The sequence below is a fragment of the Simochromis diagramma genome, unplaced genomic scaffold, assembly GCF_900408965.1.
Source record: "Simochromis diagramma unplaced genomic scaffold, fSimDia1.1 OVJJ01000371.1, whole genome shotgun sequence".
NCBI lineage: Eukaryota > Metazoa > Chordata > Actinopteri > Cichliformes > Cichlidae > Simochromis > Simochromis diagramma.
Window position 1 is genome coordinate 2,860,926 of NW_024386920.1, and position 108,307 is coordinate 2,969,232.

General features: G+C 41.2%; 6 protein-coding genes and 4 long non-coding RNA genes across 16 annotated transcripts; 6 read left to right on the forward strand and 4 right to left on the reverse strand.

Annotated features, from left to right (window-relative positions):
• Nucleotides 1-8,653: 8,653 nt before the first annotated feature.
• On the reverse strand, nucleotides 8,654-9,358 carry LOC120736644. Its single transcript, XR_005696563.1, has 2 exons — nucleotides 9,072-9,358; nucleotides 8,654-8,951 (listed from the first exon to the last, which is right to left on the reverse strand). It is a non-coding gene; the product is annotated as an uncharacterized LOC120736644 (long non-coding RNA).
• An 8,084-nt stretch (nucleotides 9,359-17,442) lies between these two features.
• LOC120736617 lies at nucleotides 17,443-25,787 on the forward strand. Of its 3 annotated transcripts, none has more exons than XR_005696551.1 (4): nucleotides 17,443-17,683; nucleotides 22,034-22,126; nucleotides 22,216-22,515; nucleotides 22,609-25,787. It is a non-coding gene; the product is annotated as an uncharacterized LOC120736617 (long non-coding RNA). The 3 variants fall into 3 exon arrangements; XR_005696552.1 differs by lacking the exon at nucleotides 17,443-17,683 and adding an exon at nucleotides 20,090-20,146; XR_005696550.1 differs by lacking the exon at nucleotides 17,443-17,683 and having other exon boundaries at nucleotides 21,662-22,126.
• Nucleotides 25,788-32,291: 6,504 nt separating this feature from the next.
• LOC120736616 lies at nucleotides 32,292-44,328 on the forward strand. Of its 2 annotated transcripts, XR_005696549.1 has the most exons (5): nucleotides 32,292-32,598; nucleotides 41,383-41,489; nucleotides 42,709-42,801; nucleotides 42,907-43,240; nucleotides 43,864-44,328. It is a non-coding gene; the product is annotated as an uncharacterized LOC120736616 (long non-coding RNA). The 2 variants fall into 2 exon arrangements; XR_005696548.1 differs by lacking the exon at nucleotides 32,292-32,598 and having other exon boundaries at nucleotides 39,866-41,489.
• A 6,690-nt stretch (nucleotides 44,329-51,018) lies between these two features.
• On the forward strand, nucleotides 51,019-56,088 carry LOC120736558. Of its 2 annotated transcripts, XR_005696532.1 has the most exons (5): nucleotides 51,019-51,190; nucleotides 54,154-54,248; nucleotides 54,344-54,646; nucleotides 54,727-54,771; nucleotides 54,873-56,088. It is a non-coding gene; the product is annotated as an uncharacterized LOC120736558 (long non-coding RNA). The 2 variants fall into 2 exon arrangements; XR_005696531.1 differs by lacking the exon at nucleotides 51,019-51,190 and having other exon boundaries at nucleotides 53,269-54,248.
• A 4,487-nt stretch (nucleotides 56,089-60,575) lies between these two features.
• LOC120736557 lies at nucleotides 60,576-63,219 on the forward strand. Its single transcript, XM_040036783.1, has 4 exons — nucleotides 60,576-60,729; nucleotides 61,986-62,351; nucleotides 62,457-62,581; nucleotides 62,674-63,219. Exons 1-4 carry the CDS (start codon nucleotides 60,633-60,635, stop codon nucleotides 62,818-62,820), a joined length of 735 nt encoding a protein of 244 aa, XP_039892717.1. The 5' UTR covers nucleotides 60,576-60,632; the 3' UTR covers nucleotides 62,821-63,219.
• A 1,973-nt stretch (nucleotides 63,220-65,192) lies between these two features.
• Nucleotides 65,193-78,666, forward strand: fdxr (ferredoxin reductase). Its single transcript, XM_040036782.1, has 12 exons — nucleotides 65,193-65,655; nucleotides 66,046-66,143; nucleotides 69,054-69,149; nucleotides 72,189-72,311; nucleotides 72,404-72,517; nucleotides 72,664-72,765; nucleotides 74,411-74,518; nucleotides 75,374-75,458; nucleotides 76,916-77,115; nucleotides 77,197-77,368; nucleotides 77,454-77,627; nucleotides 78,136-78,666. The coding sequence occupies exons 1-12, from the start codon at nucleotides 65,574-65,576 to the stop codon at nucleotides 78,264-78,266; spliced, it is 1,485 nt and encodes a 494-aa protein (XP_039892716.1). The 5' UTR covers nucleotides 65,193-65,573; the 3' UTR covers nucleotides 78,267-78,666.
• Nucleotides 78,667-84,273: 5,607 nt separating this feature from the next.
• Nucleotides 84,274-86,088, reverse strand: LOC120736476 (S-antigen protein-like). The gene is made up of 4 exons (XM_040036627.1): nucleotides 85,962-86,088; nucleotides 85,698-85,748; nucleotides 85,116-85,193; nucleotides 84,274-84,821 (listed from the first exon to the last, which is right to left on the reverse strand). The coding sequence occupies exons 1-4, from the start codon at nucleotides 86,014-86,016 to the stop codon at nucleotides 84,274-84,276; spliced, it is 732 nt and encodes a 243-aa protein (XP_039892561.1). The 5' UTR covers nucleotides 86,017-86,088.
• Nucleotides 86,089-90,465: 4,377 nt separating this feature from the next.
• On the reverse strand, nucleotides 90,466-95,275 carry mrpl38 (mitochondrial ribosomal protein L38). The gene is made up of 9 exons (XM_040036847.1): nucleotides 95,170-95,275; nucleotides 93,864-94,052; nucleotides 93,627-93,758; nucleotides 93,341-93,543; nucleotides 93,179-93,251; nucleotides 92,986-93,031; nucleotides 91,790-91,948; nucleotides 90,852-90,988; nucleotides 90,466-90,704 (listed from the first exon to the last, which is right to left on the reverse strand). Exons 1-9 carry the CDS (start codon nucleotides 95,252-95,254, stop codon nucleotides 90,568-90,570), a joined length of 1,161 nt encoding a protein of 386 aa, XP_039892781.1. The 5' UTR covers nucleotides 95,255-95,275; the 3' UTR covers nucleotides 90,466-90,567.
• Nucleotides 95,276-95,582: 307 nt separating this feature from the next.
• Nucleotides 95,583-101,329, forward strand: trim65 (tripartite motif containing 65). Of its 2 annotated transcripts, none has more exons than XM_040036732.1 (8): nucleotides 95,583-95,718; nucleotides 96,105-96,556; nucleotides 96,684-96,779; nucleotides 96,907-97,137; nucleotides 98,274-98,442; nucleotides 98,534-98,623; nucleotides 98,724-98,941; nucleotides 99,320-101,329. In XM_040036732.1, the coding sequence occupies exons 2-8, from the start codon at nucleotides 96,107-96,109 to the stop codon at nucleotides 99,626-99,628; spliced, it is 1,563 nt and encodes a 520-aa protein (XP_039892666.1). In that variant the 5' UTR covers nucleotides 95,583-95,718; nucleotides 96,105-96,106; the 3' UTR covers nucleotides 99,629-101,329. The 2 variants fall into 2 exon arrangements, with proteins under 2 accessions (XP_039892666.1, XP_039892667.1); XM_040036733.1 differs by having other exon boundaries at nucleotides 95,659-95,754.
• A 106-nt stretch (nucleotides 101,330-101,435) lies between these two features.
• On the reverse strand, nucleotides 101,436-107,692 carry wbp2 (WW domain binding protein 2). Of its 2 annotated transcripts, none has more exons than XM_040036741.1 (8): nucleotides 107,469-107,688; nucleotides 106,298-106,406; nucleotides 105,750-105,885; nucleotides 105,572-105,664; nucleotides 105,338-105,484; nucleotides 105,131-105,253; nucleotides 104,010-104,086; nucleotides 101,436-102,696 (listed from the first exon to the last, which is right to left on the reverse strand). In XM_040036741.1, the coding sequence occupies exons 1-8, from the start codon at nucleotides 107,525-107,527 to the stop codon at nucleotides 102,649-102,651; spliced, it is 792 nt and encodes a 263-aa protein (XP_039892675.1). In that variant the 5' UTR covers nucleotides 107,528-107,688; the 3' UTR covers nucleotides 101,436-102,648. The 2 variants fall into 2 exon arrangements, with proteins under 2 accessions (XP_039892675.1, XP_039892676.1); XM_040036742.1 differs by having other exon boundaries at nucleotides 101,440-102,696; nucleotides 105,131-105,259; nucleotides 105,347-105,484; nucleotides 107,469-107,692.
• Nucleotides 107,693-108,307: the final 615 nt, after the last annotated feature.

Consider the following 108,307-nt stretch of genomic DNA (forward strand, 5'->3'; position numbering starts at 1 on the left):
TTTGCCATCGTAACTTACGAATGTGCATTGGGGTTGCGAAATACCCCAAGGTGGGTACACTTTGACCCCATAGTAATCGTGGAGTAGAGAGCATCCCTGGTCCTCGCGAAGGCTGGTTTACGCGTAACCCGAGGCCCATAAGGCTAAGCACTCACCTGCGAGGAGCAGGAGAACCGAGGAACAGGAGGTAGGAGGACTAGGATGCAGGGGGCATCCAAGGTCCTCATAGAGGCCGGTTTACGCCAACACTGCCCTCTGCAAAGCTAAGCATCCGACAGCGAGACACAGGAGAACCGAGGAGAAGGAGGAAGGAGGACTAGGAGGCAGGGAGTGTCCGAGGTCCTTACTTAGGCTACAGACATTTTCATTCTGTTAAGTTCTAAATAAGTTCATATTAGGGCTGTTCGATATAACGATATATATATCGGATGATAATATAAAAACGTCTATCGATTCATTTTACACTAGGTGTCGCAGAATAAACTGTTTACGGCAATATTTTTTTCATCGTTTTGATGGTCACTGTAGTGGTTATATTAATTTCTTAAAGTTCTCTCTTTCTCTTATATTTAATATAACCACACTAGGGATGGACAAGCGACTATCTTTATGCCTTGTCGTTAGCTACAACCACGGTAAAACCATCCGGTGTCCGTGAACTCTGCCCTCTGTAAAGCCAAGCGTCCAACAGCGAGGCCCAGGAGAACTGAGGAGAGGGCCGGTTTACGTGAAGACTACCCTCTGTAAAGCTGAGCATTTGCAAGCGCAGGGTAGAAGGACCAAGGAGAAGGAGGAAGGAGACGATGATGATGATGATGTGAAGTTGAGAGTTGTTGCCGTGGCGCTTTGGGGTCCCTCCAGACCCCAAGGTTTGCCATCGTAACTTACGCGATCGATGGAGGGTTACAACCAATTAGGTGACTTTGTCCGACGCTGTGACAAGACCCACTATAGCCGGGGGTCCGCCTGACCCCCATCTGCCTCCACCGCGAACCGGCGCCCTGTTTTGCGACGAGACCTGGGTCCGCGCTGCCGGGGTCTGCGTGACACCCCCCCTCTTTTTTTTTGGTCCAGGGCGCACAAGGGTTAAATCATTGCTTCATATTTGGATATGTATGATGTTAGTGTTTCTAAAATACTAAAAAATGTGTTTATTAACAAAGTAAACTAAAAATAGACATTATTAAATTTTATACTTTTATCTACTGAATTGAACATAATATGAAATAATGTGTTTCCACTGTGGGAATGATGGATCCAATGACAAATAACTTTCAGATTAGTAAAGCTATATTTTTAATTTTTCTAGTTTTCCATTTCTATTTAGATGATTTATATTTAGATTTAGATTTAAAATGAACAGGATCATAACAAAATAACACCACTGCAAGTGTAACAAAAATATGTTGAAATCAAATGATATGTTATTTGAAATCAATATGAAACAATGACACATGCATTTTATCCAATTTTTTTTATTTATTTAATTTTTCCATATTGTCCAAATTAGTCTGTGATTTGCCTTATTGTCCAACAAATCATATTTATATACAAATATATGTGACTCTCAAATATGATTTAAATGGATCATTCCTCACTTGATGACGAATTATCCATTTAAATATTTGCAGAGTCCTGAACTTGATGCCAGTGAACTAATCAGCGGTTGGTTTTAAAAAAAAAAAAAAGCCCAAAAAATCCCCTATGAGCAAGCACTTGGCGACAATGGGGAGGAAAAACTCCCTTTTAACGGGGAGAAACCTCCGACAGAACCAGGCTCAAGAAGGGGTGGCCATCTGTCGCTGCCGAGTGGGCTTAAAATGTTCACTGTCCATCCTCCCTCTGACAGGAACTTCCTACAGACCAGGTATGAATGATGCCTGAGTGGACATACAAAACTCACAAGTTCCTGGCTCTCACGGCTCCTATGCAGAGGGCTAGTCGAAGAAGGAGGGGCATCGCGAGGGGCGTCGGGGGACGGGGGACTGTGCCTCACTGCCCTCCCCTTCTCCAAGAAACCCGTCTTCAACCGAGTCGAGAGAGCCGGGAGCTTGTGAGGTGTGCATGTCCTGGTGAGCCTCCACCTTTTATAGGTGGGTGCAGCCTCGACTGTGCGGAGACAGACCAGACCAGCTGCACCACACAGACACTTCAAACCTCATCTGAGGACAAAAGACACACATACATACACACATACATACACACATACATACATCTTACTATTAAAAAAATAATAAAGTTAGGGTTCCTTTACAATGTCAGAAGGAGGAAGGCACTAAGGCACCGCCTTCCGCCCCTCGACGCCCTCGCGGTGCCCCCTCCCTCTGACAGGAACTTCCTACAGACCAGGTATGAATGATGCCTGAGTGGACATACAAAACTCACAAGTTCCTGGCTCTCACGGCTCCTATGCAGAGGGCTAGTCGAAGAAGGAGGGGCATCGCGAGGGGCGTCGGGGGACGGGGGACTGTGCCTCACTGCCCTCCCCTTCTCCAAGAAACCCGTCTTCAACCGAGTCGAGAGAGCCGCGAGATTGTGAGGTTTGCATGTCCTGGTGAGCCTCCACCTTTTATAGGTGGGTGCAGCCTCGACTGTACAGAGACAGACCAGACCAGCTGCACCACACAGACACTTCAAACCTCATCTGAGGACAAAAGACACACACGCACACACATACACACATACATACATACATACATACATACACACACACATACATACACACACACATACATACAGCTTACTATTAAAAAAAACTAATAAAGTTAGGGTTCCTTTACAATGTCAGAAGGAGGAAGGCACTAAGGCACCGCCTTCCGCCCCTCGACGCCCTCGCGGTGCCCCCTCCTTCTGACAGGAACTTCCTACAGACCAGGTATGAATGATGCCTGAGTGGACATACAAAACTCACAAGTTCCTGGCTCTCACGGCTCCTATGCAGAGGGCTAGTCGAAGAAGGAGGGGCATCGCGAGGGGCGTCGGGGGACGGGGGACTGTGCCTCACTGCCCTCCCCTTCTCCAAGAAACCCGTCTTCAACCGAGTCGAGAGAGCCGGGAACTTGTGAGGTGTGCATGTCCTGGTGAGCCTCCACCTTTTATAGGTGGGTGCAGCCTCGACTGTACAGAGACAGACCAGACCAGCTGCACCACACAGACACTTCAAACCTCATCTGAGGACAAAAAACATATACATACATACATACATATATATCTTACTATTAAAAAAATAACAAAGTTAGGGTTCCTTTACAATGTCAGAAGGAGGAAGGCACTAAGGCACCGCCTTCCGCCCCTCGACGCCCTCGCGGTGCCCCCTCCTTCTGACAGGAACTTCCTACAGACCAGGTATGAATGATGCCTGAGTGGACATACAAAACTCACAAGTTCCTGGCTCTCACGGCTCCTCTGCAGAGGGTTAATCGAAGAAGGAGGGGCATCGCGAGGGGCGTCGGGGACGGGGGACTGTGCCTCACTGCCCTCCCCTTCTCCAAGAAACCCGTCTTCAATCGAGTCGAGAGAGCGGGGAACTTGTGAGGTGTGCATGTCCTGGTGAGCCTCCACCTTTTATAGGTGGGTGCAGCCTCGACTGTACAGAGACAGACCAGACCAGCTGCACCACACAGACACTTCAAACCTAATCTGAGGACAAAAAACATATACATACATACATACATACATATATACATCTTACTATTAAAAAAGTAATAAAGTTAGGGTCCCTTTACAATGTCAGAAGGAGGGAGGCACTAAGGCACCGCCTTCCGCCCCTCGACGCCCTCGCGGTGCCACCTCCTTCTGACAGGAACTTCCTACAGACCAGGTATGAAGGATGCCTGAGTGGACATACAAAACTCACAAGTTCCTGGCTCTCACGGCTCCTATGCAGAGGGTTAGTCGAAGAAGGAGGGGCATCGCGAGGGGCGTCGGGGGGACGGGGGACTGTGCCTCACTGCCCTCCCCTTCTCCAAGAAACCCGTCTTCAACCGAGTCGAGAGAGCCGGGAACTTGTGAGGTGTGCATGTCCTGGTGAGCCTCCACCTTTTATAGGTGGGTGCAGCCTCGACTGTACAGAGACAGACCAGACCAGCTGCACCACACAGACACTTCAAACCTCATCTGAGGACAAAAAACATATACATACATACATACATATATATATATATCTTACTATTAAAAAAATAATAAAGTTAGGGTTCCTTTACAATGTCAGAAGGAGGAAGGCACTAAGGCACCGCCTTCCGCCCCTCGACGCCCTCGCGGTGCCCCCTCCTTCTGACAGGAACTTCCTACAGACCAGGTATGAATGATGCCTGAGTGGACATACAAAACTCACAAGTTCCTGGCTCTCACGGCTCCTCTGAAGAGGGTTAGTCCGAAGAAGGAGGGGCATCGCGAGGGGCGTCGAGGGACGGGGGACTGTGCCTCACTGCCCTCGCCTTCTCCAAGAAACCCGTCTTCAACCGAGTCGAGAGAGCCGGGAACTTGTGAGGTGTGCATGTCCTGGTGAGCCTCCACCTTTTATAGGTGGGTGCAGCCTCGACTGTGCGGAGACAGACCAGACCAGCTGCACCACACAGACACTTCAAACCTCATCTGAGGACAAAAACATATACATACATATATACACACATACATCTATCTTACTGTTAAAAAATAATAAAGTTAGGGTTCCTTTACAATGTCAGAAGGAGGAAGGCACTAAGGCACCGCCTTCCGCCCCTCGACGCCCTCGCGGTGCCCCCTCCTTCTGACAGGAACTTCCTACAGACCAGGTATGAATGATGCCTGAGTGGACATACAAAACTCACAAGTTCCTGGCTCTCACGGCTCCTATGCAGAGGGCTAGTCGAAGAAGGAGGGGCATCGCGAGGGGCGTCGGGGGACGGGGGACTGTGCCTCACTGCCCTCCCCTTCTCCAAGAAACCCGTCTTCAACCGAGTCGAGAGAGCCGCGAGATTGTGAGGTTTGCATGTCCTGGTGAGCCTCCACCTTTTATAGGTGGGTGCAGCCTCGACTGTACAGAGACAGACCAGACCAGCTGCACCACACAGACACTTCAAACCTCATCTGAGGACAAAACACACACACACACACATACATACATACATACATACACACATATATATATATACATCTTACTATTAAAAAAATAACAAAGTTAGGGTTCCTTTACAATGTCAGAAGGAGGAAGGCACTAAGGCACCGCCTTCCGCCCCTCGACGCCCTCGCGGTGCCCCCTCCTTCTGACAGGAACTTCCTACAGACCAGGTATGAAGGATGCCTGAGTGGACATACAAAACTCACAAGTTCCTGGCTCTCACGGCTCCTATGCAGAGGGTTAGCCGAAGAAAGAGGGGCATCGCGAAGGGCGTCGAGGGACGGGGGACTGTGCCTCACTGCCCTCCCCTTCTCCAAGAAACCCGTCTTCAGCCGAGTCGAGAGAGCCGGGAACTTGTGAGGTGTGCATGTCCTGGTGAGCCTCCACCTTTTACAGGTGGGTGCAGCCTCGACTGTACAGAGACAGACCAGACCAGCTGCACCACACAGACACTTCAAACCTCATCTGAGGACAAAAAAACATATACATACATACATACACACATATATATATACATCTTACTATTAAAAAAATAACAAAGTTAGGGTTCCTTTACAATGTCAGAAGGAGGAAGGCACTAAGGCACCGCCTTCCGCCCCTCGACGCCCTCGCGGTGCCCCCTCCCTCTGACAGGAACTTCCTACAGACCAGGTATGAATGATGCCTGAGTGGACATACAAAACTCACAAGTTCCTGGCTCTCACGGCTCCTATGCAGAGGGCTAGTCGAAGAAGGAGGGGCATCGCGAGGGGCGTCGGGGGACGGGGGACTGTGCCTCACTGCCCTCCCCTTCTCCAAGAAACCCGTCTTCAACCGAGTCGAGAGAGCCGCGAGATTGTGAGGTTTGCATGTCCTGGTGAGCCTCCACCTTTTATAGGTGGGTGCAGCCTCGACTGTACAGAGACAGACCAGACCAGCTGCACCACACAGACACTTCAAACCTCATCTGAGGACAAAAGACACACACACACACACATACATACATACATACATAAATACATACATACACACACACACACACACACATAATACAGCTTACTATTAAAAAAACTAATAAAGTTAGGGTTCCTTTACAATGTCAGAAGGAGGAAGGCACTAAGGCACCGCCTTCCGCCCCTCGACGCCCTCGCGGTGCCCCCTCCTTCTGACAGGAACTTCCTACAGACCAGGTATGAATGATGCCTGAGTGGACATACAAAACTCACAAGTTCCTGGCTCTCACGGCTCCTATGCAGAGGGCTAGTCGAAGAAGGAGGGGCATCGCGAGGGGCGTCGGGGGACGGGGGACTGTGCCTCACTGCCCTCCCCTTCTCCAAGAAACCCGTCTTCAACCGAGTCGAGAGAGCCGGGAACTTGTGAGGTGTGCATGTCCTGGTGAGCCTCCACCTTTTATAGGTGGGTGCAGCCTCGACTGTACAGAGACAGACCAGACCAGCTGCACCACACAGACACTTCAAACCTCATCTGAGGACAAAAGACACATACATAGATACATACATACATACATCTATTTTACTGTTAAAAAAATAATAAAGTTAGGGTTCCTTTACAATGTCAGAAGGAGGAAGGCACTAAGGCACCGCCTTCCGCCCCTCGACGCCCTCGCGGTGCCCCCTCCTTCTGACAGGAACTTCCTACAGACCAGGTATGAATGATGCCTGAGTGGACATACAAAACTCACAAGTTCCTGGCTCTCACGGCTCCTATGCAGAGGGCTAGTCGAAGAAGGAGGGGCATCGCGAGGGGCGTCGGGGGACGGGGGACTGTGCCTCACTGCCCTCCCCTTCTCCAAGAAACCCGTCTTCAACCGAGTCGAGAGAGCCGGGAGCTTGTGAGGTGTGCATGTCCTGGTGAGCCTCCACCTTTTATAGGTGGGTGCAGCCTCGACTGTGCGGAGACAGACCAGACCAGCTGCACCACACAGACACTTCAAACCTCATCTGAGGACAAAAAACATATACATACATACATACATACATATATATATCTTACTATTAAAAAAATAATAAAGTTAGGGTTCCTTTACAATGTCAGAAGGAGGAAGGCACTAAGGCACCGCCTTCCGCCCCTCGACGCCCTCGCGGTGCCCCCTCCTTCTGACAGGAACTTCCTACAGACCAGGTATGAAGGATGCCTGAGTGGACATACAAAACTCACAAGTTCCTGGCTCTCACGGCTCCTATGCAGAGGGTTAGCCGAAGAAAGAGGGGCATCGCGAAGGGCGTCGAGGGACGGGGGACTGTGCCTCACTGCCCTCCCCTTCTCCAAGAAACCCGTCTTCAACCGAGTCGAGAGAGCCGGGAACTTGTGAGGTGTGCATGTCCTGGTGAGCCTCCACCTTTTATAGGTGGGTGCAGCCTCGACTGTACAGAGACAGACCAGACCAGCTGCACCACACAGACACTTCAAACCTCATCTGAGGACAAAAAACATATACATACATACATACACATATATATATATATCTTACTATTAAAAAAATAATAAAGTTAGGGTTCCTTTACAATGTCAGAAGGAGGAAGGCACTAAGGCACCGCCTTCCGCCCCTCGACGCCCTCGCGGTGCCCCCTCCTTCTGACAGGAACTTCCTACAGACCAGGTATGAAGGATGCCTGAGTGGACATACAAAACTCACAAGTTCCTGGCTCTCACGGCTCCTCTGAAGAGGGTTAGCCCAAGAAGGAGGGGCATCGCGAGGGGCGTCGAGGGACGGGGGACTGTGCCTCACTGCCCTCCCCTTCTCCAAGAAACCCGTCTTCAACCGAGTCGAGAGAGCCGGGAACTTGTGAGGTGTGCATGTCCTGGTGAGCCTCCACCTTTTACAGGTGGGTGCAGCCTCGACTGTACAGAGACAGACCAGACCAGCTGCACCACACAGACACTTCAAACCTCATCTGAGGACAAAAAACATATACATACATACATACACATATATATATATCTTACTATTAAAAAAATAATAAAGTTAGGGTTCCTTTACAATGTCAGAAGGAGGAAGGCACTAAGGCACCGCCTTCCGCCCCTCGACGCCCTCGCGGTGCCCCCTCCTTCTGACAGGAACTTCCTACAGACCAGGTATGAAGGATGCCTGAGTGGACATACAAAACTCACAAGTTCCTGGCTCTCACGGCTCCTATGCAGAGGGTTAGCCGAAGAAGGAGGGGCATCGCGAGGGGCGTCGAGGGACGGGGGACTGTGCCTCACTGCCCTCCCCTTCTCCAAGAAACCCGTCTTCAGCCGAGTCGAGAGAGCCGGGAACTTGTGAGGTGTGCATGTCCTGGTGAGCCTCCACCTTTTATAGGTGGGTGCAGCCTCGACTGTACAGAGACAGACCAGACCAGCTGCACCACACAGACACTTCAAACCTCATCTGAGGACAAAAAAACATATACATACATACATACACACATATATATATATACATCTTACTATTAAAAAAATAACAAAGTTAGGGTTCCTTTACAATGTCAGAAGGAGGAAGGCACTAAGGCACCGCCTTCCGCCCCTCGACGCCCTCGCGGTGCCCCCTCCTTCTGACAGGAACTTCCTACAGACCAGGTATGAAGGATGCCTGAGTGGACATACAAAACTCACAAGTTCCTGGCTCTCACGGCTCCTATGCAGAGGGTTAGCCGAAGAAAGAGGGGCATCGCGAAGGGCGTCGAGGGACGGGGGACTGTGCCTCACTGCCCTCCCCTTCTCCAAGAAACCCGTCTTCAACCGAGTCGAGAGAGCCGGGAACTTGTGAGGTGTGCATGTCCTGGTGAGCCTCCACCTTTTATAGGTGGGTGCAGCCTCGACTGTGCGGAGACAGACCAGACCAGCTGCACCACACAGACACTTCAAACCTCATCTGAGGACAAAAAACATATACATACATATATATACACACACACACATATATATTTTCAAACCTGAAGGACAAAAACCAGAGGACAAAAACTACAAGAACATAAATATGGAGAAAACTAACCTTAGAAACATGCAGGGTGACAGGAGACAGCAGCACTGCAGACATGAGGACAGGCAGACAGTTCAGGCTGTGTGAGAGTCAAGTTCACTCCTATATATGACCTCCTATCGCAGAATGCGTTACTGTGACAACGCAGGCTTTGTGCTTTGAAGTGTGGTGATATGTGACGTCATTGGAACGGCCTGTGTTCTTACGTCACACTAGCCCGGATAAATTTGAAAAAGGCGTTTTTGTCTGAAAACGCTCCGTGTCCAGACTACCGTTTTCACAGAGTTGTGCGTCCACATTGAAACTGCCGAAAACGCTTACGTTCCAGCACTGCGCATGCGTGAAACGCAAGGTGACTCGACCTGCCTCATTTCTGTCTGTCGTTTATTTACTTTCCGGCTCTTTGAAACATCGCGGCAAAATGTCGAGGAAAAGCGACGAGTTTTTTTAAATGGACTAACAATGAGGTGGAGTTGTTGCTGCAAGTAATACAAAAGTACAAAGTTGCAAAAGCGATTGAGAATTAAAGAATTTGAAGAAAAGCTATCTGGAGCATGTACAAACTGATATTAATCTTTAACGGGGCTGTCACAATTTATCACATGATTGCATCAATTGACTAGGCTATGTCCACATGTATGGGTATTTTTGAAAACGTAGATTTTTCTATGCGTTTGTACCTTTCGTCCACACGTTTCGGCTCCTGAAAACGGAGAATTTTAAAAATTCCTGCCTGGGTGGAGATTTTCAAGAACTCCGTTTTTGCGTTTACGTGTGGACAAGGAAAACGGAGAAAACGCAGGGTCAAAGGTGTGCGCCAAGTTATTGTTTCGGTGAAATTAATTTCTACAATGGCGGACATAGACAAAATACTGTTAATTTTACTCTCTGTAGTGTTTAAATCCTTACATACACAGACAGTTACTGTCCCTCCACATATAGGACTTAGTTCTGCTTCTCTGCGCTGCCATCTTTGTTTACTCTTTCCCGCCCAGGCGTCTAGACATCTGATTGGCCAACATTTCTACAGGGTTAGGAATATATCGCCACCTGTTGCTTTGGCATGCTCCTGGCAGCATTTTCCTTTGTTTTTAGTGTTGAGGTGTGAATGGGATTTCTTAAAAAAACGAAAAATCTCAGTTTTCAGAAATACCCGTGTACGCGTGGACATAGTCTACAATGTATCATTGTTTTTAAAAAGGCTCCAGTTCGCTTTCCACAATGCTACGCGAAAACGGCGTCAAATGTATACGCTTTGGAGAGCTTTTTCAAAACGCTGTCTCAGTGTGGACGGAAGGCCAAAACGGAGAGAAAAAGATGCGTTTACAAACGAAAACGCATCTGAGTGATGAGTCATGATAGCATTACAGGCTGTTCACTTTTAAGTGTGGTAATTAGAAATATTGCAAAATAAAATACACACAAATATACTGTAAGAAAAGGCTTTTATTTTTTAGTATATGCTGAATTATCAGTTTCAAAGCTACTCTACCAGAGTTTCACTAAAAAATGAAACAAAGGATAAGTTTTAACCCTTTCATGCATGAATTATGACAACCTCTCAGCGAATAGCTTCTCTAAAATCAATAGAAACCCAACATTAAGTTCAGCTGAAGGTCAAACTGCAACAAAAAACTCTTTAATCAACAGTTTACGTTAAAAACGGCTTCTTCTTTTGGAAACAAAAAACAAAAAACGAACAGAAATCCCAGTACAGTACAGTTCCTTTGTATCGTGCTGCTGCCACCTGCTGCTCTGGGGTGGGAACAACAACACTTTGGATTTGCGTTCGTTATCAGCAACAAATGAGTTTTACTTTTGAGGCTGCAGTTTTTAGTTATGTTTATTTGTTGGATCCCATCAGTTTTTCTTCGAAGAGCCGAAAGACTTTCAGTTACTTATGATAAACTGTTTGTCTTATACAAACAGATAAATACAGAAAACAAAGAAGAAAACAAAGCTTGTATTCTATTTGATTTTCAAGATATTGAACTTTATTTTTTCTATTTCACCGAGTTCTTTTTTCCATGTACTTTTTGTCCAATAATTTTTTTAATAATCAGATTAATGTTTATTTTAAAATTAAGAATTATTTATATTTTTTATATTTGCTATATACTGAGCTGAAACATCCTTCTGTGTAGTCATGTAACACATTATTTTAAAATAATATATTTTAAACAGGTGGACGCAGGAATTAAGAGTTAAAACAGAGTCTTGTTCCATTTAAGCTATCTTTATTTCACATTTATTTGTACACAATAAATACAGTTAAATATCCATGGGTGTGTAAATACGACGCCTGGCAGCCTCCGCATAGCCGACGCTGTAAAACGTGGGAGTTTTTACGTCCTTTTTAAAAAACATGAATTTCAGATTCTGACTTGATGCATAATCAAGACCAGTAAACAGGTTAACAAAAAATTCTCTAATGGAAAAGAAACTTTAGTTATTCTTTTAATACAACAGGGTAAATGCAAACTTCAAAAATAAGTTTGATGTCATTCAGATCTCAAGGAGATCAACGAGAACGCAGCATCACGGCTGACGGATACCTCTTTTCCTCTGATCAGATCAGATTATTATTAATTCACCGGCGAATACAGCATTTTGAGTAAAACTCTCAAAGCTCTTAACATGTGTGCTACCAAGTGAGTGCTAATGAAACTTCTCCATATTTATACCAGGATCATCTTCTAGCTGGCATCTGTCAGATATCAGTTAGGTAGATTTTGCCTGATGCTGCTGGATGGATTTTGATGGCCTCTAAAATGACTGAAATAGACCAGGTAATCGCAGATAAAGAAAACTGCAGATACTCTGTCTCTTTTCATAACCTTATGGCTCAAGATGAATAAACAACAAGTGTTTGGACTTCTAAAACGAGGCGAAACTCTTTGATTTAAAGCACAAGACAAAACGAGAACTTGGAAGCAAAAGTAAATGGAAAACAGTGACAGTCTTTTCCAGATTACTGTGTCTGTATCTTGTCTTATAATCACAGGTCATTTAGCAGTGAGGACAATGAGTTGAGACAATCTTTAAAGCACGCGTTTATCTGTTTACACTTCCTGGAAGTGTGTGATGACAGAAATTAAGTTCAGAGGAATAAGTGTGTGGTGTGCATTAACAATAAAAATGGAAAATGTCATTATATTGTGCAGATATTCCTCTGTGTTTAGGATAGCGACTAGTTAAGATATGCTTTTTAAAAGGTGCTTATATATATATATATATATATATATATATATATATATATATATATATATATATATATATATATATTAGGGGTGCAACGATACACAAAATTCACGGTTCGGTTCGGTTCGGTTCGATACTTTGGTGTCACGGTTCGATATTTTTTCGATACAAAAAAAATGTTCATGCCTTTTTAATTTGTCATTTATTAAAATTATAAATATATATTTTAACTCAAAAGTACAGTTTTTAAATTTAACCCTAACCCTTGTGCATGTTTTTTATTTTGACAGCGAATGCGCACCTGTGGACCACTTATGTGCAGCCCTGGTTATTTAGCTCATCATATTGCAGCCACAGAAATTCTTTTGTCCATGAAACCATAAAGCTGCACTTTCTTTTTGCCTTATAGTCTGATTTGTCATAACTTCTCCGTTTTGTGGTAAGCTTTTCTTTGGCTGTCACTTCTTCACCCTGACCTGTCTTATTTGGCTCAGCAGAACTGAAATGCTTTTACACGCTCACTCACATAAGCTCAGCGATTCTCTGCGCGATCAACCTCTCACATGTTTAAGCTTGCTGCGGGAGATTTCACTTGTCATGTTTGCATAGTAAGCTAACGATTAATAAGACGATGTCAGAGGAATTGGTGCACAAATTATCATCACTCACAGATCAGTGCTGTCGCTCTCTATACACAGTTCGCACGATTGCAAAGTGAAAGCAAAAAAACAAGCGCAAATTCAAACGCGACTTCAATATGTCACATATTGACAGTGGCTCACCGATGCCAATGACATAATTACCCAGCTACATTTCTGAAAGAATGCAAAAGCATTGACATATATTTTTCCTACAATAGCCCGACGGGCAGGGAAGAGATAGATTTTGGTAGCCCGACTGAAAAAAATCGCTAGCTCCGGGACGTCGGGCTAGCGATATTGCAAGCCCTGTATCTGATTGAGGAATCACTCATCTTTGGAAAAGAGAGTTTATTACAGAGAAATGGCTCTTTCCAAAATAAAAGCTATACTATCCGCTTCTTCTGGGCTATATTCTCAGCAGCATAAGGAGAATCATGTGCTAACAGCTGTCTAAATGACTCGGCTAAAGTTAGTAGCATGCTTGTTGTTTTTGTCTTTGCACTAGGATGATGTCGGCGTAAATGTGCAGTCATATTCGTTGTGTTCCCACTAGTGCTTTCAGGTTAATCTCGTTGAAATGACCTTAACGCCACAACACGGCAAATCTCCGTTAACGAGCTACCGCCGATCGCTCCGTGCATGGGGCTACACGGCAAACACGTTAACGAGCTAACTGCGCTAACACACTAGTTCACACCAATGTAATTGAGCATTGCATGGCACATCCAACATACTGTTTTACTTTAGTCCATGACTCGCTTACCTTCACGGTCATACGTCACATGAAAACCAAAATAATTCCAAACGCCAGATCTGAATGTTGCAAGTAGAGCTTAACTTCTGTCTCGCTAGCTTGCCCTGCGCTCTTCCTTCTGACTATGCTGTCTGTGTTGAGCGCTCAGTGGATCTGCGCTCGACAGTGCAGCCTAGGCGGAGTAGTCGAACACAGATTCACTGAGCGCTCAACACAGACAGCATCGTCAGAAGGAAAATTGATAAAATAAATTACAAATGTTGTATTGTTCGATACATATGCGTACCGAACCGAAAGCACTGTATCGAACGGTTCAATATCGATACGAATATCGTTGCACCCCTAATATATATATATATATCCACATACCACATACATATGTGGATATATATATATATATATATATATCCACATATAGATCCACACTACCAGGCTATACAGCAATGACATTGGAATGTCGTTCGGACTGGAGAAGTGTAGTCGGATGGTAACAAAGAGAGGGAAGGTAGTCAGAACTGAGGGGATTGAACTACCAGAAGGCAACATTGCAGACATAGAGGACAGTTACAAGTACCTGGGGATCCCGCAGGCAAATGGGAACCATGAAGAGGCCGCTAGAAAGGCTGCAACCACCAAGTACCTGCAGAGGGTCAGGCAAGTCCTGAGGAGTCAGCTGAATGGTAAGAACAAGATCCGGGCCATCAACACGTACGCCCTGCCCGTGATCAGGTACCCTGCTGGGGTACTAGGCTGGCCAAAGGAGGAGATAGAAGCCACTGACATAAAGACAAGAAAGCTCCTTACCATGCATGGAGGGTTTCACCCCAAGTCCAGCACCCTGAGGCTGTACGCTAAGCGGAAGGAAGGGGGCCGGGGACTGGTGAGTGTCAGCACCACAGTCCAGGATGAGACAACGAACATCCAAGAATACATTGGGAAGATGGCCCCAACTGACCGAGTGCTCAGTGAATACATCAGGCAGCAGAAACCCAAGAAAGAGGAGGGAGACGAGGAACCATCATGGAAGGACAGGCCCCTGCACGGTATGTACCACCGGCAGATAGAGGAGGTGGCTGATATCCAGAAATCCTACCAGTGGCTGGACAAAGCTGGACTGAAAGACAGCACAGAGGCACTAATCATGGCAGCACAAGAACAAGCTCTGAGTACAAGATCCATAGAGGCTGGGGTCTATCACACCAGGCAAGACCCCAGGTGCAGGCTGTGTAAAGATGCCCCAGAGACAATCCAGCACATAACAGCAGGGTGCAAGATGCTAGCAGGCAAGGCATACATGGAACGCCATAACTAAGTGGTCGGCATAGTGTACAGGAACATCTGTGCCGAGTATAACCTGGAAGTCCCAAGGTCAAAATGGGAGATGCCCCCAAGGGTGGTGGAGAATGACCGAGCTAAAATCCTGTGGGACTTCCAGATACAGACGGACAAAATGGTGGTGGCTAACCAACCGGACATAGTGGTGGTAGACAAACAGAAGAAGACGGCCGTAGTGATCGATGTAGCGGTTCCGAATGACAGCAATATCAGGAAGAAGGAACACGAGAAACTGGAGAAATACCAAGGGCTCAGAGACGAGCTCGAGAGGATGTGGAGGGTGAAGGTAACGGTGGTCCCCGTGGTAATCGGAGCACTAGGTGCGGTGACTCCCAAGCTAGGCGAGTGGCTCCAGCAGATCCCGGGAACAACATCGGAGATCTCTGTCCAGAAGAGCGCAGTCCTGGGAACAGCTAAGATACTGCGCAGGACCCTCAAGCTCCCAGGCCTCTGGTAGAGGACCCGAGCTTGAAGGATAAACCGCCCGCAGGGGCGTGCTGGGTGTGTGGTATATATGAATGATTTTAAATAACTTTCATTTGTATTTTGAAATATATTTCAATATATACAAAAAATGGCCAAAAAATATATGTGCTAAAATACATTTTAGAATATATTTATAACATATTTTGAAATGTATTTTAGCACATATATGTTTTGGCCATTTTTTGTTTTGAGTACAAATTAGTATTCATAGTAACTTTTAGTAATGACTGTCTCAGCACCAATTACTGTGAAAGCCCGACTTCTGATGCAGTTCTCCCTACCAACCAGATTGGTGAGCCTTAGGTGCCTATATGAGCAGATTTATTTCCTTTAAATTCACTAAGAATACGGTCAAACTGGGACAGTACTGGTTGATAACAGCACAACACAACAAAGAAAGACCTAATCGGGTTCTCTGAAATCTTTGATTTAAGTAGTTCAAAGTCTTTGTGAACTTTCTCTGATGAAGAAATCAAACAAACAAACCCATTTAAAAGTCAAGTGAATGGTGTTCTTTTCATTCAAATTAAAACTTTCCTGTCAGGATTGCAAGGCGGGACTCAAATGCAGGAGTCAGAGCTGCTTGCAGATGACACCCAGCTCTATCTGTCCATGAAGCCAGATAACACACACCAATTAGTTAAACTGAAGGAATGTCTTAAAGACATAAAGACCTGGATGGCCGCTAACTTTCTGCTTCTTAATTCAGATAAAACTGAGGTTATTGTACTCGGCCCTGAAAATCTTAGAAATATGGTATCTAAGCCGATTCTTACCCTGGATGGCATTACCTTGGCCTCCAGTAACACTGTGAGGAACCTTGGAGTCATTTTTGACCAGGACATGTCCTTCAACGCACATATTAAACAAATATGTAAGACTGCTTTCTTCCATTTGCGCAACATCTCTAAAATTAGAAATATCCTGTCTCAGAGTGACACTGAAAAACTAGTTCATGCATTTATTACTTCCAGGCTGGACGACTGCAATTCATTATTATCAGGATGTCCAAAAAACTCACTGAAAAGCCTTCAGCTAATCCAAAATGCTGCAGCAAGAGTCCTGACAGGGACTAGAAAGAGAGAGCATATTTCTCCTGTTTTGGCTTCCCTTCATTGGCTTCCTGTTAAATCCAGAATTGAATTCAAAATCCTGCTCCTCACATACAAGGTCTTAAATAATCAGGCCCCATCTTATCTTAATGACCTTGTAGTACCATATCACCCTGTTAGAGCACTTCGCTCTCGCTCTGCAGGCCTACTTGTTGTTCCTAGAGTATTTAAAAGTAGAATGGGAGGCAGAGCCTTCAGTTTTCAGGCCCCTCTTCTGTGGAACCAGCTTCCAGTTTGGAGACAGACACTATCTCTACTTTTAAGATTAGGCTTCAAACTTTCCTTTTTGCTAAAGCATATAGTTAGGGCTGGACCAGGTGACCCTGAATCCTCCCTTAGTTATGCTGCAATAGACGTAGGCTGTCGGGGATTCCCATGATGCATTGAGTTTTTCCTTTCCAGTCACCTTTCTCACTCACTATGTGTTAATAGACCTCTCTGCATCGAATCATATCTGTTATTAACCTCTGTCTGTCTTCCACAGCATGTCTTTATCCTGTCTTCCTTCTCTCACCCGAACCAATCACAGCAGATGGCCCCGCCCCTCCCTGAGCCTGGTTCTGCCGGAGGGGTCCAGGAAGGTCTGTATGAAGACAGGAAAGATACCCGGGATAGCACCAGGGCTACACTACCTGAATAAATACAACGATCCAGCGAGGATCAACACTCCACCATGGCCTAAAGTATTGCCTGAAGCAGACAGCAGAGAAGTGCATAACATCTCCAAACATACCAAAACATAATAAGGTGTCATCCTGCAAAAAAAAACACAGTAGGTGCCTTTCACAGTGTACACAGCTCTGTCCTGGTGTTATTTATTTCCAAAAGAAAACATTTTTATACAATGTTAATTTAGCATAACCAGAAACAAGCTCACTTGTACCTTTGACACATTTTAAGCAACATATCTGTCTCACTTTCCTTCTTCCTTTTGTTTTCCTGTCAGTCAGTGTCTTACCTTGGAAGGCAGTTTCACAGGTTCCCTGGGTGTGGTCTCACGGTTGGATAACTGATAACATGATAGGTTACGTTTGTTTTGTTGGTTTTTTGTGCCTCATTCTCAAATGCTCTCTGAGGAGATACGCTCTCTGCCAAGTAAGCACTTAATATATTTAATCTATTTTAACTAAATCCATGTCCATGCATGTGTTAATTGGCTTAATGTAAGTAGATGTGTTTAGATGCTGCTAAAATAACCTGTAACTAATAGCTTCAGAAGTAACTTTTACGTGAATGTTCATAGGAAAAAATATTAAGTCTAAAAAGTGAAAGTATGCATTACATAAAGTTTTTTTTCCAATTTTAATTTGAAATTCTCATTCAACTATTTGAATAAGAATACTTTGATCTAACTGTTTAAGACGCTTTAAATGCTGTCACATTTTGTCATTTTGATTTTTCTACCAAACTAATACAATCAATGTTAGCTTTAAGTCATGAGTGACTTATTTTGGATGGAGCTCTGGAGTTTGTAGGCTTTCCATTGTAGCTGTAAGCTAACTCTTTATTGTGACAGCAAATACACAGAAGTCGATCAATACAAAATTATCTTCTGACAAGCTGTATTCCTAATAAACTGCACACATACCTACTACCAAAGTATCTTTGGTAGGACGTTTTGTAAAATCTTAATCCCAGTACTCATTTGCAGTAGAGGTGTAGCTGTTTGAATTTCCACAGAACACAGTCACAGTTAGAATGACTGTACAGTGTGGAATGTGACTGAAGTATTAATGCCAAACCAAACGAACAAACTATAATTTAACAAATGACACTAATGACTCACTGACAGCTCATCAGTGTGAAGTTTGGCAAATACTGGAATTAGAGTAGAATGCCTTTTATTGTCACTATACACATTGTGTCAGTGAGATACAGAGTAGCTCCTACTCGGTGAGGACATGTGGGAAAAGAAAAGGGGGGTGAGGTGCACAGTTCTGCAGCACTATGTACATATGAACAGTTTGCAAACAATATCAGCTGTACAAATATACAATCAGAAAACAATAAATATTTACAGTGTGGGGTTTTGGCACGTTAATATTGCAACGTGTTTTAGGAGTGAATTAGGAGAGGGTCATTTTAATATGGGTTCATTTTAGAGGATTCTGAAGGCAAAAATAGAAAGCAAAGAAATACCCAGATGTCATTATGTCAGGTGGAGACATTATTTCTGAGGTTCATTAGCAAACTCAGTCAGGCAGTGCTGTATATACTGTATAGTATTCAGCCAACCCTCATATCTTCAGATTTTGCTTCCAAGGAGCCAGACTTAAAAATATATATATATATTATTTCTTCTGAACAGCGCAAAATTTCTCCAAGCTTTTGACGTTTTTCTTTTCAGATTGGCTGTTTTCTTCATTCATTTTTGTTTTTGGTAAGCCACTTAAACGCCGCCCTATTCAAGGATAAAAAGGCTACGTAACTCAAGGAAGAACCAATGCAGTGTCTATGCAGAAAAATTAAAAAAGAACCATTATACATTTTCTGTATAGCTACTTTGTTACTAGCTGCCTGTTGCAAAAAAATAAAAAATGGTGAAGACAATACAGTTTGACAGACACAAAACAGTATTTTTGCACCAACAGGGTGATTCCCAAAGAGCCACTAGCTCAAAACTAATCTTGATTAATCATGGTGTGCAGTGTGTCATTGAGAAATGGCAGGCCCAAAGATTATCTACAGCAGACTGAACAGTATCTAAAAGTCGTGTTCTTAAGAATAAGAAAAAGTCCAGCCAAGACCTGCAGAGGAGCTCAGAAATGCAGCTGGCCCTTTAGTTGAGTTGTCCTCTGTGGCAAGAGTAGGAAGGTTCAAAGTTTTTCAGTGTTTAATGTCTCCATGTTCCCCTGATCAGCTTCAGTGAGTAATACAAATTCTTAAAAACCTCTTTCTTTCTGTTGGCAGCAAACAATTTTACAACAAATGTTATTTTTCCATAAGAATAAATATATGATCCTAAAACAGGACACTTACTCCATACTTGGAGATCGCATATCAAATGTATTTGTGCAATAAGCTTAGGATTGAATTCTGCTTTTGTATTTAATCTTCACTAATCGTAACTCTCAAACTCTTAAACACCACAGAGTCTCCAGCTGAAAGAACAACAACTGAAACTGTTGAGAGCAGGTTGTTTGAAAGCCCCACATTTCCACTGATTCACAGCATGTTTAAAGTCTAAATCTTGTCTTATTTGTAAAATTATTGCATTCTATTGTTATGTTTTTGTTTTTTTCTGTTGCCATTTTATCATCATCATAGCTGGACTGACCATCGGCCCACCGGGCAAATTTTTGTTTTTATGGGCCGATGTTTTTTTGTTGTTGTGTTTTTTTCCGTAACGGTGTAAACAGTGAAAGGTGGTGGATTGGACAGATGCTGGCAGATGTGTAAAAATAACTCAATTGTTTGGTGGTGGCTATGGCGGAGCTTCCACAGATTCAGTAACATTAGCAAGTGGTGGAGGGCAGCAGGTGGATGAGGGAGAGGGGAGGCGGAGGAGCAGAGACCCGAGGCAGGGCTGGTCCGATTGTCAGGTGAACTGAACTTCAGGTAAGAAGTTATGACCTGCAGTCTATCTGGGTCAGATATGAACCAAGTTTAGTTTATTTTCGCTGTGCTGACGTTTTACAGTCAGCTACAATAACTCGTACTGCGTGCTAGCTAGCATGACAGAGTTTCTATACAGCTGGGTGGGTGCTGTGATGTTATTGATAGTGAACTTTATTTTATTCATAAGGTTAGTTATTAGAGTTGCCAACCGTCTCGTAAAAAAACTGAATCGTCTCGTATTCAGAGTTAATATTACGCGTTTCGTATTGAGCTGAAAATAAACGCGATTTCAGAATGGAAAAAAGACACAAAGCTGGATTTATTCTGTCTTTACGCTGTCAGCTGTTTCTTCTCTCATTCTATCCCCCTCCCTCTCCTGTTGCTACTTCAATCATGAAACTGATCAATGATCAGCTGATCGGCTTTTCTCTCTTGCTTGTTTATCTCCCACTTTGCACCAGAAAGAGGAAACTAGCGGAGGTCGCGTTAAACAGCAGAAGCACCTTTAAACTTGATCAGCTGTTGTTAGAATTTATTTTAAAATTAATTTCTAGTATCAGCTGATGTTTGCTGGAGCCACAGCTGTAAAGCTGCTGGTCATGATGTCGGTTTGGTTATCTGGTGAGAGGGAAACATGAAGATGAAACCAGGAGATGTCCTTACTGAATCATCAGAGCTGAACAGGTGATGGAGAAACAGGTTTACCTTTTAGGTGACATGGATGAGTTGAAGGGAAGTTATGAACTGTTTCTGAGAGACAAATAACCCCAGGATCATTTTCTATGTAGCTGACAGCTGGTAACTGTGCAGGGGCGGGTCTAGCAAAGTGTTGCCAGGGGGCCAGGTAGGGCATTAACAGGGAGAGGGGGGCACAAAGAAATACTTTTCTTTCTTATTCTCATTTAAAATTTCTAGCTTTTAACAAATAATTATCCAAATCTTACAACCAAAGTTTTCATCTGATGTCAAATATATAGAAATCCATTATTGTACATAATAATTTTTTGAGGGTCCCAACATAATTTCTTCAGAAGTAAGTACTGTATATGATGCCAGTATTTTCCCACGTTTTCTATATTCTGTACCAGTACTGTGTGTAAAATGCCATCAAAAAGTCAGTTAAGTTTTATTCTTTCTCACCTGTCTTTCTGTCTCCTTTCACTTTTTAAAGGTTGCCATGTTAGAAAAAATATTTTGCCCTGCCATGCTGTTTATTGATGTGGCAAATGAATGGTTTATGAAAATATCACTAAATCTGTCATTTATTATTTTTTAATATTCAGTAATGATCATGTCTCACCTCTAGTCTTCTCTGTCTTCATTTCAGGTTTCCACCATGTGTTGTAGATAGTTCAGGAAGTTAACTCAACCAAGTCTTTGGGTTTCAGCTAAGTACTGTTTAGAATAGCAGAATAGGGAGGATGGTGTAGGTTTAAGGTTATTAGACTGATACATATATACCAACAAGACAGTGTACATCACTGTCACAACGACGTTTGTTTTCATTCAAAGGCTTTATGGTTTTTCCTATAATACCTGGTGGGCCCGTCTCTAGTCAAAATGCCCGGGCTGATTTTTTTGTCCCAGTCCAGCCCTGATCATCATCATCAACATCTGATAGCATGTTAACAGATTAACAGAGAAAGTGGGTAACCACTGTTGTGTAGCCTTTATAGATGTCCAGGCATCTAATGCAAAGAAAGCCTGTGTTAAACATTATTTAGGTCTGGTGCACTAGGTGTAAGCTATTATTGGATAACATGTTAGCCTTAGCAGCTATATGTAAGTCTTTACAGCGTTTTGGAAACAAGAATATTTATATTGATGTTTTTCCTGTTGAGAATGTTTTTACTTAAAAGTACTCAGATATTTTCTTCTTTTTTCCAGTTTCTAAAGACTGTGGCACTTCCAGGATGTTCTGCCTGTGGATATGTTTGAGTGTGTTTTGTGCTTTACCAAGCACTGTATCATCAGATCAAGGTATTTTTATCCCTTGTACTATAGTATTATTAAGACACTGGGACAAATAAACAAGGAATAACATCACTTATTGCTTTTTTCTCTTCCAGGCGTGTCACTGACGTGCAACGAGACTGTCAACATTACCGCTGGAGAAAATGTGATTCTAACCTGTTTCATAAATTGGATTTTAGAAGGAGAAGACTGTGTTGGTCACAGTTATGTCTGGCGTAACACAAATGGCACCAAACTCTGTGACAATGGCGTAAAATACGGCTGTAAATGGAATAATTATACCTATGTGTCACTGACCATCTTAGATGTGATAGAAAAGGACGTTGTCACAGTTGAAATCTTGACAACCTGTGGTATGGAGAAATCCCGTCCTATCAGAGTACAGCCAATCAGCGGTGAGTGTGTTTCAGCATTTTAAAGTCCGTGTATGCAGAACACGTTGTATTCAGTGTACCTGTTGTGTAACTATATTGTACTGTATTCTACAGGTGAACCAGCTGTATCAGATCGGTTGCAGGGGAAGTCAGCACATGCCGCAACCACTGCACTTTGTGTTTTTGCCTCTGCTGCTGTTGTTGTGGTCATTTTGTGTTTCCTGTATAGAAAATACAGATGCAGAGTGAGAGGAGAGTGACACAGACTGCACCAGGGAGTACAGACTGACAAATTCAGATTGTTTTTATCAGTGAGCGGGTGGATATGAATGTATAAGCTGTTTATGAAAGCTAGTCCTCACCATCGATGACTCTGCTCCTGAACCGTCCTGTTGTCATCATTTTTTTTTATCATCCGTTTCATTTTTAGTCTTTCAGAAAATTCTTTCTTGTGTTTATGCTGATTGAGCAACATTCACATGAGGATTTTATGTGATTAACAGAGCTCTACATGACTTTCAGTCATGTCATATAGTTAAAAGAGGAAAATGATGATGAGCCAGCATTGATGTAGATGTTGCACTGTGCAGTAAAGACTCTATGTTGGGATTTTATTTAACTTTCTGCCTTTAGTCTCTTATGTCTAAACACTGGCTCGGTGTTCTTGCTTCTCTGCTTCTAAATTAGGTTTAATTGCATTTGCAAGAAACTTTTTTTTTCTTTTAAGTTCTTCCTTTTTGCACAGTGTTGACATGAATTTATTTCCATTATTAATTCTTCACTTAGACCGTTTTAAAATATTCACTTATATGATTTTGATTCAGCGTGGACCTTCACATATTTAATTCTGGCTCAGCGAAGCATGAACCATGGAACAGTGAAGTTTAGTAGGTCATTCTTACTTTTAACCACTTGGGAAAGCTGTCTGTATTTGAACAGCCTGTGGCTCTGAAACTGATGACCTGAACCTGTGGATACTGAAGGAAGTTTAATGATTCAGAATCTTAGTAGTCTAATATGAGAGTATCGGGATCATACCAGAAGAGTAGGGTCTCAGACCTCAAAGTTTGCAGGTGACACTATTGTGTTTGGAGTCATTGCTGACAGGAATAAATCAGCTTATAGGTGTTAGGTGGAGCAGCTGACCAGGTGGTGCAAGGACAACAACTCAGTCTTGTCCTCAGACAGATGATTCAAGCCTATGAAACAAGGATCAAGCTGTGAAAGAACAGGTTACATCCTGAAGCAATTATGTCAGTTAATGCTGAGCAAAGCAACAGAAAGGGAATGTGCAATATGCTGAAAGACAAGTGCGCGTGACTGTTTCACTTACTATCAAAAAGAAAGGTTATGTTTTTGTGTGCATGCAGGCATGTTATCTCTCTTTATCTGACAAAAACTTTGTAGGTGTGTCGAGCTGGGTCATGTTAATGATTTGGCTTAGAATTTGGCTTACATCCAGCAAGATCTTCAAGGTAAACTTTAATGATTTATAGATTGAAAATTTACAAAAAGATTTTTAACTTAGAAACTATCATTCTTTTAAGTGTGATGTAAATTGGTAACATATAGAAAGTACTGTATAAAGATGTAAAATATCAGGTCACATTTGCCCCTCCATGAGTCTCTGTTTTACCATGGTGCAGAGGTTTGTGTGTGCCAGGGGCTAGCTTTAGTTTAAACTGAATTGTTTTGTGCTGTGATTCTATATCTATTTATACTCTCGTTAGTTTTCCTTATTTTGTGCTCGTATTTCCCGCACTGAATACTCTCGCCTTTGTTATCCTTCACACATGTTGAATTACCGCTCATTGCCGGATGTGTTTCTTGTAGTGAAGTATTTTGGGGGCGATTTTTAGTTCTTTCTCTTGTCGCTCCTTATGTTGACTTCCTCCTGTGCAACCTTTTGAAGTGTTTTTAGATTTTGGCTTTTTTGGCTTTTTTTGGCTGTTTATTTTGATGCCTTCACATGAATAACCACTGCCTGTTTTGGAAATACAGATTTTTATTGTTGGACTTTAAGTCTGTGGACTTCTTTAGACTACTCCTGCTACCACTGCTACAAAAATAACTAAAACATTTTTTAGTAATTAATCCCAACATTTATAGCTTTTTTATTTTTCAACTTTTCATTCATCTTACTTTGTTTATTCTCATATGAACTGTCCCAAGAGTCGATCTGAACGTTAATGTTTACAAACAGAGAGTACCAAAAACAACTGTTGTCCTCGGGCACCTTTCATAATGGACACAAGAGGCCAGTTTTGTTTGGAAAACTGAAATAATTTTTATTTCATCAATGTTTTATGTTGTAATCTCAAAGTAGTTCATCTAGACTTCATGTTGAGCAACACGTGTGCCTCTTACATTCCCTTCATCTCAGCAAATCAGTTATTTTAACTCTGACAGGTGTCCTGTATCAACTGGATACATTTTATTTATATATATTTTTGTAAGTCATTCTCAGATGCTCTCCAAAGAGTTAAGTTCTCAGCTAAATGAGTGTTAGTCCTTCTGCAATGGATGTTATAAATTGCTTCTTTTTCTGAGGATAACTGCATCATGTGCTTGGTTTTACAAGAGTGATGGAGAGCTGTTTATCCAACAAATATTGTTGTCTTTTTTAACAATACCTGTACATGATCTACCAAGGAGTAGATACTCCATAATCTGGTCCCCCTTTCACAGCTTGATGATACCATCTTCTTTTGGCTAAATCAGTAACTATTTGCAGGGTATCGACATTTAGGGAAGTGTCATGGTTCTGGGTCATTTTGACCTAGCATTTTCAGTTTCTTGTATTTTTGTGTTTTTTTTCTATATTATGGTTTATTTTCTGAGTCTTTAGTTGTCCTGTTTTGAACGTTATAATCCTAAATTTGAGTGTTATTGTAGTTAAGAGTTTTGTTCTAAGGTCTAGTTCAGTGTCTAGTCTGTGCCTGTCATGTTTCCTGTTTTCCTTTGAAGGTCCGTATCTCATGTTAGTGTGTCCAGTGTTACTCTCCCCTGTGTTGTCATTGTTTCATTCGAGTCAGCTGTGTCCTCGTGTGTCTTCACTTCTCCTGATCACGTCATGTGTGTATTTAAGCTCTCCATCTCCCTTTGTTCATTGTCACGTCGTCTGCGTTACCTGCCACCACGTTGTCACAGTCAGAATTGTCACATTCATTGTCGTTTATAGTAGAGTCTTAGTTTCTCCAGTTTAGCTTCTAGTTTAGTTAGTCACTGTCCCTGCTGTTTTGTCATGCCACCTTGTTTCAGCCATAATAAATGCTGGCCTTTTGTTTATCTCAGTTTCTCGTCCTCTGTCCTGCTTTTGGGTCTGCTTCAAAATTACGCCAGCGAACCCCGCCGTGACAGGAAGCTGTTAAAGAGCTGTCGAAAGATGTCATGTTCACAGTGGCTTGATGAGATAGTCTTTATTTGTCGGTTGCAGTTGCCCACAACCGAGATGACAGACCTTGCCGACCGTACATACAATACAGAAACATCACATTGGGGAGACAGGTCAGGCTAGGTAGCAAGGGGAAAAAAAACCTCGAAAAAAAGCTGGTTTCATCATGGTATGTTTGCTCACCTGAAGCACAGTCTCAGCTTATCCAATACAAGTTGCTTCACAGAAATTACTGGACTCCCAGTAAGTTAGTCAGGTTGAAGCTTGCTGACAATGACACCTGCTGGAAATGTCAAGAGCCTAAGTTTTAATATTACTCTTATTAATCTTTCTGGATCACAAAATAAAGTTTAAACATATTTTCAGGCGAGAAAGTAGCCGTGTAAACTTCAAATATCTGCTGGGTTTATCAAGACATTGCATATTTGCAAAAGTGCTCCAACGTTTTTGGAGACGTCTGTTACCCATCCGTTCGATAGCTAGCCGGGGGTTCAATGGGCACTCGAGCCGGCGAGAACAGCGGACTCCTGGCTACATCAATTTCAGACCCTGGCCGTCTTTCGCTTCTCAGGTTAAACAATATATATAAGTCACTCAGATCACTTAAAAATGTTATTGTTTGGCTTTTTTCTGTGTTTTATTTGTTTGTGAGTAAATTGGTTTGGCTGAGATCAAAGTTATTAGATTAGCTTAAATAAAACTTTATTAATCCCCTGGGTGGGTTCCTCCGGGAGTTTTACACAGCTGAATAAACGTCAAACAGAAAACTGATTAAACAGAAGTATGAGACGGTCGAGAAATTACGGCAGTGTCCTGTTATATTTTAGATAGCAAGGAGCAGACAGCCGAGTTTATTAAACTCCACCGACACAGCGGTGACGCAAATCCGAAGGCTAGATGTCCCACTTCACAGCCTTGCACTTCCGGCCTTCTTGGTCGTCGAAGGACCCGGCCCACGTAGACTGCGAAGGCCGGGTCCTAAGAAGGATGTGCCCTAGATTTTGAGACACAACTTCCTTCAGAAATCTTCCAGGCCCACGTGTTTGTTGATCTTATCCTGATTATATGCCAGAGTTGTGTGATATGGTACTTACTATAAGGTCATTAGGATAAGATGAGGCCTGATTATTTAAGACCTTGTAGGAGCAGGATTTTAAATTCAATTCTGGATTTAACAGGAAGCCAATGAAGGAAACCCATGTGGAAAAGATATATAAATCTCATAAAGTTCGTATCTGTCTTGTGTGAAACTTGTATGAAAAGCATGCAACAGTAAAAACAGATATAAGATCCCTATAAAAATTATGTAAATGAAACTTGTATGTTTTGGATTCTTACTAAAACAATATATGAAAGTGGCCACTTTCATGAGTAAATCATATCAGCCTTATATGATTCACTGTATGAAGTAGGCCACATCTGATGCAAGTCTTTTATAAGTTTTTTCTATTTCTTTTCCGTATGGTAAGCCAGTATCGGAGAAATATGCTCGTTCTAGTCCCTGTCAGCACTCTTGCTGCAGCATTTTGGATTAACTGAAGACTTTTCAGGGGGTTTTTAGGACTTCCTGATAATAATGAATTAAACTAGTCCAGCCTAGAAGTAATAAATCAAGGAACTAGTTTTTTAGCGTCACCCTGAGACAGGATATTTCTAAATTTAGAGATATTGTGCAAATGGAGGAAAGCAGTGAAACAATGAATGCATTTAAAACAGAAACTGCACAGCAGGAGGGATAATATGTGTCAAGCTAGTGATTTATGGCCCCTGTCAAATGATTTATGACTTTGGAGGTAATAAAAGTTAATGGCAGGCATAGTTTTTTATGAACCATGAATCATATTATGAGTCATAAAATTATGATACTTGGAAATTATCAATAATCATATTCCCAAAAGTTATATGATCATGAAAATATGGCAGTGGACTAGGATGATGAATGGGATGTTTGTGATAGTTTGAGTTTGTTGTAATTTTAAGCCAAAAAGTTTACTTTTTTGACAAAAATGGCACCAGTGCTCTTTTAATGGTGAGGATGTGGAGAGATGGAGGCTGCATGCCCTGATGAAAAGCTTTTGTTGCGCTCTAAAAGTAGTTATAAAATTTAAATTTTCTAAATCGTTGGAAAATCTTATTTAATGTTGTTTTATTTTTGGACACAATTTCCAGTTAATTATTGTAGTTTCAGTTAATTTTTGTAGTTCATTAGTTCCAGGAGGTCAGAGTTCAGACTTGTGATGCCATCAGTAAGCGCAGAAAAAAGAAAAACAATAAGACGTGAGAGCAATGTTTGCTGATGATATGCTATGCTGCCTGTAAACTCCGAACCTGAATTGAGGAGAATAAAGTTGCCAAAAGGAGAATGGAGTCATGTCTCTCTGAGGGTGCAACACTTTATTGCATTTTTTGGTTTATTTAATCCAAAAGAGTTGTAAATTAGCCTTACAAACGCTCCACCTCACTGTGAGATGATCATACCAGAGCGAGGATCCTCGAGAAAAGTAAAAATGGGTCTTCACAAAGCAGCCAGTGTGGGTAAAATGACTCTCTGACTCACGGTGCCACTCCCGAGCAGGGACTCCTCCCCAATCCACTGATAAAGCAATTTAAAATAGAGGTGGCCCTACCGTTTACCTATGAGAAAAACCACTGATCAATAAAGCAGTTTCAGAGAGGCAGGCACTCTCTTGACCAATCAGAGAGCGAATTGACATGAATTGTGTGAATCAGCTGTTTGGGGAGTTTTTACCCCACCCTCGCTCAACTCCAGTGACCCCAAGTGATCGGAAGCTCTCGCCTGCCTGACTCTCACCTAGTGGAAATAGGCCCCTGACTGTAACCCCCGGCCGCAAGCTCGACCTGTCAAGCTCTTCCCAGACCTGTCAATAAAGTCATTTCAGCAAGGCAGGCTCTTGCTTGAGCCACTGAAACACCAGGGGACGGTTTTGATCTGACCAATGAGCTGAATTTACAGCCTTCTGACGAGTAAACCGAGCAAAGTTTTTGAAATCAGCCAAGACGACTTTGCAGAAATACACAAATCCTTACCAGCTGCCCCGCATCCCATGTTTCTGACCCAATTAACAGGCTGTATGGAGCACTGTCCCTTAACTGTTAAGCTCACCTTTTTAACAAATGATGTGTGAATTTACATACATAATATTAACAGGGCAGACACATAACTAACAATATAAGACTGGTAATTGATATTTTGGACCATTCAGATTTAATCACAGATAATAGTTTCATTCTTTTTTTGGATTTTTATAAAGCTTTTAACTTTATAAATCATGGCTCAAGAGTTGGGAGTTTGCCTTGTAATCGGAAGGTTGCCGGTTCGAGCCCTGGCTTGGGACAGTCTCGGTCGTTGTGTCCTTGGGCAAGACACTTCACCCGTTGCCTACTGGTGGTGGTCAGAGGGCCCAGTGGTGCCAGTGTCCAGCAGCCTCGCCTCTGTCAGTGCGCCCCAGGGTGGCTGTGGCTACAATGTAGCTTGCCTTGACTGTGTGTGTGAATGACTGGATGTGTAAAGCGCTTTGTGGTCCTTGGGGACTAGTAAAGCACTATACAAATACAGGCCAGTTACCATGTATTCATGTTCAGAGCACTTGATATTTTTGGTTTTGGTTATGTTTAAAAAATCAATTCAAGCTTTATATGCTATCGAGCTCAATCAAACTCCCATATGGTACAACGAAAAGGTTTGATATCAACCGTGGGATCCGTCAAGGTTGCCCAGTTTCTGCATATCTTTTCCTTCTTCCTATGGAGTTACTCTCTATTCATTTTAAAAACAGCAGTGTAATGGATCTCTCTGTTGCTGGCAGAACATTATCTATTACTCAACTAGCAGATGACACAACACTTTTTTAAAGGATAAATATCAAGTTGATGAAGCTCTCAAAGTTGTCAATAATGTCTCAATAGCTTCTGGTCTTAAACTCAACATTCCAAAATGTGAACTTCTCCCTGTTAAGTTCTGCACAGATACTATTGTATCAGGTGTTCCTCTTAAAATAAGGTTAAATATCTTGGTATTATCATTCAAAAAGACCAAGATGCTAGATTATCTGAAAATTTCGACCCTCTCATTACTGCAGAACAACAAAGATTTAATCTTTAGCTTCAAAGAGATTTATCCATTACTGGAAGATCCTTGGTAGCCAAAGTTGAAGGCCTCTCCAGACTTATTTATGCAGCTATGGCATTTGATGTTTCAAAAGAATTATGCACAAAAATTGATAAAATATTATTTAACTTCATTTGGAAAAAGAGAATACATTATATTAAAAAAAATGTAATGATGAACAAGTTGTGATCTGGTGATCTAATTTAAGAACAAATCATTATATATTCAGAAATGGGTTGATAGAAAACTTTTACTTGCAAGTCAATTACTGAATGATAATGGTCAACTGTTCTCTTATAAGAAATTTTTCTCTGTTTATGTTGTTTATTTATACCTTGAGCATCTCTTTCTTTTTTAATCAGCTATTTTGTTTGTTTGTTTTCTCCTGAAGTATACTTTTTTGTTTATGTATTTGTATTTGTATTTATGACTTGTAAAAGATACTGCAAGATGTTAAATTTTTCATACCCTTTCTATAATTACATTACTATGTATATTTGTTGTTCACTTGTTCAAATAAAACAGAAATTTTAAAAAAAAAGCATGCGGTCGCTGGATTGGGACACAGCCTCTGTGTACTTCCTGTGTTAAGTTTAAGGTCCATGTCTTGGTGTCAGCGTTTTCAGTTTCGTGTCTTCCCCGTCCTGTCAAGTGTGGTTGTCCTCAGCTGTGTTCCTTCTGTGCTTCCACTGCCCTCATTACCCTCTCTGGCTGTATCCCAGTTCAGGGTCTGCAGCCTTAAAGGCCGCATTTTAAGTTTTGTAGCAGTGTCTACACCTGAGACTGTCACCTGTCTGTCTGTTCTGTCTCTCTCTTTTTCTTTCTCTCTGATTGTGGAATAAAAGTATGAACATGTGTTTATAAGTTACACTTGTGTTTGAATCCTGCAGCTTATCACACATTTGATTTCCATGTGTGACAACTGCAAGTGTCCAGAGTGAGGACAGACTGAGGGACCCACTGCTGCACATCATCTGTGAGGCTTTGCACCCCTGATGATCCACCAGGACAAACTCAGCAGTGTGTGAGGAGGAGGAGGAGGAAGAGCCAGCAGCAGCTGACAGATGGAGAGAATAGACAGACTGTTCCCTGTTTGTGAAGGACTGCTAGAAAAGTTATAACTGTCTGTCCTGAATCAGTCTTATTAGGTAATGTTCAAATAATTGTATCATTCCAGTGTTTTCAGTGTGGGAGAAAGTACTCAGGGTCTTCAAGTTACACACTATGAAAGGCAGCAACAAGTTTAATGTTCAGAAACCTAAAGTATGTATCAGCAGCAGAATGGACCTGAAAATAAATGTTTGTTTCAGTTCTATGAAGCTTTGAGTATTTTGGATCAGTAGCACTTCTGTGTTTGTTGCATCATATTGCTGTAATTGTTTATATGCTTTATATATTCTGAGGTAAGTTGATCTATAGTGTTACATCATATTCCATAAGGATGTTATGTGTTTCTGCCCAGTTTGACCCATTTAGCAGAAGTCAGCCTGTTTAAGGCTCTGATATCTATTCTGTATGACTTAAAGCAGTTATGACATGGTCTGATCACCCAATAAAGGAATATTTCATATATCAGTCTACTCTTCATTTGATCAGAAACAGTTATCACAGCTCGTACATTTTGTTTTTACAAAAGCACTGAGCAAACTTTTAGTAATATCAGCATATTAAAAGAACAATATTTGTCTCTTAAATATATCTATTTGTACACTGCCAAAGATACTTGCCTTTGAGTGAAGATATAAAGTGATAGGAAATATAAAGAACTGCAACTTGAATCTTTACTGAAGCTCAGTATCTGTCAGAGTTCAAGTTTACTGATGTAATAATTAATCACGATTAATATGATACTAACTTTAATATTGGCCATTCTATATTTACATTACAATGTAGCTTGCCATCACCAGTGTGTGTGTGAGTGGGTGGATCACTGAATGTGGTGTAAAGCTCTTTGGGGTCCTTAGGGACTAAGTAAAGCACTATACAAATACAGGCCTTTTACCATGACTTTAGTCTCATGACCAACATTTGCTAATTTTTATTTACTAACTAATCTTAAAATGACTGTTCAGTAAGGAAATGAAGCCCAACATGTTTTACAGTCCCGTGGTCTCAGCCTCAGATACTTATCAAATCACACAAAGCTCATGTGAAAACAAACAAATTCACAAAACATTTTCTCCTTCATTTCTGTCAAACAATGCTGTATGAAACGTTATAGAAACGTTATAAAAAAAATAAAAATAAAAACAAAATTCTCCTCAGATAATCTTTTTTCCAAAGATGCTTTCTGTCATTATCAGTAGTTCTCATCACACTGATTTCCTGTCAATGGGTCTCCTTTCTGATACGTTTTTCTAGTAACTACCACAATGCTGTTAAATTGGGGCGGGACGTCATCATAACAGCTTTGACTGGCAGCTGCAGTCACAGAGAAACTTGCGTATCTCTGTTGCTGAGAGGAGGTCCAGCGTTTACGTTACAAAACCACGAGCGACTGTTTTAAACTGACATCCTGAGGTGTTTTTCAGTAAACCGGACTAACCGACGGACGGACCCCAGGCCCCGCCGCACTTTTTCGGTAAGTTAAATATATCTGTAAGCTAATCCATAACTACTGTTCCTAGCTACGAGACGCAGCTAGCTAAGATGAGCACTCGGCTGTCGGAGATACTTGTTTTGTACAGTTCGTTTAGCTAAGCCGTGCAGGTGAATGAATTTACCCTGACTAAAGAAATCAAGAGAAAAGCACCGGGCTGCTCAGTCACTAATTACCGTTACTGTATTTTTATTGCAAGTACTGCAAGAGCAGCAGGCAGGACAATGCTTCAGCTCCTGTGCAGAGGTGATTATTAAATGTATGCAAACAACAGCATGTTTTCTGTCTTCTGCAACATCAGTATATACAATAGCACAAAAAAAAAAAGAATGTTACTGTTACATTATGTTATGACATCATCATGATGATCAAAGGCATTTTATATGACATCATCATGAAGATGATGTCATAGGGCATGGAATCTATAAATATGGGTAGGGATCCCAAACTTTTAGTCAGTTTATTTGCAACACTCAAGATTGCAGCATTCAAAGGTACGCCTGAGAAACATTTTGTAACAGTTGAATCTTTAACACAGTCGCTTCATCAACACTCCAACATGTCTCAGAGTAATCACGGCAAAAATCAACAACAAAAAAATGTGTTGAAAAGACGATACAGTCAGATTTCAAAAAGCAGCAAAAACAACTCTGAGAGCTACTCTCCAGAGAGAAAGAGGATGAGAATAGACACTGAGAAAAAAGAAACAGCAGTGAGTCCGAGCATCCAAGAAAGTTGTTCGTCAAGCATGGTCCAACTCCAAGTTCAGGAAACAAACGCACTTGTCCAGCTTCCACTCAAGACAATGCAAGGCCCGGATTATGCTGCACAGAATTGCACGACAAGTGCTGACAGCTGCTCTCCACCAAGGAAAGAGAAACTTATCTGTGAAGAAAAAAATGTGTTGAAAAGACGATACAGTCAGATTTCAAAAGGCAGCAAAAAGAACTCTGAGAGCTACTCTCCAGAGAGAAAGAGGATGAGAATAGACACTGAGAAGAAAGAAACAGCAGTGACTCCGAGCATCCAAGAAAGTTCTTCGTCCAGCATGGTCCAATTCCAAGTTCAGGAAACAAACGCACTTGTCCAGCTTCCACTCAAGACAATGCAAGGCCCAGATTATGCTGCACAGAATTGCACGACAAGTGCTGACAGCTGCTCTCCACCAAGGAAAGAGAAACTTATCTGTGAAGAAAAAAATGCGTTGAAAAGACGATACAGTCAGATTTCAAAAGGCAGCAAAAAGAACTCTGAGAGCTACTCTCCAGAGAGAAAGAGGATGAGAATAGACACTGAGAAGAAAGAAACAGCAGTGACTCCGAGCATCCAAGAAAGTTCTTCGTCCAGCATGGTCCAATTCCAAGTTCAGGAAACAAACGCACTTGTCCAGCTTCCACTCAAGACAATGCAAGGCCCGGATTATGCTGCACAGAATTGCACGACAAGCGCTGACAGCTGCTCTCCACCAAGGAAAGAAAGACTTATCTGTGAAGAAAAAAATGTGTTGAAAAGACGATACAGTCAGATTTCAAAAGGCAGCAAAAAGAACTCTGAGAGCTACTCTCCAGAGAGAAAGAGGATGAGAATAGAGATAGATAAGAAAGAAACATCAGTGAGTCCGAGCATCCAAGAAAGTTCTTCGTCAAGCATGGTCCAATTCCAAGTTCAGGAAACAAATGCACTTGTCCAACTTCCACTCAAGACAATGCAAGGCCCAGATTATGCTGCACAGAATTGCACGACAAGCGCTGACAGCTGCTCTCCACCAAGGAAAGAAAGACTTATCTGTGAAGAAAAAAATGTGTTGAAAAGACGATACAGTCAGATTTCAAAAGGCAGCAAAAAGAACTCTGAGAGCTACTCTCCAGAGAGAAAGAGGATGAGAATAGAGATAGATAAGAAAGAAACAGCAGTGACTCCGAGCATCCAAGAAAGTTCTTCGTCCAGCATGGTCCAATTCCAAGTTCAGGAAACAAACGCACTTGTCCAACTTCCACTCAAGACAATGCAAGGCCCGGATTATGCTGCACAGAATTGCACGACAAGTGCTGACAGCTGCTCTCCACCAAGGAAAGAAAGACTTATCTGTGAAGAAAAAAATGTGTTGAAAAGACGATACAGTCGGATTTCAAAAGGCAGCAAAAAGAACTCTGAGAGCTACTTTCCAGAGAGAAAGAGGATGAGAATAGAGATAGATAAGAAAGAAACAGCAGTGACTCCGAGCATCCAAGAAAGTTCTTCGTCCAGCATGGTCCAATTCCAAGTTCAGGAAACAAATGATACGACCTTGAGTGATACCAAAACCTCTGAAAACACAGCAGTGACACAGAACATCCCACAAAGTCCCTGGTCCAGGACTATCCGACTCCCAGGTCAGAAAACAAACAATTTGGCCTTGGGTGATACCAAAACCTCTGAAAACACACCGAAAGACAAGAAGAGGCCAGAAGACCAGAGAGAAACAAACGTGTGGATCATTGGGTCCAGCTACATCAGACGAGCCGAGGGTGAAGCAAAAGAGATTTTCGGAGAAAATTTCGGACTTAATGCCAAAGTCCAGTGGTTTGGCAAAGAAGGAATGCGCTGGAGGGGAGTCCTTCCTCGTTTTTATGAGGAGCTATCCACACAGAGCCCACCTGACATACTGGTAATCCATGCTGGGGGCAATGATTTGGGACTCTTTTCTGCTTATAAACTTTCTTCTGTCATTGAGAAGGAATTGATGCAACTGCACACAGAGTTCCCCTCAATGACAATTGCATATTCATCCATCAATGGGCGTCAAGTGTGGAGATATGGAAATCCAGGCGAAATCAATAAGGACAGGACGATTGTGAATGCCAGCATTAGAAAGGCTGTCAACCTCTTTGATGGAGTGATTATTGAGCATCCGTGCTTCAGGTTTTTCAGCAGCTCAATTTTTTTACCCGACGGAGTTCATTTCTCCAAGAAAGGAAATGAACTGTTTCTGACAAGCATCCGCACGGCCATCCAGAAAAGTCTTCGGTCACGTCACTGAAAAGTGACTTGAGACATTTCTTTCACAGTCCAGAAAACCATACGTTGTTCATTTTAGGTAATGTGAACAACATATAGCTAACCTGTGCTCTCATTTTTCTTTTCCTCTGCCTCTCACCCCCCAACCAGTCATGACAGATGGCTGCCCCTTTCTTAGCCTGGTTCTGTCAAAGGTTTCTCCCTTTTTATAAGGGAGTTTTTCCTTTCCACCGTTGCCCAGTGCTTGCTATTAAAGGGGATCATTTGATTGTTGGGTTGATACAGGGCTCGCAAAATCGCTAGCCCGACGTCCCAGGGCTAGCAATATCTCCGGTTGGGTGATTTTGGTCGCCCAACCGGAGATATTGCTAGCCTTGGGACGTCGAGCTAGAGATTTTGCGAGCCCTGTGATAGTTTAGAATTTAATTGGCTTAAACCATTAAACATAAAACTTTAGGTGAGGGGTTCACATAGTAGGGAGCACTACAAAAATTACAAATAAAAACATGTAATTGGCGGAAAATCAAAATAAAGAAAGCAATTTTTTAAAAACATCTCTTACTGCTCTGTTTATTTCTTTAAATGAACACTTGTACTTTTTGTCATAGAAGAATAAGAATATTAATATGAATATGAACACCAAGGCGTTTCCAGGCCAGCCAAGAGATATAATCTCTCCAGCCTGACTTCGGTCTGCCCCGGGGCCAAATGCCTGGTTGCACCTTTGCCTCCATGGGCACCTTAACTCATCACTTTTGACACAGAGAATGTATTTTATGAACTATGATTAGTAGGCTGAAGCCTTTTACTTCAGCTGTGATTGTTTTTCTTATTAAGATATATATTAATATGCTTTTTTAAGGATCAAGATGTGGGTTTGTTTTTCCAGCTTCATTAACAGTTGTTTTTTCAGAGATCAGATGTCCTCACAGGTAGGGATGGGTATTGATACGATTTTCACGATTCCGATTCCATTTTCGATTCTGTTTAACAATTCGATTCTTTATCGATTCTTTTTTTTTAAAAAACACTGAGGTCGATTAGCTTAGAACTTTGTTTTATATCTTCTCTTTGAACAAGATAGAAATTTAGGAGTAACATGGCCTTACAAACCCAGCAGTGAGATCCAGCCTACGGCTCTTCAATGGGGTGTCACAGGGTCCCCAGGAAAAAAAATTGTAAATGTAAAATAATAAAATAAATATTCTTCTGTAGCAATAACAAAGTATAACATAAATTATTCTGTAGCAATTACACAAGAATATCCAGTAATGTCCCTGCCTACAATTAAACACATTCCAGCATCTGCTGTGGCAAATGGGTGCAAGCCTTTGACCACAAACTTATGCGGCTGCATAAATGTCTCGCAGCCCCTTGGCGTGCGCACTCACAACAATGGTTGAGCGTAATTGAAGTCATGTGCGGACTTATTTTACCGCCACAAACAGCTGAGACGTGGTTTGCGATACATGTGGCAAAAAAGTGCCCCAAGAGTGAGGTGTTGTAGCTACACTAGGGAGACATTCAAAAGGGCTGTTGGGGGGGGGGGTAAATACATTTTACAGGGTTTATTTATCGGATAAAATATGTCAAATGTCACCATTATTATTGGCCGGCCCGGAAACAGCGGGGGTGTCCAAATTCAGAGGCTGCTTCCACCTGAGGACCCGGCCTTCGCGGTCTATAGAGAGCCGGGTAGTACGTCACGAGCTCCCTTGGTGGAGTGAAACTCTGCCGTCTGCTCCTTGCTATCTAAAATATAACCGGGCGCTGGCATAAACTCTTCTGTTTAATCTTTTTCTGTTTGACGTTTATTCAGCTGTGTGACAACCCCGGAGGAACCCTCCCGAGGGATTAATAAAGTTAAATTTTATTTAATCTAATCTAATAACTTTAATCTCAGCCAAACCGCCCCACCCACAGTCTGTTGTCAGACCTGCAGGGTCTTCTGTCTTATACTGCACACAAACTATTTTTTGGACTGGCACAAATAATTTGTGTGCCTTCTTATTTGATGCAGAACACCTGATTGTTCTGTAAATAGATTTAAATGGTTATATAAAAAAAACGCCTGAGGCCTTGGCTGCATTTTTAGGTAAACAGCATGAACCTGAAGTTCCCAAATTGATACAAAAATTGTTAGTTTTCAAAAAAGTGTCCTCCTGAATGGGATTATAAGATAACAAGCAGCGCTGTGTGTTTGGCAGATGGCAGGTCATGATGGACAGTTCAACTCTCATCCCACTCATGCCACTTTTTGTTATAAATGTTGTCATAAGTGTGCTACATTGGTTTTGCATCAAAATTACTTTTAAAAAAAACTGACAAAACCATGAGCAATTATCTGGAATAACTCATTTTAACATCTTATTTCTTAAGGCTGTATTTTTAGCAACAATTAATGTGTTTTTTAAAGAAAATGGTAGGTTTATAAATGAGACTGAGTCTTATTTGATTTCCTTGTTTTAGGTCTCAAACATAGTCCAGCATTGACGAACCATCAGTTTGGAAGGGTTACCGATATTTGTTCGCGACGACGAGACCAAACTCTTCTTAACATGTCTGGTGAGCATGCAAATCTACTCAATCTTCAGTTTTGGTTTACAGAGACTTATATGTACTGTTGTTAATTTTGCATAGGATACAGATCCAGTTGAGAGGGCAACCCGAGGTGTTACGGTGGGCATCCTCACTGTTCTGGAGGACTGCGTGGGACCCAACTCGCAGTCCACAGGGGTCAACACTGCCATTGTTTTGGAAGAGGACATTATTCTTGATGATCTGCCAGACCTTCCCACTGCCTTTGCCTACCTGTTTGGCCTACTTTATGGGCTCAACATGGAGTTTCCCAAAGAACTCAAGTACACATTTGTTTGCTGTATGGAAACCAAATAGAAGAGTTCACATCCTGCCATCTGATGTTTTCATCTGTTTGTTAGTGACTATCAATCAAGATAGGTTTGATATTCTGACTGACAATACCACACCTTTAAAATTGGATGAGTAACAAAAATTTGACCTTTTTTTGTTTTTGGAAAATGACTTTATTTGTGGCTGAATGTTGTCAGTATGTTAAAAATGGCTCATCTCAAAACATTGTCAGTGGTGCAGTTGTGTTTGAACACAATATAGTTATTTGAAAATCAACATTGTGTAAATATTCATTAATACAACAGGGAGCAACTTATGAAAACTATAAAGGATACTTTTTCTAGACTTTAGGAAATTGATTGGCAAAACAAAAAAAAATGTTGTGTAAACTTTAGGAAATACATTGTTAAAACAATAAATTATGAGTTAAGAAAAAGCACAGTTATTAATCTTGTAAACACAAAAACATTAGTTGAAGCAACTTTTCTCCTAAACTTGAAATTATAAGTTATCCATCAGAGCCCAAAAGTGTAAATGCAGTGGGTTGCCTTGAGTTTTTTGTTGGTTTTTTTATAATCACAATGATCTATGGGAATATAACAGTAAATCCTAAATATTAAACATTATTGTGCAGCACGTAAGATCGACAGCACACAGTGTGCTTTGAGGCAGGAGCCAAAAAGGGTGTAGTTTGTGTGTGTGATCACCCGTGTGTACACCTGTGAGCATGGATGCGCTTGTTTTTTTAAAAGGTTCCTACATGTAATGATCTGCTACAGGGTGTGGGGGGGGCCACAGCCCCGTCCTCCAGGGCATGAAGCAGGTATGGAGGAGATCAAAACTCCAGACATCCAGAGGCCCCCAGAACACAAGAGACCAAGGAAGACCAACAGAGGGGCAGCCGCGCCACTGTCCCAGAAAGAGCTGAGGAGAGTCCCAGATGAGGGGTCACTCAGCAGCCGCGGAGCAGAAGCCAGGGGGAGTTGCAGTGACGCGCCCGTGAGCTCCGCCGGCAGCCAGCTGTGTCTGAGTGACCGAGCCCCAGGCCGAGAGGCCGGGGGCACCCCACCTCCAAAGTGGCCCGAGCGAGCCCCACCCTCATGCTCTCATATGCACTTACTCCACACTCAACCAACGTGGAGACAGACATGAAGAGACGCTGTACACACGATCACACTCCCCAAGCGTACTCTACGAACCGGGTCTAGGTACCCTTTGCCCCTGGAGGGGGGAACTGCACCCAGACCCAGGTGGTGTTACCCTTTTCCCTGCGGTGGGGAGAAGCAGACCGCCCCGACTCCGCAGCAGCAGGGAGGCCCCACACTCCAGACCCCAGAATTGAGTTTTTAAGTTTTCGCAACAATTTTTTATTTTTTTTTACAGTGTGTGACTGTATCAGAGACAACAAAATCACAGTGCCATGTAAGAATGTTTTAATAATGTCAGGGTTAAGAGATGAAAACTCCTGCTTATTTCTTTAAATGTCCATTTTAATATATAAATGACCTTCTGCCCACAATCCACAACCGGTTTTGTAATATTTTTGTTATTCCTGCGAAGCCTGACGTGTCCTGTGGAGTGAGACCGATGAACTGAATTGCATTGAACCTGGATGTTGTCTTACAATCGCAGCAGGGTTATTCAAGTGCAGCATTCAAGTTGCTGCCATTCAATGTGATCACTGCCATTCAATGTGATCACTGCCATTTGCTTTTGATTTTTTGTCTTTTTTTTTTTTTTGTCTATTAATCCAATTAAATCGTTTGTTAAGTATGGTGTTGACCATGAAGTAGGACAGGCTCCAGATAGACCAGAGGTCATCTGGATGTAGCCCCAAACAGAAAGTCACTATGAAAGCAACAAAGACAGCAATTATCAGGTGTCTCCCTTCATAAATGCAGGTGTGGCGTATAGAGGAGAAGAGCCGGAGACCAAAGGCAGTCGGCTGCTAGAGGAGGACCGATCACCAACCACTTACCAATTCTGCTTGAACCATCAGGTGTATTTAATTCTGGCCCAGGGAAAGACGAACCGTGGAATAGTGAAACCTCAATAGGTTATTCTTACTTTTAACCACCTGGAGGAGCTCGTCTGTATTTGCCTGTGGCTCTTGTGTTGAGCCCAAGGGGACATGACGAGCCAGAGATTAACAAAGAAAAAAAAATGATGCTGAGTTAATCAGTAGAGAGACAGACAACCATTCAAACTCACATTCACACCTGTGGGCAATATGAAAATCCCTAGTTAACCTAACCTCATTAATTGCATGTCTTTGGAAGCCAAAGTACTTGGAGAGAACCTAAACAGACATGGAGAGAACATCAAATTGCAGACAAAAAGGCTCCAGGCAGATGGCGGATTTAAACTCAGATGTTCTTGCAATTAGCCAAAGGAATTCCTAATAATCACTGACCCAGCAAACAGACCCACGTGCCCAGAGTGGGCAACAACGGGATGTTAACATGGAGAGAGAACAACAGAGACACAGGCCCCAGTTCTGCTGTAAAATGTAGAGCACATCTCAGTCCAAATGTGACAACCTATTGATTGGGCTACCTTCACTAAGTAGAGAGGGACCCCCAGTGGAGCCCTGCAGTATACCCACAACAGGCCCACACTTAAGGCATGAGCTGCCCTTGACAAACAAAACGTAGTTTAACAAACATCCCCTTGAAAATGGTCAGTTACAAGGCCTGGGATCAAAATAAGTGATTAGTAGCCAATATCCATATTAAAAAATAAACTGTGGATAACTATTTTTCTATTGTTTTTCTATTCTCTTACTTTTCTTTATTAATGACCCAAAACTGGTAGCTGGTGGTTTATTCTTACCTGAAGTGCCCCATTGGTAGAGTTCATGTTGAGCAACCTGTCTGCTTCTTACTTTCTCTTCTTCAGGTAACTCCCACTGGTGTCCTGTGGCAGCTGTGAACTGGATTAATGCTGTCTCTCCTGGTTTTTGAGTCATTCTCAGATACCCTGCAAGGAGTTAAGTTCCCTGCTAAGTAAGTATTACTTTTCAATGACCTAGTTTACCAAAATTGTCTGCAAGAGATGGTATAAATTGCTTCTTTTCCCTAGAATACGTAATGAATGATATGCTTGGTTTTATTTGGGTGATAGAGAGCTGCTGATGCAAACAGATTTGCTTTGATCATTTTAAACAGATATTGGGAGAAATATTTTATATTTAAGAAAAGTGCCTTTAGGTGAGTTTGTGGAAACAAAATGTTGCATATCAAAAGTAAAAGTACCACTCTTACCTGTCTAATTTAATTTTTTTATTAATTTAGTCAAATATGCATTGCTTTGATTTGTATAAGTCACATCCATTACATTTTATTATTTATTGTTTGTTTACTATTTGTTTTGCTATTATTTGCTTTTATTACTTTTAATAGATGATGCCTTTAAATTGTAAATGATGTGGACGCATGTGCAGGAAGCTGGCTGTTTACCATGGTGACAGATGTGCAAACTTAGATCAAAGTTGCAAAACTTATCATATTCCAAACATCTTAATGTGGACAGAATAATTGTTAGTTGAGGAGCTGCAGCTGTTCGATGAATGCAGAGGTTTAAAGTACAATATTATTCCCTGAAATGGGAACAAAAGTCTACTTTATTGGGAAATTAAAGAGAAAAAATTATTAAGGATTACTGTGTGCCCTCAGAGTACTGTTGATCAGCAGACTCCTGATCAATGTACTGTGACACACAATGTTGTTAGTAATGTACAGCCAAAGTCTATCACAAACTCAAATATTACAGAATGGAGTATCTATCAAGGAGTATCTTCATACCTAATCTGCTTTCAGGTGTCTTCCATGGATCAGTTATTCCACTTTCTGTTTTTTTGCAGGCTATCAGCATTCTTACCATTCTTTAAGGAAGCTGTCGAAACTTGTTGCAGGTTTTTTTTTGTAATTCCACATAAAACGATAGCGCTCAGTAAAAGTGAAGTGTATTGTGTGTGCAAGTTCCTTTTGAGATGCTCACTGATTGCAGAGCTTTAAACAAACTAACCTGACAAACACTGAAGCTTAAAAACATTCAGCTTTTGTTAGAGCATTTTAAAATTTTGCTTTCACTCATTGTTTGCATAAATGACTGCTGTGGTTGTTTTCTCAAATTTTATGATGATCTTAAATTACACAATAAAAAATAAATTAAGACTACAAAACCCTGTTTCTAAAACAGCAACACTTTTCTGCTTCCTTCCAGTTTTTAAAGACATTGAGGCTTCCAGGATGTTCTACCTGTGCATATGCTTGAGTCTGTTCTTTGCTCTACAAAGCACTGTATCATCAGATCAAGGTAATTATACAATGTGTGTATCAAAAATAGAAGTATTGCTATTCATGTAAATGCATTAGAAAGAAGAAATATAATAATATCATTTGGTGCTTTTTTTGCTTTCAGCTGTGTCAGTGAATTGCAGCAAGACTGCAGAAGTTAGACAAAGTGTGACTCTAAATTGTACCATAAATTGGAAAGATGGCTCAAACTGTAGCGTTTTTGATATATATACCGTGGAGAACAAAAATGAGCCCATACAATGTTACAGGCAGTTTGACAAAACACATCTGTAAAGGGGATCGTCTGAAGTATGTCTCAGTGACCGTCCCAAGTGTCACGAAAGAGGTGAACGTTACAGTTGAAATCAGGTCAGGCTGTGGTATGGCTAAATCCCATCCTGCACAACTATTCCCTACTGCACAACTATTCCCTACTGCACAACTATTCCCTTCTGCAGGTTAGTAAGTTTCAGTAATATCATCAGAAATATACAGTGCTGTGCAAAAGCTTTAGGCAGGTGAGAAAAAATGTTGTAAACAGAGAATTCTTTCAAAAATGGAAAAGCTAATAATTGATTTTTGTCAATCAACAAAATGCAGTGAATGAACAAAAGAGAAATCTCAGTCAAATCAATATTTGGTGTGACCACCCTTTGCCTTCAAAACATCATCAATTCTTCCTAAGAGCTAAGAGATAAGAGATAAGATAAGAGGAGCCTCTGTTAGTCCCACACGTGGGAAACTAACCGCAGATCTTCTGTGGACGTAGGCTTCCTCACATCCTTCTGTCTCTTCATATAATGCCAGACACACACAGTGATGTTAAAATCAGACCTCTGCGGGGGCCATACCATCGTTTGGGGTCATTGTCCTGCTGCTCAATACATTTGGGGCCAATAAACAATCATTTATATTTCTGAAAGCATTCTTTGTTTACAACCTTTTTTTTAACACCTACCTAAAACTTTTGCACAGTACTGTACATTTACAAGAAATATGTCTGTGAATTAATATTTTGTATTTCAATTGTATTTCATGCTCATGTTAACTGTACTTTAATAAATGTACTTTACTTTGTCAGCTTCAGTAAGGGTGACAGGAAATGGACGAGGAATGCAGGAGAAGTCACATGTGATGGCCGTTGTACTCTGTGTTTTTCCCACAGCTGTGTCCATTTTCTCTCTATAGAAGTCACAGACACACAGAAATGTAAGTGACACAGATTCTGCACTGTGAATTAAAGACTGGTTGTGGTGTTATGTGGCATGTATTTGATGTTTATGAATGTGGATCCACCTGCTTCCCAAAAACATTACTGTCATTACTCGATAGGTTTATACAAACAACAACAACGAGCACAGCTGCAGCTGAATATTGTCTTCTGTGCTCCTGAGAGGAGCTTTGTTACAAAAATACTGTTTACTTTCATTCAGTGATGTGTGAACACTGCCTCTGTACAGCATTTATACTGTCAAAATGTACACAAGCCTACAATGTCTCCAGTTAATGGTGGGATAGTGTGACCACAATAAATTGTAAATATTGTATAATCTGTTTGTTTGTTTGTTTGTTTGTTTGTTTGTTTGTTTGTTTGTTTGTTTGTTTGTTTGTTTTTGGAGGGTATTTTATATTTGATTACATGTGGAATAAAACCTGAAAATCTCTCTGTTACGTCCCCCCTCCACATTACAATCTAGCATCTACAAACTGCACCTTGACTAGTGTACAAAGAAATCTAATTGTGTTACTGTAATGTGGCCAGCTGGAAACAGACCCTGATGATGTCACTAGGGCTGTCTCAGCTATGTCTGGAAAACCTGTGCTGCAATCTTGCTGGCTGTTTTACAAAGATCATAGCCACTCCTTAAGCAAGAGGAAATTATGAGATGTCAGATAAATAGTCAATTTTCAGTCTGCTTGGACAACCACATATTTGATTCTGGCCCAATGTACGACAACAGATAATTCTTCTATTCAGCCAAGGGGGGAAGTTGTCTGGATTTGAGGAAGTGGTCAAAAACACGGCTCCGTTTGAAGCTGAGCTGAAGGCACATGTGTCAAAAGAAAACCAAGACATTGAGAGACAGAGTCAGCGAGGAAAAAAACAAACAGAATAACCTTATTTTATGTTTTTATTTTACTAGTTAATAAGCAAGTGTACCCCCGGGTCCAAAACATACATACAAATACACTATACATAAGAGTTAGAATATAATATATATAAATGCACAAATTAATTACATAATCACGTTGAGGCAATTACCTAACAGCAGAAGCATAGTCCAACCTGTTATAAGACTGTGTGATATGTCGTTACAGTGTTGGGACTAATGTTGTTATGCTGACTTTTTCGTACTGCGTGCTAGCTAGCATGACGGAGTTTCTATACAGCTGGGTGGTGCTATGAAGTTAATGATGTTGAACTTTATTTTGTTCATAAGGTTAATTATTAGAGTTGCCAACCATCCCGTAAAAAACAGAATCGTCTCATATTCAGAGAAAATATTACGCGTTTCTTATTGAGGTGAAAAGGAACAGTTTGTCCCAGACTTCAGCTACAATGAAAAAGACACAAAGCTGGAGTTACTCTGTGTTTACGCTGCACAGCTGCCTCTTCTCCTCTCACCCTCCCTCTCCTGTTTCTACTTCAATCATGAAACTGATCAGTGATCAGCTGATCGGCTTTTCTCTCTTGTTTGTTTATCGCCCACTTTGCGCCAGAAAGAGGAAACCGCGGATGTCGCGCTAAACAACAGCACCACGTTTAAGCTTGATCAGCTGATGTTAGAATTTATTTAATATTAATTTCTAGTATCAGCTGATGTTTGCTGGAGCCACAGCTGTAAAGCTGCTGGTCATGATATCGTTTGGTTATCTGGTGAGAGGGAAACATGAAGATGAAACCAGGAGATGTCCTTACTGAATCATCAGAGCTGAACAGGTGATGGAGAAACAGGTTTACCTTTTAGGTGACATGAATGAGTTGAAGGGAAGTTATGAACTGTTTCTGAGAGACAAATAACACCAGGATCCTTAGTAGCTGACAGCTGGTAACTGTGCAGGGGCTGGTCAAAGTGTTGCCAGGGGGCCAGGTAGGGCATTAACAGGGAAAGGGGGGCACAAAGAAATACTTTCTTATTCTCATTTAAAATGTCTCACTTTTAAAAAAAATAATTATCTGAGTCTTACAACAAACGATTGATAGATTGATACATATATACCATCAAAACAGTGTACATCACTGACACAACAGCGTTTGTTTTCATTCAAAGGCTTTATGATTTTTCCTATAATGGCGGGCCGGTCTCTAGTCAAATTCCCCGGGACGATTGGTTTTTGTCCCAGTCCAGCCCTGTATGCAGCTCATCTGCAGTCTGGTGTTGCCTACATCTTCCTATTCGGAAGGCAGAATTTCCGAGTTCTGAGTACAATCGAAAGCACCACGACTGCAGTTTTTGTGTTGGATGTAAAAAGCAGGCTAGAATCATGCGGCGGTCAACGACAGTCCAGGCGTGGGATTTCTCTCGTGGAAATATGCACATTATCTTTTCCTTTCTATTGGTAGGTGGCACAGTGCACTTGTGGCAAGTAAGCAAGCTAGAAGACTGGCAAAGATATGGAAGAAACACATTAACAAGAGAATTCTGAGTAAAACCAAAGTTACTTTCCCTAGTAACTAGTTACTTTGAAAGTAACGAGTAACTTGAAGTAACTGAGTTACTTTTGAGAGAAGTAACTAGTAATGTAACTAAGTTACTATTTTAAAGTAACTTACCCAACACTGGTTATATATGATGTCATTTTTATGTATTTGTTTACAAACGTCAGGAAGTCACAAGCAAAGTCAGGCCGATGTCACAGAATGTCACATGATATTAAATATAGGCTGGCAAATCAGCATCTTTCAGTGGGCAATCATAATACAGCAGTTCCTTTTCATTTGTGGATTAAAGCTGCTGTTCATATTTGTGGCCACCAAATGTCACCAAAGAAGCACGTGTTGAAAAGCTTCAGTAGTGAACCTTTTTCAATACATGAGCCGGCGCTGCAGAAAGCTTCATTTGGCCATTACCAAGTCCTCACAATAAGAAACAAAACACCACAAAAGTTCATACCAGGCTTCACTGCTACAGTAAAGAATAACCCCTCCTTATAAAGCAGCAAAGTCATCAGGAACAAGTGTGCGATTCACACAAGGTGTGTGGAGACCAGTTTCTAGTTAAGTGACGAGGATGGAAAGAGAGAGGACAAGAGGTTGTGGAAGAACAGAAAGAACAAGTGAGGTGAAAAAAAACATTGTTTAATAAAACAAGGGTTTGTACAGAATGAATTCAGAAACTTTAATATAAAGCAACTCTATTACCAGTTTACTTCATGTACAGGTATATTGAATGGCAGCCTGAGTTTCTAGTGTCTGTACTGATTAATGCTCAATGATTTGTATGTGATTCTGTGTAAATATGAGACTGCACTCATGTTGTGCGTGTATCTCATCTGATCTGCTTTGCCACAAATAGTTCTTTACCTTGAGCCCTTGCCTTGGGTATGGTAACTAAAGGCTCCACCCTGAAAAGGGTGGATGAGATTGAAATGTCTGATTATTCACTCTGAATTATTCTTAGACACTACAATAGGTCATCCAACTGATTAGGTTGCTTTTCGAGATAGCCTTATAATGTTTATTCAGTTGAGTTGAGGTTTGATGATGAGGCTGATTACATTTGCAAACAGCATATTTCATTAATATAAATTACAAGGCACTGCATGCATAAAAGTTTCAACTTAGAATCTCCCCCGCTGTCATATATTTGTCATGTGAAGCTCTAAAAAGTCTGAACCTCTCTGAAACAAGAGCTGTCTCATTTCAGTGTAGACACTCTGATGATGCTGAAGTTGATGTAGCCGCCATTATGTCGCCCATTTGTTTTGGGTTTTGCGTTTTTAGCTTCAGTGCTACCTCCTTGGCCCACATAAATATTTAGAGGCGAGGCTAGAATGTATGTCACGAGCTAACATTCGCAAGTACCCCGAGGAAATGCAGTTTCCTCTTTCATTTCTTGAGTTTGCGTCTTGGTTAGCATGAGCATGCTCAAATGCAGAATCAAAATAAGTATATTTACCTGGTACAAAAAGGTGTTTTTAGCATCTGGCTTCCACTACAACTCAACAACATTAGTGCTGCTGATATTTACTTGTTTGTGATTTTGTGGACGATTTCCTGTCATTAAACTAGCAAACGAATAAGATTAAGTTCCTTCAGAGGGCGTTCAGCACAGATTTAGATCACACATTAGATTGTTGATGTGATTGGCACTCTGTCAGTAAAAGTGAACTGAATCGAAATAGTTTGGCTCAGCATCAGCGCTGCAGTCATGAGTAAACGTTTCTGTTCTCTCCGTGAGATTTCTTATGCAACACCTGCTTTGGCACCTATTTCACTTGTAAAAAAAAAGAGGAATGTAAAACCTGCTGCAGGGAGCTCTGTGAGGATTTAAATGACAAGCCGGCAGCAAGGTTGATGACTTCCTGGAGTTTTTTATCACCTTTACCCAGAAAAGTAGCTTAGAGTCAAAAGACTCTGCAGTTGTGTGGTTCCGCACACATTAGCTTCAGCTGCTGGTTTGTTTGTTTTGGATTTTTTTTTTTTTTTTTTTACATCAGTCATGTAGATTTATCATGTAGGGTTGTGCACATGAGTCATCCTGCAAGAAAATGGTAATGTTAAATAAAAACCTTTGTGAATAATAAGAGGATACATTTGAGTTTTGTTTAATCTGTTCAAAGTGGTTTCTGTTTTACAAATGCAGTGAATGGTGGTGCATTGTTTAGTGCTGGCACTTTTTCTGCAGAGTTTGTGAACAGGTCAGAGCTGTTGTTTGTTACGTTTCTTTGTTCTCCCTGTGCCTGTGTGGCATTTCCTCCCAGCACTCTGGTATCCTCCAAAGGCATGTTTGGCAGTTTAACTTGTGATTCTAAACTGGTTATGGGCATGTTTGTGGGGGTGTATGGTTGTCTTTAACTCTATGTCAGCTTCACGCTTTACTGAGAGGATAAACGGTCAAAAATGAATACACTACCAGTCAAACTTTCTCATTTAATGGTTCTTCTTTATTTTTACTACTTTCTACATTGTAGATACATACTGAAGACATCAAATATAGAGAGCAGGATATATGGAATTATGCAGCAAAGCAAAACTACTGATAAATAACTCTGACTATATCTTATATTTTAGTTTCCTGAAAGCAGCCACCCTTTGCTTTGTTGACGGCGCTGCAAACCCTTGGCCTTCTTTCAGTGAGGTTCGTGATGTCGTCAAATGAAATGGTTTTCACTTCACATGTGTGCCTTCTCAAGGTTCATTGTGAGACCATCAGATGTGTTGTGCAGAAGTCAGGTTGGTACACAGCTGACAGCCCTATTTGACAGCGATTAGAATTCATATTATGGCGAGAACCAATCAGCTAAGTAAAGAGAAACAACAGTCTGACTGCTTGCTCAAAGGGGGTCATGTGATTGTTGGGTTTTTCTCTGTATGTATTATTGTAGGGTCTCTGCCTTGCAACATAAATCACCTTGAGGTGACTGTTGCTGTGATTTGTTTCTGGATAAATAGAATTGAATCATTAGTTTAAGAACTGAAGCTCAGTGAGTCTGGAAAATTGCTAAAACTTTGAATGTGTCCTCAAGTGCAGTGGCGAAAAACCATTAAGCGCTGTGACAAAGATTAGGGCCCAGATAAATGCCACACAGAGTTCCAGGAGCAGACACTTATTTACATCAACTGATCAGAAGAAACTGTGCGAATCAGATCTTTATGGTCTAAAACCACTGATAAGAAACCATTGCTAAGGAAAAGCAACAAGCAGAACAGCTTTGTTTGGGCAAAGAAACACAAGGAATGAACATTAGACCTGTGAAAATCTGTGTTGATTGATTTGTCCAAATTTGAGATCTTCGGTTCCACTCGCCGTGTCTGTCTGCGACACAGAAAAGGTGAACGGATGGTCTCTACTTGCATGATTCCCACCGTGAAGCATGGAGGAGGAGGTGGTATAGTGTGGGGGTGCTTTGGTGGTGACACTGTTGGAGATTTATTCAAAACTGAAGGCACACTGACCCAGCAACAACATGCCTTCCCATCCAGTTTAGTTCTACCATCATTTATTTTTCAACAATGACCCCAAACACACCTCCAGGCTGTGTAAAGGCTATCTGACCAAGAAGGAGAGTGATGGAGTGCTGCGCCAGATGGCCTGGCCTCCACAGTCGCCTGACCTAAACCCAATCGAGGTTCGGTTTGAGATGGACCGCAGAGTGAAGGCAAAAGGCCAACAAGTGCATCTCTGTGAACTTCTTCAGGAATGTTGGAAACCTATTTCAGCTGACGACCTCATGAAGCTCATCGAGAGAATGCCAAGAGTGTGCAAAGCAGTGATTAAAGCAAAGGGTGGACATTTTGAAGAATCTAAAGCATAAAACATGTTTTGAGGTATTTCACACTTTTTTATTTACTACATAATTCCATATGTGTTCATTCATAGTTTTGATGGCTTCAGTGAGAGTCTACAATGTCAATAGTCATGAAAGTAAAGATAAACCATTAAAGGAAAGGTGTGTCCAAACTTTTGACTGGTAGTGTACACGTGAAGGTATGAAAAAAACTCAAAGCAAAAATGTGTGACAGCTAAGTCTGTATGAGTTCCCTCTTTTACCTTTAAATTAACTAATAAATTAAAGTGAATGGTGGCACAGTGGGTAGCACTGTTGTTGCGAAGCAAGAAGGTCCTGAGTTCCGGCTTCCTCCCACCGTCCAAAGACATGCACCCCCTGCGACCCTGAAGAGGATACGTGGATGGATGGATTGATTAAACTGGCATTAGCAATAAAAACAAGACTACAACTTATGTTCAATACTAATTTGTATTATATGCTGATTAAAAAATATAATATATGAAAATAAAAGAATGAAACTAATAACAGCATTCTCATTAAAAAGCATTGTCTTTAACCTTTGCTTATTTCTTTTATTCTTACCTGAAAGGCCTCACAACTAGTTTTTGAATTCCGTCTGTTTTTTAATCTACCAACCAAACTTTTAGTAAAATCTAAAAAATCATTTCAAGCCAGTGTTATTCACTGACGAAGAAAAAAAGCATTTAGATCCAGTTCATTCGTTCTCTCATAAATGAAAAGTGTCACCTTAGACCCTGTTTTAAGGAATGTGTTTGCTTCTTGTTTTCCATTCTTCTTTGCCAATGAGTCTTGTAATCTCTGCAGGCAGTTTCATTTCACCTGCAAGAAACTCCCCCTGGTATCATGTGTCACCTCGACCGGATAATCTAATCTGCCCTGATTTTTTACGACTCATTCACAAATGTTGTCCAAAGAGAGACGTTCTCTACCAAGTAAGTATTAATCCTTCTTTTATGTATTTTAACTAATTCTTCATGCAAATAGCTGGTAATTGTTAACAGTCTCGTTTTCTTTCAAAAAAGGTTATAAATCATATGCATCTTTTTATCAGGGTAATCAAGTCATTTAAATGTAAATAATGTTGTTTAGAAAACCTTCAACAAATTGCTCACGTAGTAAAAGTTACTTCTTTACTTAATGCTTAAAGAAATTTACAAAAGCAAAATTTTGACTAACAAAAATAAAAACTGCTTATTATGTAAAAAGGCTCATTTGGGGTATCTAAATTTTTAGTACTATATCTATCTATTAGGGGTGCAACGATATTCATATCGATATTGAACCGTTCGATACAGTGCTTTCGGTTCGGTATGCATATGTATCGAACAATACAACATTTGTAATTTATTTTATCAACTTTCCTTCTGACGATGCTGTCTGTGTGGAGCGCTCAGTGAATCTGCGTTCAACTACTCCGCCTAGGCTGCACTGTCGAGCGCAGATCCACTGAGCGCTCCACACAGACAGCATCGTCAGAAGGAAGAGCGCAGGGCAAGCTAGCGAGACAGAAGTTAAGCTCTCCTTGCAACATGGCAAATTGAACCTCCCCCACCCTCATTCAGATCTGGCGTTTGGAATTATTTTGGTTTTCATGTGACGTATGACCCTGAAGGTAAGTGTGTCATGGACTAAAGTAAAACAGTATGTTGGATGTGCCACGCAATGCTCAATTACATGGGTGGGAGCTAGTGTGTTAGCGCAGTTAGCTCGTTAACGTGTTGGCCGTCTAGCCCCATGCACGGGGCTATCAGGGGTAGCTCGTTAACGGAGATTTGCCGTGTTGTGGCGTTAACGTCATTTCAACGAGATTAATGCTGACAGCACTAGTGGGAACACAACGAATATGACTGCACATTTACGCCGACATCATCCTAGTGCAAAGACAAGTGGAAGCAGACAAAAACAACAAGCATGCATGCTACAAACTTTACCCGAGTCATTTAGACAGCCGTTAGCACATGATTCTCCTTATGGGGACCTGATATGTTTAATATGCTGCTGAGAATATAGCCCAGAAGAAGCGTATAGTATAGCTTTTATTTTGGAAAGAGACATTTCTCTGTAATAAACTCTCTTTTCCAAAGATGAGTGATTCCTCAATCAGATACAGGGCTCGCAAAATCGGGGGCTAGCGATTTTTCAAGTCGGGCTACCAAAATCTATCTCTGCCCTGCCCGTCCGGCTATTGTAGGAAGGAAAAATATATGTCAATGCTTTTGCATTCTTTCGGAAATGTAGCTGGGTTATTATGTCATTGGTATCGGTGAGCCACTGTCAATATGTGACATATTGAAGTCGCGTTTGAATTTGCGCTTGTTTTTTTGCTTTCACTTTGCAATCGCGTGAACTGTGTATAGTGAGCGACAGCACTGATTGGTGAGTGATGATAATTTGTGCACCAATTCCTCTGACATTGTCTTATTAATCGTTAGCTTACTATGCAAACATGACAAGTGAAATCTCCCGCAGCAAACTTAAACATGTGAGAGGTTGATCGCGCAGAGAATCGCTGAGCTTATGTGAGTGCGTGTGTAAAACCAGCAGGATATATATTTCAGTTCTGCTGAGCCAAATAAGACAGGTCAGGGTGAAGAAGTGACAGCCAAAGAAAAGCTTACCGCAAAACGGAAAAGTTATGACAAATCAGACTATAAGGCAAAAAGAAAGTGCAGCTTTATGGTTTCATGGACAAAATAATTTCTGTGGCTGCGATATGATGAGCTAAATAACCAGGGCTGCACATAAGTGGTCCGCAGGTGCGCATTCGCTGTCAAAATAAAAAACACGCACAAGGGTTAGGGTTAAATTTAAAAACTGTACTTTTGAGTTAAAATATATATTTATAATTTTAATAAATGACAAATTAAAAAGGCATGAACATTTTATTTTGTATCGAAAAAATATCGAACCGTGAATTTTGTGTATCGTTGCACCCCTACTATCTATATAAAAAAAAAAGTGAATGCAACAATTAATTCATTTTATTAGTTTAAACAAAAATTATTATATTTTGTGATTTACAGTTTCTACACCTTACTACTAAATGCTTTCCTCTGTTTTTCTTTCTGCATCTGACAAGCTGTAATTTATAAGCAATCTATGCCACTTGTAGCTGGAAGCTAACAGGTAACACAAGTTTCCAGGCAAAAAGGAGAAAGAAGAATGTTAATAAGGAAGTACTAGAATAACTGCAGCACTCCATGAATGCAGAAGCATAAAGTGTCGGAATATGAATCTGCTTTTATTGGGGAAACCACCAAAAATGCTTCTTGGGTGCTTTTCACTGTCATCCAGGAGACTGTTTAACAATATTAAGTCATCCTAATCTGGGGAGTCTTACAGAATACAGAAGAATGTACCGAATACATATGCTCAGAAGCACATAAAATGTGACACTAAAAAAAAGAGGTGGGATTATTCCAAACACTCCATTTTGTCCGTTAACACCTGTAAAGTTTTCTGTTTTAAGTCTGCAAAGCTATGAATCTGGTCTCAGCAGTGCCACGCGACTTGATGATGGCACATGACCTACAGAAGCTCCTGTTTGAACCAACATTCTTGGCAGCTGTTGTGGAGCTGTTCAAACTTGTCAATCTCGCAATTGTTTGGTTTTCACAGCAAACTAAAGTAGGAAGCGTGACTCCACATGTGACAGAAGATGCAATGCGTGTAACACTGCTGATATGTCCGTTTATGTCTTAATAGAACTATTATAATCATATGTTACTGTCGCTGCTGTTTTTCTTGCATTCTCAAATGATAGAAATTTAAATGAATTTTTAGGTATAAGCACATTTTACTTTATGTTTAATGTGTCAAAGAGAACATGTTTCTTGTGTTTTCTAAAACAGCATGACTTTATGTGAACCTGCAGTAATGACTTTGTTCTTTCCAGCCGTTTGGGGTGAGGTGAAGCTTCCAGGATGTTGTACATGTTGACATGTTTGAGTTTGTTCTGTGCTCTACAAAGAAGTGTTTCATCAGATGAAGGTATTTCTATACTGCTTGTACCAGATATGTTACTAATAGACATGACCGCTCTAAAGGAAGAAGAAATTGAACATCAAATATTTCCTTTCTTTCAGCTGTGTCACTTAATTGCAACAACACTGTCAGTGTTACAGCTGGAGAAAATGTGACTCTAAATTGTTCCATAACTTCGACTTTTGGAGGGAAAGTGTGTACTGGTCAAAAGTATGACTGGCATAACACAAATGGCAACAAACTATGTGAAACTGATGCCACAAAATACACCTGTGCATGGGATGCCCTTACCTATGTGTCACTGACCATCTCAAATGTCCAAGAAGAGGCAAATGTCACAGCTGAAATCGTGTCAATCTGTGGAATGGTGAAATCACTTCCTGTCAGAGTACAGCTAATCATTGGTGAGTGTATGTTTAGTTCAGATATCCAGAATAAATTGTTTTCATTGCCACTGTTAAAATAACTGCAATTTACTATCCAGATCCAAAAACGGACGTTTTCCAACCAACAACACCACCAGATAACGGTAAGCTGAAAGACAACGACTTGACCATTGTACATTGTTACATATTGTAACAAATGTTATTCAGTTAGAATAACTGTATTCCACTTCCACACGTGAATCAGGTCCAAGACCAGAACACAGCGGGCAGCAGGAGGAGTCAACACGCGAGACCACCATTGTACTTTGTGTTTTTGCCTCTGCTGTAGTTGTGTTCATTTTGTATTTCCTGTATAGAACTTACAGACGCAGAGTAAGAGAGAGGACAGTGACATACACTGCACCAGTCAGTAAAGACTTCACGGTTGTTTAAAAATGTATTTTTTCTTTGTATGATTGTTTATCAGTGCGAGGGGAATATGAATGTATATGAATGTATGTGACATATTTTCCATTTGTAAAAGATGCTGCTCATCACTGCTGACTCTTTGATCATCATATTGTTTGTTTGTTTTTTTATTAACCTTTTTTTTTATTTTTAGTCATTTTTAGACTTCTTTGATGTCTTATATACAATATATAGATATACAATAACAGGATGTGAATAACAGAGCGTTCACATGACTTTCAGTCTGCTCAGTAAAATGAAACCATTATGGGGAAATTTAAGAACATTTGGGACTGAACCTGTTATGTGTCTGATGAATGTCTACAGATTTGTCACAGCTCTGACATTGTGTGAACATCAGGTCAATTTTGTTTACTTATCATCCACGATCTAATAATAGGGAAATGATCCAAAGTTGGATTACATACTTACTTTGTAAATCCACTGATGTTTCTGTACCTTGACTTCTTTACATAATTGTGACCACAGCTCACAGTAAAAATCATCCAACTGTTACTTTAGGCTGTGATGGATGAATGAATGGACAGATGGGACTCTCGTGGGCTGTGGATAATGCATTTCCCTGTTCCGCACATGGATTTTTTGCCACCTGTGTAGCATTATTATATGTTAACTCAAGTAAACTCAAAGACTGTGGCAAGACAGTCCGTCCACATCATTACATCATTACAGTGCTGCTGTTTTTGTTGCACATTGGTTGGCACATTATCAGACATATACTTCCTTCAGAAATGACAGAGAGCAAAAAAAGAGCAAAAGGAAGATTGACTGGTAATATTTTTCCAGGCCTACATGTAAACCACTGTTTGTTAAGATGTTAGCCCAAAATTAAATGTCAGTGTTGTGTTTATAGATGTTTACAGCTAACATCTAATACTGGAGTTAAAAGAGTCACTTGTCACTACAAAATAACTGTAAATGTAATAACTGTGTAAAATTGAACAGTCTTTTGTTCAAAATACACTCAACTTGTAACAAGTCTTTCAATCAAATGTGTCATGGGTTTTCATCCCATTTGAAACTATTCCAGCCTCCTGAAATGACCCATATGAGCATTTCTCCCTGAAATGATTAAAGAGAATCTGTGTTAGGTGAACCTTTAGGTCAAGTGACATACAAAAAAAAGTTTTTAAAAATTCTTTCATGTAGTTTCAAAAGACGGTGAAGCTTCCATGATCGATTCAAACATATCCACAGGTAGAACACCTGGAGCCTGGAACACACTGGAACCGTCATCTTTTCTATTATCCCTGCACTTTCAAGCCTCAGCAGTTACTTTTTCACAAGAGGCATGAAAGGTTTAGGTACTCATCTGACTGCGTGAACTGCATATGGCTGTGCATCTTGTTTAAGAATTATTTTAACTGGTTCAGTTTTTCATAGTCCACTTGTACCAAAACAGTACTGATGTTTTCCACTCGTTTCACTAAACCTATGTTTACAGCTTCAGGTCTGCTGAGTAAACTGCTATTTTGCCCTTTAAACATTATAGACTTTAGGAAGTGTATTAAAGGTTTCTTCACTTCTTACAGTGACATATGGTCCAGTATCTATTTTTAATGTCAGAGGAACATCATCAATGTTCATGGTGACAGTTCACTTATCCTGGCTATTTTTTTTTTTATTTTTTTTGCTGTTTTTGAAGTCACCTCATGCATGAGAATATCACCGGGTTAACACGAGACATTATTTTATGTATACTGTTGGCCAAGCACAATAAAAATGACCGTATTTAAATTAACTTTGCAAATGTCACAGATGAAATATTTGGGGTTTTATTTCCTGGACTGAACCACTGTACTTGCTGTCATTGCTGAACATCTGCCCCCCTTCCTTCTCTCACATAACTGTATGAACACCGAATGGTGTGCCATTCAAAATAAAGTCAAACTAAAGTCTCAGCAGGGCTGATGGCTATTAATAACTGAAATTATCTCACAGACCAGATGTGGCTCACGGGCTGTATGTTTGTCACCACTGACCTAATCTGCCCTGTTTGTTATGACTCCTTTTCAAATGTTCTTCAAAGAGAGAAGTTCTCTACCAAGTATTACTGCTTCTTTTACATATTTTAACAAAATTCTCTTCATGCTAGTGTTATTTGGCTTTTCTTCCCTTGACAAAGTCATGAAACATATGCATGTTTTTATATGCAATGCAAGTCTAATAATGCAAATAGATTTGTTTAGATAAACTAAATTGCTCACAAAGTTTTATTTAAGAAAATTAAGTTTACAAAAGTAAAATGCTGAGTATCAAAATTAAAAGTTCTTATTATGTAAAGAGACGAACTAATTTAAACAAAATTTATTACATTTTGTTATTTAGTATTTCTTACAATAACTACTAAACTTTTTGCCCTGTTTTTGCACAATATGTGATTAGATGTCACATTTACAGGCATTCTCTTTTATCTGGAAACTGACCGGTTATTCTGGCAATAAAAAATCTGTTAATTACAAATCCTCTGAGGACTGTTACACAATAACATATTTATGGGCAGAGATAAATGAGAATTCTGCTGCTGCTTCTGTAAAGTCTATAAAATGTTACACTAAAGGAGAGCAGGGACGTTATTGTTATTGAAGTTATCTATGTATTTGTGCTGAAATGTGGGAAAAACTCAAATGAACAGAAAGCTTGCATGCTATCTTTGCACTTAACTGTTTCTAGTATTTATCTCTGCTGTTTCTTTTGCACTCTCAAATATGAGAAATGTTTAAATCTGTATTTTCAGTAATCAGTATACAGTATACTTGCAGACTACAACTCAAAGAAACATGAACTAAACTTAGCATAAAGGACATTTGTGTTTGGCCAATTATGTCTTTCTTGTAACAACGCTTAATGCCAATAAATCTTATTGGCATATCCCTGTAGCAGGATACTTGCTCGGCTGGTGTCTGCTCCAAGTATGCCATGTTTCACTGATCTGAATAGGGTCTGTGCTATAGGGCAACTTCAAGCTGGCAAGTTGCAGCATTACTTGGATTGAGCCCTCATAGCATCTCCAAACTGAAACTAAGTTCTACATAACAGGTTATATCAGAGACAAGGCTGCAAAGTGGGCAACCCAAGAAAATGACACCATTTCCTCAACCCGTCATCACTTATGAACCATAGGCAAGATTTAGCCGACAGCGTTGGACACAGACAGTCCAGAACAATCTGCTCATAGCCAGTGTCCGGCCTCATAAGGCTTGTCATGATTCACGGTCAGACCTGTTTGCGCTGGTGTCAGCAACATGTGCACTCTAACCTGATTATGCAGAGGAACATTATGTTTAGCAATGTGTATTTGAGAGTGGAGAGGATAGCATGGCCTGCCTGCAGACTTGACCTTTTGAACACTTGTGGGATCAGCCTGGGCGTGCTGTTCATATCAGAGTGACCATCACAACTACACTGGCTGACTTGCAATGAATGCTTGTTGAAGAATGGGATTCTACAGCAGTTTGTGACCAAGGTAGTGAAGAAGAGGTGCAAGGCTGTTGTGGCTGTGTTTGGTTCTTTCATATAAATAGGGTTCAATTGCCAGTATGTCGTGTTTCTTCAGACTTATCACTGGTGGAGAATATCCGCCAATCCACATGCTCAACTCTGCTGCTCAACCCAAAAATGCATTTGACTGACAAATGTTGCACCATTTAAGGGGAATAAACCATATAAGATTTACTGCCATGAAGCATTGTTACAATAATGATGTAATCAAGCCAGTAATCAGATTTTGAGATGACTTTTTCATTTAAAACAAATATACAGGCAAAACCCTGTTTCTTGATTCATATATGTTTTTTTTCTTTCCAGTAATTTCGAGTGAAGTGAAGCTTCCAGAATGTCCTGTGTGTGGAAATGGTTAAGTCTGTTCTGTGCTCTACAAAACAGTGTCTCATCAGTACAAAAGTATGTACCAAAAAGCATGACAACTCTAAATACATAAGTAGAATAAATGTAATAATATATTAAACAATATTTTAATATTTTTTTCTCTTTCAGTGGTGTCACTTAATTGCAGTAACCCTGACTATGTTACATTTGGAAAAAACGTGACTCTAAATTGTTACATAAATTCAAAAGGGGGCTCAGACTGTAGAGCTCTAAATTATTCCTGGATGAACCAAAATCATACCAAACTCTGTGGCTTGTCACAATACGGCTGTAAATGGGATCCCCCAAATAGCTTGTCAGTGACCATCTTAAATGTCCAAAGAGAGGAAAATGTCACAGCTGAAATCGTGTTAAACTGTTGTACGGATAAAACTTCTATCAGCGTCCACTTACAGAGTGAGTATCTATCAGCATCTTAAAATTTATGTGTTTGAATGAGTGTACGTTTTGTTCAGACATACATAAATTGTATTCAGTGCATCTGTTAGAATAACTGTGTTGTACTTTGTCAGGTGGACCAGCTCCAACACTAGGTCACATCATTAGGCCCGAGGAGTCAACACGCGTGACAACCATTGTACGTTGTGTTTTTGCCTCTGCTGTTGTAATTTTGTATTTCCTGTATAGAACTTACAGGTACAGAGTAAGTGAGAGGATGGTGACATAGACTGCACCAGTCTGTAGCAGAACATAAATGCATATATTTGCTGTTTGTGAAAGATTCGGCTCATCAGTTACCACAGTTGACTCTGTACATAGAGAATAATTTTTAGAATTCTTTGATGCAGTCTAATATGCATACAATAATAGGATGTGAATAATAAAGCATTCCACGTGACTTTAGTCTGCTGAGTAAAAGGGAAAGACTATGGGTCAAACTTGGGAATGTGAATTTCCTGCCTGATGAATAAACATTTAAGAAAAAATAGGACTGTACCTGTATGTGTTGTAAAACTGAGTCTAATTAATGTCCACAGAGTTGACTTCTCATCCATGTTCTCATTATGTGAAGTGACGAGAAGTTGGATAACCTACTTACTTTGTAAATCCATTGATGTCTGTCCACCTGGACTTCTTCACATAATTCTGATCACAGCTCACAGTAAAAGTCATCCAGCACTTGCTTTAGACTGTGATGGATGATGAAAGGGGATGTCATGGTGGAAACATAAATTCTTATCAATACAGTCCATATTTATACGGTAGACTGAATGAAGCATTGTAAACATGTTATTATGGAAACAATGTAATTCCTCTGAGACAACTCTTCCTCTGTTTCATCTTTTTTTTTACCATTTCTTTCTGTGTATATGTGTCATTTGAAAGTGAAAACCATAATGGAAATAGGAATCATAAGAAAATGTACCGTGAAACTGAGAACTGTGAAAAGTGATTAATATCCTGTATGTGCTGCTTGTACAGATTAACTGTAAATCAGACCGTTTTCGTACAATGGAACATCTTTTCAAATAAATTTATGTCAGTAACAAACTCTTCCACATCTTTGATGTTATGTAGCACATATGCACACACCCACGTACAGCTGATAAAATACCAAGAGTCAGTGTCTCATTTCCTCTTTACGCCTCATTTCTCTTTGTCACACTCGTTCATGTTGTAGTCAATCTGTCTGTCAGTCAGAGAGCATATGCGCGAGCCTGACTGCATGATGAAAGCCTACTGGTGGAGCTGTGTGCTGGGACTGCTCTGCATGCCTGCGGAGGTAATATTAGACATCAGGAAAGGTGAGTGTGTTTTGGAATTTTTGAATCCACAAAAATTATAAATTTATGTGGGAAAAAATGTTTTTCACAGGTCTCTCTGCAGTCCTGTGAAAAACTAAGTGCACCCTATGATTTAGGAGCTTGCAGAAGCACTTAAGCAGCACTAGCTCACAGTTATGCTTTGTCTGTGTGATTTTATCAGTCTCTTATGTTCTTTTGGAGAAATTTTGGGCCACTCTTCTTTACAGCACTGCTTCAGTTCACTGAGGTTTGCAGTCATTTGGTCATACACAGCTGTCTTAAGATCTGGCTGCAACATGATTAAGCTGAGTTATTGAACGCCTGGATTCTTTTGCTTCTCGGCCATTCTGTTGTAGATTTGCTGCTGTGCTTCGGATCGTGACACAATTTCAGCCATGCTTTGCTCTTAGACAGGTTGCCTCACATTTGAGTCTTGTTTTAGTACACAAAACAAGATCATTATGTGCTCATTAACTGCAGAGTGCCCGGGTCCTGTGGCTGCAAAACAAGACCAAATCACTACCCCTCCTCCAGTATGCTTCACTGTTTACTGTGAGGTGTTCGCGCTGATATGCTGTGTTTGGTTTTCTCAGTGTCGTGCATCATGACCAAGGGTCCCCACATTGCTTTAACTCTGTCCAAAGTTCATAGTTCCAGAAGTCTAAACCTAAGCTCTTACGTTTTTTGCCTATTTCTCTGAGCCCTGCATGGTCTGACCCCAGGGTGGATTTATTGGGTTTTCTGCTCCTGGGAAGAAAACCCTGTTTTTTACATAACTGTAGATGTCATTGAAGATGAGTCTGAGTCATCTTTTCCTGTTTGTTTGCAGCTTCATCCTGTTTTGGGCCTCTTAGCAGTGTCTCAAAAAACCCATCATTTAAAAAGGTCTTTTTATAAATCACTCTTTACAGTAAATGTAGTGATGCACCAAAAATATGTACGTAGAAGTTAGTTGTCTACAAAAAAAGCCCACTGCAAGTGACATGACTGGAATATGTTGCTGCAGCTAAATCTAGGTTAGGCCACTTTATATACAGTTACTGGGTGTAGTTTGGTTTTGTGGTTACCTTCTGCAGCCCCAACAACTGTACTGAACTGAGCAAATGACGAATTGGATCAAATTGTGCCTTTTCTGCTTTATTGCAATTAAAGTTTATTTGCCAGTGCCCTGTGGTGGAGCTGATGTATAAGATGTTAAAACAAAACAAAAATTCTGCATAAGTGATTCTTTTTAACGATCCATCTCTCCCTGACAGCTTTCCAAAGTCCTCCAGCCATCACTTTCATGAGAGTCAATTCATCTGCTGAAATCGTGTGCACCACATCCTTGGAAAATCCAATGGGGCTGTACATGCATAGGCGTTTCCACAAGGAACAAGATGTTGTGTACCTGGACTTGAATGGATTTTCAGTCACCAAGAATACCACATCTAACAAATTCAAAGGCCGAATAATCATAAGTCCAGCCAAGAAGATCACACAGGAACTTCGTGGGTTCACTTTCCAGTTGTCTTTGCTGGAGCTCGAGGACACAAACTTGTATTACTGCGAGTGGATTTACACGGATGAGAAATTCAACAAGCTGCTCATGACCAGCAACGGCACAGTCATTATCGTCAGAGGTGAAGAGAATCGTGCATTTCAGTATATGCAATCCACTTCCATTAAAAGTGGTGTAACTTTCAATTTAATTGTCTATAACGTGCTTTTTTCTCTCTCACACACAGAGGGTGGCCCAGAGGAACAATGCACAAACTCCATACTGGATCTGACCTTGATTTGCTCTGTCGTCATAGGATTTACTGTCATACTGTCCCTCATCATTGGAGTGCTGATTATGAGGTGCAAACGAGTAAGTGTGAAGTAGATAGACTTGTTGTTAAAAGTCAAGCAAAGAGGATGTGACTGTGTTCGAGTGAAAACGTTTCCTTTGTCTTCCTCCAGTATAAAAAGAAATTCAGACCTGCCATGCCTGAATTACCACCAAGATCCCAGAGGCCTCGGCAGACCTGCTCTTGCCACCATCACAATGCTTACTTAGTTACATCTCTAAGCACGGATGTCAACACAGACTTCAGGGGTCTCCTGTAATGCTCAGAGACGGTGCAGTGCTAATAATTTAACACGCGGTGATGCACAGTTAATTGCACAGACGGCTTCAGATGGCTGAACTCGTAATCTTTAACCTTTTGCTGTAGTGCATCTCTCTTCCTTTTACAGAAATTTGTGTTTTATCTGCAGTAAAGTGATTGAGCTACCACATCCTGGTTTATGCTTAGTGTTCAGGTGCAATGTGTGAAGAGTGTGGGTGAAGAAAAACTGCAGACCAAGCACTTTTTCCTTTGATTTAGCACACGCTGGCTTTACCTGTTGAGTTTTCAACAGCTTTGTGTTGTTTTGTTCTTTTTTCTATGTGAATGCTCTAAATGTTTTGAACCATAGTTTTCTACCTGATTTGATGTGTACAATAAATCAAAGATATTTTTAACATTTTGCCATTCCTTTGAAAAATCTTTGTTTTGTTGTATTTGTTTTTTAAATGATAAGAACAACTCAATGGGGCTCAATTCAAAGTACTAGTAAAAGTACAAAAGTATCAAAGCATCAAAATATTCTAGAAGTGAAATAGTGAATAGTATTAGTCAAATAGTGGAAGTACTGATATAACGCAGAAGGATCAGTTTCACAATCCCATACCGTGCATGCATATTGATCTACTGTTGAAAATGATTCTAACTAATTAGCCTAGTAGATGTACCACTGGGTCATTTAGCTCTATTAACACAAATGACTTACTAGTAGAGAAAAAAGAGATGCTTTCAGCTGCTCCCTTGTCATATGGATTGCCACAGCAGCAGGTGCTTCTGCATATTTGATTTGGCAGAGTTTTACACTGGAAGCCACTGACTTTCAACTGTGACTAGGAAACAGCTATGCCTGCAACAAATATGTGAATACATGTGAATTAGTCATGAGATAATCCCAATCCAAACAGTCCACTATGTTCAGGGAAACTGCAGAGGTGGCACTGCTGCCACCTAAAATATGATTAGAAAATGTTTCTTGTCTTTAAAGTGAATAAAGTAAAATACATGGCAGAGTAATCAGCAAACAGAGTAATCAGCAAACAGAGTAATCAGGAAAGTAATCAGGAAAGGGAAACACAGCTGGGACTAATTGGGCAGGATGAGACAAGGGAAGCAAAACAGAATACACTGACATAAGACAAGGACCTTCAACATAAAACAGTAAACACACCAACTGAACTTACAGACTCAGAGATATGAGCTTCACATTATGATAATACTGACACGGTACAGAGGGGACACATGGACAGGGATGACTAGACAGGACACGTGGGACCAGAGCAGGCACAGAGACACAGACTAGACACTGAACAGAAGGAGTATGGAAACCAAAACCTAAGAACTAAACTCTTAACAAGAATTAAACCGAAGCATAGGATAAACGAATCAAAACAGCTCAACTAGTAAATCAAAACATAGACCATAATACAGAATAACACCAGGACACCAGAAACTCAAAATGCTGGGTCAAAATGACCCTGACTCGTGACAATAAGAGTACATTTAAACACCTAAACTTAACTTAATCATTATGCAGAATGGCTATTTTCAGTTAATTAAATAATGTCGGCTAGTTTGACCTATAGTATTGCTATTTATCCGCAAAATAAAAACTAAATGGTAGAAAGGAGATGGGGTGCAAAGCACCCCAGTTACTAAAACAGTGGAGTAGAAGCCGAAAGTAGGATGACACATATACCTACATAAAAAACACATATTTTAGCAAAGTATTTGAGTGAATGTTCTAAGTTACATTCCACTGGTACCTACTAGCATAAAAAAAGCTTCAATAAAGCGATTCCGTTTCTCCATTGAAGAAAACAGTTTTAAGCCTTGAACAACCAGCTGCCAGCTATAAGGTAAATCATGACTAAAAATACTTTATTTGGATTTTAAAAAAATAAATTTTAAATAAATACATACATACAAAAGCAAAAAGGAAACGTACAAGATTGTGCTTATAATTACTTTTAACGCTGAAGGAACTAATCATCCCATAACCCACTGCAAATCCAAGATTCCACAGCAAATAACTCCCAAATTTACTGAATTTAGTCCTTTTCATTCGCGTAGTAAGGTATTATTATAGTTTTTTTTTTATATTTTTTGTTGTTTGTGTTGTGTATGTGTAATGCTTTGTTCGCCTGGTTTCTTTAACTTCGCGGTCACTAAGTATCCTGTTTCACCAATCACTGTTTCACTATGGTTTTCTGGGTAAAATAGTTCCTTTCCGATCCTTTACAAATAACTCATAATTTTTGTTAAGACAAGGCTGAGATAAATACCATCATTTCACAATATCATAGCTTGAAGTAAGTCTGACAGTCACGTGTAAAAGTCAATGGAAGGCGCTAATAAATGTATACTTAATCATGTACGCCGTCATTGTGGAACTTTAATTGTCAATGCCGGTTTCCCACGGACTGTTATGGCCGTAACGCAAGGTACAGCCTTGAAAACAGTTTGTTATGGTAATGATGTTTTACGTGATAAAGTGCATATGTGTAAAATAATTAATCGATATTAGCATTAGCTAGCCATTTGAGGACACGAAGCTTTAAAAATAAATAAATAAATATAAGGAAGAGTAAAGATAAGCGTTTTCCACCTTGGCTTCTGAACTCAGCGCTGCTCAGTGTCCAAAGCTCAGAGGAGAGGCAGCTATGCAGAGCTGGTCACCGCGGTCAAGGAAAGCAACGGAGAGGGTTTAAGAGTTTCATGCTTTAAAACGAGGCAGCTCGTCTAAGTCAGGAAGCTATGGGCGCTCATAAACTGCTGTTTTCCGAGCTGAAGCTGTGGACCGCAGGAAGAGGTGGATGGATAGCGCGACTTCACAAAGGTGCGGTAATCAGGAAATGTTTACTCGTAATACACTTGATATTCAGTGTGGACGCGTGCCAGACCCAGAACAAAATTTAGCCAACTTAACGTTCTTATCGGCTGATCTACACACCTGCTTGAAGAAACTTTAACAGGCTGATTTAACTCAGCAGTACTTAATATATCAAGCAACTCTGAGCATCAGTAAAACAAAATACTGTATAACTGCATGCCTTACTCTGCTAGCCTTTCATTAAAACACTGTAGTAGTAGGCTGTAGCTGTACACTACACTGCCTTAGCTTACTGAGACCCTTTAGCTCACTAAGAGGATTTAATTCAAACTAAGGCCTTGCTGTTTTGCTGCAACTCCAATGAGTTAGACGTGAACTTGTCACGTGTTTTTGCAGGCGGCTGTGGAAAGGCTTCATTGTCCTCATGCAGCCCAAAGGTGTGTATTGTCGGAAGCGGTCCAGCAGGTTTCTACACAGCACAGCATCTAATCAAGGTATGGACTGCTTGTTATGACAGACACAGGAGTAATAGTAGGCAATACTGATAAATATCTGAATATGTAGTACTGTGCCAAAGTCTTGAGCCACCCTTGATTTTTTTTTAATGTTCTTCCAATGAGCTGGCCCTTCTTGTCATTTTTAAAGCGGTGTCTTAGTTCAGCAGGCTTTTTAAAGAGTTTTCTTTAAACTCTCATTTTTGGCCCACTTATTATACCTGAACATTTTCAAAAAGTGCTTTTGTTTAAGAAACCACTTAAAAAGGCAGCTAACCCAAGGGATGGGGCGGCAGGGATGCCAGTGTGTGCAGGATGTCCTTAAAAAAACTGGGCAAAGTGGGTAAAGTGGAGGAAAAAGGAAAAACATATTTACTGGGGGGGAAACACATTTACAAAAAAGGAAAGGAAAGCTATGTTCTTAAGAAGCAGGGGGGAAATCTACCAGGTAACTGTAGGTGAACTCTTAATTTAGTATGCCACAGTGTTTAAATTACACAGCTTGCTGAAGACTGACAGCAGCCTTCCTACTTTCTGTCACAGTGATACCTACAGCAAGCAGGGGTGAGTCTAAAGGTGGGGGGGGGGGGGGGGGGTAAGGTGTATTAGACCATATTTCTTTCAAGGCTTAAAAAATTTAGATTAAATAAATTCTGTTAATTTAATGGTAATTGGTGCTGTTAGACTGGACAGTGACTTATTAGAACATGCACCATCATAGCATTTGTTTTCTGCTCCAGGAAACGTTGCATCAGTTCTGAGAATATTGATATCATCTCTTTTCTTCAGTGCGGACACCGCATACTCTTTAAAAAGATTACAGACATGCATATTTACTCACTCACTAGCACACTCAAAGACACACACACATTCATACACGTGTTTAAAAACACATGCACATGAACAAACACCAAATCTACCTCATCCATGTGATGCAATAGAGTCAGAAATCTTTTTTTTTTTTCTCCTATCGATGCAAGAAAGCATTTTGAACATTTTGAATTAACTTGGAATATCAACAATAAGACAGAAGTATTTCTTATACAATTTTACAGCTGATGGAATAATAAGTAGAATTCTCAATTACTAAAATAATCAATAGCTGCAGTCCAATTCTAAATGAATTTGCTAATGACTACTAATTTATTGCCCAATAGTTGTGTGTTAATTAAATGTTAATTTTTCAATTTGTTTGTGTGTCATTAGTTTCTCCAAATCCGGCCAGCATCCTTTAATGTAAAGTCAAAGAAATGAGCGTGCCTCTCCCTGCTTAGTACACAAAACCACTACGCTATCACACACTAACCAAAATATAGCCTTTGAGCTGCCTACTGAGTACATGCTCATACATACGACTGGAAATAACTTGCAGAGTATGCTGTGTCTTTGAGCCCAAGGTTATGTCATTGCAAGCTATGCCCCCCACACACAGCAGCACGATGTGCATTGGCCATGCAGCACAGTGGCTCTTTGATGTTTTTCATGTTGTGTTTATGTGTTTGTATGATTTTAAGTTCATATATTAATTGTTGTCTGATTCAGCACAACATACTTTAACTAATATAATATAAAATTATATAATAACCAGTTTCTGATGATTTAAAAAAAAATGTAATCAAATTTTAATTTCATACATTTTGTCATTTTTATTTACTTTGTGTTTGTACTTCAGAAAGTTTGTAAAACTGTTGGCACGAGGAAGCTGCATTCGATACATGACAGTAATTAATATTAATATAATGGTGGATGTTCATATTTGTCAAGCTTCAAATAAGAGTTTAGTGTGTGTGCAAATAAATGGCTCAGTGGCTGTCTAGAACCAACCACAAGAGCAATAATGTGAAGTCCTGGTCGTTGTGTCCTTGGGCAAGACACTTTACCCTACCGCCTACTGGTGTTGGCCAGAGGGGCCGATAGCGCGATATGGCAGCCTCGCTTCTGTCAGTCTGCCCCAGGGCAGCTGTGGCTACAACTGTAGCTGCCTCCACCAGTGTGTGAATGTGAGAGTGAATGAATAGTGGCATTGTAAAGCGCTTTGGGTGCCTTGAAAAGCGCTATATAAATCCAATCCATTATTATTATTATTATTATTATTAAGTAATAATTCCCTGTATGACTTTATGTGGTTTTCATCATTGTGGAGGAACCGAAGCAGTGAAACAGTTCATCAGTTCATTAAGGTTTATACATATTTGTTGTAAGGTCCCAACATACTTTTCAGTCAGTGTTATAATGGACTGATTAGTCCATTGTAACTTTGATTCTTTTCCTTTTCAACCGTTCAGTTGAAGGTTTTCTGGTGCGCGTGTGATCATTGTCCCGTTGTGTGACCTAATTTTGGTCAAGCTTTAGCTGATGGACAGACAGCTTCACATTTGACTAAAGAACACTTTGTCATACAGAGGAGTTCATAAGTGACTCATTTATGGCAAGGCGGCTGCAAATCAAACCTAAATCATCACCCCTCCACCACCAACTTAACAGTTGGTTTGAGGTCTTTGTGCTGAGACCCTGTGGTTGTTTGGCTTTCACCAAACATCACACCATGCATTAATGCCAAGCATCTACACTTTGACCTCATCTTTCCAAAGGATCTTATTCCAGACGTCCTGTGGTTGATTTTCTGAGCCCTGCTGCTGTGTTCTTTTTAGAGAGATGACACGAACAAGCAATCCTTTTTGGTTTGTTTAAAAAAATTATTTAGATTATTTAATTTTCAGTGTTTTTTTTGGTTTTGAGGGTTTTTATTTTTGGGCTGTGTTGAAAATATTTCAAGACTAAAACTAAAGATATTCCAGTTAGTTTTGTAACCACACAATATTGTTTCTGTTTTTTCTAAAGCCTTTATTAACGGTTCACTTTAAGCTTTACGCATTATATTTTGGATTTTGTTTCTGTTTTTTCTCTCAGGCTCGCCAAGATGTTGAGGTGGACATTTATGAGCGTCTGCCTGTCCCCTTTGGCCTGGTCAGGTTCGGAGTGGCCCCGGATCATCCTGAAGTCAAGGTGTCTGCCTCTATTAGATTTTAAAGAACAGATAATTGCCTCAAACCATTTTCTGTATATTACCTGTTTTTAAGCAAAAAGGACAAAAAAAGATTCATTTAATTAGAACTACTGAGGAGAAACTGGACTAACACCAGATGCAGTGAAAATCTTTTAACACAGGGATTAGTTTTGTTTTGGAAAAAGAAACTCTTCAGACAAACCCGTTTCTTAAAGTCTGTTTAGTTTCGCCAGACTGTGTAACGACCTGTGGTACCATTAATGGAAAATTAAAAACCAGTCAGTGGTTAATGCAGACCAGTCAAACAGAAAGAGACACGTTAGATAAGTCTGTCAGTGAAGTGAAATTCCATTAGAAGTGTGAATAACATCACAGTGAAAGGGTGTTATCACGTTTATGTCTGAGGTTGAATGCAGTGTTTGAAGCTCGCTATATTTCCATGTCATCACACCCAACTCATTAAAATGTAACTGAACAACAAAAGCAATGTTATGCAACCCTCCACAGGACACATATCCCAACATGCTGGCAAATATAATGACAGATAAATACTGGTAATAATGAGAGCTATCTGCTTTGTTTCCCACAACCAATAATGTCACCTTTGCATGTCTGATATAATCGTGGTTAGAGATGTGGTTAGCCTAGCTCAGCAGAAATACTACTTTGAAAGTAATACACCAAGACTTTTAAATCACTAGTGTGTCTTCTTTGTTCAGTCAATACTGAGGCAAAACATGCGAAAACAACAACAAGGTTCTTTTCGGTGACGTGCAACCATTTCTTGTGAAGCAGCAGTTGATTTCGTCTTTAAAGCACATGAGTGAGTGCATGAATCGATCTAGTCTGGTCTGATATTTCTGCTGAGCTGTTCCCTGCTTTTAATTCCACTAATCATAAAGGTAAGAGAGCGGTGGGCCAATAGTGTAGTGGTGTACACATTTGGAAAAGATCCCCAGTTTGATCCCAGTAGACACAAATCTATTGGGGGTTGGGTCAGGAAGGGGTACCCAGCATAAAAATCTACCAAATCATGTGGAGCGAACCCATGTGAACGAGATAGCAGCCAAAAGTATTTGTTTGAATGTAATAAGATAAGATAAACCTTTTTTTAATCCCACACGTGGGAAGTTTTCTGGTCACGGCAAAAAGTACAAGTTAAGAAAAGTAAGATTTAAGAAAAACACGACAGAATAGGAGAAGATAAAATAGAATAACATACTGTACAAAACAGAATAAAATGCTCTGTCATAGTAGGAAAAATTGCACTTGGTACTATTGCACATCAGGAAAACGGGGCGAAAGTTACAGCTGTGTATGCGATGCGTGTGTGTGTGTCTGTCTCCACGTATGTGGTTATCTGTAGAGGCGATGTTGTAGAGACAATTTCAAGCTCAGTCTTGCTCTTTCTAGTAGTTTTTGTTTGTTTTTGTTCCTGATCCCAAATCTTAACATCAGATTTTTCTCAGAAGCAACATTGGCTCCATAAGCATTATTGAGAGTTCAAAACAATGTTATTGTAGTTGTTAAAGCAGCCACACGGACAACTCAAGAATGTAATAATAAATAAAACTGGGTTCCACATTCCTCTATGAAGCAAATTCAAGTCCTGGAGAAGGCACAAATATATTGGAGGTTGCCGTTATACATTAAAATTTTGCTTATCAGAAGATGAATTTGTGTTTTTGCTTAAAGCTGTTTGTTGGAGTCTTTATTAAATATATGTAGCATCATACAGCAGCAGGATCCATATGAGCAGCTCCATTAAGGCGCCTATATTCAGACAGGATTATCATTACTGTCTAAGTAGCCTCTGAACAACCACACATTTCTAAAGTTAAATAAATTATTGGTATTTGTGAATTTTCAATATCACTTCTCACAGATTGTTTGGTCCTTCCATCATTATTATTATATAATATTATGCAAACATTTCATCGCCAACATCAGCCTTTTGTCTCCTGAAATCTTCCGATGACTGTTCACCCAAATGAAAGTATATTATTGTGTATTTATTATGAAATAAAACTGGCATTTAAAAATTACAGTGAGGATAATTAACATAGTCCCATCTACCATGTTTTCTCTTCCATATCTCAGTGCAGCTGGGAGGTGAAAGGTGGCAACCACTGCACTCATTGAGCTATGCTCTTATTACAGTCTGAGTCTAAAGTTCAATTCAGTTTTATTTATATAGTCATCAGTCAGTTGCCTGCACTTTGTCAGCAAACAGTGAAGTGAAGGAAATCCATTTTTCCTCCAGCCCTTCTATCGTGAAGACGTTAGAACTTCTTTATGAACTCTTTGTTCTTACAACATGCAAAAAATGGGCTCTGTGATCTGTTCTGTACTTGTTTGTAAATGCAGGTGAACACTTTGAACTGAAACTAACATGACGTAATTTTGCTGGCTTTTGTATCTGGCATAGTTATTAAGGCATCGTCTCCAGAAATGGATAATAACACTGTAAATAAATGCACTGCAGCATTAAAAACTAGACCTGCATGTGTGAACACAGATGTCTGCTCGCGCCGGGTCTCTAATTACACAGATGTGAAAATAAAGCAGGTGCTGGCGTGTCGAATTCACGGGGAGAGCGTGGACGTCATGCGTCTTATCTCCTGCCAAACTCTTTTGAGGCTGCGCCCTCACTTCAGCCAGACTATCCCATGCGGTGTGCTACATAAGAAAGGCCAATACTGCACTCAAATCTGAGTTCTTGTGTGAATGTGGACACAGTAATGTATACTTCATTTATTAAAGTGAATTAGTTTTCCCAAATAAGTCTAATAAGGGTTTGAGCACCACTACAGGAGCTATAAAACTGTAAGACAAGAACAAGAAACCTTCACAAATTTAATATAGTGAAGTTTTATGTAAATATTCTTAAATCAGAGTTTACCCCAACAAACTTTAGTCATCTGCTGTCCTGAGGTCATTAACCACTGGATAGAGAATTACTCCCATAATAGGTGGAGTTGAAATACAGATGGAGAGTCCAGCTTGCTAACTTAAATTTTACCGATTCTTGTCCTCAGAACGTCATCAACACATTCACGCAAACGGCCAAGCATTCACGCTGCAGTTTCTATGGCAATGTGAACGTAGGCAAGAATGTGAGCATCACCGAGCTGCAGCAAGCCTACCACGCTGTCGTACTGGTAAGGATGTGAAAGCCCACTGCAGCTCCTTCACCTTAAACATGTGAAAAATAATCATCTGTTTCTGTTGAACTCTGTAAATTGTGTGACAGAGTTATGGTGCAGAGGGAAACCGGAGCATGGGAGTACCGGGCGAAGACTTGGCTGGTGTGTACTCTGCCAAAGACTTTGTGGGCTGGTACAACGGACTCCCCAGCTGTCGAGAGGTAAGACTTCCAAGTAAGTGTTTCACATAGACACACAAGATGTTTCCATCCATCAAAAAGAGCCTCAACAAAGTTATATCATTTCACAAGAAAAACTGTCAGGTGAAACTGCTTCTCTGTCTCATCTGTTCGATTTCTTTCTTCAGCTGAGTCCAGACCTGAGCTGTGAAACAGCAGTCATATTGGGACAAGGCAACGTGGCCTTGGATGTAGCAAGAATTCTGCTATCTCCCATCGACATTTTAAAGGCGAGTTGGTTATCGGTAAATTTAAAACAAAAGAAACAAAGACAGTAAGAGCAGACATGTTTCAGTCAGCAAGTCTTGAGTGCTCTGAGATGTATGAAAGAACCGCTTAAGCTGAGGAATTTTATCTGCTTAAATAATCACAAATGTTTTGTTTGTCGGTTAGGCATGAAAAGCAAAAACACCGTTGCTGAAACCTCAAAAATATTTTTGTTTTTCATTGCATCAGCGTGAAGCCAAATGGAGAAATGTTGTGTCTTTATCTGTTGTTGTTTCAGAATGCAAAACTAAACTAAACTGAACAGAAAATCATCAATAGATGAAGATAAGATAAGAAATAGTGCTACAGAGTAGTTTCACTAGTTTTGACAAGTAAAGTTTGACCTTTCTAGTTTCCTGATCACAGTCCTCCACCTGACACTAAGAATTAATGGGCAAATGTGACTGAAGAAGAACATGAGGGGAAAGTAAGAGCCCCTAAAAAGGCTGGTAGGCTATGTAAAATGTATTATTGTAGGGTCGTGCACCTTGAGAAGTCAGAATGTTTTCAAATAGTGAAGATATTTTCTTTACCATGAGACAAATGCATGACTTTGTTAATAATTACAGTTGGTTTCCTTTGAAACCTTGGGACCTGTACTAATAGCAGCTTCTGACCCGCTCGGGCTCAGTTTAAGTACACATGGTTTGGCTTTTTAAGCTAGCATCTCTGAGCCTGCATGACATCATAGGAAGTACAGGAGGTAACCACAGGAAGCTTTTAGGGCTGAGAAACACAGCTAACGTCTTTTAAAATGTCTAACTGAACTAACAGTCTCTGAGAAAAGTCAACTTTAGTGGAGTCATTTTCATCAGCTTCAAGTTTCTCTGGTGTGTCATTTCCTACAAAAGCACCACTGATAACCACAAAATTAAAGGTCAAAGATGACAGTGACCTTTTATACTTGACTGGTAGATGTAGGACACCATGGTGTCAGTTATAATAGTGCAGTTTGATTTGTTTTGTTTGGATTAAATAAGTGATGAGCTGCTTTGTCAGACTAAAGTGGGGAAATTGGGCATACAAATATCAAAAGGTGATACAAGAGCTCACATACATTTGTTGGACAAAGACACAGTTCCTGTAGTTTTGCCTCTGTGTACCAATAAAGTGGATTTTAAATGAAATGATGTATATGAAGCATACCATAATATTTGTTATATACTCTACCGAGGGAGCATTATTGAATGGGAATGTATGGCTGCCAGTGGAACAGGATCGCTAACGTTTATCGATGACTTGACTGCTCAGTCAGTCAAATTCTGCAAATTGGTCGGCACTTCACAGGTGAAACCCAAAGCATAATCCAAAAGAAAAACAAAAAGAAAAAAGGCCCTGGCAGAGCATCTCAAGAGAGGAAGTTACATGCTGAATTAAAATCAATCACATATTGACTGATTGTTTTTAAAATGTGTCTGTACGCCTGTGATGGTGCAAAATTACAAAAGTTGGGTATTTGTCCAAGAAATTGTGAGTCAAACTTCCTGTGTTAACCAGCAATATGAGCTAACAATAAATAGAAATCAAATCACTTGGAAAAGAAAATCTCTCTAAGCTGTTCAGTTTTCCAGCTGAAAATGTAATTTACTTGTCAAACTTTTTCTGCAGAAAACTGACATCACACAACCAACACTGGAGGCTCTGGCAGAGAGCCAGGTCCGCAGGGTGCTGATAGTTGGCAGGAGAGGACCCATTCAGATCGCTTGCACAATCAAGGTGTGTGTCGGACAGAAAAGACAACAAGAGGAAAGAATAATATGTTCTCTAGTGCCTCTTCCTCAGGTCACCATTCATCTCCACACCACATCTTCCAAAACCTGTTTCTTAACACCACAGACACGCAGAATATTATTAGAAGGCTTTATTTTAATCCATTGGAGTGGTACAAACTGCACTTTTTAGCCACTGTGCAAGTGTTAACCAACTGTTTTATCTGCATCTTTGCCTAATGCGTATTGTTAATTTTAGCCGTTTTTAGCATTTTTTTAAATGACCTGTTTACGTGTTAGCTTTGGCTTGCTTTTTTAATTCCACTTCTTAATTTTGGGGGTAAAAAATTCAACAATTTAACTATTAAAAGTTACTACAGCTGGGTCCAAGAGTAAAGAATAAAAATATGGAAAGTATAATAGTCACTTTAAGAGTTCCCACATATGAGAGAAAGCCAGAGCACTTTCATGCACACTTGGTCAGTGACCTTGTAATGTTACTGCTGAGGTTGGTAGAAAATGTGTCCTCTGCAGGGATTAGCTTTATCTTGTAGTTTAAAGTAAAAAAAACAAGACCAACATCACATTATTTTCTTTTCCGCTTATATTATTTGAACTATTCTTCAGTTATTCAGTGTCACCCTGAAAAATCAGAGGTTCGTCCTGTAAAATGAACAGTTTGGTTGTTGTTGCCAGACTGTTTCAAACTTGTCTGATCATCACCCCTCTTATATGTTCGCTGTCATTGTTGGTACTGCAGTAAATATAATTTCACTAGAATTTTACCAAAAGAGATTCTCCATGTTTTGAATGATGTTTTAATTTGGCCCAGTGAACCATAACATATGCTCCTTTTCTACAGGAGCTCAGAGAAATGGTGAACCTGCCGGACACCAGGCCGGACATGGTGGTGGCTGATTTTGATGGAGTCAAAGAGGCTCTTAAAGGTGAGACCACATGCAGCTTTATCTTTATGCTTTCCCCTCTAACTGACCTGCTGTGTTTTTAAAGCCAATAAACGTTTACATAGTTTCGTCTGCCTTAAAGATCTGTAAATTTCAGTGTTTTTAGTTTTTCTGGTGCAGCTGGAAAAGATGCCTGGTGTTTTTAAGTGTGCAGTGAAAACATGTTAGATATCTACATGTGCATGTAACACATGTTCAGACTGCTGAAAGCGCCATCAGGAAGGAAGAAAGGTAAGCTGTGGTTAACAACAGCATACCCAGCTGAGACGTATAGCTTATACATACTGTGAGGTGAATGGAAACTGCCAACCTGCCCAGACTGCTGCTGCTGCTGGCTTTAGTTTGAAAGATTTTCTGTTGTTGTGTGGGAACCTGCAGGTTAGGGTGCAAAACAGAATTGTGCAACAACCCCCCCTAAGCTGGCCTCGTCCTTGCCAGAGAAATGCTGCTGGCCTCTTTGATGGCAGGCACTCTCAGATTTATAACGATAACCTTGACTCTGGTCACAGATTGCTAAAATAACCCTGAGCGTATGTTTCGTTTTAGTGATAAATAGCAGTGAAGGATGGTAAAAGAAGCTGGCTATGTTTATCTGTGTTGTAATCGTGCCTGCTGAGCTTGCATTACTGGAGTGACAAGTCTGTGGTCGCAGCAGCACATCAGAACTTTGCAGTTACAGGAAATTTATAAAGACCAGTTCCTTAAAGCCATTTCTAATGTGTGCATATCTGCACATACAAGGTGCATGCACAGCAACACTCACATATCACTTACTGAAAGACCACATGCACACTTGTATGTAAAAAAAAAAAAAAAAACACATGCATTCACAGCCATATACTAGTCATGAAACCACAGCATGTGTCCATAAAGTTCCCAAGTATAAGAGTAGCTGCTAGTGACAAAATTCTAAGAAGATTGTTAAAATTATGAAGTTTTGTTGGAATTTCCTTTAAAAATCAAAAAACTAAGTAAGGAGAAAGATAAAAGTTATTCACAAAGCATCTTATCCCTTAAGATGAAAACAAGTATAGGAGTGGAGATGGGAACTAGTGTTTCCTAAGGAGAGGGAAGAAATGGTACAAAGTACAGAGCATTGATTGGTCACGTCTCTCAGGTGCCGTGTCAGGTTTCTTAAGGATATGATTTTCGGATTCAGTTCATCTGCTGTAGATTGATAAGTTGAACGGCAGCCAATGTTCAAAGAAAAACTTTGAAAGACCTTCAGAAAGGCTCTTTAAAATGTACAAGAAGGTCCTGGCTCCATGAAAGCGAAATATAAAGACATAAGGGATGATCAAGACTTTTGCACAGCACTGTATATGTTGTTTTCACTTCTATTCTATGCAACAAAAAAAAATTGGAAGATTAAAAATTTGGACATTAGAAATGCAAGCAAAGCAGGGCGATTTTAAGCTGAAGTATCTCTGCTGTGTCAGACTTGCCGAGGCCCAGAAAGCGTCTGACAGAGCTGATGCTGAAGACGGCCCTGGAGGTACCCGGAGAAAAGGAGCAGGAGAGACGGAGCAAGGCCTCCCGCACCTGGGGCTTTCGATTCTTCCGGAGCCCCGTGGAAGTTTTGGCCGAACCCGGCCACAGCAGAATAGCTGGCATCCGACTGGCGATCAACAAGCTGGAGGTTAGCAGGATTTGGTTTTCCAAAAGTGCCTGTCACTGTGCTGCTGCTCCTTTTTAAAGCAGATATCCTCTCTGTGAGCAGGGTTCAGGTGACGGAGCCCAGGCTGTGCTCACAGGAGAAGTGGAGGACGTGCCCTGCGGCCTGGTCGTCAGCAGTATCGGCTACAAGAGCCTGCCCATCGATCCATCGGTGCCTTTTGACTCCCGCAAAGCCATCGTTCCAAACACCATGGGCCGCGTTAAACAGGCTGCAGGTACCCTGTAAACACTCTAAAGAACAAGCATTATATTATATTTTATTACTTCAATAATATTTAATGATTTGATTTTTCTTTGTAGGTCTGTACTGTAGCGGCTGGCTTAAAACAGGCCCCACAGGTGTCATAGCTACCACTATGAACAATAGCTTTGACACTGCACGATCCATTTTGGAGGACATGGACTCGGGAACGTTGGATATGTCTGCTGCCAAGCCTGGATCACAAAGCATTAGTGCTCTGCTGGAAAAGAGAGGTATAAAAATGTTAGTTTGTCATTCACAATACATCCTATAACTGTGCTCTCGACATGTGCTGTTATTCTATGAGCCAGTATAGAGTCATGAAAGTAAATGTGCGTGGACCCAAAACAGTTGGACTAAAAACAAGGGGAAATGAACTCAGTGCTGGAACAGTCACCAAAAAGTCGGGCTGTAGAGATTCTGTTTGAAGTGACTGTTTGTGTTTATTGTGACTCTTTCTGAGGAGGGAAGTTTATTAAATGATTACATAAGCAGTAAAATGACGAAGAGCAAAAAAAAACCCAAAGATGCAAAGAGATTTGAAAGAGAAAATTACAAAATAAAACTAGCAATAAATCCTGCATGCCACCAAAACATTTGCTACGGAGAGCCATAAATCAGTAGCAACAGCAGCAGTGAGGTATGTCGTCATCATCTCAGTGCACACAGTGCAGTCTGTATAATCCTGTTCTCTGAAGTTCCCACTAAGCCACAGCCAAATGTGATTTTTCTCTTCTGTAGGAGTGAAACCAGTGACTTTTTCAGACTGGGAGAAGATTGACAATGTGGAAATGAAAAGAGGTGAATCCCGTGGGAAACCCAGAGAAAAGCTACTGACTGTGGAGGAAATGCTGCACGTGGCTTGGACATGAAAGAATGAAGTTTTCATGTGAACAGGCAATGCTACCTAAAAAATGACTGCACTTGTCTTTAGGGATCTCACTGATTGATCACACAATAAAAATGACTATTTGAACTCCTTAACATGGATTTAATTCATATTGTATACATGGCACTACTAGGAACTGTTATTTGCTACAGTGTAATTTAGTTACCTTGTTACCAATCCAACACACTGACTGAAAACAACAAGGACTGAAAACCTGCTGCGCTCAAGACCAAACTATAATGGGTACGAGTTTTATGGAAGTTGTGCACTGTAATGTACCGTTAACTAAAAACTATGTGGCAACATTTTTTTGCACTTTTATATAATGTCATTGAACATCTTAAATCTGTATTTGAGGAAATAAAATGACGTCTATCCTTTGATTCCTGTCCTCAGAGCTTCAATTGTTACTGCTGGGATCCATCGTTAGGTCCACAAGTGTTTGAAAATGTTTTGGCACTACTTTCATATATTTGGCTCTTCATAATTTGAATTGAAATTCTTATTATATGCGATTAAAGTGCAGATTTTTATATTTTATGGAAAGGTCAGCAGGACTAGAACATCTATAGGTGGCAAAAAAGGATGGGTTTTTTTGTTTGTTTTTTTTAAAAGGAAAACTATGTGAATTGCAAAATCAAAGGTTTGGACAAAGAGGGGGGTGTTCATACTGAGCTTATCATAAAAAGGCCTGGACATAAATGAAGACTGGTGGATGATCACAGCATCCTTTCCATAGTAAATATAAACCTCTATAAAATATAACAAAATGATTCTCCAGAAGGTTTGTGTCCCTTATTGTTGGTCTACTATAATGAGAAGACTGCAGGAGCACACCGACTGTTACCATAAGGTGCAAAGTGAAGAAAAAAAGAAAAGCCGGATTAGACTTTGCCAAAACATCTAAAAATTCAGCATTGGAAGACCATTCTTTATTCATTAAGGCCTAATACCAACCTATACCGCAGTGTGAGGTATTTGGACATTTGAAACATGCAGATTGCAGTTGGGATGATTTGGGCCACAAACTGACAGGAAAATGTGACAGTTCACTCAGTCTCAACACTGTCACCACTTTGTGTGAACTGACAAATTCACAGGTTTTCAGTGCTACAGCAGATGTTGGCGGTGTTATTGATGAAACCTGAATCGTTTTCACCCTGATAACAGTTTAAAGTAGAAGCAGAGGTGGGAAGCAACAAAGTACAAACACTGATACTGTACTCGGCTCAGCAGCTTAGAACCAAAAGCTATATCAAAAACATTGACAGGTAAACTTATGTAACATGTTAACATAGGACCCTTTCATATAAGCTTTCCAATTCTTGCATCCATTAAATGTGGAGAGATAAGGCAAGACATCACAATTGCCTCCAACAGCTGCTGTTTTCATGTGAATTGCCTCTCACCCTCAGACCTTTCTCAACAGAGTTGAGGTCAGGGGAGTATGGGGCCACACCATGGGTTTCTCTCCTTTTATTCCCATAGTAGCCAATGCGACAGATGTTCTTTGCAGCATGAGATGGTGCATTGTCATGCATGAAGATAATTTTGCTACGGAAGGCACAGTTCTTTTGGTACCATGGAAGAAAGTGGTCAGTCAGAAACTAAAGGTAACCAAATTACACTGTAGCAAATAACATTACATAATACATTTATGGAAATTGCCAAGGTCATTGTCACAGACCTTAAAGGTGCACATCCACATAGTAGTAAACCTCAAGAGTTCTGCATTTCTGCTCAAGTTAAAAATTATTTAAATTTCTGTATTTTCGCCATTCTTTAGTGCACACACAGTAAATTGACATGTAGCTACTGGCCACTATGAAGGTTCGTGTTTTGTAGGTTAAAATTCAGCTTATTTAAGGATATTATTTCATTACTAGGAACTATATCTTTGAGGTCCGTATCATTTTCATGTCATACCTATAAGCAATGAGCTCACCACCCTTCCCTATTCAATTCAATACAATTCAATTTTATTTATATAGCGCCAAATCACAACAAAAGTCGCCTCAAGGCGCTTCATAGATACAGAGAAAAACCCAACAATCATATGACCCCCTATGAGCAAGCATTTTGGCGACAGTGGGAAGGAAAAACTCCCTTTTAACAGGAAGAAACCTCCGGCAGAACCAGGCTCAGGGAGGGGCGGGGCCATCTGCTGCGACCGGTTGGGGTGAGAGAAGGAAAACAGGATAAAGACATGCTGTGGAAGAGAGACAGAGACTAATAACAGATATGATTCAATGCAGAGAGGTCTGTTAACACATAGTGAGTGAGAAAGGTGACTGGAAAGGAAAAACTCAATGCATCATGGGAATCCCCGGGAGCCTACGTCTATTGCAGCATAACTAAGGGAGGATTCAGGGTCACCTGGTCCAGCCCTAACTATATGCTTTAGCAAAAAGGAAAGTTTTAAGCCTAATCTTAAAAGTAGAGATAGTGTCTGTCTCCAAACTGAAAGCTGGTTCCACAGAAGAGGGGCCTGAAAACTGAAAGCTCTGCCTCCCATTCTACTTTTAAATACTCTAGGAACAACAAGTAGGCCTGCAGAGCGAGAGCGAAGTGCTCTAACAGGGTGATCTGGTACTACAAGGTCATTAAGATAAGATGGGGCCTGATTATTTAAGACCTTGTATGTGAGGAGCAGGATTTTGAATTCAATTCTGGATTTAACAGGAAGCCAATGAAGGGAAGCCAAAACAGGAGAAATATGCTCTCTCTTTCTAGTCCCTGTCAGCACTCTTGCTGCAGCATTTTGGATTAGCTGAAGGCTTTTCAGTGAGTTTTTAGGACATCCTGATAATAATGTATTACAGTCGTCCAGCCTGGAAGTAATAAATGCATGAACTAGTTTTTCAACGTCACTCTGAGACAGGATATTTCTAATTTTAGAGATGTTGCGCAAATGGAAGAACGCAGTCTTACATATTTGTTTAATATGTGCGTTGAAGGACATGTCCTGGTCAAAAATGACTCCAGGGTTCCTCACAGTGTTACTGGAGGCCAAGGTAATGCCATCCAGAGTAAGAATCTGCTTAGATACCATATTTCTAAGATTTTCAGGGCCGAGTACAATAACCTCAGTTTGATCTGAATTAAGAAGCAGAAAGTTAGCGGCCATCCAGGTCTTTATGTCTTTAAGACATTCCTTCAGTTTAACTAATTGGTGTGTGTTATCTGGCTTCATGGACAGGTAGAGCTGGGTAGAGCTGGGCGACCGTGGCTCAGGGGGTTGGGAATCGCATCTGTAACCGGAAGGTCGCCGGTTCGATCCCTGGGCTCTCTGTCCTGGTCGTTGTGTCCCTGGGCAAGACACTTTACCCTACTTGCCTACTGGTGTTGGGCAGAGGGGCCGATGGCGCAATATGGCAGCCTCGCTTCTGTCAGTCTGCCCCAGGGCAGCTGTGGCTACAACTGTAGCTTGCCTCCACCAGTGTATGAATGTGAGAGTGAATGAATAGTGGTATTGTAAAGCGCTTTGGGTGCCTTGAAAAGCGCTATATAAATCCAATCCATTATTATTATCTGCATAGCAGTGAAAATTTATGCAATGTCTTCTAATGATGCTGCCTAAGGGAAGCATGTATAATGTAAACAGAATTGGTCCTAGCACTGAACCCTGTGGAACTCCATAATTAACCTCAGTGTGTGAAGAGGACTCTCCATTTACATGCACAAACTGGAGTCTATTAGATAGATATGATACAAACCACTGCAGTGCAGTACCTGTAATACCTACAGCATGTTCTAATCGCTCTAATAGGATATTATGGTCAACAGTATCGAACGCTGCACTGAGGTCTAGCAGGACAAGCACAGAGATGAGTCCACTGTCAGAGGCCATAAGAAGATCATTTGTAACCTTCACTAAAGCTGTTTCTGTGCTGTGATGAGCTCTGAAACCTGACTGAAACTCTTCAAATAAACCATTCCTCTGCAGGTGATCTGTTAGCTGTTTGACAACTACTCTTTCAAGGATGTTTGGTATGAAAGGAAGGTTGGAGATTGGCCTATAATTAGCTAAGACTGCTGGGTCTAGAGATGCTTTTTGAGTAAAGGTTTAACTACAGCCAGCTTGAAGGCCTGTGCTACATAGCAGATTATTAGAGATAGGTTGATCATATTTAAGATCGAAGAATTAATGACAGGACTTCTTTGAGCAGTTTTGTAGGAATGGGGTCTAAAAGACACGTTGATGGTTTGGAGGAAGTAATTATTGAAGTTAATTCAGAAAGATCAATTGGAGAAAAAGAGTCTAACATCAATGGTACTAAAAGTAGCTGTAGATAATATTACATCTGTGAGATTATTATTGGTAATTTTTTCTTTAATGATTAAAATTTTATTTGTGAAGAAGTTCATGAAGTCATTACTTGTTAACGTTAAAGGGATGGTTGGCTCAAAAGAGCTCTGACTTTTCCCCTCTGATTGTTCTTGGCATTTTGGTAAACTAGCTTTTTGTTGGGCTGTTTTAAATTAAAAATATATATATAAAATAAAACCACCCAGAACTTACCTACTCAAATTATACAAATAATTTAATTGGTCTAGGATTACTATGGAAATGACTAAAATGTTAGAAATAGGTAAAGAACCTTGATCAGTGGACAAATAAACACATAACTTGAAGTTAAGAGTTTTATTCAAGAGCAAAGCAGTTTTCTTGCTATTGTGTCAGGACTGTGGAATTAGTGTAAGATTCCAAAGCCAAAGTCAAGTCTTCCAGCACCAACTTCAGCTGCTTCACATTTAGTGAACTGGAGTCACTCAGCAGGCCGCCCGCCGTGGCGTTGGAGTCACTCAGCAGGCCGCCCGCCGTGGCGTTGGAGTCACTCAGCAGGCCGCCCGCCGTGGCGTTGGAGTCACTCAGCAGGCCGCCCGCCGTGGCGTTGGAGTCACTCAGCAGGCCGCCCGCCGTGGCGTTGGAGTCACTCAGCAGGCCGCCCGCCGTGGCGTTGGAGTCACTCAGCAGGCCGCCCGCCGTGGCGTTGGAGTCACTCAGCAGGCCGCCCGCCGTGGCGTTGGAGTCACTCAGCAGGCCGCCCGCCGTGGCGTTGGAGTCACTCAGCAGGCCGCCCGCCGTGGCGTTGGAGTCACTCAGCAGGCCGCCCGCCGTGGCGTTGGAGTCACTCAGCAGGCCGCCCGCCGTGGCGTTGGAGTCACTCAGCAGGCCGCCCGCCGTGGCGTTGGAGTCACTCAGCAGGCCGCCCGCCGTGGCGTTGGAGTCACTCAGCAGGCCGCCCGCCTGGCGTTGGAGTCACTCAGCAGCCGCCCGCCGTGGGTTGGAGTCACTCAGCAGGCCGCCCGCCGTGGCGTTGGAGTCACTCAGCAGGCCGCCCGCCGTGGCGTTGGAGTCACTCAGCAGGCCGCCCGCCGTGGCGTTGGAGTCACTCAGCAGGCCGCCCGCCGTGGCGTTGGAGTCACTCAGCAGGCCGCCCCGTGGCGGTGGGAGTCACTCAGCAGCCGCCCCCCGTGGCGTTGGAGTCACTCAGCAGGCCGCCCGCCGTGGCGTTGGAGTCACTCAGCAGGCCGCCCGCGTGGCGTTGGAGTCACTCAGCAGGCCGCCCGCGTGGCGTTGGAGTCACTCAGCAGGCCGCCCGCCGTGGCGTTGGAGTCACTCAGCAGGCCGCCCGCCGTGGCGTTGGAGTCACTCAGCAGGCCGCCCGCCGTGGCGTTGGAGTCACTCAGCAGGCCGCCCGCCGTGGCGTTGGAAGTCACTCAGCAGGCCGCCCGCCGTGGCGTTGGAGTCCACTCAGCAGGCCGCCCGCCGTGGCGTTGGAGTCACTCAGCAGGCCGCCCGCCGTGGGCGTTGGAGTCACTCAGCAGGCCGCCCGCCGTGGCGTTGGAGTCACTCAGCAGGCCGCCCGCCGTGGCGTTGGAGTCACTCATCAGGCCGCCCGCCGTGGCGTTGGAGTCACTCAGCAGGCCGCCCGCCGTGGCGTTGGAGTCACTCAGCAGGCCGCCCGCCGTGGCGTTGGAGTCACTCAGGCCGCGGGGCCGCAGGCCGCCCGCCTGGCGTTGGAGTCACTCAGCAGGCCGCCCGCCGTGGCGTTGGAGTCACTCAGCAGGCCGCCCGCCGTGGCGTTGGAGTCACTCAGCAGGCCGCCCGCCGTGGCGTTGGAGTCACTCAGCAGGCCGCCCGCCGTGGCGTTGGAGTCACTCAGCAGGCCGCCCGCCGTGGCGTTGGAGTCACTCAGCAGGCCGCCCGCCGTGGCGTTGGAGTCACTCAGCAGGCCGCCCGCCGTGGCGTTGGAGTCACTCAGCAGGCCGCCCGCCGTGGCGTTGGAGTCACTCAGCAGGCCGCCCGCCGTGGCGTTGGAGTCACTCAGCAGGCCGCCCGCCGTGGCGTTGGAGTCACTCAGCAGGCCGCCCGCCGTGGCGTTGGAGTCACTCGGTTTGGAGAAACCAACCTTCTGACTGACTGCAGTTTTTCCCTTCACGGTTTTAACATTGTTTGGCTTTTTCAAAGGCAATTCAGATTTCAAGCTTCCAACTGATGCCTCAGTATCCACTTCATTAGTTTCCTGTTGTACTGGAACAAAAATAAAACAAAATTTAAAACAAAACCACAAACACGATTAAGATTTAGTCAAATCCACACCAAGCAACTGGTCTCAGACTTTGTGCCCTACATGACTTTTTGGTCATATGCAACGATACTGTTGCATAAATGTCTACATCATGTCAATGAACAATGTAGATAAGGATTTTTAAGTCAATTACAACACCACTGACCAAAGCCCTCATGCATGTGCCCCACACAAGTGTGCTGTCACATGCTTGTCAACTACTGGCAACAAACTACATAAAACTGGATCTTGCTTACCTTCATCAACATTTTGAGTCAATATTGACTGGAGCAGGGCAAGCGCTCTCTGTATTGAACCATCATTGGCTCCAAGACCTGTAAACACAACATTCTTATTATACTAAAGGTTTTCACATTGAGGGAAAGTTTATACTACAACATTCAGCTGGTTTCCAAAGTTAACAAATATCTTCCTCCAAGTCCACACATACAGACAGTAACAGGTACTTACATAAGTGTCTATTTGAATTATGACCCTGTGTTTTATACTTTTAATTTGAGAACATTACACATAATATAACCATTAAACTCAACTGCTGGCAACAACCCAGTTCTTGACAATTTAAGCATTTCCCCCCCCCCCTTTCATTTTTTCTTATTTAATAACTTCAAATCACATTGAGTAGTCTTGTCACAGGATACAAGACAAGAAAATGAATACACTTAGTACAACATGCCCTGATAAGTTTTTGAAAATTTTGTGCTCTATACATTTTTCACTCTTTCAGATGAATGACAGGCATTTTAATCACCAACCATCTTGAAATGAATTTTGTAACCATGTGCCCTCAAGCATAAATTAGAAGCCAGGGACCTTACCTGTCTTTTCCCTCTGTAGCACTTTATTCTGTCTGTGACTCAATCCACTGACTGCAAAACAGGGGGAACATGATTTACAATTAGCACGTTTCTGTTCATTCTTTATGCCATTTGATGCCAAAAGAGATAATTTGCAATAGTTAAGTTATATTTCCAAATCTTTACACCAAAACCTTCTAGTAGTTTCAAGATCTTATCTTACAAAAATCTACTCCTAAGTTAATTAACATAAACATCAAACGAAGCAGAAAGAAGCTACAAAACCTCCAGCAAGCCAAACAGTCAGCAGACAAACAAGAATGGTCCGAACAGCTCCCATTGTTCCAGCAACCAAGCACAGATGGAAGTCACCTGTGAGGTTTAAAAAGGCCACTGTGCAGGCGTCACACCTGCAGCTCATCAGCTCCAATTATCTTGCTTTGGAAGAAAAAGAGGAGCAAAGACGCACTCCACACCAGTTGCTGGCAGTAATGCACCATTTTGCTGTTTGCAACTGCCAAGAAATATTTTAAAAGAAGAAGAGGCGCAAAGAAGAGGCGCAAAGAAGAGGCGCAAAGAAGAGGCGCAAAGAAGAGGCGCAAAGAAGAGGCGCAAAGAAGAGGCGCAAAGAAGAGGCGCAAAGAAGAGGCGCAAAGAAGAGGCGCAAAGAAGAGGCGCAGTCTTTAGGCTCATGATAGATCGTACAGGGTTCAGTTTAACTATAAAGATTAATACAGAGCAATGTGGAAATGCCAAGATAAGGAAACATCGGAACATCAATTATTGAAATTTATCTGAAAGGGATTAAAAATATGAAAACCACAAACTTTTGCAAATTTTCAAACATATGAGGGCATGTTGTACTTAAATATTTGTATTTTTTTGTCTTTTGTATCTTGCGGCAAGCCTTCACTCATCCATGCAGTTTGTATCAACAGTTCTTGGTAAAGCTTAAACCACTGTTCTGATCAGACAGGCACGCAGAAGTTTTTAAACTGTAAGTGCAATCCATCTAAACTGGGAGTAAAGAGACATTTCACATAAGCAAAGATGGGCAGCTATAATTGATAAGCATATGCAGACAAATATGAGTCATAGCTATAATCAGATTCTACAAGCTTTTGTGCCCCACGCTCCCTCCCTTTTTTCCAATTCGTTAACTATTCATTAGTACGTGAGGATCTGCCTAGCCCAGGAGCCATCGTCAATCTCCCATTGTTTGCTAGAAATGCTTAAAATGAAGATGTGGAGCTATGTGACATATTATATATGGTCTTTAACAAAGCAAAATATAAAGCAACACCAATGCTGCTGAAATTTGCTTTATTTTTACAATCATGACATAAATATGACAAACATTGTCCACATAGTTGTTGACGTTTTCTCAAATATGCATGTGTTGCATAACCAGTACATTCCATAGTTGTGCTCTTTTCCATCTCTGTATCTTTCCAGCTAGCGTAGGGGCTGCCGGTATTTGACACGTTTCCTCATGTCTGCAGGGAGAAGATGCAGGAAAGCAAACCGTTAAACTCACATTTCCAGCTGTCACAAAAATCCTGGCCCAACTTAGATGAACACGTTAGAGAGATGTGCAGGTTCCAGCATGTATTGTGTTGTTATGTGATGTGTCTTGTGTTGTGCACGGCATCTGTCACATACTGATCCCACTGGCATTGGAAGAAGGCCAGACCCACAGGAGTCATGTTGTCCTGGTACTTTCCGTAGAAATCCACCGTCTTAAACGTGCGCTGCACCAGTGAATGGCTGTGTGGAGAGACGATACATGCTCAGTGTGTTTTTAGTTATCACACAGATTAACAGTTATGTGCCTACTCAATGCACGCTTTAATCCGGGAGGTGTTTAGAGTATTTGTGCTAAATCAACTTAAAGTCAACATGTCAAGACAATTGATTTTATTTGTTTAGTAATATTCACAGAGGAGAGGTTATATTTAAAGGTAAGGACTACTCTGCAAGATTTAATAAACTGAAAATGGAAAGCCGATCTGTAAAGTCCTTATTCGTGAATCAGATATTGGATCTGTATGATTCAAGGTTCACTTTGACAGCAAATTTTCATTTAATTATATTGATAGTCTACTATGACATTTAGTCATAATTTAGGTATCTCGATTCTTTTAGTTTAGTGTAGTTTTAGTGGACCAATTCACACTGATGTGAAGGTTTTTTTTATACCCTTTCTTGCCAGCCACGCTGTGGAGTACTGCATGAAAATCATGTTTTTCTTGAAGGATGCAGACTTCTTCCTGTACCACTGCTTGAAGAAGGTGTCTTCCAGAAACTGGCAGTAGGACTGGGAGTTGAGCTTGACTCCATCCTCAACCCGAAAAGGCCCCACGAGCTCATCTTTGATGATACCAGCCCAAACCAGTACTCCACCTCCACCTTGCTGGCGTCTGAGTCGGACTGGAGCTCTCTGCCCTTTACCAATCCAGCCACGGGCCCATCCATCTGGCCCATCAAGACTCACTCTCATTTCATCAGTCCATAAAACCTTAGAAAAACCAGTCTTGAGATATTTCTTGGCCCAGTCTTGACGTTTCAGCTTGTGTGTCTTGTTCAGTGGTGGTCGTCTTTCAGCCTTTCTTACCTTGGCCATGTCTCTGAGTATTGCACACCTTGTGCTTTTGGGCACTCCAGTGATGTTGCAGCTCTGAAATATGGCCAAACTGGTGGCAAGTGGCATCTTGGCAGCTGCACGCTTGACTTTTCTCAGTTCATGGGCAGTTATTTTGCGCCTTGGTTTTTCCACACGCTTCTTGCGACCCTGTTGACTATTTTGAATGAAACGCTTGATTGTTCGATGATCACGCTTCAGAAGCTTCGCAATTTTGAGACTGCTGCATCCCTCTGCAAGATATCTCACTATTTTTGACTTTTCTGAGCCTGTCAAGTCCTTCTTTTGACCCATTTTGCCAAAGGAAAGGAAGTTGCCTAATAATTATGCACACCTGATATAGGGTGTTGATGTCATTAGACCACACCCCTTCTCATTACAGAGATGCACATCACCTAATATGCTTAATTGGTAGTAGGCTTTCGAGCCTATACAGCTTGGAGTAAGACAACATGCATGAAGAGGATGATGTGGACAAAATACTCATTTGCCTAATAATTCTGCACTCCCTGTATGTAGGAATGCTTTATACCTCATAGTACTGTATGAGGTAATAGAGCACTTTGCTCTCTGACTGCAGGTTTACTGATGTTTCCTGGGATAGTTAAAAATAGAATGGGAGGCAGAGCCCTCAGATTTCCCACCCCTCTTCTGTGGAATTATTTCCCAGTTTGGATTTGGGAGACAGACATTTTCTTTTACGATTAGGCTGAAGACTTTCCCTTTTGAAAAAGGTTACATTTAGGACTGACCAGGTGACCCTGAATCCTCCCCTAGTTACACTGCAGTAGGTGCTCAGAGTGTTTATTCTTAACTCAGCTCTTTTAACTTGCATGTGTTTACTCCACTCTGCATTTGATGATTAGTTATTAATATCTGGCTCTCTTCCACAGCATGTCTTTATCCTGTCTTCCTTCTCTCTCCCCAACCGGTCACAGCAGATGGCCCCGCCCCTCCCTGAGCCTGGTTCTGCTGGAGGTTTCTTCCTGTTAAAAGGGAGTTTTTCCTTCCCACTGTCACCAAAGTGCTTGCTCATAGGGGGTGACATGACTGTTGGGTTTTTCTCTGTATGTATTATTGTAGGGTCTACCTTACAATATAAAGCACCTTGAGGTGACTGTTGTTGTGATTTGGCACTATATAAATAAAATTGAATTGAACTGAACTGAGTTAAACCCCATCCGGTCACAGCACTGCCACCACCACCAGCTCCTCTTTTTGTTTTCTCTTGCCTGCTTTGCCTTAGACATTATCATATTATACCACATATAATGTAATATCTGAAATAGCACAAAAAGAAATGAATAAATAAACAAATAAAAGATTCACATGCATAAGAGGAGCCTATAGAGATTCTATATAGCTGTTTGTGCAAAAGCAAAATGTCTTCAGCACCACCATGCATTCAGATCACAATTCTGATTGCAAAAGCTGCCAGAAAGGACCACATTTAAAAAAAAGAAAAAAAAAAAGATTTCTGGTTCTGCCCTCTGTCTATTATTGTAGAGTTTTTAAAGCATCTCGAGGCATCTGTTGTTGTCATCTGTTGCTATGTAAATAAAAATGGAATGAAATTAATGTGCAATCAATCAAAACTGGCATAAAACAGACACATGAGCAAAGATCCGCAGCTATTATTGCTAAGAATTTACAATCAAATATGAGTCATAGTTAAAATAAGGTTCCTGAAAAGTTCTGACTCATCGGTGTGGTCTCTGGGGATTTTAACTCAGCAGTGCCATCTGCTGACATTTCTTTGAATGCTTCAGTATACACAAAATTAGGGATAATTACTCAACATTAGAGCAACTGCAGCAATAAAAGTTTATAGTATCAAGTATGAATAAATGTATCTTTTTCTAGACGGGCTTTTAGACAAATTCTTGGTCTTTGACATGAACGTCTCGTGGGCTTAAAACTATAAAAATAAATAAATAAATATTTGAGGCATAAAAATGTTACTTCTATCACATTTTGACTCCACATGTACCTGCTTCTTATTGAGCTGTTAAATGTTGCCGACTTATATTTGGTGTTGCTGGCTGGAAAAATCCCTGCCAGATTATCATTAATAAAATGCTGATAATTGATGTTTAGTGAGTATAAAATGTTTGTTTTTTGGCAAAGGTAAATAAAATGCAGCCCCAGTGCAGCTGAAAATTGCTTTATTTTTACAATCATGACATAAATATGGCAAACATAATTCCACATTGTTGTTGCTGTTTCCTCAAATGTGCATGTGTCTGATAATCAGTATATTCCATAGGTGTGCTCTTTCCCGTCTCTGTATCTGTCCAGGTAGCGTAGGGGCTGCCGGTGAGGGTATTTGACCTGTGGGGGGTGGTACACTGGAGGCCTGATGAACTCAAACACGGGCTCCCTCATGTCTGCAGGAGAAGATGCAGGAAAGCAGACCGTTAAACTCACATTACCAGCTGCCACACAAATCCTGGCCCAATTTAGATGAACACGTTAGAGGTGGGAAACAAGTTCCAGCATGTATTGTGTTGTCTTTTTCCCACACCGTGACTCACTTAGGGTGTTGTGAAAGGTATCTGTCACAGATTGATCCCACTGGCATTGGAAGAAGGCCAGACCCACAGGAGTCATGTTGTCCTGGTACTTTCTGTAGAAATCCACCGTCTTAAACGTGCGCTGCACCAGTGATTGGCTGTGTGGAGAGACGATACATGCTCAGTGCGTTTTTAGGTATCACACAGATTAACAGTTATGTGCCCACTCGATACATGTTTTAATCCAGGAGGTGTTTAGAGTATTTGTGCTAAATCGAGCTAAAGTCAACATGTCAAGACAATTGATTTTATTTATTTATTAAGGTTTGTGGTATACTAGGAGCATCAGCCACTTGTCTGAAGCATATTTAATATGGCAGAGTTTTTTTTTTCCAGCATTTGTGGTCTGCAATAACACGTCATAATTCAGGTCCTATATAGTGATTGTGCGATGCTAGTATTTTACAGAGAGGTCTGTATCTCTATCCATCCATCCACAACTTTCTTCATGGTGGTTGCCCCACAGAAACACAAGTTTTGCTTTTAAATTTCCATCCTCTGCTATGTGTCTGAGATCGCCATGTTATCTATATGGTATCTCAACACTTAATGACATTTTAGAGTCAAGAGTAGAAAAAACTCAATGTAGCAGAGTGTTTATAGCAACCAGCCTGAGAGTTTGGCTCACATGGGTTACTCGCGCATAAAATGACCTCTAAATTAGAATTGTGTTTAGTATATCCATCACTACAGCAGCACATGTATGCCAGGTTTGGGTGGTTCGGGAGGCAGTTGCTAATGCTACACTGAGATTAGTGTTATTCCTACCTACTGAGCACAACACATTTCCTAGTCACAGGTATCTTGCTGTAACTTGCTGTTGGGATGGACTTTGTTATTGTTGTAACTCCATCCAAAAAGAATACATCATCCACCACTCTGATTAGTGTACTACTCACCATGGTGAGGGCCTGATGTTTTCCTGGAAGTTGATGGGCCCATCCTGCTTGAAGAGCACGTAAATATAGCGATGGAAGCCTGTTCCTCTGGCAGGGAAGGGTGGCAGGTAGTGACACAGCTCCTCACCAGCCTGGACTGCTGCGCCCGGTATGTTCCCCCTGCAGAGACATGGGTCATTCGAGGAATCCATGAATAACTCGAAAGTGAGAAATCAATGACAGTAAGCCAACCAGCATAAAGTGAATGGGCTGTAATTTTTTTTTAGTGCTCATCCAGATGATCTGACCAATCAAAACATCTTACACTTCACGTTAAGAGCCGAGAACAAAGCTCTGTTTTATTCCATTTCCTTTTTAGGGTTCGCCTTGCTGTAAATGCCCTATTTATTAGTTTGTCACCAGCTCCACCTTATGAGCCTCAGTCTTAGCATCGCCTGTGTGTGACCTTTTTTTTTTTTTTTTAAATCTCTGAAAGTCTACCGCAGCGATGGAACACAATTCTTTCAAAAGTCACTCCATCATTTGGTGTTTGGTTTCTGTTGGTAGAAAGCCGTTTCAAAATCTCTCACAGGTGTCACACCTTATTATTGAGTGTTCCTCGGTCCTGACAGAGACCACTCAAGTAAACACAGAAAGGTTTATTTGCAGGATAAAACTGATTACGCAGAACAAACACGTACCAATTTGTCCTCAAGCAGACCAATACATGTGGAAAATACTAGTGTAAGAGGATGAAAACCCTGCTCCCACAGCAGAACACAGCCACCAGATTCTCTTGCTGAAGGGGTTGTGCAGCAGTTGTATCCTCAGTTGGCCACAAGATGTCTCTTTTTTCACAGAAACTGTACTTACTACACTGATCAGAATCAGAATCATTTAATAATCAATAAGGAAATTATGTACTTGGATTATAAACTAGTTTTGACATCTAAATCTTACTCCTGTGAGACAAAGCTCTGTAAATGCAGCACTCTGCACCGTGAAGCTCACACAGTCAAATGAAGGAACTATAAGCATATGTTTTGTGAAACTGGATGCTCAGATTTAGTGGGAAACCTTATACTTTGGAAAATTAGATCAGTAAATTGATCTTGTTGACTTAGGAATTATCTGATTGCACTTTTGAACCTCAGCATAAACACAACATGGTCAGCATATAGTTTTAAAGCTTATTTGACTGGTATGAGACTACTCACACAAGCCAGTGGATGTATTCTGCCTCGTTATCTTGAAGATGCTCATCTGAGGGGGGAAAAAAAAATTGTACTTAATTTGGACAGTCTGAAAAAAAGTAAAGAATCCATCAGTTACTTGTGTGGATTCACTTTTAAACGTATTAAAAGACAGCCAGTCATTCTTAGGACTGTCCACTGATCATTTTGTGTGTACCTGGACAGGTAAGCAGGAGGGTCCACAGGGAGCCCTCCTCTGCATTGAAGCTGATCTGTGGTGCCGTTGCTGCCTGGAGGACCACAAAGAACAGAAAGAACATGATGCAAGAAGATTTATAAAAGGTGTGGGGGGACATAGAATCAAAATCTCTTAACGTACCTCAGTGGGTGTCAGTTGATTCCCATAGTGCACATGAGTGCCGTTATCCTGGCTGTAGCAGACCTTGAGTGTAACCTGAGGTAGAAAATAAGCCATGGGGAAGAGATCTCTGAAGACCCCATAGTGGTCCGCAAGTCTTTTAACATGAAACGGCCCGGTTGTCTTCTCCCAAGTTTCCTGCACTTGATCCAGAGGGATCTTAACTGGTGGACAACAAGGAACCTGTTACCACAGGGTACCAAAACAGAGCGACAGGAGAGTTCGTTAGAAACTGATGTAAGCTTACACGTGCGCAGACGAGACGCCCTCTCCAGATCGACGTTCTTCTTGTTCTCCTTCATCACCTGCCTCCTCTTCCTTACTTCTTTGGTCCTGCAGGGTTGATAGTAGGGCAGTCCGATGTCCACTCGCTCTGCGCCTTCAAACACAACAGAATTCTTTCGTGCTATCTGGAGTTTTTACCATTAAAAAAATGACATTTACAAGACATCACATTGCCCCGATGTTCACTCCATCATCTCACCGTGCTCAGGGTCAGCGTTTTCCACGTAGCTCCTGTAAGTCTTCCACCATACGTCCTTGTTCCTCGCCTCCGCCGCTTGCCTGAAATAACGATTGTAGCTGCGATACTTCTCTACCGACGCCAGGTTTTTAACATCAATCTCTTCATTTGGCATCGGGCCCAAAGGAGGAACCCGTTTGCAGAGGAATGCTGGAAACATCCCAAACAGTTAGACACATCGCTTTTGAAAATGCTACATCTTTAAATGGTAAAGTGTACGATATCTGAAATAGTGTACGATAGTGATCGTAGATGGTGATTCACATTTACTTTTCCAGCTGCTGCGCTGTTCTATTTCACCTAATTTGTATTCATTCTGCACCAAAGTATGTTTCTGTGCCTTTTGATTGTCAAAGCTACTGATTTCCCAAATCTGAGTGGGGAGGTGGAAGAATCCATTACATTTTGATACCACGCGGATGACTTTGCCTACATCTGTGAAGTACACAGATGTAGGCATTGCATCCTCAGTGCCTTTCTACTTTGTAAGCAAGGCTACGTAAAAATTATGGGCCAAATGTGAGGAAATGTGGTGGAGAGAAAGAACAAGAGCATGCATTCAAATCCCCTTCTTTAAAATTGAAAACAATGCCTTTAGGGTCTTGGCAGAGGATCAGACAAATGTCATGAAAAGTGAAGATCAAGTTAATTAACTGGGTGAAGAGCAATGTAATGCCTGTGGGCGAGTCAGACTTTGGAGGAAGATCACCCCTCATTTCTCTTTGTGTTATTTATCAGCTTGTGGCTGGTTTTAAAGCATGACTGAAAACTGCAAAACAAATGGAAATGTGCAGAGGACATTTTGCACTCCGAGTCAACTGTCAGTGAGTGATGAGTTCACTGTCTCGTACTTTACCTGTTTATTCTAAGGCAGATATCTTTGCACCTTTATAACTATGGCTGTGAGTATTTACTGATAACTATATTAGTCACTGGATAATTACACAGCATACACTTTGCAGTTCAAAATTAAGAAGAAAAAAAAAACCAGTAGCAGCTAATTTCCAGAAAATAATGTAACTGATGTATGAGCCGTTTAGCATTAAATGTGTTGACACTCTTACAACACCTCAGTTGTTTTCCTGATAAATGTTTAGCTAGACCAAATTTATTCGTCACATTTGTTTATGAGATTTCTACCATGTCTGTAAGGGGACAGCGTGCATCAGGGCTCTGCTGCAACTAATACAACCTACCGAAATATTTTCTATATTCAAGACGTTCAGGAAGTATTTTAAAAATTGTCAAATACAAATGGACTCCATACCTGTCGTGACAAATGTCCTCGCATTATTGACCCCTAAATCTGTCCCGGTCCGTAAAGCAGCAGCACATACTGTGCGCAGCGCCATCTTGGAATGACTTTCCCCGCCCCTACTTTTTTTTCTTTTTTTTTAAACAGAATACGGTGGCCGAGAGGGAAAAAAGAAAAGAAGACACTTAAAACTGAATTATGCAGTCATATACATTATAACATTAAAATTTAATACATAAAAAAATTATGTATATTATGTAAAAAATTTATGTAAGGATTTTTGAGGCGAATGTTTCAGTAAATATCTATTCTACATTAATTAAACCAAAATAAAGCAAACGATTGACATAAATTAAGTAGTATTGCCCTCGCAACTTCACAGCGGAACAGTGTTACAGTTTGTCTCATAGCATACAAAATACAAAATATATGGGTCTTTTTTTAATTTCATTGGTTTCTCGAAAGCACGTGAAGGCGTCCCTTTTTGCGTCATACGTCATCCGGAACGCTTCATCTAGCGATATTCATACAGTGTTCTGCATGAATCTATCTGTTTACGTGGTAAGAATTATTATTTTTTGGTACAGCATCTTGCTGGTGAGTGTGTAATGGTGCTCTGTTTTAAGATATCTTTTGACCATTTTAATATGTTGACGAGTATTTGTTTGTAACAGTCCGCGCTAACGTTGAATGACTTGAAAGCATGCTAACGCTGGCTAACATTAGCTTTTCCGTTCACTTGTGTGGTAGCTGACATTAGAATCTGGGACTGCTGCCTTCCTGCTCGCCTGTTATTTTTCCCTATAAATGTTAAGCCAGTTCATAAAGAATATTTTCCTGCCCAAAAATAAAATTATTTTCTTTAAAAAAAAAAACGAAATGAAGTTGTTTGTCTCGAAAGGTGTCATATTATGATTAACCTCAGCCTTTTTTGTTTCCCTCTACAGAGATGTCTGCCATGTCTTCAGAGATGGAGTCTCAGAATGCAAACCTAAACTGTTCCATTTGCCTGGAGTTCTTCCGGTATCCTGTAACCATCCCCTGCGGTCACACCTTCTGTAAAAGCTGCATCAGCAAGCACTGGGACATTAAGAGCCAGTCTGACATTGGCCCTCAGTGCCCCATCTGCAATGAGGAGTTCAAAATTAGACCTGTCTTGAGGCGTAATGTGTCCTTGTCGGTCCTGGCAGAGACTGCAAACAGCGCTGGCCCCTCATGTAGGGATGCTCTGGTGAGAGGAGGTGAAGGGGCCAGAGCCATGCTGCTGTGCGAGCGCCATAAAAAGCCTTTGGTTTATTACTGCAGGCAGGACAAAAGGTCTGTGTGCAGCGAATGTGAAAAGTCAGAGTGCATGAACCACGAAAGGGTCATATTGGAGGAAGAAAGGGAAACTCAAGAGGTATGCAAACACAAAGCCTCTGCAGATTTAAAACTGGGAGTGGATTATAGATGATGATTATCACATATTTGTATGACTGTGAAAGAATAAATGATTTTTTTCTTGACTTGATATGTTTTCATTACAGCTGCTGCTGGAAAGGAAGAATACAGACGTGGGGAAACTGCTTGAAGAGACGCAGAAAAGTATAAATGACTTGACTGAGAATATCAATCAAGCTAAGGTAAACTCTCACTTTAAGCCTTTGTAAATGCTTCGCAAAAGGAGGCTTTTAAGTATGAAAGAAATCAAAAGCGTGTGCCCAAATGAACCCAAGCAACTATTTTACAGAGCATATTTTAAATTCACAGGTAACTCTTGAGCAGACATCAGCCTGGGTGAACGCCAAGTTTTCTAACCTGATGAAAATCCTGTCCGAGAAGCAGGATGCAACAGCGCTTTTTATTGAGGTGCAAAAGCAGGCAGCCCTCGCGGAGGCAGAGGCGCGGCTAACCGAACTCAGCGAGCAATCCCGCCTGCTCAGAGAGCGCCAAGACCAAATTGCGGCACTACATGACCTCCCTGATACTGACCTCATCAGGGTTTGTATCCCTTGCCTTTACACATTTGGGAAGGGGAGGATCTGGTTTTTTATTTTGGTTCATTTTATAGTCCCAGTAGTTTACAAAGGTAAGTATGTGCAGGTTGCTGTTTCATGTAACATGCACAAGTGGATGCGTAGAGCTTTCAGCAAGCTTCCTACTGCTGGATGGCTGCACAAGCATTTTTTTTAAATAACGAAATGTGGGCTTAATTAAACAACACGAGGCTGGTATCTGTTCAATCACAGAAAACCTCAGTGTTTCGCTTCTTTCGACTACAAAGTTTATCAGAGTTGCGGCCCAGGCCTTGTCACGCCTTTCCTATGAGCCACGTAAAAAGAACATTGAGTGTCACAAGTAGCACAGAGAGAATAAAGCAACTAAAATGAAAGATGTCTGTTGGCAATAATAGATTTATTCAAATGAGTATCCATGCAGACGATGGCTGAGCCATGGACAATAAATAAAAGCTGGAATTGCCTCCCAGAGTACAGCGAATGCGAGAGTTTCTTATAGCCCTCATTCTTTCCAAAGGCCAGCAGGTGGCGGCTTCACTGGCTGCAAAGAGACATCTTGGAAAATTAATGTTTACTTTATTTGTTATCTCATTAAGAACTTTCCACATAAGTTTATTTTGTCAGATTTTAGTTCCAGGCCAGTGAATGCACCATGATACTTATTTTGTAAGTTATAGTCTCCCCTTTGCGCTCGATCTGTCTGGTTTGAAAGGCACTGAGAAAATATTCCAACTCTCAGCTTCACAGCAATGCTTTCCTGACCAGTGGGAAACATCACAATGGCGTCTTTTACATATCGACAGTGTGTGGGCCAGACAAGTAGAGGCATTATTTGAGCCAGCTAGGGCAATAATTACACCGTTTAACAGAAACAATGCCTGAAACCTATTAACCACAAATTCTAGGAGCACACTGTAGAGGATCCAGACACATGTCATAATGTAATGAATGGCAGGTGATTTTGAATTGTCATTAGAACTGAGTTTTTATTTCATTTAACAATCGCAGACGCAGCTTAAACTCACTGTTTCAGCTGTAAGGTCAAACCAAAGTAATTAATCAGACATTGAAACTTTTGCCTATTCATTAAAGCACTGCCTGAAACCCGCTTCTTCACAGGAATCATCGCACGTAGAAGTCCCGCGCTTCAAGGATATTTCCACAGATGTGACTTCGACCCTGCAGGATCGATTAAACGGCGTCACCGACATCCTCTCCCGAGTGTCTAAGCTGGTGTCTGAGGACCTGGAGAAAGCTGTGACCACCGCTGTGGGTCATGACAGAGAAGGTGACCTGTCACTAGGAAAGATGAAGCACGTTAGCTCGATCCGCCTTCAGACGGTCCTCATGTGTTCTCATGCATTGTCTTTGGTTTCCAGGTTCTCCTCAGGACAAGAGGCCAGTACTCGCTGTGGTTCCCAGCCCCGCTGCTCCATGCCACCCTGTTGGGAAGGAGGGCCTCAGTGCTTGTGAGTTCTAAGAGACATTTTATAACTAAGGACCTCTAAGACTTTTCTAGATCACTGTTCCAGCTTTAATCTGCCTGATTCATTTTCTTCCTTCTTACAGACCGATGCTCTCTGACTTTTGACCCACGGACAGCCAATGGGCATCTAGTTCTTTCCCAGGAGAACCGCAGGGCTGAGCACTTGACATCAGGGCCACGCGCTGTCCCCGCTCATGAAGCCCGCTTTGATCACACCTGGCAGGTGCTGTGCTTTCAGGGATTCAAACACGGACAGCACTACTGGGAACTGGAGGTGTCCAAGCCTTGGGCCTACCTCGGGGTAAGGATATCATAATGCTGTGTAGGCTGTGGCTTTGTGACACATCGCTTTGTAGAGGGTCGCTAACGGGAACATTTTGGGTCCTGCCGAATAAATCGTTGATATCTATGTTGAGGTCATCAGAACTAATGATTCCATGCAGATTGTAGCTGCACGTATTCAGTCCACAACAGGTGGAAATCAGCATGTAACAAGCTCAGGAACCTAACTTGTGACCCACACGTTACATGAACCTGCTCAATAGTAGATCCACTCTGTCTGATCAGTCGAGAACGTTTCAACAGATTTTCCTTATGTGTTATACAGGGATTCATTGTTCCCAGAGAAATGACCACAGGATGCTAATGTTTCACTTGTTCTGCGCATCTTCCTCCCCAGGTAACCTACGAGAGCATCCCCAGGAAGGAAAAGGGCAAGAGATGCATGGTGGGAATGAATGAACTGTCCTGGAGCCTGCAACTGGACGAGCACCAGCTCAGCGCCTGGCACAACGGCCGGCGGGAGACCATCCCCGGCAACTCACATCACAGCCGCATCGGCATGCTGCTGGACTACGAGGCGGGTACGCTTACCTACTACGGAGCCGGCCAGACAAGGCTGCACGCCTTCCACTGTGCCTTCACCCAGGAGCTGTTTCCCGCCTGCTGGATAGGAGAGGGGGTCAGCATCACCCTCTGCTCTTCATGAGTGGACTTGTAGAAGAGGGGAACAAGTGGAATTCTAGGAATACTATGACTCATGGCCACAATCTGACTTGACATAAAGAACCCCCTCCCCCCCGCCTCCAAACAATCTAGGAGCTTCTTTTAAATTCACTTTTCTCTTCTGGGACGACTGCCTTCCTACATTGTTTTTAGTAGAAGAATTGACTGACTGGGATTTTCTTTCCTCTAACATGTTTGCCATTTGGTTTTGCATTGTCACTTACCACAATGTTGCTAAGGAAACCGTTTATATGCACACGTAAGGGGCTTTTAAAACGATTTGCAGTTTTAGTTCACACTAATTCATTTTTTTTTTAACATGTGATAAATAATGTTCATGTGTCCTATTTCAGGTAGGAAAAAAACAGTTACATTTCAGTGGGTCACACTTTTGAACTTTCATTACCTAAAGCTTAGAAACAAGTGTCTCCTCATGAGACACTGAACTCTGCATACATGCTGGATTATGTCTTTAATTAGGGCACACACCCTTGTTGAAACAAATGTTCTTTTTTCCAAAATAGCATTACAATATATGCTGTGTGATTAGTGAAAAGATACTTACTGAGGTGGAGGTGAATGCATCAGTAATACTGTGTTGTTTCTGTGCCAGCACAGGAGGACAACTTGAACACACGGTCTTACACATGTCAGATTTGAGTATTCTTGATTCTGCCCTAAAGAAATGCACTTCAGGCTACATGAGAAGTTTCCTATAGGTTGACGAGGACCTGTTACACTCATTCCATTTGAAAAACATGAATTGACTCTAAGGGAAATTTATGATTCTTTTTAGTAAAGGTGAAATTCGATATTGTCCTGACTTTATTTTTAAAGTTCAATTAAAGCATTATATTAGTAGATTCACCTATTGTATCAATTTGAATATCTTCAGTGACTTCACTCAGGAGTTATCTCATTCATATTTTCAGGAAACTTTAGGTCGGGGTTACCAAGACACAAACCGACAGAAAAGCATAATGGGTCCACTTTTGTAGCTTTATGTTCATCACACAGAGTGAATTGTATCAGATGGAAACTGATGAATATCTGCCTGTGCCACAGCATATGTCCACATACAAATGAAAACAGCAAATGTAAAGGGGATGCTTGGGAAACAAATTTCAAGGCTCAGATGTTTAGGGTAAATATTGTACTCATACATGTCCAAACCTCATTGTGTTTTCTGATAATATTCACATGTATGCTGAGCTCATTCTACGGAAGTATGTGAGCTACTGTAGGTGAAAGAAAAATGTTGCAGGCTGTAGCGCTACTACTGAGAACACAACTGAAAATCGAAGGCTGCGTTATCACGTTGCGATCTGATCATGACTGCGCAAACAAATGGTGCCGACGGCTGACGGTGCTGAGCTGGAATCTGATGTATTGTGCTGGTGTGTGCGTATTTTGGGGCAGATGATTTTTAGATTATGAGGGTTTACAAATCTTAGCTTAGCTGAGAACTTTTAGCACATTTAAAGTGGGTTACTGCTGTGGATTTGCACAAGTTTCCTGAAGATAAGGAACAGCTGAGGAAAAGCACATTTGGCTGTTTTGGCCTAATGATTGGGGGAAAACTTTCTGTCACTCTTCCTGCTGACTGTTGCATATGTTTGTCAGAACTGCTAATGCACTATACTGTGGACTATTAAAACTTATGATAGCAATACTCTGCTGAAATGAAGACAGACACTCTGAATTCTTTATTAAAATCCAGTCCAATGCATACATGCATCAGTTGAGCTCATGCCTTGTTTTCTTACTCGAGTTGTTAATTATTCAATAAATTAGTTTGAATTAAATACAGAGCTTTATTTTTATTTTACACACAGCCGTGACGGAGCATACAGGAACCCGATGCATAGCATTCTAAAAGTGCAAAGAATCAGCCGCAGATGTGCCACAGATACAGTATATAGATTAGAGACCGCAGAGGAAGGAAGAATAGAAGATGAGATACTCAGATTGGACCTCAAACTGAAGAGTAATAATCACGACCACAGAAACAGAAGAGTTCACTGATGGTTCTGTTTGTGTATACAATGTTAAAAATGCAGTGAAGATGAAAGCAGGCTGATGGTGAGTCTGACCGTGCGTCTTCTCTAACGTCTGGAAGCGTAATAAAATAGGAAGTGACATCATTGGGTGACTGCTTTGCTCTTGCAACATTATAAAGATAATCCCTCCTGGCAGTCGGTCCCTCCAAAAGCCCAGCCGTCCTCTCCCCTGCTCTAATCCAGGATCAGGGATTGGCTGCTGTGGCTCAACGCCGCTCTAATCTTTGTGGTCCGCTCGTCGGCCAAAACACGTCAAAGCAGGTAGGGCCACCCTGCGACCCGCTTGTTAAAAAAGCTAGTTCTTCTTTAGGTTAGTGTTCTTGATAAAATAATGTTATTTTTAAGTCTACATATTAAAAGCCTGTACACACAAATAATAGAAAAATAAAATACTGCGTTCATTTCGCCTCTGGACAGGTTAGCAAAGTATTTACTATCATTTATCTGAGTCTAGTTTTATAGACAGTCACAGGACATCATAAGCACAGCTGAAGTTAAGGTTGCTGCACGATTCTGGGGAGGCTTCCAAGGCAAGAAATACTAAAATAGCTCATCAGGTTACAAGGTTTTAATCAAAAAGCCCTCAAAACCACTCCAAACACTTTGGCCTGAACAATCTGTTCTTCCTCAGAGATTGCTACCAACACTTCTTCTTTGCTACTTTACATCACGTAAAGGTGCATTTGAAGAGAATGAAGCTGATTACAATATATGAGTCGTTACAAGGAATGCAGGCTGAGGCGGGAAAACAATTGGATGACTTTAAGGTTAGATCAAAATGGAGATGAGCTGGAAGGAGATTAGGATGAAAAAAAACTGATAATCTTGGGGGGGGAAAGAACATACTGGCCCTCCTACTGTCCGGTTAATGTAAGAGAAATAATGAGATCCAGCAGGATGGAAGATAGAGGACAAAGAGGAATGAGGGAGACATTAAGCAGGTCTATTGGTTCTTCTTGTCTTCTGGAGGAGAGTAGGGAGGAGGCTTGTCCTGGAAAGAGAGGAGAGTTTTGTTTTGAGCATGTGAAAGATGGTGCCATGTAAACAGAAGAGTAGGAGCACACAGTGGTCTTGGATTACTGCCATTCACAGACTGAAGCTGTGGCAAACAACTGGCTTTTAACCCCATAAAACGTGGTTTTATCAGTGACTTCCACTTTCTGTAACACCTTAACCAGGTCATCCACTGATGTGGTTTCTGCATAGCTGCTAGCATCAGTGACTGTCTCACAGCAAAGTAGAGAGAAAATAAATAAAGACTGGCTGACCTTCTGCAGAATGATGCAGGTAGGGATGTTTCTGATGTTAATGGCTGATGGCCAATGCCTGTGCTGATTATTTTGCTTTTATTATGGTTTTGTTGTCATTCATTGCTCTGTTTTTGTGTCAGGGGATAACACGAAATGTTACCCATGGAAAATATTGACCTGATTTCTTTCCCACTGAAAAAAATCTGATGTGATAATATATTGGTTATTCATCGTTAAATGTCATTTTAAGGCTGATATCTGTCAACTACATTGCTACATTTCAGTGTTGTACATTAACCGTAGCGCTGAAACAAATTACACATTTCTCCAAAGTGGTGAAGACGGCTGCACGAAGGGCATCTCCTCTCTGGAGCTGTTGTCCAGACAGTAGATTGCCCTTCTTGTTGCACGTTGAAGCTCTACTTGGAACCTTGTTAAGATCCAACCATGCAAAATATGATTTTTCAAGTGGTCTTAAACTTTGATCAGGACTGTAGCATCACACAGTTGGTGGAGATCTGCTGTCTGTGCATTAATGATATGAATCTCACATTCCACCACATCCCAAAACAAGGAATTTTCACCCACAGAACTGCTCACTGGATATTTTCTCTTTTTTGCTTCTTTCTCTGTAAACCTTAGAAATGGTTGTAAAGGAAAATCACAAATTCCCAACACCAAAATAAAATAAAATGACTTTTTTTCTACACTGGTAAATTAATCTGACTTGATGCCCCAGCTTAAATTTAGCAATACGTTTAAAAATCATGCAAATACACTGCGCTAAAATACTCTCCTCTGTATGCAAAAAGGCCCTCACTTTTCAAATTACACACCAAATGAGTTTATTTTGGATCTGCAGTCACTGTTAGTATAGCAATACTAGCAATGACTACAAACAAACAGATGACAAATGGAAAGGAAATACAGCTCAATTCAAAGAGACATGGAAATTCAAACACTGTCTCACAGCCACTGAAAGAAAATCTTCGACAAGATTTACATTCTCATTTTAAAAAAAACTTGTAAAGCAGAAACATGAAGGGCAGCTCACCTGCGGCAGGTACACATGTGTAGGGGGCAGTGTGGCACAGCTGGCACTCGCTGCTGCTTCAGCGGCTTTGGCCTCCGCTGGGAAAGCGAGTGAGACAAAGGAGGGGTTCATTAATTAAACATGGGTCTTACTAATAACCCCTGGGACATATGAGATGAGAGGTGCTAAACGCGCTGCAGGTACGACGGCCTTTGCATTGAGAGAGAAAAAAAACGGCAGTTTAAAATCTCCATGACTTGCAGATAGGATTTTTCCAGCGCAAAGTGTTTTAAATATTTTGGAGATCTGACATTAGCTTATCTTTAACCTTAAATTCCTTAGTACAACATCTCTGTGATGCTGAATTAAGCTCATGTGATATCAGTGCAGTGCATTCATTGTTAGAAAGCAGGCAACATGTTGCCCTTCCTACTGCTTTATGTATCCAGGCCCAAACAACACAAAGTACTTCCAATAATGTACTGTATGCATCGCTTCAAATATCTTGAGAAAAAAAAAAAAAACTATCCACACTTTCCAAACAAATTACTTTTCTTAGTTTTCAATTTAAAATTTATCTGTAATCTTTCAATAAAGGAGGATATTTTTTAAAACAATCAAGGTCCACAATCTATATACCACTAAATATATACTAAAGACAAAAATGATTTTTTACAGCAGATATTTCACTTGGTGTGGCAGGAAAAAGCAAAAATATAATGAAAGACATTTCATTAACATTATACTGGGTCTTGGTAAAGCTCTCCTTTTGTGTATGTTCTGTACTCACATCTTGTTGCATGCTCAATCATCCAGGTAAGTAAATCTTCAAAAGTTGATTCTGTTCATCTGGACGTTGCGTTTTTCACTGAAAAACGCAACGTCCAGATGAACAGAATCAACTTTTGGAGATTCTGTACTCACATATAATGTTTGTACATTTATGAAATGACAAAGGTATTCTATTCTTTTCTAACAAGACCTGTGTGAGCAGATCTGTTCCAACATGATATGTAAATGTTAAAGTATAAAATAGAGTGATGAACGCGTGCAGAAACTCAACATCCCTTTTTTCCCTAATAGCATGATGTTTTTATTTAGGCTGTAGCTGAAGTCAGAGCTTCTCTACCGGAGATTTTCACCTGCTGCCGAGGAGGGGAGGTCTGGATCATGTGGTGGCTGCTGACCCAGAGGAGCAGAATAAGGAGGTGGAGGTATGTATGCTGCAGAGGCATCAAATGCTGGAGGAGTGGCGTAGAATCCATCTGGAGTCCGAGAACAGAGAGTTGCAGTTTAGTTTTCACTTTCACAAGATGTGGATCTAAGCTGAGGACAATTCTGAAAAGCACCTGGAGGAGGAGGGTTAGGGTAGGAGTAGCCGGGTGGAGGTCCTGCTGGGTACATTCCATTAGCAGGCGGAGGTGGGTAAGCGTAGGCCCCATTAGCCATGTAGGGGCATCCACCAAAGCCAGCAGTTACAGGCTGACCTCTGGATGCTGAAAATGTGAGGCAGTAAATCGATTAATAAGTCCATGAAATATCAGGAACTGTACTGTTTCATGTGTTCTGCTTTGTTAACATACCCTGAGCTGCAACCTGCAACATGTACTGGCCAAACTCTATGGCTCCTCCAGCAGCAAAGATGAGCTTGAAAGTAGCACTGCCCTCCCAACCGCCTCCAAGAGAGATTCAAGAGAGGGCTTAGAGACACAAGATGCTGCGTGTTCCATTACAGCATAACGGGGGAAAAAGTACACCTACCTCCAGGCTCTGCATTGACTGTGCCCTTGATGTAATTGGCTCCCAGGACAGGCTGTTTGATCTCACAGCCCTTCATCAGGTAGAAAGGCATCATAAAAGACTGCAGTGCATCCCGCCCTTTAGCCAGGAAGATCACCTGGGATTAAAAGAAGAAACCGCATCATATTAGCTCAGGGGTGGGCAATCTCAGTCCACGAGGGCCGGTGTCCCTGCAGGTTTTAGATCTCACCTTGGGTCAACACACCTGAATCACATGATTAGTTCGTTACCAGGCCTCTGGAGAACTTCAGGACATGTTGAGGAGCTAATTTAACCATTTAAATCTGCTGTGTTGGTTCGAGGACGCATCTAAAGCCTGCAGGGACAGCGGCCCTCGTGGACTGAGATTGCCCACCCCTGTATTAGCTACTCCCAAACTAACCTTAAATGATAGTAATTAGAATGATAGAGTTCTGCTCTGCTAGTACGTGATGTGAATTGTGGCACCATTATGCCAGCACAAGGCTTCGGCTAAACAAAGAGGAAGACTTGGTGGTGTTGTCACTCACCCTGTATGGAGTCAGGTAGATGCTGCCCTTCTTGCTCTTTCTGAAGGCTTCGGGCAGCCTTTCTGTGTCACAAAAAACAAGCTCCACATTGTCGTGGTTCATCAGCACACTAGATCCAAAAAGAGAAAGGAGATGCTGGAACCAGCTGATTGTAGGAACCAGAATTCTTTCCAACATTTTTTGTGTGCATCAAAAAGAAAATCTGTAATGTTTGTATAAGCATTTGACCTACTTTAATCTTAAAAGCTTAAAATGAGCTCATTGGGTTATTGTGCAACCGTCCATTGCCTTTAGTACAAAGTACTATAGGCAGAGGATTAACATGCCATCTAGTGACAGAGCTTACTACAGGTTCCGGGTTAGCTCTAATGGGTTTATCATTACACTGCAGCATGTTCTAGAAGAATCTGGCCATTATTTTTGACTCATGCTAATAAACAAAACAAATACTTTAGCACAGAGGCCAGGCCCGAGCGCAGACTGAAGGCTATGCAGCTATTGCACTGCAATATATGCTCAGCTATTCCTGCAATGAGGCGAAATAACGTTTTATCCTCGATACATTAGACTTATTACAACATTTAAAAACCACTAAACATTTATGTAATCCTAGTCTGCGGTGATGATATAACAGGCTGAAGGGCCATATTTCGGCTAAGAGTCCGAGACCCGGTTCTGTAAGATGCGACGCGAATATTAGATTAGAAAAAATGACGTTGAAATAATTAATATAGCCATGCTAGTCGTGAAGCATTCAGAGGTTTATTTTGCATCGATTAGGAGCAACTCTTCAATTCGCACTATATCATATAAAAGGCTCTTTGTAAAAAGAAAAAAAATGATACTGTAGTTAAAAATGAAAGCAAAATTATTATTTCACGGTGTTCGACAAAAGCTTTTACACATATGTTTGTTTAAAAAAAATAAGCTACCAAATGCTGAAAGTTAGAAATTCAGTGCAGCGTTTACTGTGTGGCAGGTGTGTCTGTGTATTAACCGAATAATAATGTTGCATTTGCAGTGCTACTGATATGTAAACTATCTCCATGACATGTCAGAGCCACATTATTTTTGAATGAGTCTGGTGTGACGCTCGTCCCAAAGAGCGGGTATAACTTATCCGTGGCTGGTTAACTGTAACGGCTAGCTAACAGCTGCTAGCTGACGTTACCTTTCACTGTTGTTGATGATGACACCACCGGACTCCGAGTGATTCTGATTCAGAGTCATGTCGACGGCCCTCCAGATTGTCTGGAAAAGATTAGATACTGTTTTATTCAGTCAGAAAAACGTATCCAAAGGCCTCTCTGGATCCTCGGTGACTTCCCTCCGCGCGGATAACGGTTGTTGTGATACAGAGCCAGCTGAGGTTGCCGCACCTGCCCTTCCGCCATACGTGTGAAACGCCCACCGCGTGACGTCACGCCCCTTTAAAAAGTCGGTTTGCCCTAAGCTTTTCAAAACATTCAGTCTGATTTTAAATATTTCTTTAATAAATTTACGATCAAATGTCTATGACTGAATGACGTTTAAATGACCGACACGAGCTCTACAAGGTTCTACCAATTGCAATATAGCTTCTAATAATAGTAATAATGCTAGAAAATCATCATATACGTAAGACTTTTAATGTGGCTAACTACGCCTCTATAGTTAGTAGTACAGTTAGATGTAAATAATAATAATAATAATATCAATTAATTAAAAAAGAATGAAAGACTTCTTTACATCATGAGTCTGGCTGATGTACCAGTTAGCCTAAATAGAAATGTATTCTTACTTAATTAGTATTATTACCGTCAAGGCAGGGTCAGCCTTACCTGTTTAAGGGACAGACAATTTATTTCAAGTGAGTCACAGGCATTGACAAACAGAAGTAAGTCCAAAATTCTATTTGTAGTACAAATATGGCAAGATGATTTATATATCAAGTATTGAAATGCCTCTTACATTATGTAACAGAATGAGTCAGGAGAAGGTGAGTGGTCAGGTTAGCCAGAAGCACCCACA

Coding starts and splice junctions, on each gene's coding strand:
- mrpl38 (XM_040036847.1), bottom strand. CDS start 95,254: ATGGCGCTGCGCACAGTATGTGCTGCTGCTTTACGGACCGGGACAGAT. Junction 93,759..93,863: donor AAACGCTGACCCTGAGCACG/GTGAGATGATGG, acceptor TTGTGTTTGAAG/GCGCAGAGCGAGTGGACATC. Junction 91,949..92,985: donor GAATACATCCACTGGCTTGT/GTGAGTAGTCTC, acceptor ATGTCTCTGCAG/GGGGAACATACCGGGCGCAG.
- LOC120736476 (XM_040036627.1), bottom strand. CDS start 86,016: ATGGGAGCTGTTCGGACCATTCTTGTTTGTCTGCTGACTGTTTGGCTT. Junction 85,749..85,961: donor GACTGTTTGGCTTGCTGGAG/GTTTTGTAGCTT, acceptor CCTGTTTTGCAG/TCAGTGGATTGAGTCACAGA. Junction 84,822..85,115: donor GACTCAAAATGTTGATGAAG/GTAAGCAAGATC, acceptor TTTTTGTTCCAG/TACAACAGGAAACTAATGAA.
- trim65 (XM_040036732.1), top strand. CDS start 96,107: ATGTCTGCCATGTCTTCAGAGATGGAGTCTCAGAATGCAAACCTAAAC. Junction 96,780..96,906: donor AGAATATCAATCAAGCTAAG/GTAAACTCTCAC, acceptor TTAAATTCACAG/GTAACTCTTGAGCAGACATC. Junction 97,138..98,273: donor CTGATACTGACCTCATCAGG/GTTTGTATCCCT, acceptor GCTTCTTCACAG/GAATCATCGCACGTAGAAGT.
- wbp2 (XM_040036741.1), bottom strand. CDS start 107,527: ATGACTCTGAATCAGAATCACTCGGAGTCCGGTGGTGTCATCATCAAC. Junction 105,665..105,749: donor AGTCAATGCAGAGCCTGGAG/GTAGGTGTACTT, acceptor TCTCTCTTGGAG/GCGGTTGGGAGGGCAGTGCT. Junction 105,485..105,571: donor GTTGCAGGTTGCAGCTCAGG/GTATGTTAACAA, acceptor TCACATTTTCAG/CATCCAGAGGTCAGCCTGTA.
- fdxr (XM_040036782.1), top strand. CDS start 65,574: ATGGGCGCTCATAAACTGCTGTTTTCCGAGCTGAAGCTGTGGACCGCA. Junction 69,150..72,188: donor CGGATCATCCTGAAGTCAAG/GTGTCTGCCTCT, acceptor TCTTGTCCTCAG/AACGTCATCAACACATTCAC. Junction 74,519..75,373: donor AGATCGCTTGCACAATCAAG/GTGTGTGTCGGA, acceptor CCTTTTCTACAG/GAGCTCAGAGAAATGGTGAA.
- LOC120736557 (XM_040036783.1), top strand. CDS start 60,633: ATGCGCGAGCCTGACTGCATGATGAAAGCCTACTGGTGGAGCTGTGTG. Junction 60,730..61,985: donor AATATTAGACATCAGGAAAG/GTGAGTGTGTTT, acceptor TCTCCCTGACAG/CTTTCCAAAGTCCTCCAGCC. Junction 62,352..62,456: donor CACAGTCATTATCGTCAGAG/GTGAAGAGAATC, acceptor TCTCACACACAG/AGGGTGGCCCAGAGGAACAA.